We start from the raw sequence: 101861 nt of genomic DNA, 5'->3' as shown, positions 1-101861 counted from the left end.
AAATTGACTGCTAATTTTAATTACTTTCATTTAACCCGAAATTGTAACCATAGTAGTATAGTAACAGTGTATTTTGTCATATTCAGCCAAAGCAGAAGGTGAAGTGATAAATAGGAAGCTGGTTTGTTTGATCAATGGCTGTATTTATTACATACAGCAGGAGCCCATGATCTTGTTAAGCCTGGGGGCATTTTTGGAACTTTGAGAAGAGGAAGAGAGTGCGGTCACAAAATGGCTAGCAAAGGGTACTGAGGCCAAGCACAAAATGTTGGGAAGTTGCAAACCAAGTATCATCCTGTGATGGAGTCAGCTGCTTTTGGATGGCTGTTCCCTGCAGCCACAAAGGTGATAACTCCGGTGTTTTTCTGAAATACCTCCTGCTACATTAAGGCACAAGAAAGCCAGCACTGGCTATTTGCTTTGGGCAGACTGGCACTAGGAAGCCCATGACTGAGTGTGACACTGAGGATTGCTGAAATACAGTTCATCAAGTACTTCCAGGTACATATAGGGACAAACCATAAATAATTAAATTAATTCCACCAAGAGCTGTACAAAAGAAATGGTGTGCAGCCTGATCTTTAACATAGCTTAATCTGAAGTAACCCCTACTTTATTCAGTGGGATTTACTTGGGAGTAATTATTTCAGTCACAGAAGCATTTACATGCATTTCCTTATATAATGGCAGCACACAACACCCATCTATCAGTGCACTGTCTGGGAGAAGAAAGCAGCTGCTGTGCATGCATGTAGAGTTGCCAACAGGCCTGGAGAAAAATGTTCTGCCTCTTTAATACAGGCTTAATGTGTGGAAATGGGTAGATGAAGCTTTGGCATGGAGATCAATAACATCACCTGGTGAATATGCTTCTGTTAAAAGGACAGGGCTTTTTGCCCCAGGTAGTCAGCATCCCTAGGCCACATACACATTGGGGTGCTGGAGTAGTCCACAGAAACTACTCAATCTTTATGTAAGTTAAAACTTTTTTACAGATGATATGGGCAATGAGAAGATTGTCTCATTTAACACCATTAGCATAATAGAGCCTGTGATAGCTGTAAAACCATATTTCAGCCAGAACTTTAACGCGTAATAAATATGTTAGCAGCAAAGAAAGAGGGATGAAGTTTTTCTAATGACAGAATATTATCATTTGAATGCTGGAGAAACACAATATTCCCATAACACAAGTGCTCTTGGGGAAAGTCGGCATCCCATAGAACAACTGATTTATAGCACAATGAAATACGTGACTGAAAGGAACCTAACACTACAGTCTGTACTAACAAAATGCTACCAACAGCCTTATAAACATGGCTTTAAATCATTTGCTGTGGACACAGACATTTCAATAAATATTTGAACAGCCAGCAATCTGTAGTTCCGCAGAAAAACATTATGCTTTGAGTGGCTCAAACCCTGTGAAAATTCATGCCATAGAAAACAATACACATGCATAATGTGTGGAAATGGGCTGCTGAAGCTTTTCATGACATTCAGCAAATGAAATTCCATTAAGCCTCTATTAATGGGGCAGGTCACTTTCTTCTGGTAGCAATCCTAAATGCACCTAAATCTCACCTTTTTGTAGGGCAGTACGGGAATCTGTTTATTAACAAGTTGCTAGGAGAGAACAAGACAACTAAAAGGCAAACGGGACATATCTATGCCAGGCTCCCCCAATGTGGTGCTTGTGGGCACCATGGCGCCCACCAAGTGTTTTTAAAAAGTGTGTTTTGCCAAAAGGCTTCTTGTTGACTATTAGAGATTTGATTGGCTGTGCAGATTTTTTTTTAATTTGCTTTGGCAGCAGCTGCCACCACAGCACAAGGATCTACACACTGTTACTGAACTTAAGCTGTGGCAATCATTTTGTGGCTGGTTCTGCCTCCTGTGGCATCCATTTTGTGGCTGTGCCCACCATGCCATGTCAGAATGCCAAATGTGCTCGCAGGCTTGAAAAGCTTGGGGACCCCTGATCTATGCTGTGCATTTTTATCTTAGCCTTTCTCTAAGGAGTTCAGGGTGGTGTACATGGTTCTTCATTTTACCCTCTCAACAACGTAGTTTAGTAGGTCAGGCTGAGAGCAACCCAGCTAGTTTCATGGCACAGAGAAGATGTAAACCTGGGTTTTCCAGACAGTAGTCTGGAAGCCAATAGACAACATTGTCTGTCATGAATGGTAGAAGTACACTGTATCTAGGTAGAAGCTAGTAAAGGAGGAAGACCCAACAAGAGATGGATTGACTCTGTAAAGGGAGCCACAGCCCTCAATTTGCAAGATCTGAGCAAGGCTGTTTAGGACACTTTGGAGGACATTGATTCATAGGGTCGCCATGAGTCAGAAGCGACTTGACGGCACTACACACACACACACACACACACACACACAAGCTTTGTAACAGCTTAATGAAGTAATACTTGAACAGTACTTAGCATTTTTCTTTTTTATTCTTGTGGAGATATAAAAAGGCCTAGTGAATTCAGTGCAGGTGTATAGTCTACTCACTTGGGGGTAAATCCCATTTAACTGAGTTAAAGTTCTGGGGAAACATGTAAATGGCAGCTGTAGCTGCAAATGCACTGGCTGGGGTAAGGGTGAGAACTTGAAGGACTACCCCCTTCCCCATGAACCCACCCATCCACGCCAGTCATCCCTGGAGGCTCTGCTTCAAGTGCTCCCACCATCTAGGGCTAGACAGGTAGCAACCTGAGGAAGGGCCTTCTCGGTTGCTGCACCAAAAAAATTAGAATTCCCTCTGCCTGGAAGTTTGTCAGCTCCCTGTACTTGTCTTCCATCAACATGTGAAGCCTTTTTAATTTTGTTTGGCATACTTTCATTAACTCTTATTAGTCCTCCCTTGTTTTGTTTTAATACAGCATGTATTTGTATTTTAAATGCTTTTTAGTGTTTGAAACAGTTGCTGCTTTGGGGACCCTGAATTGGGTAGAAAGGTGGGACGGAAATGTTTCCCAAGAAATAAAATACACCGGGATTTACAGAAGTCCCTTACAGAATTCAGTGGAAGGTCCTCAGAAATGCACACGCACAAAAAGAGCGCTGCAAATCTGAACGAGTTTAGCAGGAGTCGGAAGCCATTGGGCAGCCTGCCTAAGTTTAGGCGAGAAACTCCGTCCCCTTCTGGGGGTGGGGGGGTGGGACAGTACGGTGGGTCTTGGCTGTCCTGTCCTCAGTCTCTCTCTCTCAATACCCATGCAGGACTGTGCTGCAGGCTGTCACTTTCCCTTGCCACCTTGTGGCAAAAAGAGGCTGATTTCCCGTCCGTTTCTTTCCCTGTCCTCCTGCCTTCGCTTTGCGGTGCCTAGTTATATAGAAGATGACAGAGGAGCAGGTTAGGTAAGGCAACCGTTTCAGCCGGCTCCTGCTATGCTTTCAATGGGGTTAGAGGCCCCTTAGCTCTGACTGTAGTCATCCGGGTGTCTGGATTTAAAACAAAAACGCAAGGGTTAAGTAATAGATCAGGGGTTCTCAACAAGGGGGGAATCTCCCCCCCCGGGTTCCGGCGGAGGGGGCGGGATTTGGACCACTATTCAGCAAAGCGCGCCGTCCTGTAGATTATGTGCAATCTGTAAAAGTGTCGCTTTTTTTTTTATTTTTTAGTTAGATTATTTTGGGAAGGGGGGAATTATATTCCGAATCATGGTGAAAGGGGGGAACGGAGCACAAAAGGTTGAGAGCCACTGTAATAGATGGATATTTAATAGTAGAAAAGGGCAAGAGCCCAGGAGCACCTTAAAGACTAACAAAATGAGCCTTTTTTTTTTTTGTTAGTCCTGAAGGTGCTCCTGGACCCTTGCCCTTTTTCTACTTCTGCAGACAGACTAACACGGCGACCCACTGTGAATTATCGAGATGGATATTGAAAACGCCGACGGGCCGAGCGTCAAGGAACTGTTAACTGAAGAGGGCCGCCCGATCTATCGGGGAGTCAAAGGATATATTTAATAGGCTTGTTCTCGCGTGACAGTACCCGGTATCGCCACCCCATGTGCTCCTATAAAAACAACCAGGACGTGTAACAGTGGAAGGTCTACCTTTCCGGTGGGGTGGGGGAAGCACGACTACCAGCACCGGCAGTACCCAAAGAGTTCCGAAAGGGGGCGGGAGAGAGTCTGCGCAGGAGGCGCTCGCGCTGCGAAGGAGCGTCCGCGTGCCGCTTGTGCTGGCGGGCCTGCTTGTGGGGACTGGGGTTTTTTAAGCAGTGGAGGGAGTGGCCCTAGGGAAAGCCCAAGTTTTGTTTTAGGATTGGGAGGGGTTGTGACGGAGCCGCCCAGCTATCAAAGCTGGGGAGTAAGAGAAGAACGTAGGGAAGGTAAAGAAATGTGTCCTCCTGCCCGTGGCTAGGGTTGTTGTTGCATTTTTTGGGGTGGTGGGGTGGGGGTGTTGTGGCATTGAATCGTTCAAACGTGTAACGGCCTTCATCCGTTTGAATTTCGCAGACGAGTTGTCTCTCCCCCCCCCTCCCCCAAATTGTATTTGTTGCGCTTTGCAAATTTGAGAGATTTTCTGCGGCCCGGGATTTTGCTAGTATACGGCCTAGGCGTTTGAGTTGGGTGGAACTTTTCCGTTGTTCAAAGTATTTCAGATATATATATAACATTTTTATTGTTTTTTTATATTACAGTAGTTTCTACCATTCATGAAGATAATTATATGATATAAACAATATTTCTCTATTCTATATAACTAATTAATTCATATATCTACGTTGACTTCTCTCTCCGCCTCTGTCTTTTTGAAAACTTTATTAACACCTTTGCATTTAATTTCTAATTCAGTACAATACTTCATATATAAATTGGATTACAATTCATAAAATCTAAATCATTAATCTTAATAATATTTCTACCTTAATCAAATGAATTGGAACAAAACATAACCTTCAATACTTCCCAATTTAAATTCATTTTGACAATATATTGTCCATGCCTTCCATTCTCCCATTCTCCCACAAATTCTGTATTCTCCTTTTTATTTACTAATGCCTTAAGTTTAGCCATTTCTGCTAGTTCCAACATTTTATTTATCCAATCCCTTTTATCTGGTATCTCTGAAAGTTTCCATTTTGCTGCATAAACCAATCTTGCAGCTGTATCAAAAAATATCTTGTGATTTAATATTATTTCCGGTATAATATTTAATAACATCATCTCCGGCGTTTTAGGGATATTCTGTTGCATAATCAGTCTCAATTCATTGTAGATCATGTCCCAAAAATTCTTGGCTTTTTCACAAAGCCACCATATATGATGAAAGGATCCAACTTCTTGACATTTCCAACAGTTTGGTGACGTTGTATTCATTTTGGCTAAAAGTATTTCAGATCTCAGCGGTCTTATGTTTTACAGGAAAGGGCTCAGGCCCGACTTGTAAAGGCTTATCTAATGAACATTTTAGTTGAGGTAAGGTTTGGGCCTGGCTGCTCAAGCTCATGGCTACCGCACTCCATTTACTCTGAAAACTGGGGTTGTCTTAACATACTTTTTCTTACAGCAGTTCATGAGCACTTTCTACTGCCCCAGCCTACCTCACAAGGTGCCTGTTGGGGGTGGGGGGAGAGGAAAGGAAGGCGACTGTAAACCTCTTTGAGACTTCTTACAGGGAGAGAATCACGGGAGATAAAAGCCAACTCTTCTTCTATAGCCCCTTTCCCTGTTTCCTTCTCTCCTTTCCACCCACCAGTCAACCTACCATTTATCTGCTCCCATCTTCAGCTATATTTATTATTTAATTTACTTCTTTTGTACCCCACCTTCCTCCACAATGATGATCCACAGCAGTTTATGTAATTGTCCTCCATTTTATCCTCACAACAACCCTGTTCAGGTAGGTTAGGCTGCTTGCGTGTGTGTGAATGGCCCAAGATCACCCAGAGAGCTTCCAGGTCAGAATGTGAATTCAAACCTGTGTTTCCCAGATGCTGGCCTGAAACTTTAACCACGACACTACACTGGCTTTTGTGGGGTTGCTGCTGGTGATCAGTAAGAAGTGGCCAAGCCAGGGTGAGTCATGCAGGTCATATGGTATCAAGTTGCCCAGTGATTGCTGCTGGCCCTGGCCTTCCTAGTTTCTTTAAATGAAACAAAGTTCTCTGGGCCAGATGAACTGCATCCAAGCGTACTCAAAGAACTTGCAGATGTAATTTCTGAGCCTCTGTCCATTATTTTTGGAAAGTCTTGGAGAACAGGTGAGGTGCCAGAAGATTGCAGGTGGGCAAATGTTGTCCCCATCTTCAAGAAGGGGAAAAAGGAGGATCTGGGTAACTACTGACCCATCAGAAGGTCGGACCAGGAACAACGGGTTGAAATTAAATCAAAAGAGTTTCCATCTAGACATTAGGAAGAATTTTCTAACAGTTAGAGCCGTTCCTCAGTGGAACAGGCTTCCTTGGGAGGTGGTAAGCTCTCCTTCCCTGGAGGTTTTTAAGAAGAGGTTAGATGTCAGCGATGCTGATTCTATAACCTTAAGCAGATGATGAGAGGGAACGCATCTTGGTCATCTTCTGGGCATGTAGTGGGGGTCAGTGGGGGTGTGGGGGTGTGGTAGTTGTACATTTCCTGCATTGTGCAGGGGGTTGGACTAGATAACCCAAATTAAAGCTGATATTTTTTAATCTTATCACTACTCTAAATTTCAACACCTTTATTGGCATATATAAAACAGTTCTGATAAAATTGCCAGACAGTGGGTCACAGTGTCTGGGGTATCTGCGTAGTTGTCGCATCACATCGCCAGTTAAAACAATTTGAAAGACATACTGGTTTCTGGGATCCATTCGGTGCGGCATTCTAAACAAAGCCACAAGGAATCTAGCTACTGACCAAGTTACATGGGAATTACAGTCATTTAATAGGTAGCGTACAAGCCCCACGTCCATTCGAGCTCGGCTGTCTTTTAGTAGTGGTTCTATATATTTTTCTCTTGCCGAGGTGTGTCGTTCACAGTGCAGGAGGATGTGAGCTACTGATTCTGGTTGTTTTGGGGAGCAGGAACAGTGTCTCTTCTCATAAAGGGTATTTGTGTATCTACCGTGCGTTACTGCTGATGGTAGGAGATTTAAGCGCGCCAGCATAAACTGGCGTCTATGCATCGGTGAGTGAGGAAAAGTAATTTGGCAGTCTGCTTCTGGGAGAATCCCAAAGTGCAGTGGTGAGCATGTTCTTTGAGCCATGTACTGTATCATCTGTCCCTCGATATCTAGAATTCTTTGTTCAAGCGTTCTATAGGCCTGCTGCTCGTTTAGGGAGAGAAGGGACTCAAAAGGTACTCCGATGGCTTTAATTTTGGTTATTATCACTACTCTGTGCGGACACTCAACTTTAATATGACTGTATCATGCTAAAGTTTTATTATTGTCAACAAAAGGCAATTGTTTTGAAGGGTAATTATAATATTTTCCCTTGACCTACTCGAGAGAGAAGTTTTAACCTGAAGAATATTATGTCTTTCGTATTTAGTCTGAGTGGCTCACTGATTTTTCTGACTGAGTGGTTTCCATGTTTCAGACTCTTGTCAACATGGAGGAGGATTCACTATATGATAAAGGTATACATATGTAGATTATATTCATTTTTTTCTGAATTCTGAAAGCACGCTTTGACTTGAATTCATTTCCTCCACAGTTGAAAATGTAATTGGCTGCCATGTGGAAGATGCAGTAACATTTTGGGCACAGGTAAATCCAGGCCTGTGGGATGCAGGAGAGAGACTTGATGGGGGTGGGGGGTGGATTCAAGGCCATTCTTGCCAAACAGAATGACTGTACTGACCATCATAGGGTTCTTAATTATTAGATTTGGGGAAAGCAACCCTTAATCCAGTGTTTTACATTACATTTACATTAAATTTACAGAGCTTGTTTTTAGCAGTATTGTTCTTCAAGTAATAAATGTAGCTGCCTTTCATGTGAGAGAGCTGACTTTGTTTCAATTTATGCTATTTAGAACATTAATAGACATCGTGACATCTTGGGGACTAGCTGTGCTCTAGCTGAAATTTGTCCTCAAGCCTGCTCAGTTTTTGGTAATCCTGATCTTGGCAAGGTAGGTTGTACATATGTTTTCTTTATTTACCTAAAAATTAAAAAAAAATCTGTAGCTACTTTTTGAAACTGCATCCCTAACAGAGCAATCCTGAAAGGGGAGGCCGAAAGGGGTTTGGAGCTGGCGTGCCCCCTGCACCAGTGTTAGTGCCACTTGCAGCAGCTAACTTGACACTAAAGGCAGTGCAGGGCCACTCATGCCAGTGATGGGTAGCCACATGGCAGTGCCACACATGGGTGCCTGTACAGCTGCCATGGCAGCATTTCCTCGGTGCAAAGGCTTGTGCCAGCACCCAAGGGAATGTTCCCAGGGGTGGGGATGACTTTAGTCAGCTCCCTTTCACCCTGGGAATGCTCCCTTTTGCCAGCATGAACTTGCACCTGCAAAAAGGGAGGCATAGCCCCATGAAACTGAATGGAGCAGTTTCATGGGGCTTCTTGAAAATTACATTTTTGGCTTTGCGCCAAGGCAGCAAGCCACTTAGGAATGCCTCTACTACCCCCCCCCTTTGTAGGATTGTTCTGTAAGCAGATTGAGGCCTTTTCTGCATGCTTGAGTGAATTCCTAATTTTCTTGGAAGTCTATCCACAAGCATTGGAATCAGTTTGGGCAGGTTTCTTCCACCCTTCTGCCCCCTTGTACATTGTTACTGTTGTGGAGTCAGTTTATTTTATGTTGGGTACCCAAAAGGTAGGGTGAAATAAAATTCAATTAAACAGTGAAGTATCTTTATTACAAAGTGATATTGCATATATTAAAACAAGTCTATTTTGGTTGATAGTAATATGCACAAGAAATATTGAAACTGCATCCCTTGGAATAGGCTCTTCATTTCAAAAGTTGGGTCAGTAGAGGTTGGTGGCTGCTGCTCAAGACACACCAGCCCTGTAGATCCTATTTGTCTTGTCTGAGATTAAAAATGAAAAAATGGTGATCAGTTTTATAATTTAATAAATAAATATTAACCCATGTCAGTTGTTGAATTATTCCCTTGGTAAACTCTTGGCATTCTTAGAAAATGCATTTTTAGACTTAAGTGGTAGAAATAATTCTCTTGGCTGTGATTAGTCTTTGTAACAAAGCAGTAATAATTCTTTTGGAACACAGCCAAATCTACCTTTGGTCCATGTATAAAATGCACTCTCAATGTATGTAAGAAATATTCTCATGAGCTATGTGTGTGTTAAGTGCTGTCAAGTCACTTCGATTCATGACAACCTTGTGAATTAATGTCCTCAAAAATGTCTATCTTTGACAGCCTTGCTCAGATCTTGCAGATCTCATGAGGTAGTACTACACTATATAGTTTAGTACAGTTAGGCCTGTTAACTGCTTTTAGAAGCCGTCTTTGCTTTTCCCTAAGAAATCCGATTTAACTAAACAACATGCCCCTGAATTATTAAACTAGAAACTTGGGGGCAAAATGACTTGTGATAGACGGTTATGAATTCTGTTTTCTATTATGTGCAGTTACACTTTATTTTTTTTTTTGAACTGCAGGTTTATGGTGGGTGCTTTTCTGAAGATAAATGCTGGTATAGATGTAAAGTGCTATGTGTTATCAATGACGAAAAGGTAAGGAAGACTAGCCAACTTTATTTTTTAATGTTGTTGTTGAGTATGATATGGGCTCATAAGTAGAATACAATACTACTGAAATGATGCAGGTCTTTTAAATTCAAACCTTAAATAATGTCATTCACACTGATAGTTTGATTTTTGTCTTGCATTTTTCAGTACTGAATGATTAAAACTAACTTTGATTTCAAAAAATAGTTTGCAGACTGCTAAAATGAAAGCGTAATATGAGGGTTTTTTCCTTTCACTTTTTTAATGGGCTGATTTGGGTGGAGTTTCTTCCGGTTTAATAGGCAGTTTGCTTGGAGATCTGTAGCATCTTTGGTTTTGATGGCCCCAGAATCAGATTCAATTATCCATTTAAAGCAAGGGTCCCCAGTCCTTCTGAGTCTGCAGGCACCTTTGGGATTCTGGCACAATGTGGTGTTGTGTTATGTTGGCAGCTGTTGCCAAAGCAACATTTTTAAAAATCTGACCAGGCAATCAAATCTCCAGTGACCTATCAGAACCCTTGTTGAGAGAAAGCCCCACCTGGCAAGTCCACTTCCTAAAAACACTTGGCGGGCACTAGGAAAGGTGTCGGTAGGCGCCATGGTGCCCACGGCACCACATTGAGGACCCCTGATTATAGATTATTAGAGCCAGCGTGGTGTAGTGGTTAAGAGCGGTGGTTAGGAGTGGTGGACTCCAGTCTGGAGAATCGCGTTTGATTCCCCACTCCTCCACATGAGCAGCAGACTCTAAACTGGTGAACCGGATTTGTTTCCCCACTCCTACACACGAAGCCAGCTGGGTTACCTTGGGCTAGTCACACTCAGCTCCACCTACCTCCCAGGGTGTCTGTTGTGGGGTGGGGAAGGGAAGGTAATTGTAAGATGGTTTGATCCTTCCTTAAGTGGTAGAGAAAGCTGGCATATAAAAACCAACTCTTCTTCTATATATTGTTGATTATAACTTCAACATGTAACAAGCTTTTCTTTTAATTGCTACAGTGTCAGGTATTATATATTGATTATGGGAACTCCGAGACTCTTAACCGGTCAGAAATAGTTGAAATACCTGTGGACTTGCAGTTTCCTAGTGTGGCAAAAAAATATAGACTCTGGGGATTACAGATTTCAGTTAATCAAGAGTTGAATCAGTTTGACCAGGTGAGCTAATCTTTTGTTTTCCATGTGCATATAAACTATTCAGTGGTCAAGCCTCTTTTGAAACCAGGAAACAAAAGAGCAAATTAATTCCTTTTGTTTTATAGTAGTTAAAGATTTCACTTAGTGGCATTTTAGTGTCCTTTTAGCAGAGTGATAAACTGACATTTATTTTCATCCTACATTTTAGAGGTTATTGTTCCCTTTTTATTTTGAAGATGTGTAGTTCTATGGAGAGTTTGTGTTTCCAACAAGGGTGATGAATCAATGCAGATGAAATGCACAAAACCCACACAGAGATCCAAGATGTGCTCTTTACCAAAATTCTTTTAAACAACTTCATGTAATTGCATATTTTGCTTTTTGTGTAGCTGGTTGTTGCTTCTGTTAACAGCATATTAGGAACAATGGCCAAACTAGATGTGATGGTGCAGAGGCCCAGTTCTGGTCTGGACCATTGCGGGGGTCAGAAAAACAGCTCAGGAGGGAGGGAGGAGCTCATCCGCAGTGGTCCTGGCCCATGGCACTGTGGAAAGGAGTTTTTCAGTGGGAACTCATTGCTTTAAACTGGCAGCACAAACCAGGGCAGTCTCAGGGACCCTGACATGTCTAGTTTGGCCTGAAGTCCTGCAAATTGATGGAAGGCCCAGTTCTGACCATTGGAAGTCTCTCTCAGCCTCTGCTCTGGCTTCGGAGACTTTGGGCATTCCCCTTGAAACTTCTCAGAAGCTGAAGTTTGGCCTGACAGAGGGATAGAGAAATTTTATATTTATATATCATGATTGCAAACATGCTGTGTGAGAGTACTCTCAGCTATGTGGCAAAGATTTCCATTGTGAACTATTCTGTAACATTTTAAAAACTTGTTTTGCAGGGGAAGAAGTTCCTGAATAGCTTGATTTTTGAAAAAGAAGTGAAAATAAGATGCAAAGGCACATGTCATGATGGTACCGTTCTTGCAGTGGCAGAATGCGGTGTACTGAATATTGGGGAAGTAATGGTTAAAAAAGGATTTGCTGAAAGATCCAAGTGTCCCATAAGCAGTAATAACGGTGATACCAAAGCAGATTCCTTTAAATCCCAGTCGAGGAATGCAAAAACAGCAACTTCAGTGTGGTCAAACAGAGCTAACCTTCCAGCAAATAATAAAGGGGGCTTTGGGAATAATATGCCTCTGAACAGTTGGAATGAGAATAATACTGCAAATCATGTGCCGTTTATCAAGTAAGCTATGCTGAGAAACGGAAAATATTTCCAGACCATATTATGTAATTAATTTTATGTTGAACCTGGTGAGGAAGAGTGTCCTTTGTATATCCAGAGGGACTTGACTAATAATGTCCTAGGGCACACCCCTTGAAAACTGGTTCAGGAGCAAAGCTTTGGTGTTCCTTGGCTCAGAGAAAGTCATGTTGTTGAGTCCTTTCCAAGTGTTGTTAACTTTCCAACATGAGCAACTATAGTTAACAGTAAGTGCAACTTCCTTTTTGGGCTTAGTCTGCCTCTTGATGATGGTTCTCTCATCAAGTATAGAGCTAATGAATGGTGTGTGTAGTGCCCCACAGATTTATGCTCCCTTCAGTTGTTTATACCACCAAGGACAGTTGGAGTTCAATTTTACCCCCCCCCCCCAGCCATAGGCTGAAGGGAAGCAAGTGGCAAAACATTTCATTCTCTGTAGCCTTAGTCCCAACCAGCTGAATGAAGGCTTATACTTGTATCTTAAAGGTGGATGAAGTTAAACTAGAGATGCCAGGCCACAGCCTGACCCCCCTGGGAACTTTGGGGGCCAAACAAGGGGTAGGCCTGATGCTGGACCTTTTCACCCAGACAAGGTGTTGATGCATCTACCAGCGTTCTGGAAACTCTATGGTATTGCAATAGAATTTCCAGTTCGTCTGGAGGTGGCATTGATGCATTGCGTGACACCATTTCTGAACCTTCCCCCCCCCCCACTATTTTTCTTACTGGCCCAAATGCAAGGTCAGGTGGGAGGGCTTGACCGCTGGGAGATCACCTACCTGGACAAATGGCATGCCTGGGTTGTAAATAGGCATTGGCGGAACTGTGTCAAAGCTTCTCCTGAACTCCTGCTTCAGGTGGTAGATAAGAGGAAGGTGCCTGAATGCTTTCTCACAAAAAACCTCCATTAATGTAGAATAATAGCGTGGGGCTGTGTTGAGCTGAACTGAAATTCCGTCTCTGACATGCTGGTTTTCTATGGAAGGGTGAGTTGGGGGAAGAGGGATTATTCAGAATTTCAGCCCCCACCTTTAGCCTAAAGTAATACAAAGCAATAAAAGTTGTGTCACTTGATTCTAGTGAAGCCACAGAGGGGTTATGGCTCAGTGGTAGAGTGTCTGTTTTGCATGCAGGAAGTCTCAGGTTCAATCCTCAGTTAAAGGGATCAGGTAGTAGGTGGTGTGAAAGACCTCGGACTGGCAAAAGCTGTCCAGGTCTCAACTGTTCTGACCTTGACAGTCAAATGGTCTGACTCAATATAAAGCATCTTCATGTATGTATGTGTGTGTATGTAAAGTGCCATCAAGTTGCAGCCAACCTATGGTGACTCCTTATCGGGTTTTCGAGGCAGGAGACTATCAGGTTGTTTTGCCAGTGCCTTCCTCTGCATAGCAGCTCTGGTATTCCTTGGACGTCTCCTATCTAACCACTGGCCAGGGCTGACCCTGCTTAGCTTCCGAGATCTGACAAGATCAGGCTATACCATACCACCTTCCCTCCCATCTTCATGTATAGACTAGCCTTTATTCTGCCTCCATGAATAAACATCTTCAGTTAAATTCCAGGTAGTACGGAAAGATGGTTTGCCAGAGGCCTTGGACGGGCAATAATAATAAAGCATGCTTCTGAAATCTGAGGATGAAATTTGTCTCTGTTTTTCAACAGGGAGAAAATGATGGCTTGTGACCTGAGCAGGGCATCAAACATTAGCCTGGCAAAAATCAAACAGGAGCAAAAAATTATAGAGGAGAACATAAAGCTGAAAGAGGAAAACGTGGCTTTCAAGGAAGAGAATCAGAATCTTCTCCATCTGTATGAAGAACTTAAATCAAACGTTGAAAAGCTTAACTGTGAACTGGAGGTATGGTGGAAAGAAGGATTCTGAATCTTGTGCCTCTGCTGCCTTTTAAGCAAGAATGATCAAACTGGTTTCTCTTGCTTCTATTGTAATGATTAGACTTTTGCTGAAGGCTTTTTCTTTGCTTAGTGAAATACGTAGTTCTTTGATAAATAGTCTAAATGTCACTTCTACCGTGATTATCCTTGTTGTCCACCAAGCCGTTGAGAAGAGAGTTCAGAGCTGGTCCAACCAAATAGGCAGCACTGCATCATGTGGCAAAAGTACAGGGTCTGCAAGCTAGATTAGGCAAGCATAATCTCCGTTCTAGACCTTTGGAGACAGAGTGATTGAACTTATAGTTGTACAATTAAATGAGTTTTGTTACTGAATAAAAATAAATATTTTCAAGCAATATCATACATGAATTGTACAAGAGCTGACTAAGAGCTGGGGAGGGGCGGTGGCTCAGGGGTAGAACATCTGCTTGGCATGCAGAAGGTTCCAGCTTCAATCCCCGGCATTTCCAGTTAAAGGGACTAGGCAAGTAGGTGATGTGAAAGACCCCTGCCTGAGACCCTGGAGAGCTGCTGCTGGTCTGAGTAGATAATACTGACTTTGATGGACCAAGGGTCTGATTCAGTATAAGGCAGCTTCATGTGTTCAAGACATAGTTACTAGTCTTGAAGGTGTTTGTATGTGAATACTCTGAAGTTGATTTTTAGTTTTGCCTTTTCATACAATAGATAGCTTAAATTATTTGCTATAATGCTTTCATTTTTATCAATGCAGGCAAAGGAGAAAGCTCATACGGAGACGCTTGAATATTTAGAGAACACTCTGTCTACATATGTTGGAACGACTATGAGAAATTTGGCTGTGAAGTTTGAGAAGCTCAAAGACGTTAGGTACAGTCTATATTGGGGTCTCCAACCTTTTTGAGCCTGAGGGCACATTTGGAATTTTGAGGCAGGGTGGTAAGTACCACTACAAAATGGCTGCCAGAAGAGGTGGAGACAAGCAAACATAAACAAGAGGAAGCATACAGATACACAAAAAGCCCAAGGTGTGATAACATGCACACAGAAGATGATGGCCGGTGGGGGAAGGGTGTTAGGGGAGGGACTGTGGGTCAGTGGTAGAGCATCTGCTTGATATGCAGAAGGTAGAAGAAAAAGGAGGGGAATGAAACCCAACCTAGAAAACAGAAGCTGGGTACCACGTTAAAATAGCACAATGGCATTTCCTGAGATTGATATCTCTAACCACATGTCAGACGCGTTTCCGCCTATTTGGCCTTCATCACTGGTCAATTGAAACTCATGTAAAACCTGCACACATTTACAGAAATATATACATAATCAAATAATTTATTATTATTATTATTATTCCCAACCTTGGCATGCAGAAGGTCCCAGGTTCAGTCCCCGGCATCTCCAGTTAAAGGGACTAGGCAAGTAGATGATGTGAAAGACCTCTGCCTGAGACCCTGGAGAGCCACTGCCTGTCTGAGTAGACAATACTGACTTTGATGGACCAAGGGTCTGATTCAGTATAAGGCAGTGTCATGTGTTACCCTAAGTAGGCACTCTCCATTTTAGTTGGGGGAATTAGCTGGGGAGACAGAGAGAGAGGTTAACAGAGAGAGAGTATAATTGGAATCAATAACCTATGTATACCAGGATAATCCCTGGTGAAAACTCTTAAATGAGCAGGCAGTTGAACAATTAATTGAGTTTTATTACTGAATAAATATATTTTCAAGAAATAGACATACACACACAAATTGTGCAAGAGCTGACTAAGACAAAACGGGTGGAAGTTGGATAGGATTTAGGGATGGGCGATAGTTACTAGTCTTGAAGGGATGTCTAGGGAAAACAGCACTGAAGAGGAAAATGACCAGTGTTTCCAAGAAGAGCCCACACGCAAGTGGGGGGCGTGCATGCACAGATCCAAGACACACACTATGAATGGCCAAAGGACCAATATTTATACCCCAAAATAGGTCCTGAGGCAGTATGAGGTAAGCTGGCAGGAAAGCCAGAGACAAAGAATTTATTGCTTTTCTGGGGTCCAAATAAAAAGATGAGTTGTCAGGACCCAAGAGAATGCCTGGGCTATTCTCTTGAATACTAATTGATTGCTGGGATGGGTGCAGATAGGGTAAGTAATAGTCTGCTTGGAACGCTGATTAAATAACTTTAGGGTGATACAATGGAGATTAGCTAGCTCCATTGTCCAGCCAGGCACACCTTAGGGCCGTGGGAAAGGTACAGCTGCCAACTGCCTTCCCACCCAAGTTAGACACACAAGATGGATCCCTAAACTCTCTGAGAGGCATCCATTTTGTGAGTAGCAGTGTCTTGCTCTTATGCCAGTCTGACCCCCATGCCTTTGTGGCACCCCTTAGCAGTAGGAGGGGTCCGACTGCTTACAAAAACAACCACAGAGAAGATGAGTAAGGAGGGAAAGGGGTGGTCTGCGGTTGAAAGGTAACCTAGTGTAATCTCAGTATTACCAGGGACTGTCTGGAAGAGAGTGGCATGTTTTGAGGCAGATACGAGATTTGAATTGGAGATACTGATGGATCACAGCTCATTCTCTCACTATACCATCTACAAAAGGGAAGAGTGTTGAGTCTTGGTTCATTAGTTGTGTTATTATTCAACTTCCCACTGAAAAATGTTGTGAAGTCCTTATTGAACTGGATGAAGTGAATCTCAGTTCTGTAAATTTGGCGCAGGAGCAGTGCCTGGAAAAATGGTCAGTTGCCCTGATAGCCATGGCTGTGGTGTAGTCATCTGATTAGACAATAAGTTGTATTTAGTTCATGGTAGCAATGCCTCCTCATTTTCATGGACTAGTACCAGCTTTCTTAGACCAAAACCAGCTTAAACCAGGAAGCTGGAAGACTAGTGATTTTTGTCATAGTACAGGTTCAGTACTTCCTCTTTAGGATTCAGTCCACCTTTTTATGCCGCATTCTTGGTGTCCCCAATTGCGTAGGGTATGCAGCTCTGTGCCTTGAGACGGGACAGGGTTTTTTGGAGACCAGAGCTTGGATCCAGACCATTAAGTTCTGGTTACGTCTGCGCTTTCTAACTGAATATCCTGGCTATATTCCTGCATTGCTGGGAAATTCTTACATAAGCCAGTGGTCGAAATTAATTACCAGGAAAATCAAGTCTGTTGTACTGCCAGCTTTACATGAAGCCGAGGAATACTTATATTAAAACCCCTACTGCCTAGTGAACAGTCCTTCAGATCAGCAGTCGATGATGTACCTTTTATCTGATAGAAACCCTACCGATACCAAACAAGTACCTGGTTTTCTCCTGTCTGCACAAAGGATTCGCGAGCAGTTTATACGTACTTCTAAGTAATGTCCTTTTAATGTAATTTGTTTTAACCAATTTTGTAATTCTGTTTATGGTATATGGTTTATGATGTAAATGCCTAATAAAGGTAATGATGATGATGATACTTCCTCTTTAAGGAAGCTGATTATACTGTTACATATGCATTTGTCATTTTATTTGCACAAAGAATTATGCATGTCTTCAGCCAGATAGTAGATTTAAAATAAACCTGGTGATGCTGCTCTATAATGGGCTGCAGCATATATAATATGGAAACTGTGTGTTTCTGTTGGAATCAGCTGCTACCATTAATCAGAGGTTATGGATCGTGTGGTTATGGCTAGTGAGAGTCAGAGTTAAGCATTCTCACACACAAAAGACAGAGTCATTTGTCTTAGTAAAAATATCAAACTTTACTTTCTAAATCAGGGAAAAGGTTCATGGGAGATTAAAACAATAAATTCCTCTCTACATTGCTAAGTTTCCTAAACTTGCCAGAATAGTCCTGGCAGGTTCTAAGCTTACAAACGTGGTATTTCTAAAGAACAGAAATACCCCATCTTCACTAGATGAGATCCAAATTGTAACTGACTACTGCCTTCACTACAACACAAAGGAAATAGCAAAAGCAGTAAAATGTAGATTAGTTGTATATGTGACAACAAGCATGTCTACAATGAAGTTCCCACTGACCAATGGCTAATTGACACATTTGAGATTACATCACCTTTTACAACTGGTCAGCATCCTATACAATCAATATTAACCCTTGTCTGTCTGACATGCAATGAAGCTCGCTACCTAATTCTCAACAAGCCCCATTTCAAGCTTTTGTTGCATTCAGGCATACAAACATAATGCATCACGTAAATATTCAAATTGTTTATGCAGTGGCTTTGTCAAAATGTCAGCCACCATCTCTTTGCTCTCGCAGTACTTCACATTTACAAGTTCCCTTTGTTGCTTGTCCTTCACCGCGTCGACTTTGACTCGAAGAAGTTTCTTTCCTTTCTTGGCGTTCTCGCTGTTCAGTATCACTATGCATGCTTGATTGCCCTTAAACATTGTAACAGGTGTCAGTCCATCTATTCCAAAGTCGCGTAGTAGTACAAGTATTTCCTCTAGTTCCACACACGCGCTGCTGGCAGCTGTGCATTCAGCATCCGTTGAAGAAGTTTCAACAATTTGCTGTTTTTGACTAGTCCAGGCGATGAGGTTGTCTTCAAAGAAGAATAGATATCCACTTGTGGATTTGCTGTCTGTTTTGTCTCCTGCAAAAACAGCGTCCATGTAGCCTATCAGTCTCGGCTCATCACTTGGAGTTACTTCCAGTTTCAAGTCGATGGTTTTCTTTGTGCTTTATTGCGTTCCAATCATAGTCTCTAGGTGCACTGGTCCTTCTACTCAGGAATCCAACTGCTGCACTTATGTCTGGTCTACTAACATTGCTTAAGTATAGTAGTTTCCCAATAGCTTCTCTATACTTGTGGTTGTTGCTCAATAATTCACCTCCTTCCAGATTCATATATGAAGGGTCAAGCGGAGTGTTTTTGGTTTTGCAGTCCTGCATATTCATAAATTGTAGAAATTCCAGTATTTTGTTCCTTTGACTGATTGAAAATCCATTGTCTTGGAATGGAAATAGAAAGAAACCAAGATAGTTTTTCACTTCACCAAGTAGTTTCACTTCTACTGATTGGTTCAGCTTGTCTGCAATTTGCTTTGCGGCTGTTTCAGTGTCACAACAAATTAGACAGTCGTCCACAAGGGTTAAAACGTATTCCCATTGTCCATTCACCTTTCTGCTGAATAAATTTTTTTCTATCTTTCCTTGTTTGAAGCCTTGAGCTTCTAGTAGTGAGGTAAGTTTTTGATTCCATGCTCTAGCAGATTGTTTAAGACCATATAAAGTCTTTTCAAGTTTACAAACTTGATTTTTAGTATCACAGTCCTTTAATCCAGGTGGAATTTCCATGTATATTTCCTCTGTTAAATCGCCGTTTAGGAAGGCAGTCTTGACATCCAGTTGCAGTATCACTTTATTCCTTGATGCGGCTATATTTAACAAAGTCCTTATTGCTGTGTGCCCAATCACAAGAGCATATGTTTCAGTATAATCAGTTCCATATTTCTGGGTAAATCCCTTTGCAACTAGTCTTGCCTTGTATTTGTCCACAGTTCCATCAGCATTTTGCTTTATCTTGAAGATCCACTTGCATCCCACTGCCTTTTTTTCAGGTGGGAGCTTGGTCAGTTTCCAAGTTTTATTTTTCTGCAATGACTCTAATTCATCTTGAATTGCGTTTAGCCATCTCATCCGCTCACCATTGGGCAACTTTTCCAGTTCGTCCCAACTTGAGGGCTCCAGTTGGCTGTCCACTCCATCAAAAAGATTGAGTTTTTCTGCTGGTTTGCCTTTTGTAGTCCTTGCAGATCTCCTTAAGGTTGGAGTATGTTGAGCTGATCCTTCAGCACCGGGCTTATCCCCTTTTGTCTCTGTAGTCTCTTGACTTTCCACAGAAACAGGTGGTATGAATTCCCATGCTGTAAATGGAATCTCTCTGGCTTCCTCCTCACAAACCTCAGGGTTATTGCAGTTATTAACATGCTTTTCATTTATGACATCTCTCTCATCAATGTACACTGCATTCAATGCTTGCACCTTAAAGTTCTTTGGATCCATTATACGATACCCTTTTGAATGGGGATGGTATCCAACTAAAATTCCAAGCTCAGTAGTAGGACTCAACTTCCCCCTTTTCTCTCTCGGGATGTATGCAAATACATGAGATCCAAATGCCTTTAAATATTTCAGGTTAGGCTTTCTGCCATTCCACTTCTCATATGGTGTCATGTTAATGGCAGTAGAAATTGATCTGTTGTATAGGTAGGCTGCTGTATTTACACATTCTCCCCAGCAGGGATAAGGCAAGCCTGCCTGTAGCAATAGGCATTTTGCGCTTTGCATTAAAGTTCTGTTGAACCTTTCTGACAACCCATTGTGCTTTGGTGAATATGGTACAGAAGTGGCATGCTCTATTCCTTCAGATTCAAGAATTTCCTTCATTTGATTATTAATGTATTCACTTCCATCATCTGTAAATAGTACCTGTATTCCTCTGCCATGTTTATTTTTCACTAAGGCAACATAAGCTTTGAATTTCTCTGCAACTTCAGCCTTAGAATGCAATAGGTAAACATGAGCGTATCGAGAAGCACTGTTTATGAAATGCAAAATATATTTCGCTTTTCCTGCTGAGTCCATGAGTGGTCCTATTAAATCAGAATGCACCTCCTCTAGGTTTTCTGTCTTAACATTGCTGGCCCGCTGTACATGCCTTGGAGCATTACCTTTGCCCTTAACACATGTTTCACAATGTTCCTTATTCTTAGTGCATTCTTTCAGAGGTATATCACAGTCATTCAAAAGCTGTTTAACAGAATTAAAATTTCTGTGCCCGAGTTTTACATGCCAAGAGAAAATGCAATCTCTGTACACAGTCCACAACTTTCTGCACTTCCAATCCTTCATTAAAAGCAGCTACATGATCTGTTTCTCCATCAATTCCATCCTGTGCCTCACAAGCATTCTCATCATCACAGTCATCATCATCAGAGTCCATTATCTGATCTGCAATATTTTCCAAGTAGAAATGTCCCTCACACAGAACCTGATATTCTCTCCCTTTGGGGTCAAACACTCTACAATCCTTCTTTGCCATTAGCACCTGAAAGTTAGCATGTGCTATCTTCTTCACAGAAATGATGCTTTCTTTTGCAGTTGGCACATAATAAACATCTTGCAGATTTAATTCCATAACAGTCCCACATAAACTCTGAATAAAAACAGTTACAGATCCTTTCTGTTTACACATAAATCTTTCTCCACTTGCTGTAATCAAAGCGTCTGTACATTCTTCCAAGAAATTAAAAGATTCTCTTGAATTTACTAGATGACAATTTGATCCACTATCCAAAACAAGCCGCTTCACATATTGTACAGTCTCTTCAATTGATAAAACATCATAGGAATCTCTCATAAGCATTAGGGTTGTGAGATCCGTGGGCTTTTTTCCTTTGTAATGGCTCCCTCTTGTGGCTGGTTGGCGCTATTGCCGGTCAGGCCTTTGTGTGGTTTTCGCGGGCTTTGACAGAGTGGGGGAGGAGTCTCGTCCCCTCATGGTCTTTTGTCTACACTGAAAAGACTTGTGCCCATTTTTCCCACATGTAAAACGTTTTATTCCCTTTCTTTCATGAACATGCAATACAGACATTCCATTAGACATTCATCTGCTCTAGTCTCGTCAGCTTCAAATTGTTTCAAGACGCTTGTAACCTCAGTAAGGGTTAAATTCGGTCTGCCCATTAAGTTGCGCTTTTCTGCCTTAAACTTGGGGTGCAGACTTCCAAGAAATATGGTAAGGCAATCTTCATCCGAGATCTGTTCGCCTGTCGATCGGATATCGGCCGCCAAACCTTGCATAAGTTTCAAATGTTGCAATAAAGTAACATTCCCAGGCATTCTTTTTGAAAATAGATTAGATTTCAAAGCCATTATTTGATTGTCAGAAAGAGCCGCGTGTTTCTCAGTGAGCTCGTTCATCAACTGTTTGGTTGTATTACTACTCAATATAATGCTGGTTTCTGTTGAGGCTATGACATTAATAATCATGCACATTGCTTGGGCATCAGCTTTCACAAAGTTTTTATATTCCTCACTGTCTGCATTTGCTGGCCAATTTTCAGTGAGTACGTGACTGATCCCCTGTGCGGTAAATGCCAGTTCAACAGTCTTTTTCCATACGGGAAATGGGGTCTGGCCAAGGCACGGAAGAACTACCGTCTGGGGGCCCTTTGCATTAGACTTCATGCTTCCTGGATTTGTGCTCGATGCGGCTCCGGAGGTTGAGCCTTCCCCGTTCTCTCCGTCATTCGCCATCCTTGCAGCTCAACCCTCCTTCCTCTCAGGTTACAAGCGCTGGGATAATTTCTTTTGCCGTCCCTCACAGACAAGCTGCCGGCTCCAACACAGAAGAGATTTCTCGTGGCGCAAGTAATCGGTTTGGAAAAAAATCCCTTTAAAAATCCCGCTTCAAAATGTGTGTGTCATAACTTCACTTGTATTAGCCAGTAAAACCACGAACCGTCTGAATCTACCATTTGTTGGAATCAGCTGCTACCATTAATCAGAGGTTATGGATCATGTGGTTATGGCTAGTGAGAGTCCGAGTTAAGCATTCTCACACACAAAAGACAGAGTCGTTTGTCTTAGTAAAAATATCAAACTTTACTTTCTAAATCAGGGAAAAGGTTCACGGGAGATTAAAACAATAAATTCCTCTCTACATTGCTAAGTTTCCTAAACTTGCCAGAATAGTCCTGGCAGGTTCTAAGCTTACAAACGTGGTATTTCTAAAGAACAGAATGCCCCATCTTCACTAGATGAGATCCAAATTGTAACTGGCTACTGCCTTCACTACAACACAAAGGAAATAGCAAAAGCAGTAAAATGTAGATTAGTTGTATACGTGACAACAAGCATGTCTACAATGAAGTTCCCACTGACCAATGGCTAATTGACACATTTGAGATTACATCACCTTTTACAACTGGTCAGCATCCTATACAATCAATATTAACCCTTGTCTGTCTGACATGCAATGAATCTCGCTACCTAATTCTCAACAGTTTCTTCTAGACCTGGATGCACAAATGTAAATTTGGATTGTCAAGAATAATTACTGGATCATCATTACCGTTTTTATTTGGTAGTTTCCCATGCTTATTACAAACATTTTTTTTGGTGTTCTCATTTTGTTCGGTATCCTGTAGAATATAATGTATTACATCGTATGAAACGTAGAGCTATTTATATGGCAGTTTTAAGCCTTGAACAATCTTACATGTTAAACATATATTTTTCCCTAATTATTTCCATTCTCTTTTTCACCCAGGCATGCCAGTATGAGTGATCGCTTTGGAGAAAACCTTTCAGAAGCTGTAAAAGCAGTAACAGAAGGATGGCTCGCTGCTCCTCCCTCTTTAGAAAAGTTGGAGAAGATTTGGGTAGAATATAACACTGCTCAAGAGGAAATACGCTCATGCAAGTATATGGTGTGTGGAGTTTTGCATTTTTTTCATGCTAATCATATCTTAGGATGGTCTGGTTTTTGCTTATGGTTGAAAAAACGATCTTGAATTTTTATTTCAAATGTTGTATGTTCAATAATGTGTGGATCTGTAACAATGTGAGGTGTACTATATTTGCAAAGGGGCAAAGAGTCCATTATTGTGAGAAGTTATTACATCTCCCCCTCAGCCTAAATGGAGTGCCCAAAAAGGGTCCTGATTGTGGAACTGGGGAGAGATCTGCTTCTTGAAGACAGGTTGAGGCTAGGGGTATGGATTGCTCCCTTCTTGGAGTGCATGCATGCTCTTTTTCTGTGAGATCCCAAACTGAGGATCTGGATAAGGAGGTTGCAGAGATTTGTGTTTGTAGAAGTTTGGAAAGCAAGGGGAACTGGGCTATTTTTTTTTTAATGCTTGAAATAAACCACACGTTTTGTAAAAAAATCAAAATTGAATGTTACAAAGCTGAAGGAACAAGCGCAAGTTTTACTTGCAGCCTTTAAGAACTTGAAATAATGCAATAAGATTAAAAAAGGATGCCTTAACTTGAGGGTTCCCAGACTTTTGGAATCCATGGGCACTGTACAAAGTCTGCCGCAGGAGGCCTAGCCAGCCACGGAATGTTAGGTCATGCTTAACTCTGATAATAACTCTTCAACATTTCCGGCAGAAGCTCTGTTTAGCACAGTGGTTTTCAACCTTTTTTGCTCCATTCCCCCCTTTCACCGTTCAGAATATAATTGCTGTTTTTTCCAAAAGCCTTCTGGGGGCATGGGAGGGTAAATTGGTGGGTCAAGACAAATGGCACTGATGTGGGTGGGACCTGCTGTTTCTTAGCAACACTTTGGTGCTATTTACACAACCCAAATAATACACTTTCAATCCAATTTCAGTGCAGTTCGAAGGTGGATTTTACTGTGTGAACTGGCAAAATCCACTTGCAAATGATTGTTAAGGTGCAGTGAAAGTGGATTGAAAGTGCATTATTTGGGCTGTGTAAATAGCACCTTTGACTCTACACTTTCAAGATCATACCAAACCAGGTTTGGGGAAGATTGCAGCAAAGCAGCAGAAAACTCAAAGTGACCAATTAGTGGATGATGTCATGTAGATGCTCTCTCTCTCTCCCCACCCCCCTGGCGCTCTTGTTTCGATAAGAAACTGGAATGAAGCCTGTGTGCAGTAGCAGCCCTGATCTGGACAGAAAGCGCAGGCCATGGTCTGTCTTTTTAATGTTGCAGGGTTGTTGGGGTTTTTTTTGCTAATAAGTAACCAGTGGTCTGTAGATAAATATTTTGGAGAGTTGGAAGTGTCATATGTAAACATCCTGTGTGGGAGAGAAAATTTCAAACAAACCTTCCCAAACATGCTTTTCTTTCTGCACAGGATGAAGTACAAAACTTGATTCCTCAAAGAAATGAAATGCAGCAGAAGTTATACTGTGCCATAAAAGAATTCATTGTGGAAGTGGATGAGTTGCCCATTTCTGAGCGTCTCGAAACTTTACAGGTTGGGAACAGAAACGCACACACCTGTTACTAAGTACATCATTTTGGTTGTATAAGTCGCTCATAGGTTTAAACACATAATCTCAAAGGACATGTGCTGATCTGTCACTGCTTGCAGGCAGTGTTGATGTCTCATTCCGCCATATTTGATGGGTGCATCTGGTGGTTCTCTGGAAAGTGGCAGGAGAATGTGGTGCATTCTGGTGCCCCTCCTTTTCCTTTCAAGAAGGTTATATAAATGCACAGGATAACATTTCTTGTACATGAAAATGTTATACTGTGTTACGATCCTCATAATCACTGTGAGCCCTTGGCAGGGACAGGACATTTAAATAAATATTTATGATGTATGTAGACAATTCCACAGTGGGTGTCTATAGTATTAGAGAAATATGATGGTATTTATTATTGAAAAACCTCTGGGCTGCCGTAAAACTGCAGCAATTTGAACTGTCCAGAAGCTGTTAATCTGGCATAGGTATTCAAAACAATACTAGATGTCATAATCAATATGTCTAATTCTCAATATGGCCAAATCTGGGGATATTTAAATCCAGAGACTGGAGCCATGAGCAGACAAGACAGATCGTTCTACAAACCTGAAAAAGCCCTAGATTGACAGAAAAATCTGAAATCGAAATATTTATTGGAGGATTACCCCCTCTCCCAAATAATAGAAGCAGCATCTGTAGCTTTAAGAAATGAGTATCCACAATGGCCATTGCTAGGCAAACAACAGTATTGCCGGGCTTCAAGCCTTACTGACAGAAACTAAAAACTCGGGGAGGGGGCAGGACCCTTTCCAAGCCTGTTCTGGCCATTGAGGGAGGATTCATCAGGGCCAGGTCTTGCAGCAATCCCTGGGCTGCTTGCTGCTGTTCAACAGCAGCCACCCACAAAAGCCAGCGTGGTGTAGTGTGTAGAATTTCAGACTAGGATTGGAGAGACCCAGTTTCGAATTACCACTCAGCTGTGGAAGCTCCCTGGGTGACCTTGGGCCACTTATACATTCCCAACCTAATCTACAGCACAGTGTTGTTGTGAGGACGAAATGGAAGAGGAGAATAATAACAGCTGCTTTGGGTCCCCATTGCAGAGAAAGATGGGTTATAAATGAAGTAACATATCTGACTTTGGGGGCTAGATAAAAGGTAAGTTGGTGGGTGGGAAGAGAAGAAGGAAGCAGGGAAGGAAAGGTGAAGATGGGGGGTTGCCAGGAGGAGAGAAACAGGAATTAGTGTGAGGAATTGGATATGGGGGATGGGGGAGAAGTGCTCAGCAAATCTTTGTGGGTTCCCCAATATGCAACTGGGCCCAGCCAGTAGCTGGCACTTCACAACTAGGCCATAATTTACCCAGGTAGAGGGTTCCAGAGGGAAAGAAGGCAGGAAAGGTGAAGATGAGGCAGATAAAGGTAGGTTGGCTGGTGGGTGGGAAGGAGAAAAGCAGGAAAAGGGAAGAGGCTGTGGGGGCTTTCAGGAAAGGGATGAAATTGTGTGTGGGGGTTAAAAGCCCCATGCAAGTCCCTGCAGATCCCCCGCTTGTCTTTCCTAATGCCGTATAATTCAAGTGGGATAGCTGCATTAGTCTATTGTGGCAAAACAAACGTCCAGTGGCACCTTAAAGATTATTGTATCTGAAGAAGTGAGTTCTGTCTCAAGAAATCTCATACTGGAATAAATGCTGTTAGTCTTTAAGGTGCCGATATATATTTTTTCTAATGCCATATAGATGGTGTTGTGTTGGTTGGTGCCCACAAGGTGGCAGCCTTGAAGCAGTTTGACTTACATTTTGCTGTATCTTTCATACAGTATGAGAAGGTCATTTACTTGCCCCATATGAAACAGAGCAATGTTTATTTTCAGTTCCTCATGTTTTTTGGGTTACCTGTAAGCTTCCCACATTTTTTTTGGGGGGGGGGAAGCTGATGCCCATCATTACCTTTTGTCTGAAGGTTTTTAACCCAGCAACCGCTTCCTTGAGGTACCTTTGTGTATTTTGTCTCCTATAGGCATGAGCTGGATTTCCCTCTGTCTTCGCTTTAGCCCTCTTCAGATGTGTATCTGATGTCTTCTGGGACATGTGAATATAACATGTGCTGGAACCGTGCATAGATCCTCTTGATAAGCATGGTCACCATGCTTTCTGAACAGGAGCAACACATGTATTTTGAATGGGTTTGGTTCATGTTAACTGACAGCTGTAATTTGAAGGGTTCTGTTTTGTGCACACTGAAGCTGTATGTGGATGCAAAATATGCATGTTGCACCTGTTCAGATGACATGCTGAGCGTGCGTTTTGGCAGCATCATGGTTAGCATGTGCTCCCTATACTTTATATCTGATGAGCTCCTGGTACAAGCAGTCATAACTTTTGGAAAGGGCTTTTGTAACAGACAAGCAACACTGATGTAGTTGTTAATGGTGGGCTGCTCCAAGTGGTCTGTTAGTTCTGGTTTTTTTTTTAAAAGCACATTTAAAGTGTTAATTTTCTACCTTATTTATCTTAAGCACAATTGATTTATAAAGGTTTTAAACAGTCATGGGAATGGGTGGCTAGGGTCAGTCTCCTGCTAGTCAGTGCTGCAAACATCCAGTTTCATTTGCAGATCAGAAAAGGTGGTGGTTTTTCCTCCGAGCTTGACTGTGCAGAGGAAGAGCTATGTCTTGACCAGACATCTCCTTGCTGGTCAGTTTCTGGGGACCTGTGTAACACAGCTAAAGTAAAAATGGGAATGGCTCTACTGTTTTCCAAGAGCAGATGGAATGATAAAGCTGTTACAACTAAGTGTGCATCGGCAAACATACAAAGCTGTTATATACTGAGCGGAACCATTGGTCTGTCAAGCTCACTACATGTGGATTGGTAATGGTTCTTCATGGTCTTGGGAAGAGTTCTTTCCCAGCCCTGTTACCTGGAATCTGGCCTGAAGTGCGGACCGGCGACAGGCAGCCCTTGCGTGCTGCCGTTATCCTTGACTCATAGACCATGCAGCTAGGGGAATAGGAAGTGGCACACCTCCCTCAAGCGTTACAAGAGGGGGTTTGATTCTTTTGCGTCCCACTAGTCGCCCACACTGCGAATAAGTTCGGAACGGGCTTGGCCTGCGTTTGTCACAGATTCCCTTTGCTCAGTGTAAATAAATAATTAAATAAACGTGGCCTATTTTATTTCCCAAGTGAGGTGTCAGCTTTCCTTATTCTACATCTGTGGGCAATGCTGCGGGGTCACCGTAAGACAGCTGTGGCTTGACGGCACATTCCACCGACGGCACTTTCCACCACCACCAAAGTTGCAACTGTCTCTTCATAGTTGGGGGCTACCTTGAACTAGGGCTTCCTGGGGGATTTGTTTTTTTGCAAGCGCTCTTGTTTTGACTTTGAGGGAAAGAAAAGCTGCAGCTGTGACACATGTACCCTTGTCGTCTTGAGTTGGGAAAGTTAATATTTTTATCCTGCTCTTCCTCCAAGGAACTCAAGGTGGTGACCATAGTTTCCCCCTTCTCCATTTGATCCTTGCAGCAACCCTGTGAGGTAGATTGGGCTGAGAGGAAGTGATTGTAGTAAGTTCACTCAGTGAGTGCCATGGTTGGAATGGAATTTGATCTTCAGTCTTCTGTCCTTGCCCAACATGCTAACATTTATGCCACAGTGGTTCAATATGAATTAGTATCGGATAGAAGCAAGCATCAGTCTCAAGAGGAAGAAAACAGTGTTTATTTGTACCCAGAGTTTGCCTTAACACATTTATCAGAACTTGTTTTTAACTCAGACTATAGATGACAGGTTCAAGGAGACCCTGGATATAACTGAAGCCACTGCTGCATTGTGTAACTTGCTACTTGATCCTCAAAAGGAATTGGGGGTTCAGCTAAGAAAGTGCTTCCCTGAGCAGAGGCTTTTTGGTTCACGTAATCATGACCTTTCTTGGTTCCACCACATTTTCCTCTGGTGATATTTTCTTGTTCTCCAGAAATTGCAGGGGTATTTGGAGGCTTCATATGGTAAAGCTCATGATGCAGAGAGTTCTGAGAGATTGTTTGAGGAGTTCTTTGAATGGAAGTGCGTTAAGATGGAGGAATTAAACCGTGTCAGAAGTGCCACAGATGCTTCTCTGCAAGATTTTGTAACTTGCTTCAACAGGATAATTAAGGTAAGGGAAATTTGAAGTTGCCTAAATGCATACTAAGGTGAGTGTTCAAACTGTTGATTGGGAATAGGTTTTCTGGTCTGAATAAAGAATTGTTGGACAAGGATTATATTTTTAAATAGTGATACATGTGGAAACACTAAGTTTTCATCATGGTGAACCAGGACACTGTTCTGTCGGAAGGGTGGCTTAATAATTTTCTTGGTTTTGACTCTAATTACTAACAGAATTTTATTTTAAATATGTAGACGAGCCATCCTCATCCTTGGACTAAACTCTGGTTAACAATATGAGTGTGCAGTCTTATTTATATCTCTGAAAATCTGAGCACAATTCACCTTTGTCCCATTAGTTTGCAGGGCAAGTTGCTTAGATGTTGGGTACCCAAGGTTGGGTGGAAAAGATAAAATAATAATAGTGAAATATATTTTAAGTCGCTATATAAGGATTTAAAAACATTAAAAATGATAAAACATGGCACAATGGCATCTTATAAGGTTGATAGACCTATACCACACGCCAGACACTTTTCGGCCAGCAGGCCTTCATCAGTGGTCAAATTAAACCCATATAGTGCATACACAAGTATTTACAAATATCTCAACATATGCAGACAACCCATATACCAGCCCAGTGCTTTTCCAGGTTGATACTTCCATACAGATTCTGTATGGGAGACCAATACAGCCCAGTATAAGAACAACTTGCAAGCTTTACAATTTGAAATTTATTTAACACCCTACACGCAAGCCTGGGCTGGTATATGGGTTGTCTGAATATATTGAGATATTTGTAAATACTTGTGTATGCATTATATGGGTTTAATTTGACCACTGATGGAGGCCTGCTGGCCGAAACGCGTCTGGCATGTGGTATAGGTCTATCAACCTTATAAGATGACATTGTGCCATGTTTTATCATTTTTAATGTTTTAATTCTTATACAGTGCCTTCAAATTAAAGACATTTCTCTGTTGTTTATCTTTTCCACCCAACCTTGGGTACCCAGCTTTTGGTTTTTTAAGATTGGGTTCTTCTCCCTTTTTTTCCTGTTTCAGGATAATTAGATTCAAGATGTCTCCCCGCCTCCATAAAAAACACTACTGAAGCAATTACTCCAGTACTTAACACACCATCCAGTTTCCAGAGCAGAGCTTGCACAGAGCAGAACGCTTTGCTACTGCTGTTCCCTCCCAGGTCCAGTTGCATAGCAAACAAAATATACTTCCTGGGCATCTTAGATTCTTGTAACTATTATGATTGGATTGTGGCTGAACACAGTTGCAGCCTGTTGCTTTGTGGTCCCCTGAGGAGGAACTTAATCACCTTGCTGATTGGTGACCAAGGATAGGGCCTAAGCTCTTGACCACTTACGGGAGATCTTGGGATGATGGTAAGAGGTGGGTGGGAGGCATTGCACAGGGCTGGCTATGGGGAAGCCTGCTATCCATCACTGGTGCTTCAGAAGCTCTGGTAATTTCTGGGGTCTCTTGGCCTCGATTGGCCATGAAAGCCGCTTTGTGATCTGTGTTCAGGCACACCTGTTGGTTCTGTGCATGCACAGAGTATCCTTTGAAACCTTCAGAGCTTAAAAGGGACCTTATTGGCACTGTCTCTGCCCACCTTGAGGCAAGGAGTGCCCCAGTGCATGCCTAGTTGTCAGTTTGGCGTATTTCCACTTGGTTCTTTTTTCAGTTGCCGCAGCAGCATGTTTATGAATGGCTGTACACGTGCTTTGCGTTTTGCCTGCAAAATACAAATGGTACTTGTGTCAAAAGATTTGTCTCAAGCAGCTTGGATTGTGCTTTTCAGGCTGCCTGCCCGGCCTTCTAAATGTGGATCATTGTTGGGAAGCTATTTGGGAAGCTTTCTAGGAACTGACAAGATGTGAGAACATACTATTCTTGTGATGTAGCTAATACATGGGGACAGCTGATCAGAACACTCTTTCATCACCCTGAACTAAATGTTGTCAAGGGAAGTTCACATTACAGTATTTGCTCTGTAGGTTATGACTGGCAGAATATCTCAGATGTCCATGTGCTTTCTCTTGTACTTGAGAGCCAAGTAATCATTAAGTATGTATTCCTGTGCAGTCGGAACATGCCTTATATTTGAAATAAGAGGCAAATAAAAGTGTCATCCATTAGGGTCTAAAGTCACTGTTATTTTTGAGGGAGTTTTCATAGAATAACTTGGGACACTGAGCACTGTGACTGTACACAATCAAAAATATTAGATAAAGTCTACTTCAACATAGATTTGGTAAGGGTTGCTCGGCAATGCCTGGCAACAGGCGGAAGGGTTGTGGGAAGGGGGCTCAGCATCATAGGATAAATTTTTGTGTACTTACCAGAGGTTTTTACAGTGATAAAGGGTAGCTTTAGGAATCACCAGAAACTGTATGGTAAACCATAGCTTCCAGTCATTCCTAGAGCTACTCTTTGTCCCTTCCAGTAAGTACACAAGGCTGTATTTTTTTACTTTTCTCCCACTGCCACTAAGAGCAACAGTGGGCAATGGCACCTGGGGCTAAAGATCCCCTTCCCCCACTGGGGGCTTAGGAACCCTGTTTACACTGCATATATACACTTGGTTAAAATGCCTCCCCCCCCCACGCCCCAAAGCCCCAATGCGGGATGAGAATTGGATTGTTCTGGATTTGCCCAGACAGTCGTAGTTTTTTCACAGAGCTGCATCTGGAATCTGTGACAAGTCTTGAAAGGAGTTTTTAAAATGATACTGCTCTGTAGACATACTTCGGTGGTGGCTATCCATGTCATAGCAATCCTACGCGAGTATAGGTTAATACAGATTGTAGGAAGAGATATGAGGATTATTGCAAGAAATTACTGACTTGTAAAGCAGCCACGATCTTCCATGGAAAGTAATTCATTGTTAACATTGTTAAGAGAACTGCTTTAGAATGAAGGCTACATGAGGCTTGTTGCTTCAAGGAAAGTGTATTGTTTATTATTAAAGACATCCATATTGTGATAGGAAAGGCAAGATATGTTAAATAGCTGTCTACAGATGGAGCTACACTGTCTTTTTATACTTGTTTTAATTTTTTTAACCAAATTATTTTTATATTATTGTAACCCACTTTGGGTCCTGAAGAGAGTTTCACAGAGCACATGTTGCCCTCTTGAAGGTTAGAGAGAGAGCAGAAAAAAGAGAAAGGCCAGAATGAAGGAAGTACCTAAGAATAACAGTGTAGGTAACAAAGAGATAGCTGCTGAACAGACAGGGAAATGCAGATTTGACCTGAACACTTTGACCAGTTAAGCAGGGCTGTTTTCCTCACGGTGACCCTGCCAACTGCTTTGGGGCTTCCTTTTGATTATGCATGCCTTTCCCGACCATCAAAGGTAGCCTCGCTGTTTCTGCGCAATTTGCCCATGTCTTCCAGATGTTGTTTTAGCCAGAATCCGGAAAACGCACAGAAATGCACAGGGAGAGCGAGCCAACCTCTGACGGTTGGGAAAGGCATCCATAATCAAAAGGAAGCCCCAAAGCAGTCGGCGGGAGTGACTGTGGGGAAGCAGCCCTGCATAAATGGCCTTTGCTCACTCTACTGCCCCTTTTCAGTACTGATATCAGGTGCAATGCAATGCTGCACTGTTTTTCACTTCCAACACATGTATTTATAGCATCAAGCAATAATTGTATTTATATAGGAATGCTATGGATTTCACCACAGAAGTTCATCTCTACAACCCTGTAATGTAAAAAAATCTATTTCATGTCTTTAATTCTGACGGATATTTATATGACGGGAAATAGGGATTTTGTGTGTGGAGGGGTTTATAGAGAAATTTGAGCATGTGCTGCACTTCATTGCTTTAAGCATGCTTTTCCCAGTCCAGCTCACTTCTGATATTGGAGCTAGGCTGGGAGGAAAGTGCTTCAAATGATGGACACACTGTGAGGCTAAAGTGAATAAGGGGCAGGGTTTATCGGACTTATTGAGCATGTCCTCTGTTTTTAATTTAACACATAATGATAATCCCCCCCCATTTTAAGTATGAAAGGCTGGATGCATGAATGAAAACGTGGCTTTCCATCACCCCACAAAGCCACAGCCTTCAATTTGCAGGATCTGAGCAAGGCTGTCAAAGATAGGACATTTTGGAGGACTTTCATTCATAGGGTCGCCATGAGTCGGAAGCGACTTGACGGCACTTAACACCCCCCCCCCCGTTACATCTACTTTGACCCTGAGAATACCTGCAGGGTATTTGTTTCGTTTAGCTCTTCATGTTCTTGTAACAAGAGAGCCCCTTGCATAGATTACAAATATTATGTTGGAGACTGTCAGTGCTTGGAAGCTGTTGAACACACAAAAGATCTGCATTGGTTGAAGCAGGTTAGAGGCATGGAGCTTTAAAAAACATTCAAGCAGTATGATTCATTCCCCATCTGGATGTTACTCTGAATGTCCTTAATAATATTTTAATGTGTGATGGTTTTCTGCTTCCTGTGTGTCTTATGGAGATGTACAAGTCTTCAGTTATCACTAAGCACTTAAAGGGAGCCATGCTGCTTTGTGTGTTGTGATAGAAAAGCAAGGTATACATTTTCTAAAATGGAAAGAAAAGCAAACTATACACTTTCTAAAATGGAAAGAAATTAATCTTTAATTCAGGATGTAAAGTTTTTTTCTCATAAGCAGAGCTTTCTGTATTAAACATATGTACATCCAACCCCCAAATCAGACCTTCCATTATTTTAAAGCTGGAAGATTACAGATCCCTTTGTAATGCTTTGACCACTCAGTCATGTTAATAGGGAACAGTAGCCCTCTTAACAGGGATCTTCTAGTTTACTAATGCTGTGTAGGTAACTGTTCTTTTTTTTTCTCTTTGCCTTTAAAGTTCTTTGACATAACATCAGAAACATTATTGAAATCTAAAGATGTGGTTGTCAACATTGATGATGTTCTCAAGAACGTTGAGCTGGGTATTTCCCAAGAACTGGATGTTTCCTTGGTTGTAAGTGTTTTTTGTTTTGTTTTTTAGGTGTGGGAAGTGGTGGCAGTATCTTCAGAATCTATTTTCAAAAGTTTCACATTTTTTGCAGTAGAAAAAAATGGACGCTGAAAGTTGCATTGAAGTACAAGGAGACGTAGATTCCATGATTTACTGCAACACATATCCCTGCTGCCAGTCTTGTAGATCGTGACCCAAGGTTGTGGTTTACACTAGTCTCAGAAATACAAGGCTTCCTTTTAAGTCTGTGCAGTCTTAGACCCTCCTCAGAACCTGGATTCAGCCCTCTAGCTGCTAACCTCTACAAGTGTAGGAGAAGGCAGCATGTGGCTCAATATTATAAAAAACTAAAGTAAGCCCAAATGGGGTAATATATGAAAACTTCAAAATAAGTAATTATAAACCTAAGCAATATTAATATTACACCAACAGGAATGAATCAAACAATGCGCAGGAGCTTGAATGAAAGGTACTGTTAAATCATATAAGCTGTGTTAAGGCACACAGAAACTACAAGCTACAACAGGCAAACAAGGATACTAAGATACAAGGTTAACTGTGTTGAAATGCACACAGAAACTTCAAGCTGTGAACAGGCAAACAAGGATACAAGATAAACAATGAAAACAAGGTTACAAAGTATAAGCCTCAAATGATAATGAGAAATGAATACAGTAATAAAAACTTAGAAACAAGCCTCACTGGGCTGTTAAAGTTGTACAAGGCCTCACAGGGCTGTTGTTGCAAATAAATAGATGCGATAGTTCAAAAATATGTATAGTCCATAATTCAACACTAAACGACCTAAGCCGGTGGGTGATAAGGTGGGTGCAAGGCAAGGACGCGTTTCGAAAATCTTCTTCAGCTTGCCGACCACGTAATGAATTAGAGGAACCACCATTCATTCATTGAAGTTGCAATGATTATCCACTGCTTTGTAAATTATTTATCTCTTCCAAGAGGGAGACTCATATTGAGAACGTTCCCTATGAGAGAAGAATATGTCTGTGAAATGATCAGTTGTTGCCAAAAGGCAGTGGATAATCATTGCAACTTCAATGAATGAATTATTGTATTACTGTATTCATTTCTCATTATCATTTGAGGCTTATACTTTGTAACCTTGTTTTCATTGTTTATATTGTATCCTAGTATCCTTGTTTGCCTGTTCACAGCTTGAAGTTTCTGTGTGCATTTCAACACAGTTAACCTTGTGTCTTAGTATCCTTGTTTGCCTGTTGTAGCTTGTAGTTTCTGTGTGCCTTAACACAGCTTATATGATTTAACAGTACCTTTCATTCAAGCTCCTGCGCATTGTTTGATTCATTTCCTGTTGGTGTAATATTAATATTGCTTAGGTTTATAATTACTTATTTTGAAGTTTTCATATATTACCCCATTTGGGCTTACTTTAGTTTTTTATAAAGAGCCACGTGCTGCCTTCTCCTACAGTTTCAACTATTTCCAGCATAGGTTTCCCTTTAACCTCTGCAAGTGGGCTGAATCCAGGTTCTGAGGAGGGTCTCAGATTGCGCAGACTTAAATAGAAGATCCTGTTGGCTTTTGTGTGGTCCAGAGAACTCGTATTGGTATGGTGCATATGTGCCTTGTATTCTGTTTCATTTCTGAGATTTTATTCCATGGTTGTTACTGTTCCGTATTTCTTTGATAATTGCTTTTAGTAGCCTGATGTCCTTAAGAATTGGTTACTGTTGCTGTATATTTTATTGAAGCTTTTCCTGTGTGTGTATCTTTTCTCCTTTGCAGTATTTAGTATCACTCTGCTGTTTAGTAAACTTTATATGTCAAGGATGCACTGAGTTCCAAAATGGGTGCAGGGACAGGTTTGGATTTGATTCCTACATAAAGGGGGAGGGAAAGAGTCTCGTTCAAAACTATGCTGGAATTTTTTTTAAGACTCCTAGTTCCCCCACAGTGGGAGGGGTAAGAGCTGCACATGTGTGCTAGTCTCATGCTCCTTCCAGATGCTGGCAGGAAAAAGTGGCAAGCAGAAGTCAGCTGGGGCTGGCAGTTAACTGAAGGGAATTAAGTAGCTTCCTTTCCACCTGGGACTTGAAGCCCTGGGAGCAGAGATTGCTTTCATTAACAACATGTACCCCCCAAACCCAATTTATCTCTCAAAAGTGTTTTTAAAAGTGTGAGGGAGATCGTCCCTTTGTAATACAAAAGTTTGTTGCGTGAGCATGGGGAGCTAACATCTGAGAGAGCAGCCCCTCTGGGCAGGTGTTCTTTGGCCTAATTTATCACATGACCTTGGCCTAATTTATAACAAAACCTAATTTCTCGCAAGTCCACAATGGCTTTAGACTTGAGGGATGAACACATCTTGCTGAAACTTCTTATCTACGAGTTAACAAGAATCACCTGAATGCAGCTGTAGATGTATTATCTGTCTCTCTCTGTGAAATTCCATTTAGGAGCTAGATGAAGCAGATAAGAAAATAATCTTGGCTGTGTACAATAAGGTAATGCAGAAGATCCACCAAGAGCAACATCTCCTGACTTCTGTGTATCACAAATATCTGGATAGTGTTGAGGTCAGTTTGTTATATGCTCAGCATTAAAGCAATCTATTTTCCCCACAGTAAGTTTCAACCATTTAAATACTTGCATTTAATTCCTGTTGTCTGTTGAAGGCTTTTGAACAGCACGCATGTGGGGGAAAACCCTGGGTTCTAGTAATTAGTAATACAGTTTGCAAACAGAACCCTATAAGCTTGATGTTGTGTTAGGGCATTGTGAAAACTCTTCTTTTTGGAAGATTTTAATGCAGTTTGTCTCCCTTTATATGACTAATAATTGGTCTCCAAATAAAGGCTCAGTTAGACACTGGGAGAGCTATGAATGGATCTTTCCATTGTATGCTAAAGGTAAATTTTGGCAGGGGGCTTAATTTGAATTGGGGCCATGGTAGAAAACGGGTGGCCTGGTTGGTTTTCTTTCTCCTTCTCAGGACTCATATCTGAAGGCCCTGGGCAGTTGCAACTTACCTTTTTTAATTTGACCCTTTAAAAGATCACTTTGCATACAATATGCAGATGGCATACTATCTCACACTTTCAGCAGATCCCATGGAGGTTGTGGAAACTGAACAGGTGCCTGGAGGCAGTTTTGGGATGGATGACAGCTAATAAACTGATAATTAATCCTGACAAAATGGAGATGCTACTGGTGGGGGGTGATCCAGGAAATGTGATATCACCTGTTCTGGATGGGGTTACATCCCCCCTCAAGGAGCAGGTTCATAGTTTGAGTATGCTGCTGGACCTGGGCGTCCTGTTGGATAAACAGTTGGCAGCTGTGGCCAGGAGTGCCTTTTGCTAGCTTTGGCTGGTGAGCCAGCTGCAGCCCTTTCTGGACTGGAAAGATCTTGCCACTGTGGTGAATGCCCTGGTAACAACTATATTAGGTTACTGTAATGAGCTGTATGTGGGACTGCCCTTGAAGACTGTTCAGAAGCTGCAGTTGGTACAGAATGTTGCAGCCAGAGTGTTGACTGGAGTGGGTTGTAGGGGCCATATTACTCCAGTCTTGTTCCATTTACACTGACTTCTGATTTGCTTCTGGGCTTAGGTCAACGTATGGTATTGATCTTTATAGCTCTATATGGCTTGGGGCCTGCATACCTTAAGGACCACCTTCTCTCATATGAACATACCCATCAGCTCCTGTCATCATTGGGCCACCGCTTCAGGTGCCTGCACCATCAGAGACTAGACAGGTGGCAACCTGAGAAAGGGCGTTCTTGGTTGTGGTGCCAAAACTTTGTAACTCCCTCCCCAGGGAGATTTGTCTGTCTCCCGCTATCATTGTCTTCCGCCAGCACGTGAAGACTTTCTTGTTTCATTTGGCATACCCCCAATAACTCTTGTTGATCCTCCTTCCTGGTTTTGGTGGTGTGCTTTTACATTTATTTTTATTGAAATATTTTATATATTATTTTAAATGCTGTTACAATGTTCAAATGTTTTAATGTTTGCCAATTTGGGAACCCTAAAAACATTTTCAGCTCAATTTGTTCTGGAGTATATGTGCAAATCTATATTTTTTAGTAATTTCTATTACTTCAGTTCAAAAAGGAGATTGTGGCGTGGCTGGATAAAAGTCCCAACATTGATGATTTGCTACTGGTTAAGAAGAGACTGAAAAACCTAAAGGCCAAGCTAAGGTGGAAGCTGGTTGAAAAGAGCAACTTGGAAGAAGTATGGAAATTGTCTCTTTTTGCGTGTTAAGACTTTGCTCCCTGTAAGCTACTTCTCTCTTAGCCCCGCATGGCTGTTTCTCTCCCTATATAACCCCCCGGAGAGCCTTATGATCGGCTAATAACAACCTGTTGCAGATCCTGGCCCTAAGAATATCTGGCTGTCCTCGGCCAGGGCCTTTCCAGCCTGGTGGAACTCTCTGTCCAATGAAACCCGTGCCCTGCAGAGTTCCACAGAGCCTGCAAGACGGAGATGTTCCGCCAGGCTTATGGTTGAGAGCAGTGATGGTACCATCTAGAATCTAGCCTCCCCTCCCCCTCCTTTCCCCACTTTTCCTTTCAAATCCTTTTTTTCCTGTATTGATGTCCCCTAATTCCCTTCCTTTTCCCTTATGTATGTTCCTGCTTTGGTATTCGGTCCATTTTCTCCCCCCTCCTTTGAGGCTGGGCAATCAGCTAAATAGAGGTTGCCGTAATACCAGCTCTCCCTGTGGGGGATTTAGATTGATGCCATTGGTGGAAAATGAAATGTAAGTTAGTGTGTTAAAATGTTTTAATTGTGTACAATTGGATGAATTTTAATGTATATGAAATGTGTATTGGCATGATGCTGCCTGGTGCTGCCGGGGAGGGTAGGCTATAAATTGGGTGGGGAACCTTTTTTCCGCCAGGGGCCATTTGGATATTTATAACATCATTCGCGGGCCATACAAAATTATCAGCTTAAAAATTAGCCGACCAAGCCCCAAGCAGGCAGCTGCCCCAGATGACCCCCCCCCCCCGGCACGGCAGGTAGGCAGGCATCCAACCAGTGGTGCACTTGCCCACCTGGTGGTACAGGATGGTCTGTTGCACCAGCTGGGCGTAGCTGTCCAGCCGCACGCCGGAGTTGCTCCTGCTCCGCACGGTCAGGGCTGGATTCTACAGCCGGCTCCTGCTACCTCCGTCTGCAGGAAATGAAGACACACTGGCTAAGAACGTCGTCATCGTCCCCCCGCACATTCGGCCATGCCCCCTTTAACCCCTCCATTGTCACCACTTCCACCCCCAGCCCTCTTGTAGTACAGAGGGCATACGTTTCTCCATGGCCTGGGTGGGAAAGTGTTAACACAGTTTCTTGGGCGGTCCTAGCAACTCCATAGCTAATGACTCTTTTGCAAGGGGGGAAAAGGCTCCTTTTCTCGGCAAAAAATCTGCCTTGAATAGAGGCTATTCCTGACCTTGGGAGGGGGGGGATCGCCAGCCTTAGATCCTTCTGACCTAGACATCTGCCAGGACCCACAAAAGGCCAGACCAAATGATTTCGCGGGCCTTAAACGGCCCCTGGGCCTGACGTTCCCCACCCCTGCTATAAATAAAAGATGATGATTGTACACTTGAAAAGGTGTTGAGGGACAGAGTTTAATTACAGAGTTTATTTTAGAAGCTTTTAAAAAGTGTTTCTGTTTTATGGACACGTTTTATGCTGTTTATGTCCAATGGGTGGTTGTTGGCTTATTTTTATATTGTTGCATTGTTTTAATCATAAGCCGCCTCGAGCAGGACTCTAAAGAGGCAGCACAGAAATATTTTAAATAAAAAGGTGGCATTTTCAGTTTATAGCAGGGCTATGTTGCTGCCTTTTACAGTGCAATAATGTACTCTGCTAAAGTGGTAATTTTATATTTTGCTTTCAGTCTGATGATTTCAGTGAGTCTGAAATGGCAAAAATAAAAGAAGAAATTGCTGGGCTACGTAGTAGTGTCTTTCAGGATATATACCAAGAACAAGAGGAATATGTAAGTATTCAGTTATGTGAACACCTTTTTAATTGACGCTATTTTGCTGATTGAATTTTTACATAGTGTAATGTGCTGCATGCATAATTCTGAGTAAACTCCAAAGAGTGTAAATATATAAAGAGTTAGTCTTCTCAGGGAAATTTATAATTTGCAGAACTATCCTGAGTACAGAGAAATAGTTATAAATTCTATCCGGTATTGAGTTTTTTGGAGAATGAACTGGGTATATCTAAAACCAAAGGAAAAAAAATTATCACATGTAATCTCTTGAATGCATTGGCTTAAAAGAAACTCAGTTTTTCATGGAACATCTGAGTTAGGATAAAACAACATTTTTAACTTAGTATTTCTAACTTAGTATTTCTAACTTGGTGCTAGTATAAGAACAAGGACGCAAATGAAACCTCCTTGTAGGTAAGTGGAGAAGGCGTGGCTTCCTTATTTAGAAGGGTATTTTGTGGTGTTGAATGGGATAAGTCCACTTTTACAGTGTGATGGAGAGACTAAACTTTCACTGATCAATCCTATGTCCCTTTGCCATATGTGATCATAAAATTCTCACCATGCGATTATAAAGAACAAATGTTGCTTAACACTGTTTTCAGCATATTGCTCTTTCTGTTCATCTGGGGCAGATACTGTAGAATTTGTCTCTAATTTAGGAGAAGCTTAATCACCTGGTGCACAGGTGTTTCCCTGAGCTGCCGCTCCTTCATCCAGAAGCAGGAATTCTAAAGTATATGGTAAGTTGCTTTGGTTCCCAGGGAGAAAGAATCAAGGCAGCTTGTGGCTGTTTCAGGTCATTTTGTGAGTATAAAGTAACATCTTCATATTGTAAACCTCCCCTGCCCAGTGTTGGGGGCAGGAGGGGAGGGGCTGAAGTTGCCTTTGCTCTGCTGCTCCATCCTGGCCAGATTGCCAGGTGGCAGACTTGCTTGCTGTTGCATCAGATATGTGCTCTTGTGTCATAAACCTCTGTTAAAAGCTAGCGTGGTGTAGTGGTGAAGAGCAGTGGACTCCAATCTGGAGAACTGGGTTTGATTCCCCACTCCTAACTGGATTTGTTACCCCACTCCTACACATGAAGCTAGCTGGGTGACCTTGGGCTAGGCACACTCTCTTAGAGCTCTCTCAGCCTCACCTACCTCACAGGGTGTCTGTTGTGGGGAGGGGAAGCCGGTTTGATTCTTCCTTACCGTAAGTGGTAGAGAAAGTCGGCATATAAAAACCAACTCTTCTTCTTTTCCCAAGATGTATTATGTAATAACTTTTGTAATTCCTAAAACGTGAACAGTAGTTCTGTTGCTGATCATCTGTTTCACTCTTGGTTTTGCTGTAAAAGAAGAGCATCAGGAAACAAAAATGGATGCAGTAGATAACAATTTTGCAATGAACTGGCAAGTTGTTGTTTAGCCAGTAAAAAGCTTTTAGGGTTGACTAGGGCTGGGATGCAGCATTTTCTGGAAGAAGGGTGCCAGTATGGATAGTGGAAGTCCATATCATACTGAGAGCTTTATGTTTTGGTGATTCTTTGGCTTGCTGTCCTTTTAGCTAACAAAATATAGGTAAAATCAGCAAGCTTTAAAGTTAAATGACAGATTGACAAAGGAGAAATATTTTGCCTTAAAACAGGCATTGCTCTTTTTGGCATAAAAGGTCAATAATTAAGGATGACGTGATTTAATTCTGCGGTGTAATATTTACTTATGTGCAGTGTCAACATTTATGTAATACAACTGTGTATAATCTATTTTGTGTTCTCTAGAACTCAGGAGGCCTTCTCACAGTCAATTTGGAGCGTGATCTTTTGGATGCTGAACCAATGAAGGAACTAAGCACAAAACACCCTTTAGTTTGCTCAGAGTTTCAAGGGCAGAAAGTCCTCCTAAAGGTATAATTCCTAATTTTTTGAAATAGTTGTTAAAAGGCAAGCCACTCTCTGAATTCATTCATTTATTTAAAATATTTCCTTTCCACCTTTTGTCAGGCTTGCTCGTTGCTGAGACGGCCTAACTATGCGTGTTTTGGTTTCGCCAGGTGCAGCCCAAGGTCGAGTCTGTGAACTGTCGAATTCCTCTCGCTAACTCTGTGGGAACTGCTCTCGTGGGGGGGGGGGCGTTGCCATGGCTGCCACCACTATCTGATATGACCAATGCTCTTCCATATAGGCCTTAGGCCGTGCCTTTAGTTCTCATTTGTGCCAACTTACTTTTCTGCTGCTTTAAACCTGTAGACTTTTCCTAACAAATCAACTCTATTTTGGACTCCTTGTCTGTGGATGTTGTTTCAAGGATTGTCACGGGACAAGTGCTTACAGCTTTCCACAGTGCCCAAGGTGGCTTACAAAATATAAACATACACAAATATAAACATTATAATATTATTATTATACGTGAGTCGGTGCTCCCTTTGCCAGCTCTGACTCTTGAAAGCATATACCCCCAAAATCTTGTTGGTCTCTAAGGTGCTACTAGATTTGAATCTAGCTGTTCTTCTGCAGGCCAACGCAGAAAACCTCGGAAGTAAATCTGTCAATGTTAGCTTCTCCCTTCTTAGGGATACTAAACATTTTAATAGTGACGATAGGTCACAATAAATCCAAGAAGGTTATTGTAACACACTCACCTCCAAACTGCTACGTGAACAGCAGGGCAACTGGGCCATGAATATGGATGCAAGTTACCATGCAAGAACATGGTAACAGGTTATTCGGCACAATGTTCCTAAGACATCTGTTTTTAATCTTTGTGGAGGTGGGGGAGGGGGTGTAATTAAGCATTCTAATTCATATCCAAATTATCTCTTTTCTCAGGGTTATGTTATGGATATGAATACAGAAACAGGAGTGATAAAAAGAGCAGCGGAGTATCACAAAGCCTGGAGAGAATTAAAGGAGGAATCTGGTTTAATGCAGCTAATGTTCCTGTTTTTATGCAAGGCAAGTTATGAACTTGTTGCACATACATTTATTATGTTACAATATATTAATGTTTATATATGTATTACATCAATTATAGGCACTGTTAAAGGCTAATAGATGTATCGTGGCATGAACTTTCATGGTCGGGGCACCCTCTGATGACATAGGTTCCGGTCTGTGAAAATTTGTACCATGACAAAGTTGCTAGTGTTTAAGGTACCACAAGATGCCTGTGTTTGCTGCAGCCAACTACTGTGGCTAGCTCTCTAAGTTGATTGTAGAAACTCTGCAGTATTTTAACCTCTGATCAACTTTCTCTCTTTCCCCTCCTTCCATTTTTTTAATGTGAAGTGTGATCCATTGGCATATATGATGATCCCGTATTATGCTGGAGCAAATCTGGGCGCATTGCAGGCTAGCATTCCTTTAACTCCTGGTGTAAGTATTAGTCCTGAGTTGCAAAAGCCCTTGGTTAATGTGATGTTGGTAAATGCAAATAGTAAGGAGGTTTCATAAATGGATTAATCTCTTAATTTATAATCCACTGTTTAAAGACTTCCTATGGACATGTTTGTGAATGTTGCCAAAAGGATTAGAGTAATATTCTGGATTCTCTAGATCATGTTAACCCATCTGCTTTTTTTTGGTTAATCATTGTAATTAGGAGATTTTGAAAGTAATGAAAGGAGTAGCCAGAGGTCTGCATACATTACATACAGCAAACGTGGTGCATGGCTCGCTGCATGAAAGCAACGTATTTGCTGTAAACCGGGAGCAAGGAATTGTTGGAGACTTCGACTTCACCAAATCAGTGGTAAAGAAACCAAGTGTAGAGTGTAAATAAGCAGACTATTACTTCCATTTTGAGGAAGAAGCCATGGGTCAGTGGTAGAGCACCTGCTCTCCAAGTCACAAATCCAGTCCCTGGTGCCTCGTGTTAAGAGATATCAGGTAGTAGGCGCTGGAAAAGAATTTTTCTCTGTGTGAGACCTTTGAAATGCGCTGTAAGATATAATCTAAAATACTGAGCTAGGTGGCCCAGTGGTCTGACTGTATAAAGCAGCTCCATATGCTCATGGTCCAGTTTTTCTTGAATTGTTTTATTCATTTATCTACAAAATCTGTATCCCACCAGGGCCAACAAGGCAGCTAACAATTTAGTACATAACAAAATACATTAAAAACATTAATAATGGGAAAAAAAACCAAACACACACCATTAAAACAGTTAAAATACATACAAAACATAAAAACAGTAATTAACATGTTGGTTAGGAAGGAGGGATCATTCAGGGAATGCCAAACGAAACCAAAAAGTTCATCCGCTGGAAGAAGACGGCAACAGAAGGAGACAGACGAGTCTCCCTGGAGAGGGATTGCCAGAGCTTTGGTGCCATGACTGAGAAGGCCTTCTCCCAGGTTGCCACAGACCTGATCTCAGATGTTGAGAGCACCTGAATCAGGGCCTCTGAAGATGACCTTAGTGGTTGGATAGGTTCATGAGGGATTAGCCAGTCTTTCAGGCATTTTGGTCCCAAAGCATATAGGGATTTGATGGTCAAGAGCAGCACCTTGAACTGTGCCCAGAAATAAGTTGGGAGCCAGTGTAGATGGTCACTTTGACCCACTCCAGTCAATGTCCTTGCTTCAGCATTCTGTACCAATTAAAGTTTCCAAATACTTTTTAAGGGCAGCTCTACATAGAGCACATTGCAGTATTCTAACCTAAATATAACCAAGGCATGCACCACAGCGGCCAAATCTTTTCTGTCTAGGGAACATCGCAGCTGGTTAACCAGTCCATGCTGGTAAAAGACACTCTTGGCCACAGCTGCCACCTGCTTATCCAGCAGTAGGACTGGGTCCAAGAGCCACCCCCAAGCTACAGACCTGTTCCTTCAAGGGGAGTGCAGCCCCATCCAGAACATACTGGTGGTAGGCCAGCATGGTGTAGTGGTTAAGAGTGGTGGTTTGGAGCAGTGGAGTCTAATCTGGAGAGCCGGGTTTGATTCCCCGCTTCTCCACATGAGCGGCAGAGGTTAATCTGGTGATGAACTGGATTTGTTTCCCCATTCCTGCACACGAAGCCAGCTGGGTGACCTTGGGCTAGTCACGCTTTCTCAGCCTCACCTACCTCATAGGGTGTCTGTTGGGAGGGGAAGGTGATTTGATTCTTCCTTAAGTGGTAAAGAAAGTTGGCATATAAAACCCAACTCTTCTTCTTCAGTGGTGCTTCCGTCTTGTCAGGATTAAGCTTCAGTTTAGTAGTCCGCATTCACTCCAAAAATACCTCCTGGCACAAGCTCAGGGTTTCTGCAGGGATTCTTTTTTTTTTTTTTTTAACTATTGATGGTACAGCAGGGAAAATGGCAGCTGCAAGGGGCTGATGTAAGGAAAGTGGCACTGATCTGGGTGGAACCTTCGGAAATATGCACCTTTCCTACCAGACAGCATGCTATTGCACTTGGACTGTGTTCTTTCAGAAAAGCTTGTAATAAACCGAGTTTGAGAGGGAGTGCACAGAGGACAAAGAAAACCTGGAAATGTGGATGATTAGAGGTCACTGGTTTGAAACCAAAGGAAGTAGGCGGGAGGTAGTTGCGAATTTCCTGCATTGTGCAGGGGGTTGTTGCTTTCACACATACTGAATAGTGCACTTTCAATCCACTTTTAACGATCATTTGCAAGTGGATTTTGCCGTTTCACACAGTAAAATCCAGCTTCAAAGTGCATTGAAAGTGCATTATTCAGCATGTGTGAAAATGCCCTAAGTTTCCTATGTGTGCACGTTCCTTTTCTGGGATTAAAGTGTTACTGGCCTGTTAATGGTCAGAGAGAGTGAGTTAGTGAAAGATGTGTGTTCAGCCCCCATAATACCACCATGCATTAAACACCGGCTGCATCTGTGCCTTGATGAGGTAGCTTGACTTTCTGGTGTCCAGTCTGGGCTAGTAGAAGTCACCGTGATTAGGAGAGGTTCCAGAACACTCAAATTGCTGTATTCTGAGTTGTGGCTTTTATTTTAGGAGCAGCGTGCCTCAGAGAATCATGTGCTAGCAAATGGTTTGAGCTTAACTTCTCCTGAAATAAAAAATGGGCAGCCACCATCTCCAGCTTTAGATATGTATGCTTACGGCTGCTTACTTTACTGGGTATGTAATTTTCCTTTATTATAAATGTATTTCCGTTACCTACAAATTACTTTTGTAACTTGATTTGTGCATTAAGATAAAAATAAGTATTCAACGTTGCCGGAACTTCTCTCTTGTTGCCTTATTACATATTATTCAGATTGCCAGCCTGAAATCTGTTCAGGCGTCAAGAGAGTAAACTTGACCTATAATTATTGTGTGTGGATTTAATGCAAGTACAATATTTAGTTGGCTGTTATTACATCAAAGGGTTTGGTGTGAAAACCAAACTTTTAACTAGAAATGTCCGCCAGACATTTGCCTGGTGCCTACCTTGCTGGTCTTCTTATCAAAATTGAACTGTTCCATCTTCTTTAGTTGTTTTCATGGTCTGCTTCTAGCCTCATGACTGTTATATGAGTATCATTTTATGCTAGTATAAGTTGCTTTTATGTGGTCCCTGCTCCAATCAGATGAAATGCCACTGACTTTCTGAGTGTGGTTCTCCAACTAGTTCCCTATGCACCTAACTAACCTAGAGACTAGTCTGCAGTGCTCCAGCTTACCTATCAGAATAGTTGCATGAGGCCCTTGTTAGGATTGGGGCCGTGAGGGGAGGGCTTTATTGTCCCCTACTCAGTTTTTTTCTATCCCAGAGCCAAATGGTTGGCCCATTGGGGGAGACTTACAGGTTGCCTGGTTGTTCCCTCCAATGAGGCACGTACCAGCTCTGGAGGTGTGTTTGGAAAAAACAGCATTGGGTTGATCCGAATCAGGGCCTCCCATGGCTGCTGTTTACATCAAAGCCCAAGAACATGCTAGAGATCTGATTGCAGATCTTCCTTCATGTCTGGCTTGGCCCTCAGTCGCAACTGTGAGTACACGCACAGCAACAGTAAATGGGGAAAGGTGGCAAGCGCTTGGTTGTGATGATTTGGAAGTGCTGGAGAGATCCAGAGGGAGGTGTTTGAGTCCTGTTTGCAAGATGAGTGATTGAAAAATAAAGTTTCTATACCAGCCAGGTATGCCTCTGGGCATTTCCCCTTCCCCTGCCAGCACTTCCCAGGGGGGATGTGCTGGCACGCAATGTCACTTCCAGTGAAAAAAAATGGAAGTGGCAACATGACATTTGGGATGACACTATGGGATTTGCCAAAACTCTGTAGTTCAGCCATAGAGTTTCTAGTGAATCTAAGAGCATCGCCCCAACATTATGACACCACTTCCAGTTTACTGTCAGAAGTTACGTCGCGTGCCAGTGTGACACCAGCATGCTCGCCCTGACCTTCAAAATCCTCGGGTAGTAGCAGCACATAGTTTATGGTGCTTAAAATAGTTGGGTTTGTGGTTTCCTAAGAAAAGCATTTCATAGCGTATTTGGCGGCTCAAGCCCTGAGGAGTCGCGAGAAGGTGGTTAGTAAAAAATTGCTACTTACAAAGGAGTAAACAGATTAACTGTCTTCTGGCTATCTAAGACATGGTTGCAGATCTTCAGATAGTCAAGAGAAAGCGTGCTTTGCTTTGTGAAATGCCACAGAAATGTTAAGGGGGCACAGATGCACTCGACTGCCTTTTGAAGTAGAAAATGTTATTCGCATAAATGGGAATGTCTGAGTGAACAAACATCTAACAACTCTTATATAAATTGTGCCTCACAAACATATATGGATTTATTCATATAGAACTGAGGTTACTAATTTGGTATGATAACAACGATCACAAAGCAACATAGAATAATTACATTTAACTAATTTTTAGCTTTATTTAAATTGAGCACGTAGGCTAGACTTGCAACTGCAGCAAAGTTCAGCTTCTGATGTGAATGTTGTGTGAGCTAACTCTTAGCGGTTTTTTTTAACAATCGCAGTTGTTTGTTGGAAACCTGGAGTTAAAAAGAAACCTTGATGGAACTCCCCAGATTGATGGGATTGAACTGGTAAGTGAATTCTATTAGCTAAATGAAGTTTTTTTCGGATATTTGTACAGAAATTGGCTCATGGTTTTGTTTAATGTGTCTTGATGTTTAAACCTGTGTGGGTGGAAGAAGGCAGGTGCAACTACTGTGTTTCAGTGTATTTGGAGTTGTAAGTAATCTTCAGGTTGTGAAATGGTAGCTTAGGAAAGAATGACATACGTTTTCCTGCATTGTGCAGGGGGTTGGACTAGACGACCCTGGTGGTCCCTTCCAACTCTATGATTCTATGTTGCAGATGGTTATGTGACTGTTCAAAGGCATGGCTTTTATTTTTACATAATGCAGTCACTGAGGATGCAGTTTGAGGAGCCCCCCCCCCCCATTGGGCCAAACTAGATGAGACTGTGTCCTTGTGGATGCCATGAGGACGCCGCAGCCATTCTGAACTAATTTCAAAATGCCACAAGGTCCCGATCCTGAGTGGGCCCACAGCATGGTACTCTTGTTCCCCCATGGACCTTTTACTGCTGAAGCAGCGGGGGGGGGGGGGATCTGGCCATTTTAGCGCTTGATAAGGTGGGGGAGATGAGTGCATCTTGGCCTCTCTGCATGTCACAGAACTTGAGGAAGGGTTATGTATTAAAAAGCCAAGCCAAACTTGTTGAATATCAATGCTTTATCAGTAATATGTATTAGAGTAACTTTAGGATCCACGTGGTTAAATGCAGTAGGTAGACTGGGGATTATTTCTTCCTTGATTGCATGATGTAGTATGTTACATCTAGGTGTTCCTCTCTCTCTCTCTCTCTCTCTCTCTCTTTTTTTAAGGATGATAAAGTTAGAGCTCTGCTTCTGAATCTCCTTTGCTGTGACATTCGAATGACCTCTGAGCAGGTGCTGAATGATGACTGTTTCCTACTGCCTGACCTAAATCCAGTTCCACCAGAAGATGAACCAGCTGAATATGGAAATGGAGGAGAGAGAACAAAAAGTGAAATAGGATCTGATGACTTGCAGGGTAGTGAGTCAGAATCTTCTTCAGAGACTACAATACCAGATATTGACTAGTGTTAGAATGCCAAGTCAAATAAGGCTAGCCTAATTTCAAGTTTTAGAAGAGAAATTTGAAACAAGACGCAGCACAACCACTCCTGGTTTAGTTACAGAATGTACTTGAATTGCAATTATCTTAAGAGTTGCATACGTACATTGACACTGGTATTTTAAAACAGATTTAGAAATGCATTTGTTTTAGGTGGTATCCAGGCTTGAGTTACGGTTCCAATTCTGTTCTTTCTGCTGCCAACTATTCCTTTCACTTGTTTCCCAGATTACATTCTTGCTTCAGAGCAAGCAGTTTCTCAGAAAGTATTGGAGGGACTGTTTGAGTCTCTTAGCAGAAAGTGCCATTAGATTTAGTTTGCTCAGGAAGAAGATACAGCTCAGATTATGCCCATCTGGTTAGAAGGATTTATCAACCAGATTGGAATAATCTGAGCTGTATCTTCTTCCTGAGCAAACTAAATCTAATGGCTCTTTCGCCTAAGAGACTCAAACAGTCCCTCCAAAACTTACATTGTATATTGGCAGGATTGCCAGTGTGTTATCTGGTTAGCCAAAACTAAAATATGGTTCTGAAACATAAATACTGAAAATACTGGCAAAAGAAAACATCAAAACCCAGAAAAGTGCTCTGTGGCATATTATATAATAGTTGGGCTTACATTTTCACCTAATTGTGACTGAAATGCTTCTGAATAGAGCACTTTTTGGTTTAAATCCTGAAAACCATAGGCAAATTTTTCAGTCTTTTATCAGCCTGAGGGATGTTCACGCTAATTAGAGAGTGGTTTGAATAAAACCTTGAAGTAAGTCTGTGTGGTTTACACCGCCTAGCCAGCAGGTGGTGCTCTTGGTTTAATACTTTTGAGCAGAATAACTGCCAGCATCAAAGTTATGGTAGGGATTGTGTGGTGTGGCACGTGACACTGATTCAAGTAGGTCATTGCCATGTAAAGAATGTATGATGTGCGACTTTTATATTGGGAAGGGACTGTTGCTAAGTTGATAAAACAAATTCTGTTGTTCTGGTTGCAGACTGTAGAACTCTTATCTGCCATACTTCATGGATGAATGTTTACTTTTCTTTAAATGTTCTTGGTTGTCTGTTCACCTTCTTTTCCTGTAAGAGGACTGCAAAATTTAATTTTAGATTTTTATATGTCTAATAAATAATGGCAATGCAAAACATGCTCAGAGTGTTTTATAATTGTTTCGATCAGTGAGTCAATTAGCAATCAGGTTATTAAAATACAAATCACGTAGCAGTTCTAAAACGTATTTTCTCACTAAACTGCTACTAATCTGTTTGCAAACATCGTGGAATATAATTTTATATTTATAGTTTAGGAAAATCTCTTACAAACTGATACACGAAGAAAGCTAGGATGATACTTAGCTATTCTGGATGCTCCTAGGCATTAGCTGTTAGCCTGCAAAGAGGGTATCACCTTGCTTTGCTTAACAAAGGCAGAATTCTCATTTCCTGCTTGTACCAGCAAAGGACTACCATTATCTTCGTATGAATCTATTTTATTTTGTCTTGTCTCCGCATCCTTCCTCTGCCCTTGTGAGGTGGCAAATTTGTTAAAATATCCCCATCCATAAAGAAAACTGAAGGAGTGAAATGCACATACCATCAGTAATGCTGTCTCTTTCTGTTGGCACAATGTGAGATCATGTGGTGGTGGGAAACTTGAGAGATGAGCCCAGCATCCTTCGCTTCAAAATCTGCAGGGCTATGGTCAAAGAAGATGCAAGAGGAGGGATTCATACCACATATGCCTTTTCCTGCTACTGTAGAACACTGTTGGGAAAATTGTACCTTGCAAAGTTGTACCTCCTTAAATATACAACCCCAGGAACCCTCATAGAGCTTGGTCTAACAATAAGTATTCTGTTTGCAGTTAGGGGATATATATTCAAGAACACAGCATGTGAACAGCAAACCTATCTTTTAGGCTCATTGCTGTGCATTTGGCACCTTCTGTGCTTCTAGCACTTGCTCAAGAGAGGATGCCATTTGTCATCATGGAACATCTTTTGCATTCCATATCTGTGCTTGAACATGGGATGTATGGGTACTAACGGACTGACTCTGGACTTCTGCTTTACAAAGCTACTGTGAGTTTTCCTACCTTAGAGCTAATTCAGTTTTGTGGGCCTGAGGTCATACCTTTATGTCCAAGCGCAAGCCCCAAGCCAGTATGGAAACACTTTGTTGTCAAAGGCTTTGGGTGGAGGAGGCATGGGAAAAGCAGAATTCACAGCTTGTTTAAGGGAATGCAGGTGAATATAACTTGGTGGTTGACCAGTGCAGTCCTAATCAGAGTTACGTACTTCTGTATCCATTGAAGTCAGTAGGTTTACAAGGGTGTATCTCTGCTTAGGATGCTGCTGTACATCAGTGTCCCTATTAAACCCATGCACCATTCAAAACACACCCAAAACGTTTAATCTGTGATAGGATGGGTGATAGCCACATTTCTTAAGCAGTAGACCCACCTTGACAATTTTGCTCTTGCCATCAGTTGTTTCTGGCTTGATGGCACACAGTTATTATTTAAAAATCTGGCTATAAGTGAATCCTATTTTGTTGCAACTAGTGAAGCTGAACTAGTAAACAGGTGACGGGAAATAAACACATGGTTTACCTATGAGCTTTGCTGCTGGTACGGGTGTGTTTTAATACCTTGGTGTTTTTGGAATTAGAGCTGTGGCTGGGATGGTTTGTATGCATCTTTATATGTTACAGATTTTCTTCCTTGCAAGTTCTGTTTTGTGATGGTGAAGCCACCAATAGCAAATGCCAATTATAATCACAGTGGTAGAATGCATAGAAAATCTAAACAGTATCATTTAGATAGAGCAGAAATCTTAGTTGACTGAGTCACTAGTTACATCACTCTCTGCAGAATGCTTTCTTATGATTCATACGTTTGTCCCTACTATTTTTGCATGTCAGTAGATGGGGGAGAAAGAATATATGGAATCTGGTTTGTAGGGAGCACCCTCTTCTGCCTTAAATGACTAGTCAGTTCATGGGCACATCCCAAACTTCCAACATAACAAGTTGCGTGCCATTTCCAAAATCCTTCTATTTTTTTAGAGTTAAGAATCCTAACTTTAATTTATAAGCTGTCCTTAATTGCAGTGAATGGCTTAGTAATAACAAAAAGTCAAAGCATCCACATCAGGGCTGTCTGATATGACTTGCAAGGCACATGATTCAAAAGAAAAGGAATTCATGCACAGGTGGCAAACTGCCCTTAAGCTCTGCTGTTTCTACAAGAATGCCTGTCTCTGGGCTTGAGACCAATAAGGTAGTTGCCTCAGCTTCAGTCCTGCCTACAGATGAGGGAATACCACTTTCCAGACACCTGGCCATTATCTGAAAGGAACTCCTGACATCAACAATCCACTGCTTCCCAGTGTGCTACAAGCTTTGACACAGTCTCCATTTGAACCTAAGTGTCCCTCAGGTTCTTTTCTTGGTGGCAGCAAAAACAGGTGAGTATTGGAATTAGACATCCTACTTACAGCCAAAGCCTTAGTATGTTTCCCCCAAAATAAGGTTGTATTACAACCCAAACTTACCTTAATGTCCAAGGTCAGATCAATGTTTCTCAGACCTCAGGAGACTTGCCTACCTTACTTTTGTCCCCAGCCAGACCATCTGAGAGAGCAAGATTGGCATAATGTAGGGCCTCTACTTTAGAATAAACCAAAGTCAGAAGAGAAATTGTTGGGGAAACATCTAGCCTGCTGCACATCATCTCAGCTATGTTTTGTCTCTTTCCTGTTGTGGGTATCTGTAAGCTTGAACATGGCTGGAGAGCTGACCTTTGCCCGGTAGTCATAGGCTTTGGGAGAGCTAGCTATAGAATCCCAAACCAGCCCAAGACATAGTTTGTTGTTTTGGGGGTTTTTTTTGTTGGTTTATTTATACTATATTCCTTGTTGTTAGTGATTTTGGCCCTCTCCAAGTGAAAAGAGGGAAACAAATATGTAAATAAATTTGTGGCATGCCATATAGTATTTAAAGGGGAAAAGGTAACCAAGTCTATGCTCTGCAGATGGCTGCCAGAAAATATATCTGCAGCATAGTCTTCCCCAGATAAGAGTGCCAGATGGAATGACAGCACACTGCATCAGAACACCAACATTTCACTCTTGGATATGTACCAAGCAGCTACTTGAGTTTTGGTGTCCATATTTGTTCAACACTATGCAATCAATTCCATGGCCCTGGCTGACACGGCATTCAGGAGGAGGGTTCTTCAGCAAGCGGTCTGTTCTGAACACTCTGTAATTGGTGAATGACTACCTCTCCCAGGGTGAATCAGCCCAAGTTAGCAGGATGTCCTCCAATGAAAACGGAACTCTGGACTTATAGTGAAAGGTTGCTGTTGGGGTTTTTTTTCCACTCAAGAAAGAGGATGACATCTTGGACCCACTCAACAATTTGGTTGAGGGGGTCATTCTCTTCCTGTCGAAATTCATGGGAGGGAAGCTGCCCACTCAAGCATTCCTCTGTATGTATCTAAATGGGGATCTGTGCTTATTGTAATTCATTTGTGCCCACAACTTTGTGTTGCGTTGTGAATGTTAATGTTACCATTCAAGTCCTTCTACAGTACTTCAACAGTTCATTAGGCTACAGCTCTACACAGTTCTTGGAATAGTGGGATGTCATCATTTAGCCCTTGGCAAGGCAGACACCACAGGGTCCGTGAAAAGCTGAAATTCCCTGAACTAAGGCAGTGAGTACTTCCTTCCATCAGAGACTGAAAGAGCAGTTTAACATCCTGTGTTCTGGAGCTCATGGGAAAGAGAGTACCCTTTCCTCAAGAAAAACTTTATACTAAGTCCCATGTTCAGCCCTCCTCCAAAAAGCAGCACTAGCAGTTGTATTCGAAAAAGACAACTTTTAAAATGAACATGGGAGAAATTGTAATGTATATCTCGTATTAGCCAAAATGCCCGGTTACGAATTATTATATGGGGTAATTAGCATTCAATAACCCGCACTGGACATAACTTAAGCAGGATGCAACCTTTATATACCAGAGTCCATACCATGACCCTCAAAATAAGGCAGAGGCAGTGGATTTAGCTAAAAGGTGTTTACTTGATTATATGTTCACACACAAACAAAACATTCTTACAAAACTCACACAGAGCCTAGAGAATAAAAGGTGGTAGAGTAGAGACGTTCACCAATGTGGTCGGTTTCCCTTTGAAGAGGGGAAATACTGCACCTGATCCTGTAGAGGGGTGGGACGTCCGAGGTTCCATGCGGCTAAAGGAGGGGGAAAGGGTAGTGATTCCCGTGGCTTAACCAGCGAGGCTGGAGAGCGGTGTGGTCTGACATTGCTACCTAGACCGACAGAGTGACAGCAAGTATGGGAGGGGAAAAGGGAAGGTAAATTATGACAGAGCGACCCAAGTTATACTCTTTTTGGGGTGGGGGATAATGGGATTATCCCCTCCTGGTTCCCATGGTAAACAAAAGGTGAATGAAACCTTAATGGTCGGCTGCTAAGGTGTGTCGGGGGCAATTGAGACAGGTAAGCTAAAACCTATGGCTTGCGCAATTCTGGGAGGGTCAGGAGACGATCATTAATGGGATTATCTGGCTGGATACAAAGACACGAACAGCTGCGTCTGGGCAAGTCACTTTCATAATGCCGGAGAAACGATCTTCTGGAGCTGATATCTCGGAGGCTTCCGATGGGCCATTAATCATGCATATGGGGGGGGGGGAGGACTGCGTGCGTGCCTGGTCATCTCTTTCCAAATGACAGCTTGCCAGAGACTGGGTCAGAGAAAATGGATTCCCTCCGGTTTTCCCTGAGAGGCTTCTCTGCCCGTGGTCCCTCATCAGTTTCACTGGATGGTGCGGGAGCCTTCCCCATTGCGTTTGGGGATTGGCACACATCTGGAATGGTGGCAGCACGTGTCTCTTGGGGCTGCCATGTAACTAGTCCGGGAGACGGCACCCGCTGGCTTATACTCGGTCCAGTGCCCCTTAGTTCTCCATAATTCTAAGCTTATATTGCATTGTATCCCAAAAGTTAACTCCTGTTTATCACACCTTGGTATATACTGTGTATCATTAGGAGAAGTTGTCTGGGGATTTTTAGTGATGTGTCACCTAGATCTAGTTCTTAATAGGTGCGTCGGTGTTGCCGATGGACTTTCTGGGCCGATGGGCGAGCTGGAACTCGTAGGCGTTCATGAAGATCGACCAACGGAGCATCCGGGGCGACAGGATCTGCGGCGTCTGGCGATCTGGAATGAACAACCCCAGGAGCGGTTTGTGGTCTGTCACAATTGTGAACTGGCGGCCGTATACAAAATCGTGGAACTTCTTGGCGCTGGCTACGACGGCGAGTGCCTCCCGGTCGATCTGCGCGTAGTTGCGCTCTGCCGGCATGAGTGTCCTGGAGTAAAAGGCGATCGGGGCTTCCCGACGGTCAGGCAAACGATGCTGCCGGACCGCGTCGACACTGTACGGGGAGGCGTCGCAGGTCAACACCACCGGCAACTTCTCGTTGAAGTGGCTCAGCAATCAGGATGTCATCGAAGTACGGACGATGCCAGGCAGGCCCTTCAGGAGGTCTTCCATGATGTTTTGGAAGATACCCAGGGCCGTGCTGACCCCAGACTGCAGGTGGGTCACCCTGAACGTGCCCTTGCGCCTCTGCCGACTCCGCGTCCACTGGCAGCTGTTGATACGCCTGGGCCAGATCCAGTTTGGTAAAGACCCGGCCCCCGGCGAGGGAGGCCAGAAGGTGGCTGACGACCGGCACAGGGTATGCGTGACTCTGAAGGGCCTGGTTCAGAGTGCACTTGTTTGCCGGAGTCGCCGTCGCTGGCGTGTCCAAAATGGACGGGGGCAGTCTCTCTCGGACCCCTGGCATAGGAAACGGCGGCGCGGTCCCAAATACACTCATCCCGGTCCTCAGACTCGGCTGCGGTCGCCTCCTCGACGGCCATCGCCAGCGTTGCCTCCTTTTTTCCCTTCATGCAGCGGCGCACCTTTGCGTCCCGGAGGCCAAACATGAACCGGTCCCAGAGCATCTCGTCGAGGGCTGAGAATGCGCAGGACCTCGCGATCAGGCGGAGAACGGCGAGGTACTCGGCAGTGGTCTCCCCAGGCTGCTGATCCCGGAGGTGGAAATCGTGGCGGTGGGCCAACACCGTGGGCTGCGGGGTGAAATGGCCGCCCAGCACCGTCATGATGGTGTCGAAGCCGGTCTCCTCGAGCTTTGCGGGGGCCACAAGGGTCTGGGCCAACTGGAACGTCCGGGGCCTGCAGATACTGGGGAAAACTGCCTGCTTCTGCACGGCGTCCGTGAACTTGTTCGCTACCATGAAGAATGAGATGCGGGAAGCGTAGCTCTCCCAGTCACCGGGGATGGAGATGTCGAATGCTTCCAATGACCCGGTGGTGGCCATAAGTGCGGTGTGTTTGTCTCTCCTGAGAATCCAAGTGAATCAGCAATAGGGCCAGGCTGCCTACCGGACACAGCGAGGTCGTGGAGCGAGGCGGTAGCTGTGGGGCAGCCGGCGTGTGATTCAGCAATGTGGACCGGGCTGCCTACCGGTCACTGTGAAACGGCAAAGCGGGAGTGATTCAGCAGGTCAGCCAGTCGCTCTCCAGTCTTCATTGCCACTGTTATGTCCGTGTGGGAAGGATTCACGAGGTCGGAGACGGAATTCAACAACAACCGCTTTATTGTATCTCAGCACAGAACTAGTTAACACAACGAGCAAACCTTGTTTATATGCCCCCCTGGCTGCCCGCGGCCACTTCCCCCTTTATCCGTGATAGGGGGAACATAACCTCCTGGTGACCAATGGTACATGTTGGCTTAGAGCCAATGGGGTCCGTTTGCTTAACCAATAGGACGAGCAGGGGTTAGGATCCTTCGTGCAGAACTCAAGCTCGTAAGTTTCCCCTTGCTTACTGCCCAACTATATACATACACAACAGTTCTCATTCTTTGGTTCTTGTAGGTTATCCGGGCTGTGTAACCGTGGTCTTGGAATTTTCTTTCCTGACGTTTCGCCAGCAACTGTGGCAGGCATCTTCAGAGTAGTAACACTGAAGGACAGTGTCTCTCAGTGTCAAGGGTGTAGAAAGAGTAATATATAGTCAGAAAGGGGTTGGGTTTGAGCTGAGTATTGTCCTGCAAAAGTATTGTCCTGTAAGTATCAAGATAATGTGCTAATGAGGGTATGGTATGTTAATATGGAACCATTGTATCCTGAAGTGATCTGTTAATGTGTGTAATCCAAAACTAATCTGTATGGCTATTGTTGAATGTTGTCTTTGTCTGGAGGTGTTTCAGGGCAGGAAGCCAAGCCTTATTCATTCTTAAACTCTCCTCTTTTCTGTTAAAGTTGTGCTGATGTTTGTGAATTTCAATGGCTTCTCTGTGCATTCTGACAAAATAGTTGGTAGAATTGTCCAGTCTTTCAGTGTCTTGGAATAAGACCCTGTGTCCTGTTTGTGTCAGTCCATGTTCAGCCACTGCTGATTTCTCAGGTTGGCCAAGTCTGCAGTATCTTTCATGTTCTTTTATCCTTGTTTGTATGCTGCGTTTTGTGGTCCCGATGTAAACTTCTCCACAGCTGCAAGGTATACGATATACTCCTGCAGAGGTGAGGGGGTCTCTTTTGTCTTTTGCTGATCGTAGCATTTGTTGTATTTTCTTGGTGGGTTTAAACACTGTTTGTAGGTTATGTTTTTTCAAAAGTTTCTCCATCCTATCAGTGACTCCTTTAATAAATGGCAAGAATACCTTTCCTATGGGAGACTGTTTTTCTTGAGTTTTCTGATTTTTGTTTGGTTCAATGGCCCTTCTGATTTCATTCTTGGAGTAGCCGTTTGCTAGCAGTGCGTGATTTAGATGGTTAATTTCTTCCTTGAGAAACTGTGGTTCACAGATCCGTCTTGCACGGTCCATTAATGTTTTGATTATTCCTCTTTTCTGTCGGGGGTGGTGGTTGGAGTTTTTGTGTAAGTAGCGATCTGTGTGAGTTGGTTTCCGGTAGACCTTGTGACCTAACTGAAGGTTTGATTTACGGATGACAAGGGTATCAAGAAATGGGAGTTTACCCTCAATTTCCTTTTCCATGGTAAACTGAATGTTTGGATGGATATTATTAAGATGGTTTAGAAAGTCCATTAATTTTTCTTCACCATGGCTCCAAATGGTAAATGTATCATCTACGAACCTGAACCAGACTGTAGGTTTGTAAGGTGCTGATTCTAATGCTGTCTTTTCAAAATATTCCATGTAAAAGTTTGCTATTACTGGACTGAGTGGACTTCCCATAGCTACTCCATCAATCTGTTCATAAAATTCTTGATCCCATAGGAAATATGGTGGGAGGGGTAACAGCCACAGAAGAGCAAGCAAAGGAAGGTGTTCAGTGACAATGTCACAGGCAGGTTAGAACATGCAAGGAAGGGTCCTAGACCCAACTGGCTTTGCCTCTCGGCAAGGCAGGTCAACTTCTCCCTTTAACTGGAGATGCCGGGGATTGAACTGGGACCTTCTGCATGTCAAGCAGATGCTCTACCACTGAGCCACAGCCCCGGTCTTCTCGCTCCCACATCCAAGAAGGTACTTGCCAGGGTTGGAAGGGGATATTTGTTGTCTTTTGCTGGGGGTGGGGGGGCACCATGTAATTAATACCAAGACTTGTACTTGTGCTTTGTCTTCATGTTCCCTTGTTTCCATGCAGCATGAGTGGTTTGCCTATTCTCAGTCATCTAATTTTTTTTTAAAAAACGTTCCCTTTCCGGGGTGGGGGGCAGCAGTATATTTCCGCACAACTGGGGTTTGTCTCAGGTATGCATCCATCTCCCCTCTTACTTGAGTTTGGACACATTTTTGGTACCTTCAGTGGCTGGCATGGGAGCAGCTGCTTTACAGTAGGAGGGAATGATGTTCCCAGTAGTTGTGATTCAGCTGCCTGCTCCTATGCTTAGTGGCTGTCAAGCAGGTTTATGGCCAAAGTGCTTGCTGTGGGAAGTATTCCTTGAAGGCAGAATGTATGAAAGCTACTGCTTCAAGTATATATAAAGAAGCTCTGTTTTAAAGGGTACTTGCAAGACTTTCACAAATCTTTAGCTTGTTTTAAAACTCTGAAAACAGATGGATGGAGTATTTTAATAGCAGCATATAGCCATACACTTACTGCAACATACTACACGTTTGTAGAATTGATTAACTTTCAGTATGACATGTAGATGGGTCAGTAATATTCAGCACTGAATAAAATTATCTTGACTAGCTTTCATTTGAAATGCTTTGTGGTGGGGGAGGGAGGGCTTTTTGAAAAACAAAATAAACCAGATTCTTAGTGACCCCCTATGTATTTGTCATGAGAATCCAGTTTTTACATGGAATTGGGATCCAGTTTCTACATGGGAATCTGTGAAGGAACCAAGTTAGTTGGGTATAAGATCTACATATGGAATGTCTCCAGAGCATGTATTTTGATGTATGAGGTTGGTATATTTCCTTCTCAGTTAATCTTCTAAACATATGCTAATATAAATCTGTTACATAAACTTAATTCCCCGAAGGATTAGCAGTAGACACAGGCAAAAATACCTTGATAACCGTAGCAAGGATTCAAAGAATGCCAGGAGAAATATAGTGTTTTTTCCATCACCAGGACTTTCCACTGTGTACTTGGCAGCTTGTTACTTCCACTTGAATTATGCAGCATATGACATGTAGATAGTCCCCACAAATTCCAGCATGTGCTAAATTCATCCAGCAAACTGTAAACCTAATTGGTTCTTGTGGGTTATCCGGGCTGTGTAACCGTGGTCTTGGTATTTTTTTCTTTACGGTTACACAGCCCGGTTAACCCACAAGAACCAATGAACTCTGACCGTGAAAGCCTTCGACAATATTTTGTAAATCTAATGTTATAAAATTGCTGTGCCATTGGAGTAATTACCAGGGCTGGATAAATATTGGGAAATTGGAGACACTAACATTTTAAGGGGCCTGTATGTTGAGTCCCAAGTGCTACAAGCAACAGGTTAGATCCTGTGCATCTGTTTTACTAATGGAGGCACTTTCCTGTAGCGGAAGGACCATTTCTCTGACACAAGAACAGGGGAAGGCTCTTTCCACTGGTGGAAAACACCTCCACTAAAGGAACTGATCAACAGGCTCCAACTCAACACCTCCCATTGGGGAGCGGCTGTGGCTCAATGGTAGCGCATCTGCTTGGCATGCTGAAGGTCCCAGGCTCAATTCCCGGCATCTCCAGTTAAAGGGACTAGGCAAGTAGGTGATGTGAAAGACCTCTACCTAAGACCCTGGAGAGCCACTGCCAGTCTGAGTAGACAATACTGACTTTGATGGACCAAGGCAGTATAAGGCAGCTTCATGTGTTCAATTTCATGTATATTTGAATGCTTTCTGTGTTATCTCACTAATGCCCCTTAAAAATCTTTTGTACATCATGCTCGTCACACCAGATTTGATCAAGGGATACCCATTTTTATAAGTAAGTGGGGAAAGTGGAGCTGTCTAATATCCTCCCACCTCCCTGTAAGCTTTCCCAGTGAAAAGCTGAGCCGAGGAATGGAGAACTGAGCTTCTCTGAGTCATGATCATAGCCATAATTATTGGAAGGCAAACAAGAACTTTAAAGACAGGTGTGGAATCCTGTCTCAAAACTTTCTGTTTAGCATTTGAAAAATGCTTTAAATTCCTAGGATTTATTACCTCCCTCAAGAAATCCAGACAGCTGTCTCTTAGGACTATTCCCCCCCACCACAAAACCTGTACTGACAGGCCTGGATCTTTATTCGCACTGTTTCCATTGGTTTTCTCACTCAGTATAAAATGTACATTTGCTAGGACAGTAATGTGATAGTACCTTTTGCTACTGTTGGCCTTGGACCTACACAAACCCAGAGGAACAGAGTTTCTGGAGGGATCACCTGGCAATGAAGCCAAGCAGAAGACATAAGCAAACCTGCTGGATCAGTCCAGCGGTCCCTCTAGTCCAGAATACTGCTTCACCGAGAGGGTAACAAAAAGGCCTAGAGGCCAAGGCCCTCCCCTACTTCTTCCTCCCATCATTGGTATTCAGAGATTTAAAGACTGAATGTGGAGGTTTCCCCTACTCTTAGGGTTGCCAACTGCCAGGTAGTAGCAGGAGCTCTCCTGCTAATTCAACTGATCTCCAGCCGATAAAGATCAGATCACCTGGAGAAAAATGGCCACTTTGGCAATTGATCTCTATGGCATTGAAGTCCCTCCCCTCCCCAAACCCTGCCCTCTTCAGGCTCTGCCCCCAAAATCTCCCGCCGGTTGAGCAGAGGGACCTGGCAACCCTACCTACTCTTTATGGCTAGTAGCCATTGATGGACCTCTCATCCAGGAATCTGTCTAATCCACTTTTAAAGCTATCTATGCTTGTGGCCATCACTACCTCCACTGGCAGTGAATTCCACAAGCTAATAATTTTTGAGTAAAGAAGCATTTCCTTTTGTCTGTCCTGGACCTACTTTTCCAACAATTTCATTGGGTGCCTGGAGTTCTGCTATTATTATGGGATAGGGAGAAAAAATCCCTCTATCCACTTTCTTCTCCCCACCCCCCATGCATAATTTTATAAACCTCTATCATGTCTCCCCTTAAATTGTCTTTTCTACACTGAAAAGTCCCAGGCTGACCAGATTTAACCCCCTAAATATTTTTGGTTGCTCCCCTCCCAGGAATCTGGGCAGTGCTTCAGGCAATAATCTAAAGAGAAAAGCATGTGAAGGAAACCTGAATATGATGATCAAGTCAGGTCCATAGTCAAAATACAAGCTAAACAAGAGTTGGAATGATAATAGTGGCTCTTGGTTATATAGTGACTCGCAAAAGACTGTACATACGAGAATAGAGTATGAGTAAAGCTACCCAGTTTGGCCTCATTTGACCGTATTTCATGCAGCACCTCAAATTTTTCTCTGGAGTTAATACAATGACTACCAAGTGAATTCTATGTACAGGACTTAACATCATGCCTGAGGTATTCTCCTTACCCTCCCTTCCTTTTTGTTTGGAACATACAGCCTGAGGGGAAATGGTGGATGTTATGTATGCATGTCTGTATGTGTAATTGAATCAAGGGAAACAAGTTCCTTGCAATTGCATCAGGGGAAAACAAGCACCCTGTGGAGCTTGGAGTTCCCCAGGGCTCCTGAACTGTATGCTCCCTTGACTACTGGGGTCCCCCCCCCCCATCATGGACTTGGGGGGGAGAGTGGCCGCAGGCGGCCAAGCGGGCATATTAGCAGGGGTCCGGTCACTGTAGTTCAGTTCAGTTCTTGTTCTCACAATAAGCGGTTGCTGTTGGAACTCTATCTCCGATCTCGTGTGTTCCCCCACGCGGACTGAACAGTGGCGACGAAGGCTGGGAGGCAGTCCAGCTGATCCTACTGAAATCACTTGTGGCCGGTAGGCAGTCTGGCTTGCCTTGCTGAATCACTGCGACGCACAAGGGAGACGCAACACGCCGCACAATGGCCACCAAGGGCTCAGTGGAGGCGTTCGATCTGGCTCACCCCGGCGACTGAGAGAGCTACACCGCCTGCCTCGACTTCTTCTTGGACGCGAACGACATTACCAATGCCAGCAAGAAACGCTCGCTAGTCTTCAGTGTTTGTGGACCACGGACCTTCTTAACAGTGGAGAAATTGAAAGCTTGCATATTATTATGCGTCATTGTTTGATCCTAATAAAAATATATGGATTGTGTTCTTGATTATCGGAGGCACAAAATAAAAGAAACAAAGGTTTGGTTTTCCTGGTCGTCTAGAGAGGCCGGGAAAGATCAGGTGAAATTAGAAGCAAGCGTTTGATTGGTACAAAGGGAGGAGCCACAGCATGAGGAGGAGGTAAGACCAGAAGGGGCTTTGATGGCAAGAAGGAAGTAAGCTAGAAACAGGAGTAGTGTCGGATTCAGGAGTAAAATTCATTAAGATACAGGCTAAGATCACCAGAAATTTGTAGGAAAGACAACAGCATTGTGCTTGTATGGACCATGATCAGATCTAAACATATAGAATAGTTGCAGAGCAGGCCATGCCTGATGGGGCCATTTTCTTTGAGTTTTTCCATTCATCTCTGTTTCACTCACCTACACTTGGGTAGTAGTAGTAGGAGAAGAAGGAGGAGAAGGAGGAGGAGGAGGAGGGCTTTATATGCCGACTTTCTCTACCACTTAAGGGAGACTCAAACTGGCTTACAATCACCTTCCCCTCCCCTCCCCACAACAGACAACCTTGTGAGGTAGGTGGGACTGAGACAGCTCTAACAGAGCTGTAACTTGTCCAAGGTCACCCAGCTGGCTTCGTGTGTAGGAGTGGGGAAACAAATCCAGTTCACCAGATTAGCCTCCACTGCTCATGTGGAGGAGTGGGGAATCAAATCTGGCTCTCCAGATCAGAATCCACCGCTCCAAATCACCACTCTTAACCACTACACCACGCTGACGCCTTCATAGCTAAAAACCATTCATGCATTTTTTTTCTGTCTTTTTACCTGTTTTGTTCTGCAAGTACTCTCCAGACCAACTCCCAGTCTAAGGCTGCTCAGAACGTTCTGAGCTTGACGGACCAGGCGGGCTAGTAACAGGCCAAGTGATAAGAGACTAATGCCAACAAAATGGAGGCTGAAGGGTCATGGCCACATCAAGTATTACTCCACTGTATTTGCATTTTACCTGTAGACCAATGTGTCTTCCTACTATTTTTATCATGTTTAGTACATTAACTGCTTTTGAATGGAGATTGGTTAATGTAGTCATAGTTGCCTTCAGGTAGAGAATAGACAGCAGGAACTTGACTTCAGGTAAAGCATAAGCAGTGGGGGAGGGATTGAATTTCTGAGAAATATACCTTGTCTCTCTTTGGGAGTTTGATGAAAACAAAAATTGAAAGATGAAGACTCTGCTGTCAAGGAAAAGCAGAACTGCTTCCAAGTGGATTCCCTAAAAATGGGTCATGTCATGTGCATGCGCCTAAGGTATGGATTGGTAAAGCTGCTGACACATCTAACCTTGCTAGCATTTCCCACTTCTGTTAAGGGTTTTGACTTTAGTTTCCTTTGGGGGAGAGGAAATTTGCATTTCACCAATACATATTCACAGGATATTCTTTAGTCAAGTATCAGACTTTATGGTAATCCACAAGACTTCACATTAACACAGGCTTATTTATAGGGATGTTATAAGAATGCAACATGACACCAACACTCTCTTCAATTGTTACAATTTTGACATTCAAAATAAGATAAGATCACTCTACCCACTCAGGATCCACCCCATAGGCACGGCTGCCATTTTGTGTAAATAAGGCAACATGCATATTTTTCCTGCTTTGGTATGTTAAAACTCATACCCTCAAAATCTGGGTATCCAATCACTTATACTGGGAAATAAGCATGTTGCCCTATTCACACAAAATAGGAAGTAGCTCAGTCTTCTTTAATGCACAGTTGGAGTGCTAAAACTGTAATGGCTAAAATTATGTATTTATTTAGAATATTTATATGCCATTTTTCTCCTGGAACAAAGAATTCAATGTGGCTTAAAAATTTAAAGTCATAATTTTAAAACTATAATGATTCAAAGTCCAAATACATCATGCCACTATCATTACAAAACTCCAACTGATATGCAGTCACAGCTCAAATACATCCATCACAGCTCAAAAGCTTGTTTCATCCATTACAAAATAATGTGCAGGGTAGCAATTGATCTCGTGGGCAAAATACTGTACCACCTAAGTATACCGAATGAGAAGAATGAGAAAAGGTAGCAATCTGCTGGCCAAGGTGGTGACAATGTCTTCTTTCCCAGTCCCAAGTAGCAGGTCTTTATAGCATCCTTAGGCATGGAACAGAGCTCTGCAGGGAGAGTTAAAAAAGGTAAAGGTCCCCTGTGCAAGCACTGGGTCATTCCTGACCTATGGGGTGACATCACATCCCGATGTTTACTAGGCAGACTATGTTTACAGGGTGGTTTGCCAGTGCTTTCCCCAGTCATCTTCTCTTTACCCCCAGCAAGCTAGGTACTTATTTTACCAACCTCGGAAGAATGGAACGCTGAGTCAACCTTGAGCTGGCTACCTGAAACTGACTTCCATCGGGATCGAACTCAGGTTGTGAGCAGAGCTTGGACTGCAGTACTGCAGCTCACCACTCTGCACCACGGGGCTCCTACACAGGGAGAGTTAGATGCTGGCCATTTGTGGGACAAGGTGTTAAGAACTTTAGTTGGCAATTCAAACATTACTATTTGTCTGAGTTGATCCGGTGTATATGCCACCCATTGCACTCTGCTGCACTGGATTTTTGTCGAGTTTGGTCTGTGAAGGGTCATAGTTATCATCTTATTCCCACATTAGATGTTTCTCTTTGACCTTTGGTACTTTGTGCACCTTTATATGTTTGGTCCTTCCCAATACCCCTCTGAGTTCTGAATCAGCTTGTCAACTGCCATTGAGAGCTATATTTGGAAGAAAGACCTCAAGCACCACCCTACATATGGAGTTTCTCCTTGGCCCAAGCCAGCACCTTATCACAAACCGTAAAGGCTAGCTGGAACAGGTGCTATTGATTTGATTTTTAGTAAACCAGTGTGTAGGCTTGGTCTTTAGTCAGGCACTGGTTCTGTGAGTGTACTCATGTAAAGATGAGCATAAAAATACTCTACCATACACTGAGGTTTCTGGATAACATAGCTACAATTAAATATTAAGCTACAAATAAATACTAGCATATAAAATATCAGCATGGCAAATAGTGGTCTGGATTGTCTGGCAACAGGATCCATCGTGGACATGAAGGTGCAACTCATGTCATACGCACTGGCTGCTGCATCAGCCCAGTAAGGACACGCCAAAACAGGCAGGATGGGAGCCAGTTACATCATCAAACCTCACCCAGGGGAGGGAGCAACCTAGGAGGTAGGGTGGCCAGCTCTGGGTTGGGAAATACCTGGAGATTTTGGGGGTGGATCCTGAGGAGGGCAGGGTATGGAGAGAGGAGGGACTGAAATGCCATAGAGTCCAATTCCCAAAGTGGCCATTTTCTCCAGGGGAACTGATTTCTATCGCCTGGAGATCAATTGTAATAGCGGGAGATCTCCAGCCACCACCTGGAGGTTGGCAACCCTACCAGGAGGCAACTGCAGCTGAGAGAGCTTCTTGTTTGGGTGGAGGGGAGGAGAGAGGTCTGGGAGGGGATTGGAAAGGTGCCTATTTAGGGAGGATCTGTATTAGGCTATGGAGGATGGCTTATTTCTATTTGGGCAGTGTGTAAGAGACAACCCCCCCTTCCCTCTCCAACCTGTGGCTTTGCAGGTCCTCCATTGCAGGAAAGTTCATAGTGGAACAAGGGCAGTGTGGTCTTGAGAAGGAAGAGCATTACATGATTAACGTTGCTTCTGCCTCACTCATGATCTCAAAACCTGGAACTCTGTGCTAAAAAGGTTCCTGTCGATTTGGTTTTCCTTGCTGCTTGATGTAACAGTGTTCATCCTGGCAGTGTTCATAGGGGCATGATTCAGTTTCTCCTTCAGATTGCGCAGCGTCTCACTTTGCTTCTCCTTTGGGGTCATGCCATTAGCTTGGTACAGCACTTTCCCATCAAGACTGGGCCACATTCAAAGAACACAGGTTCATGCTTTCCTGGCACTCACCAAGGCTGTGCATGGGTTCCCTCTGCCAGGTTTCAAGCACTTAGATAATTCCAGATTTTGAAGCCTGTCTTAAAGTTGTTCCTGGACTTGTTTAGTCAGCCCCTGGGTTGCTCTGACTCATACTCCGCAGCCCCTTTCTATGCATACAGATGAGCACTTTTGTTTCCTTTATCATACTAATTCTACGTCAGGGTATGCTCTCTGAGGGCATTTTTTCTCATCTGGCTGAAGCGCATTGCATTTTTTCTCCTCTGGCTGAAGCAGCATTTCCCTATAGCGAACAACATGGCCACTGTTCCTTATTGTGTTATGAATCACTATGTTGTGAGCTATGACGAACGTTTTAAATTGCTCAGGAAGGAAGAAGGCAACATTTCAGTTTGTTCAGAAGCACCATTAAAAAGATATGTATATTACAACAAAGGCCCAGCTTGAGTATAGCCCTGCTGTGTGGAGAGTTTAGGGACTTGGAATGCAGGACAATGAAACAGAAGTAAGACAACAAAGAGTAGGAATGCGATCTAGGCCATAAGTCGATCTCTCCTTAAAAAAGAACCCCATCTATGCTGTGTTAATTGCTCTGACCACAAGAGGTCAAGTGGGAGATGTCTTGTTACTCCTTTCCCCAAAGCTCTCCCTGGCTCTCTCCCAGCTGATTTAATGGTGTTCAGCTGTGTTCCTTCTGTCTTGGCCACCCGTCCGGCCTTGGCTGTCCTCCTCCCTCCTATCCCTCAGTCCTAGGGTTGCTAGGTCCCTCTTCATCACCAGCAGGAGGTTTTGTGGGGCAGAGCCCATGGAGGGTGGGGTTTGGGGAGGGACTGCAATGCCATAGAGTCCAATTGCCAAAGCGGCCATTTTCTCCAGGTGAACTGATCTCTATCAGTTGGAGATCTCCAGCTAGTATCTGGAGGTTGGCAATCCTACTCTGTCCAGTCTTTGTGTTTCTTCAATCTCCAGCTATGCCTCTCCCAGCATCCTAAATGTCAGTCTTTCCTTGCTTTGGATATACTCACTGTCCCATAGTTCCCGTACTGGATCTGGGGTGGTGGGAAAGTCATTCCCCCTACAGAGAATAGACATGTGGAGCTAGATGAAGGGGCAAACAGCCCGCCCCCAAGGCCATTTCTGCTGGCAAAAATGGCGTGGGAGGGAAGCATGAAGTCCTTTCCTCTCACAGCATTTGGAACCAAGTGTGGCAATGAAGACATGTTTAAGGGTTAGTCCCTACACTAACATTTGACTACAAGTTGGGTCAGACACCCATTTCTCAATAGGCGTCCAACATAATATGTATTTTGGGCCTTTGAGATGCTCTACAGAAAGGAAAATGACACAGGTAAACAGACTTCATGCATGCCACTTCCTAATAAGATCAGCAGTCAGCATTTAGGCTGTGGAAGCTTTATGGATTATTAATCAACACATCAAGTATCAGTAATGTTAAGTTTCAGTTGTGCAAATTATATTCCTTATAATGGCTCTTTGTTGGTCTCTTGCTCTGACACAGTTTCGCTCATTAATTTTAAAAGGGTGTCCTAGATGGACTCTGGGTCCGATGCAGGCAGAGTTCTGCTTGTATTCAGTGGTGAAACAGGAGAAACTGTGCTTACGCTCTCACTACTATCATGGCACTAGCCTTTTTCAAAGCATAGTTTCACAAAAGTACATATCAGTGGAAGAGGGGAGAGCTTTTCTCTCTCTGTGTGTGGGGGAAATACGGTACTTGCGCTACTGACGTTTTAATGGGCTGCGCTTGCACTGAAGACCATATATAGGTTGATGGCAGCCTAGCTATAGCTAGTATGCTTGAAGATTTAAGCACATTTTGCTAGTTGTCATAAAAGGCATGAGTTTCAATGACTGGTTGTAAAAAAAAAGTGGGCAATGTTTGTCTTCTCAGTTCAGCTTGATGGCCAAATGAGTTCTGGATTCTGAATAGTGGTCATTGTGTCACCTGTTCCTCATCCTATATTAACCTTATTTTATCTTTTGCTTTGAATGTGTATAATCTTTCTCATGTTCCTACAGCTTTTTGATGTCCTTGGTAATAAAATTGCAATTCTAAAATAAAATCCACTTTGTGTGCTCTTCAGTCATTTGGGCACCACATATTATGCACCTACACATTACATTCTTTTATGTTGCTTAGCCGATGAAGCAAATGAGACAGGCCGAATCCAGATTAAAACTCTTTGAATGTTCACCTCATATTTTGTGCCGCTAGTTTTATCTGCAGTCAAACGATCAACCCCCCCGGCCCCTGGGAATGTGTCTCATTTGACTTCCCACAGAAATTTAAGAGTATTTTCTTGACGCAGTGACTGTGTGCTAGGGGATAGTTTTTAGCCAGCAGGTTTGCATTAATACACCCCTGTTACTCCACACTTGCAACTGTAAGGGATTATATTGCTCAGAAGGGGAAGCCATTACCTCTTCTGTTGAAGCTTTCATTTGCAAAATCCAGTTGGAGTTACATATACATCTTTGGTGTCCAGAGGCTATACTTTTGAACACTTCTAAAACAATCAAAGACCTAGTACTCTATCATGTCAACTATTTCAGTAACATTTCCAGCATACTACTTACATGGTTATTCCCCCCACCCCAGATTCCTAGTAGTTGCATGTGAGAGAGCATGAAGTGAATGTATATTTGTTTTTTAATGGTTTGCCTTTTGAAAAGGAAAAGCTTATTTTCTCCACATGGAGGAATTTACAGGATTCTTTAGGGTGTGATTCCTGACCTGCTCCCTGGAGTAATGGAGCAGGGAGATATTCAGGATGCCTGGACAGGGGCAGAGGGCATGTGAAAACAAGGGTGTGGTTAAGAAGGTGAGAGAGAAGCTCTGATTGCTGGAATTTCCTGCAGTACCACAAAACGATGAAAAAAATGGGTGCTTTCAGACCCTGGGTATTTGAGCTTCTAGCAGTTTTGCCAGTGATATTAGACATCTGGAGCACTCCGGAATGACAAGATGATATAATAACAGAAAACAGGTGGTTTTCTGTTGAGGTACTTGCAACCCATTGCTGCTTGGTGTTCAGCTTCATCTTGCCTGCTCTTTCACCGCTAGGACTTCCCTTATTTTTAATCCCTCACCTCTCCCATCTTGTCCATCTGTTGTCAATTTTGAATCCATACTATTGGGGTCTGGGGGTTTCTGTACAGTACTTAGCACCAATTTAGTGCTAAATTAAATGTGGTGCAGTATGTACAGACTTTCTGTATCGGCTGTTCTGATGGGCAGTGGATCTTCATGACCTTGGGCAGAGACTATGCATCTAAAGTATGTACTCTCCTGGTTGAAACTCAGCCTATTTCTGGGGCTTGAGAGACCTATTACATACTTATACAGGGTGTTATGTATGTATATAGTTAGGCAATATGCAGGGGGAACTTAGGAACTTGAGTCCTGAACGAAGGATCCTAAGTCCTGCATGGGCCATTGGCCAAACTGGCACGCGCCATTGGCCCTAAGCCGGCACGCGCCATTGGTGACCTGGGGTTGTTTCCCCCTCTATCACAGATCGAGGGGGAGTGGCCGTGGGCGGCCAGGGGGGCATATAAGCAGGGCCCAGCGGCTCTCCAGGGTCTCAGGCAGAGGTCTTTCACATCACCTACTTGCCTAGTCCCTTTAACTGGAGATGCTGGGGATTGAACCTGGGACCTTCTGCATGCCAAGCAGATGCTCTACCACTGAGCCACAGCTCCTCCCCATCAAACATGGGGGGGAACGCCCCATTGAAAACAGCGATGCTGTGCCAAGAAAAACCTGGCCCAGCAACGCTGTTGTTGGAGGGGGCGTTCCCGGGATGGAGGGGCTTAGGAAGCTAACTACAGTCAGCTCCACCTTGGGAACCCCCCCCCCCCCATGCTGGCACTGCATTTCTCTTCTGGGATTTAGGTCCCGGAGAGGCTGCGGCATCGGAGGAGCACCATGCAGCTCTGCGGCACCCAGGCACCGACGGAATTGCCCCTGCCATCAGTGTAAGTGCCTCTTATTCCGTGATAAGAGGCCACTTACGCTGGCAGTGGGGTCACACAGCCTCCACTACACTTTCAGCCCCCAACCTCAGGAATGGGCTGTTAGAGTACTCATTTTCACGTTGTTCATGATGTCACCCTTTTGTTTCAAACATGTCTTGCTTTTGTAGTAGGCTTTGCTATGCTATCTGAGAGGGAGAAAAGTGGAAACTAATTTGTAGAATTATAGTAACAGCTAACCTCTTACAATCGAGCCAAGCTCTGTATCTAGTAACAGGCCAGTGCAATGTATAACTTGTCTTCTGGTACGGTTTTTGACAGCGCCCTACAATTGCAGGTAATGGATTTATTTTCTCTCTGCTAGTTGCAGGATTCAGATCCAGCCTACAGTGCCTCTGATGTGTTGTTGCTTTGGCTCAGCCCCTTTTCATACACAGTTTGTTGTTGGAGACTATTTTAGTTGCTGTTTCCCTGAAAATGCATAGATGTGTCACAGGCCAACACTCACATCCATATCTGCAGGCGAACAACTTGCAGTCTGATTCAAGCTCATTAATTGCCCTTAGCTACGACAACATCAGGCTTCCAGAGCTAATCTGTGCAGAAAGGCACCAGCACCGCTGACACCTGGAATGACTTGCTTTGTCAGTATACTGCTACTGAGGCCATGGATGTAAATGCCTGGTAGTTGTTGACTCCAGATGCTGCCAGTTATTGGGTTTGAAATATCCTGAGCAAGCGACTGCTTTTGCCAACCAAATGCATTTAAAGCAGCCTCAGAATTAAGGCTGATTTTTCACACACAGCCAAAGGACGCGCACATTCCTTCAGAATAAATCAGTGCACTTATGTGATGGAATTAGGACCTGTCTCCTTAAAAGAAGGGGTATCTTTTCAAATTGCTTTTCATGCCGCTGCACTCATAGAAATGTTTTGAAAGCACTTTCAGTACACATTTAAGGGGATGTTTTTAGCCATTACAATTGCATATGTGGGTGTCATTGACAGATGTGTGCCTTGGCTGGGGAGGGCAGGTTAGAAATTTGAAAAAATAAATAGAGTAAGATGGAGGAGTTGAAGGTTAAAGTTAGGTTGTAATCTAACTTTGGCAAAGTGAGCAAGAAAAATAAAGGCATCTGCTTATAAAACCCTCTGTATAAATCCCAGAGTATAAATTAAATATCTTTATATCTGTTATTAGGAAACCTACACCTCAATGCATACATATTATTGGGAGTCCTGGTCATTTTGCCTGTCACCACTTGTCTCTATTCAGAAGGGGAAAACTTTTCATAGCTTATGTGAGCTGCGTGGATTTTGTGGTCACAAGAATCTTGGTCAAGTGTGGTAGGAAGAGCTCACCCACTTTAGAATTTAGGCCAGATTATATGGCCAAGTTAAACAGTAAAGTAATTATAAGAGAGACACTGAGAGCCAGTGTGGCATTGTAGTTAGAGCATTGGCCTAGAAATTTGGCCTCTCTCCACCTGACCTAATTTATAGAATTGTTGTGAGGCTAAAATGGAGGAGGGAGAATGATGTATCTCCTGTCCAGAATGCTGGGAGATACAAAGGCCAGGTGAACACAACGTGGTTGCAAACAGGTTGCTTCCACAACAGTCAAGCCTAACTGATGGCTTAACTAGGGCCTTATCTCTGCTGCTGTAGCAGATCCAGCTGCTGCCAAAGAGACTGCTCTGACATTCTCAGCCAAGTGGCTTGCCTCAGGTTTGCTTCAGTACTGCTCTGGCTTATTGCTGTCAGGAAGGGCTCTATGCTGGGCTTCAAACCTTGCACTATTGCATCATTGTTGCATTTCCAGTTGAACCTGCTTCTTCTGCTGCTCCAGGGGCTTTGGCAAGCCCTCTGAGGGCCCTGCTTGTTGCAAGGTGTCTGGTCCAGCTGGAGTGCTTGGGTTGGAAGGTTGCAGACTTGATGAGCCATCTTCTGGCTGTGGCCATTCCTCTGTTCTGATTTCTGCCTGTTCCTCTCCTTCTTCTATTTCCTCTTTGTCTGAGGAGGCCTCAGGCTGACTCAGTAGGCTGACTCCTGACATCCCCTCTGAGTTGTTCAGAGAAAGGGTGGGATAGAACTGTACTACATGAACCAGGTGCAAAGTCTTGTTTTCCTGTTTACCCTGTGTTAACACTTTTGTTTCCTAAAAGCAACTCCCTGTTGTTTTTGTACTTAGTTACTCTTTTGTGTACAACACTTTGAACACATAGCCAGCGAAAGGGTAATTATAGCTGTAAAGCTGATCTCTTAAGAGAATGGATTGAATGCATTCACACATTGCTTATTTGCAACTCCCCCCCCCCCCGAGTTGCCCAACCCTGACCTGGATTGCCCAGGCTAGCCTGATCTCATCAGATCTCAGATGCTGAGCAGGGTCAGCCCTGGTTAGTACTTGGATAGGAAACCACCAAGGAATACCAGGGTCAGTATGCAGAAGAAGGCAATGGCAAACCACCTCTGTTAGTCTCTTGCCGGGGTCTCTGTAAGTTGGCTATGACTTGACAGCACTTCCCACTGCCAGAGTTGCCCAAAATAGCTTAAGAAGCTCAGTCATATAGCAGGGGTAGGAACTGCTCAGTATGTCTGCCAAACAGCAGCTTGGCAGACCATTTTGTTCAGTGCACAGAACCAGTTCTCTACGCAATACCCAAGGTGAGCTTGGGGTGCTGGCAACACCTGTTGATACCAGTGACATGGGAGAAGGAGACAGGCTTGGCTTATGGCCACCGTCACCTGTCAGACCACCATCTGGACCCAAAGCCCACTCTTGAGGTGCCCAGTAGCACCACTGGAGCTCAGATTGCTCCCAGTGTCTGGCAAATGTAATCCCCATCCTTCCATTCCCTTTCAGCTAGCGCAGCAACATCTTCATGGAAACATGTTGTGTTCCCCCCCCCAGCACTTAGTCCAAAAAGGTTGTCTCCTTCCGAATGATCATGAAGTGTGAGTTCACGGTGTGAGTTTAGTATTTGCCTTATTCTCTCTGTATGTGCCCAGTTTACATACTTGGTATACCCAATTTGGCTATATTAATTGGCTCTTGTTTGGTATTGATGAATGAATGCTGTGCTCTGTTTTCCTTGTTTTGTGCCAAAGAGATTGTCTGAATGTACCATTTGTACCAAAGATGCAACTGACACTGCTGCAGCAGGTTTCAAACTTTGGAATAATTTCCTTGTTTTTAATGGACTGTAAGCTCTAGTCCAGGTGCTTTGTTGTCTGCCCTGCTTCTCCCTCCCCCTTTTCCTTATAGGGGAAAAATACTTTAGAATCTTAATACATTGTAGACCAAAAATTAGAACTAACATGGCTCTAGAGATGTCACTGAGGCTCAGAGACGGCTGCGACACATGTTCTTGTTCTTACTAGTTTGATGCTTGGGAACATCAAAGTAGCTGTTACCAAAGTGTAAGTTCCCCAAAGAAATTACAGAAAGCACCGTGCGCACGTCACTACGAGTGACAGAAACTGATCAAGACGTGGCTGGGGAGAGAGACGTTGACTGGTCTGTTACCAAAAAGCACAACATCTAAAGGGCCTGGCATTATCTATGTCACTCACAGAAAGTCAGTTCTGCCCAGGGCTGGTGGCAGCTGCTGGGGCCCAAGACTTCTGGAAAGGCCCCCAAGCCACAGACCCAAGGCCACATTCATCCCTGGACATCCACCCATGTGCTCTTTGCCCCTCCATTCACGAGCACCATTTCAGTGCCATCTATGCTCCCAGATGAATATGCTGCTCAGCACCACTAGGGAAGGGCTTGCAGGTGGTACACAGTGGTGGCAGTGCTTCTGGAGTAGGGTTGCCAACCTCCAGGTAGTAGCTGGAGATCTCCTGCTATTACAACTGATCTCCAGCCAATAGAGATCGGTTCACCTGGAGAAAATGGCCACTTTGGCAATTGTACGCTATGGCATTTAAGTCCTTCTCCTCCCCCAACCCCACCTTCCTCAAGCTCCGCCCCAAAAACCTCCCGCCGGTTGCAAAGAGGGACCTGGCAACCGTATTCTGGAGGCCACGGATGGGGCACATCCAGCTGCATGTACTGCCCCTCAGGGAAAGGGCTGTGAGCAGTGCAGGTGGCTGTGAGCATGGGCGGTGGGAGGGTTTTCAAGCAGGCAGGGGGCACAGACTGGGGGGGCATGCAGGTGAGTGGGCAGAAAGAGAAAAGCAAGCAGTAGGCCTGGTGGTGGGCAAAGGAGGGGAAGATGGTTAATCTCCCAAAACATGGACCCAGCCCTGGTTCTACCCATCAAAGTTACCTAACAAGCATTAGGAAAATGATGAGACAACCATCCACAAGAAAAATGTTTCTACTATGTAACAGTGACAGAACAATTGTTGTGCTCCAGTAAGTGAAACAGGTAAACAGAAAAACATCCGGGGGCGGTGGTGGCTTGTTTCCTTTGCACCAAAAAAGATCTGTCAGTGAAAGATTTCCTTCTATGTACCTCTCCCCCAGCCGGAATAGAATTCATGTTTTTGCTCCCACAAAGAAATGGCATAATTAAGTTTGAAAATGCAAATGACATTGAAGGGAATGAAGAAGGCTTTTGCAGTCCTTTCTGAATTTAAGTAGCCCTAATCCACCTGCAGCTGTTCACTAACCATTGCAGATGTGGTGACAAGCTGTAAATATCAGCACCTGCATGCTTCTGTATCCAACATGACTCATTGAGGCAATGTTGAGGGAAGCAAGTTAAGGGTGGATGTTAGCAGCTACTTGGGATTGTGAAGTTCACTGAGCTTTTCCTTTATGTGCCCTTTGCCAGTCCAACAGAATGATCTTTTCTTCACAAGCTTTATGGTACCCTGTTGTGCCACTGAAAAACACATCAAATAGCCTTGGCTCAATTGTAGTCTGCCTCATGACCTCATACAGGTGGAAACTGCAGCAGCTTCCCTGTGTCCAAAACATGACAGCTTTTCAGAATCTATACACCCTCAATATGCTATGAAAGTATGAAGCCAAGAAATTATTTATTTACCTTTACATCCAGGTGGTCAAGGCCAGATCCCTCAATCTGTATGTGGCACGGCCCCTGTATGTTACAGCAAAAGGTAAGCCACCTGTTTTTTGGCTCCAGCTTGCTTCCCCCCCCATTCCAAAAAGGCTTTTACAGTGCCATCCTAAACAGAATTACAGTCATCTGAGGACATTGGCTTCAATGGATGTAGAAGGGTAAATTGTTCTTAGGATTGCACTGTTAAAATGTAGTGTTAGGTGCCCTCTGTCGCAAACTGAAGAACACTTTGCAGGGGCTAATAAAATGGGATTTACTTCTGAGTAGATCTACTTAGGGTTGTTTCTCTTGTGTCTTTTATCTGATTGCTGGCTCCGGCAATTTAAAGCATATGAACATAAAAGAAGCCATGCTGGATCAGACCAAGGCCCATCAAGTCCAGCAGTCTGTTCACACAGTAGCCAACCAGGTCTCTAGGAAGCCCATAAACAAGACATCAGCAGCAGCATTATCCTACCTGTGTTCCACAGCACCTAATATAATAAGCATGCTCCTCTGATACTGGAGAGAATAGGTATGCATCATGACCATCGACCTAATAAGTACAGTACCAGACCATCTATCTAGTAAGTATAGTACCTTTCTTCTTGTTACGTGTAACTTCTTTCATTTGAAGTATAGCAACTGTGCACTGTAGCATTTCATTCAGATATGACATGGCCACTGTCTTGCTCTTGTTATTAGATCTAAAAATCTGATATCCAGGATGTACCTGGGAAAAGTGTATTGTTAGCTAGGCACTCAGACAGAAGGGAATGAATCTGATAGCTCAAGAGGGAGACAGGCAGAGAATAGTTACCTGCTGCCACTCCTAAGATCCAGCCCAGAATTCAGCTCTGGTCATGGATAGCCAGGGTCTGTGCATCTACAGGTGGAATGGAGAGCAGGGTTGCTTACGGTAAACTGTACAACAGCTTCAGCAGTCCTCAAGGAAGAGGGTTATTCAAGAGGGCAGCAGCGCACATGGGAAAGAATTATTCCCTCAGCTAAAGAGCAGGCAGGAGGGACATAAAGATTCTTTTTTCCCCTGTGCTTGGAAGCATGGAGGAAAGAAGCTAGGGACAGATACAAGTTCCAGCTGTTCAGGAGGGAAAATTTATTAAATAAGTCAAAAGCATGTATAAAAGTGACAAAAGCTGAGGCTCTGAAGCAAATCCAAATGGCATAAAATTTATTTGGCTGGCCAAAATGTATACGTCTATTTTCTCTGTGAAAAGACAGGGTGCCATGATGTTAAAAGAATAATTAGTAGCAATATTTATTTTTTAAAAACTTTTTTTGTGCTGCCTTTCCACCTGATCAGGGTCCACAAGGCAGCAAGCACAAAAAATTAAAACATTCGAGCAGTTAAAAATACAGCTAAAACTAAAAAATCAATTAAAACACATAAACAACACTAGAAGGAGGGCCAGTATCTGTTATTGGGGTATGTCAAAAGTCTTCATGTGAAAGACTCTGATAATGGGAGACAGACCTGGGGAGGGAGCTCCAAAGTTTTGGTGCCATGACTGAGAAGGCCCTTTCTCGGGTTGCCACCCATTTAATTTCAGATGGTGGTGGCAACCAAAGCAGGCCCTCCAAAGATGACCAGAGTGTATGGGTAGGATCATGTCGTTTATATGGGAGGCAGTGGTCCTTAAGGTGTGTTGGTAGGGTTGCCAGACCTCTGCTGGTGATGGGGGATCTCCTGCTTTGAGCTGGCTGGTGGTGGGACTTACCAGCAGCAAACTATGGCCATGGTCTCTGTTGCTGGTGACGCATTGACATCACTTCTGGCACTCACTGGAAGTGGCATCTTCACATCATAGGGTTGCTAGGTCCCTCCGCCACCGGTGGGAGATTTTTCGGGCAAAGCCTGATGAGGGTGGGGTTTAGGGAGGGGAGGGACTTGAATGCCATAGAGTCCAATTGCCAAATTGGCCATTTTTCTCCAGATGAACTGATCTCTGTTGTTTGGAGATCAGTTGTAATAGTGGGAGATCTCAAGCTACTACCTGGCGGTTGGTAACCCTATCACAACACTGGCAAAATGGGGACACACTGGTATTTGGGCAAAACCTGTATGGTTAAAAATGGCTTCTACCATAGAATGTTTGCCCAAATACCAGCATGTCCCTATGTCGCCAGCCATGTGATGACGTCACTTCCAGTGCGCGTCAGAAGTGACGTCAACACGTTGCCAGGGACAGAGGCCTAGACCTCAGTTTGCTGCCAGTAAATTCTCTCCCCCCACCCGGTCTCCTGCTGGTTGCCAGGGGTTATCTGGCAAGCCTATGTGTTGGTCCCAGGCACACTCATGAATACATTGAGGATCCTTGCTTATGCTTCAATTTTCCCTGGCTGTGACATTATCTTGTGCTTTTCCTGGAGTCTGCCTTTCCTGTCTGCAGTGTCTGCCTTTCTCTGATGCAGGGCAGGCATTTCTTGTACCACCTTGACACAGGTTTAATACATAACAAGAGATAGGGGGTCATAGCATCAGATTAGGGGAAGGAGCAACAGTGGATGAGCTTGGAACTCATCAACCCCACCTGTTACTGTCATCCTATTTAAGCCATTTAATAGACTCCAGTGGCTTTCTAATGAATCTTAAAATAGGGCAAGAGTCGCACACTGTTCCTCCTTTCCCAAATTATGCTCTTGTCCATCAACACTTCTAATTAGGAAATACCTGTTTGTCAAACCCTCTAGCAGAGAATGTAGACATACCTGTGTCAATCAAGCCCACTGTCAAACCAGTCCACTCATGACATTAATTGTTGCTGTTCCATGAGGCAAATATAGAATTCCAGGCAATTCCCTTTTTTTTGTAAGCAAGCAGGTATACACGTAATTATAGCATGCTTTTGTTGCAAGAAAAACTTTAAATGAAATGACTAATCTTTTCAGACTCTGGAAATGACAGCTGAAATAAACCTGATGACCTCATCTGCCATAATCTTTTGTCTTGCCTTGTACCCCTGAATAAATCATTTTATTGTATAAAATTAGCCACATCAGTCTGTTTTTTAATTTAGATTTTAGCTCCTGTGAATCTTAGGCTTCTTTTTTTGGCTCTTCTCCTATTTTTTAGTTACACGTGCAGGAAGGTTGCGGGGGGAGAAGAGAGTGAGTAGAAAGATTAGTATGTTCTTCTTCTTTTTTTACAGAAGAATGTGGGGAGTGGGATTTTCATCAAAGGAAATAAGCAGATCTTTTAGCCAGGCAGGTTTAGATATTTCTTAAATATAAATGGTCAAAGTACTCCTGGCTCTATGACAATCTTGAATTATGTAGCATCGTATCCTATAGGACCTCTGAATCATATTTATTGCTGAAGGTAGATAAGCATCAGACAAACTTGCCAAATAGCAGAGGTGCTGTAAAAGTGACATTCAGGAATTCCAATATGCTTCCTGTTCTTTTTTAAAAAATTGGTCATAGTTAAAATAAATGTGATTCTGGAGGGTCATGATTAGAACTCCAGATACATAGTTTGGCTCTCTAAAAGGAGCATGGGGGTATGGATTGTGGTGCAAGGGACATTAGTTCATCCCTCCATATTCTTTCGTGGATTGAAAATGAGCCTCCAGCTGTTTTAAGCCCTAGTGGGGGAAAAAACAGATATACATACTGGGTCTTAAAGCAGCTTGAAGGAAGGGGTGGCAGTTTTGAATGGGAAAATAACACAGAAGGGAAAGGGTTAAATTCCCTTCCCTGGAAACGGGCCCTGATCCACATTAGCAGACCTGCAGCTGCTTTGTAGAGTTCCATCAGGAATTCCATGTACTCTAAATGCTGATGTAGAAAATGTGGAAAATGTTCTGGAAAATGGTGATAATATAAAATTGTTCATGTGCTGCGAAAAGGAGTTAATGTTATTCTTTCTTTGAAAATGGATATGCCATTTCCAAAAATAAGTAGGTGAGTGCTGGTGACATCTCTGAGAAGTCAGACGTACAATTCTCTCAGGCTTGTGCCAGTCCGAGATAGAGAGAGGGGAAAAAACTACATGACAGAACAATTTCCTGTGGTGAAAGAGCTGCAGATCCTGAGTGCTGGATTTATGTATAAGCTAAACAAGCTTTGTTTAGGGCCCCACTCTCTTGGGCCCCCCAAAAAAATTTAAAGGAAAAAAACCCTGTATATTTCCAAAATATAAGATAAAAAACAAAATAAAACCTACATACAGCAACAGTGTTTTGTGTTGTGTACGCTCCTATGATGTAAGTAATGGGCCCCGCCTGCTAGCCTGCTCCCTAAAATATAACTGGTTTGCTCATTTCTATATATAGGGGGCCTACATTCTGCATGGACTGGTTGCATGGCAACATGTAGCATGCAGCTGCAGACTGCAGTGCAGCACCGTTGAATGTAGGTCAAGCTGTTGTACCTGTTATCTAATATTAAAGAGTGCTTGTAGACTGATGATCAGGTAGCATAGACTAAGGGTATGAGTCTTATGCCTACTGATTGATTTCATGTAATACATTATTTATTTATTTTGATCACATTATAAAATTACTTTAGAAAAATATTCATCTTTATTATTATGTAGTAGGCCTATATTATTATTTACTAGTACAGTTCCCTATTACCCCCACTTGCTACTTAATTGTATTTCAGTTCAACAATTACTTTGATAAAATACATATTTTGTTATGTGCAAATGGCTTTAGATACCTATTCGGTCCATAAATTACTATATAGCATATATTCAACACAAAAAACAGCGACAATTTGTTGTTGACAAAGGACAGTTGGACATATAAAGGGCCCAATTACCTTCAATAGCTTAGGGCCTCATTAAACCTAAATCCGGCCCTGCGAGGAAGCATGGAACATTTCATCGGTCACAGCCATAAACTGTGATGTACAGGAATGATGGGACAAGAATTCACACTTAAAGACAGCCAATAAGGAATGGTTTTTTAAAAGACCATTCATTTTGTATATATAATCATAGTGGTTCTGTTTATATAATCATATATAAGACAAAGCGGTCTCACACATAAGGCAAACCATATCATGGGCCTCTGGTGGACTGAAAGGCAGGATGTAAATGTAACTAAAAATAGGTTAGATCGGTGGCAAAATACAAGGCTTATTTTAAATCAGGAAAAACAGTCTAAAAGCCTGACCCACAGGATGCTTTCTTGTTTAAATGACTAACAGTGGAGGCCTATAGTAGTTCTTAGAGCTGAAAGTGTTCTGGGAGAGTTTGATTACCGATAGGGTTGTGTGTGACTCACACTTACCTTTTGTTGCACTATTGCCACAGGTTAGCGTTGCCAGCCTCCAGGTGGTGGCTGGAGATCTATTACAACTGATCGCCAACCAATAGAGATCAGTTCCCCTGGAGAAAATGGCCACTTCGCCAATTGGATTCTCGCACTGAAGTCCCTCTACTCTCCAAACCGTGCCCTTTTCAGGCTCCGCCCCCAAATCTCCAGGTATTTCCCAACCTGGAGCTGGCAACCGTACCACAGGTCCAGTAGAAAAAAGCAAGAGTCCAGTAGCACCTTAAAGACTAACAAAATTGCTGGCAGGGTATGAGCTTTTGTGAGTCAAAGCTCACTTCTGGTCCAATAGGTTTTACTACAAAACCCTGCAAAGCTATAAAAAAATTAATAAAAACAAACAAACAAACAAAAATCCTGCAAAGCTGTTTTACCAAGGGTGAAAATGAGTGTATGCACTACAAGCAATGATCGCTTGGTGACACTCCCTTCAAAAATGTGGGGAACAGGCAATCTAGTGCTAGCAGCCCAAACAGCTAAGTGCTCAGGAGCATAGTCAAAGAAGTCAGTGGACAAATTAGTATATTAATGCTGTCCTCAGACAAGCAACATACACATATTTGGAAGCAATTTTAATGGGCTGTTTCTTTACTTGCCCCGCTCTTAATTTTGTAGTAGTCTCTATCAATTGATCTCTGTATGTGGTAGATGGAAGCTGCAGGATTCTGTGTTGTTGTTTTTTAAACGGGAGTCTTGGAAGCTGTCTCTGTGCCTCCAGCTCCTGGGGATAATAGGTGACTCAACAGGAAACAGCAGGTGAGAGTGCAAAGAAAGCCCATTTGATGTGGAATGAAGAACCCAGCTCCACTCACCCCCATCCCATTTGCAGACTTCACTGATGCAGTCACCTTACTAGTCGTATGCTTTCTGGTTACAGTTCTCTGTTAGAAGTGATTAGACCTTGGGGATAGGGTTGACAGGTCCCTCTTGGCAACCAGTGGGAGGTTTTTGGGGCGGAGCCTGAGGGCGGGGTTTGGAGGGGAGGGACTTCAATGCCATAGAGTCCAATTGCCAAAGCGGCCATTTTCTCCAGGTGAACTGATTTCTATTGGCTGGAGATCAGTTGTGATAGCAGGAGATCTCCAGCTACTACCTGGAGGTTGGCAACCCTACTTCGGGAAGATGTGACATATAATTATCTGTGGGAAATTACTGGGTTCTGATGTGCCTGTAGTCACCAAAAAACCAACGGCAATCAAGTGAATACCAGAAAGAGTCTGGTGGAACCTTAATTATGGCATAAGCTTCCCTGAGGCCATCCTGCTGGGTTTTTAAAGTGGAAAAAAATCAGTTGACTACTACCACGCCTACAATACATTGATAGGACAATCTTTTTAAAGGTTTTTTTTTTGAAAGGGCACCAAAACAGTCCTCTACAAGGAGTCTTCCTCTTTTTGTTGTTGTTGAAGATGTATACAATATGTGGAATGTCCAAATGTGCATTTCTAACATTTTACAATTAAAACTAGTACCAAGTCGCGGCATAAAGGGGAAAAATTATTGAAAAATATTAAGTACAGTGATCCATAGTGCTTTTCTGCTCATGAAATCACACTTTCTGAATAATGCAGAGGTTACGACTGAAGGCAAAAGCTGTAGGCCACGGGATTATTTCAGCTCGCCAAGTTCACCATTTTAATAATCAAGTTGTACTGAGAGGATGAAAAGCTTTGATTTGGGGCATGGAAATGGGCAGCAAAATGTAGGGTTTACTAGTAATAGGAAATGAAGCAGCTTAAGGCAGAAAACGGAGGACGTTGATTCATAGGGTCTCGAGTTGGTAGCGACTTGACAGCACTTAACACACAAGGCAGAAAAAGAAATACTATAATAAAATGCTTATTTAAAACCAGATCCACTGTTTTCTGGGTGGCAGTAGTTGCTTTGTATGCTACAGGGTCATGAGACATGTGAAGGCAGCCAATCAAAGCAACTCTTCATTGCGATGCAGGAGAAAAGTTGTGATGCAATTACCTTCAGAATGGTAGGTCTTCCTTTTCAACAACTACAGCTACCGTGAGGCAGTGCGAGAGTGTGCATGCATGAAATATTCCCAAACCAGTTTCTGTCTTTCCTATTAATAAATACTGGTTCGTGTGGGCATGATGGGTAGGGGTGATGTGAGCTAAAATGTAATCCAGCCCCCACATCCGTGGGTTTGCTGTAAGGTTTGACTGCTATTGTGTTCTTCTGGGTCCTAAAGACCGTTATATCTAGGAAAGAAATTTCCTTTGAATCATGTTTTCCTGTAAATGTTAAATGTTAAATGATCATCTAGATTATTAATCCAGGTCAAGAATTCCTGGAAAATAGAAACTGAGTCTATTAGAAGAAAACAACCACCTACACATTTTTTGCTTAATTTAGTGGACATTCTATTTGAAAATAATTTTTTTAGGTATCGTGATGATTTTTTTATTCAGGTACAAGGGGTTGCCTTGGGTGCAGCTTGCGCCCCTTCCGTGGCAAACTTATATATGATTTATTTTGAAGAGCAGTTCTTGTTCCAGAATTCTTTTTTTCAATCTCATGTTTTAAAATATTACAGGTTCTTGGATGATCTTTTTCTTCTAATAGACTCAGTTTCATTTTAGCTCACATCATCCATTGCACCTAAAACTTAACTTTCCGTTTAGTCAATTTCTTAGAATTAAGAGGAACTCATCATTTGAAACTGACTACCTTTCTACCATCCATAGGATTACTCTCTAGAAGTTTTACTAGGGCTACCCTTGAAAAAGCTAAACAACGGGCAGCTGGGAGAGAGAGGAATGATCTCCTTAAGGGAAGTGCACATCGCATAGACCACTCAAGGATTTTCTCCTCATTGCAGTATAATCATCTGACTGAAGATATTAAAAAGATCATTAAACGACACTGGCACATTCTACAAGATGTGCCAGGATGCCAACAGTTGCCACTTTTTGGTCTAAGAAGGACCACCTCTTTGGGTAATGATTTAATTAAAACAGATTTTTCTTCTAAAAAACTTAGCAGCAAACCTCGGGGACATTATAAATGTGGAACATGTTCGGTCTGCGCCTTAAGTCTTCCAGTTAAGGAAATTAGCTCTACATCTTTTAATTTTAAATATCAGCTGGATTTTTTTAGTAACTGCTCATCTGATAATATTGTGTACGGAATTACCTGCCCGTGTTCTCTAATTTACATAGGCTCAACAACGAGACAATTAAAATTAAGAATTGGGGAACACAGGGCATGCGTTCGCGCGAAGGTCCTGGATGCTCCCCTCACTGGACATTTTCTCGAAAAGGGACACTCAGCCGATGACATAAGATTTTTTGCTCTATGGAAGTTCAAACCACAACCTCATAAAATTCAGGACATCACAAAAATACTTCATAGACAAGAAATGAAACTGATCTTTTTATTCAAAACTCTGGCACCATCAGGATTAAACAATGAGTTTGATCTAGCATGCTTTCTGTAACTTTAAGAAAATGGACAACTCAATACACCTGGTATCTGCTCATGCTGGTAATAAATTAGGAACCCTTCTGACTATCAATTAACCTCACAGAGGCATAGAGAACCCATAGGGGTCATGTTCTTCTCTATTGTGGTAAGTTTATAATTATCCTTGGCATGACGTTAATATTGCATTGTAATTGTTGAATACAGTAATCTTACTATGTATATATATTTTTATAGAGGCATGTTTGCCCACTTATAATTTCAGAAAATTAACTGAAGAAGCTACATTCTGCGAAACGGCCACAGATCTAGAGGGGTTGTCTTGTTTGTTCCATTCGCCATTTTGTTTCTCCTGAATTGGACGGCGGCAGCCTAACCTTTGAAGAACAAGGAACTTATTATTTGGATTACTTACCACTTTCCTTTGGATTACAATTGGACCTGCCTGAAGGGTGAAGTAACCCATTTTACAGGACCTGAAGGGTGATATAACCCGCTTCACAGGACGTATTATATCCGGACTTGGGTGATGTTTTAACCCTTTGGGGCACTTTAATTTGATTCTTTAATAATATGTATATAGTCTACTCATAGTTTTCCATATTGTGTAATGTGAATTAGTTAAGTAAATCTGATTACTTTATGAGCCTCGTGCTGTTGTCTATATAGTTACAACCTCCAGGTACTAGCTGGAGTTCTCCTGCTATTACAACTGATCTCCAGCCGATAGAGATCAGTTCCCCTGGAGAAAATGGCCCTAAGTCAGAACCAGATTCAGGATGCAATTCTCAGTGCATTTACCTGGGAGTAAAGCTCACTGAACTCAGTAGAAATAGTCTTGAGACATGGAAAAATAAATATTTTTTCCTCAAACACAGCTATAAAAAAACTAGAATCTCCTAAAGCAGAAGGAAGCTCTCTGTCCTCTTACTGCGGTTTCTCTCTCTCTCTCTCTCTCTCTCTCTCTCTCTCTCTCACACACACACACACACACACACACTTTCCTTGTGCTGATGGGTGTGTGTTACCTTCTCAACGTTTAATAGGCACATCCTTCAAAACATCCAAGGGAGTTCTCCAGCTACTGGGAGACCAGTTGTCATTGCTATTAAACAACCATTTTGTGCTTATTACCCTAGGAAAGGAACAATCTGGCAGCCCCAAGAATACTGTTTCACCAATTGGTGATGAGTTCCCTAGTATTAAGAATATCATTATGACCCAACAAAGTTTCACATTAAACCTGATGTGTGTGTATTCCCTGGTGTGGCACTTGGCCTGTGTTTCAGGAAAAGTGATCAATGCAGCAGAGTGAATACCACTGATGTAAATCTAAATGCATTGAATTTGTTCTTATGTTCTATTATTGGAGCTATTCAAATGAGCAAGGCTCTTGGCAACCAGAAATATTTGATCACTCACTGTTTCTGTTCACAGCCTGTTTGCAAGTGGTGACCACCGCAGTGGAATGTCAGACAAACTGTTCACCTGTGTTTGAACAGGGCCATGTCCGCACTTACCATTTGCGGTGCCGGCTTCCGTGGGCTTTCCTTGCATGTTCCCACTGCAACTCACCCGAAGGATTTTGAGGACGTCTCCAGAGCACAATTTCGCCGCATTAAGCGCATCCGTTTATACGGCGAATTAAAAAAATTAAACGTCCTCTACACCCGGTGCCTTACAGTGGGAACAGGCAAACTGTGTTCGATCCATTTCCTGCTGCCACCCCACTTCCTGCTGCCAGCCAACCCCTGCACCCCCCCGCCTCCCTTACGCTGGAACAATCGCCGTCCCTCCTTGGAGAAGCCGACTGGGCATGCGTGGGAGCATGCCGGTCTGGGCTTATCAAAAGCAGCGGACAAAGGCGGCGATGTGGGAACAGAAATTTAAACTCGCCTTGGATTCTTTCGTACTGGACGCGTGTAAATAGCGAGGTAAGTTGCTGGTGCGTTCACGGGCCAGGTCACATGTGTTCTGTCATGCAAAATAGAAGATTGATTGTGCATACAACTGCTGCCACCCCTGAAACTGTAAGCAGTGCATCCTGAGGACCCACAGGTGGTCCTGAACTAGCAAACGCAGGCCGGTGGGGGGTTCAGCTGGACTAAGAATTACTCATGCATTTTTTAAAAATGTCACAAGCTTTTCTGTTTGTGTCCCCTCACGTCAATACCTTTTGTTTGTAACGTTTTAAGACAAAAGAAGAAAATCCTGCTGGTTACTATGCTCTTCACACTTGGAGGTGTTGGCCAGAGGCCAGGACATCACTCTTAATTTGCCGCTTTACAACAAAAGCTATGATCCTTCATGAAGCAGTTCTGGTACTTCAACCCCATGTCATCCCCCCGCCCACAACAAAGGAATTTTGAGTTTTGTTTCTCCCATCCTGTGTGGAGTCTGTTCCTGCTTTGAAGATTGTGTCACGCTTTTAAAAAACCTACTCATATGTCAACATATCATCCAAGAGAACATTCTCCCACTGTTCCCGGATGGAAGCCGGGTAATTAAATCCAAAGACCCCATGTTTAAGAGGAACCTTTGCCTTCTGGGAAACAGTTAGAGTGCTTCAATTAGAATGAAAAGCTACATATGGGTCCTTCCAGAGCAACGACAACAAAGGTTGCCCTCCCTACGTTTGCTGACAGGCCAGCATATCGTAAGCTGAATGAGTCATTTATTTCCAGATAATGGAGTGCTTAAAGTGCATATGTATGGGCCCAACTCTCTAAATATCTCCGGGAATATTACTGCGGCATCGACCCACTGGTGTAGCAGAGGTTATGCATAATTGACTAATTTATGGTTAATGCGTTCTAGCTTGGAAGTTGCTATTTTGTCTAATGATAATTACCCATTTCTTCCTCTTTTAACCATTCTTGCTTAATAAAACAAAACAAGATGTACATTTGGTGCCTGACAACTCATTGAAATGGAACAGAAATCTGGCCGGACGTGTGTGATCACAGAGCCCACCGCACAAAGGTTTTTGCACCCTTTTAGCTTTAGCAACTCAGAAGCCCTTATCATCACTAACATCCACAGCCACTTAGTGGGGCTCAGTAATATCAGTATCAAGTTTTAACATCAAATCTTTAACTTTGGTAAACAGCACGACAAGTGCGCTATTCAGTTCTGTGTCAGGCACCTGGTTGGCCACTGTGTGAACAGACTACTGGACTTGATGGGCCTTGGTCTGATCCAGCAGGGCTTTTCTTATGTTCTTATGAATGCAGAGCTGGGGAACTAGTCTCAGTTTTTACCAATTCCTAGGGCTGCAGCGAGTCCAGGGTTTGATCACATTCTTTCCCCACCTAGAGCCCAGCCGGTACTTCAACAGGCACACTGAGCTGTTGTGTTATTTGGGCCTCTCCCATGATTTCAGTTCAAGGGAGCTGCTCAATTCGTGCACCCCTTTGCAGATAAGGAAGATTGGCCTGCACAATTGTGACAGAGGGTTTCAAGTTCCACCCTCCAGGAGCCTCAGCAGACAATTACTTTCAAATAGTGGGCTAGAATGTTAAAAGGGAAAAAAGTAAGAAAGCAGGAGCCCGTAACTGCTGACCGACTAACAGAGTTGAGGGTTGTTGGATTTTGGTGGGAGAAGGATTAGAAGGTCTGCTGATGAGGCAGGGAGTCCACTGGGGATTTCAAGTATTTGGAAAATAGGTAGGGTTTGGGTGTTGTTCCTGTCAAAAACAGTTTAAAAGGGGAGAAGCACCTTGAAACAGCTGCCACCAAAGGGATTGGAGGAGGAGTAAACTATGAGCCCTTTCACTAACTCCAGTATTGGGGAGAGAGAATCCTACCTGCAGAGGTACTCTGGTAATGTAAAAAGGTTATAATTAAGATTATATGTTTAATATTAATAGGTAGGGTTGCCAACCTCCAGGTACTAGCTAGAGACCTCCTGCTATTCCTCTAGTCGATCTCTAGTGACATCTAGTCGATCGAGATCAGTTTGCCTGGAGAAAATGGCAACTTTAGCAATTGGACTCTATGACATTGAAGTCCCTCCCCTCCCTAAACCCCGCCCTCCTCAGGCTCTGCCCCAAAAACCTCCTGCCAGTTGCGAAGAGGGACCTGGCAACCCTATTAACCCTATTAATAGGTATGTCTTCTATTATTGCATGTGTGTTTTGGTGGGGCGGCACACAGGCCAGACAGTAGTCATGAGGCTCTTTTGGTTGATAGTAATTACAAATGTGGTTGTTCATATTTTATAATTTTTAAGAATAAGCCTACAACTGTAATCTTGATTACTACCACTATTTATACAGTTGAAATTACTTGTTTGAATAGTACCTGGAGGTTGGCAACCCTATTTACAGGGTGGTTTGCCATTGCCTTCTCCAGTCATCTACACTTTACCTCCAGCAAGCTGGATACTCATTTTACCAACCTCGGAAGGATGGAAGGTGGAGTCAACCTTGAGCCGGCTACCTGAAACTGACTTCCGTCAGGAACAGTAGCTTAAGAGACTAAATATCAAAGTCTGTTTTCATGTATGGTTAGTATTAGGATTGTCACTGAATTCTATTGAACCTACAATGGACAGAAGAGCTGGAGTTTCACCTCATGGATTTTGAAGTGGGATTCTTGCTAGAATTACCAGAATACTAATGGATCATGGGAGGCCAAACCAGATCCTCATGGTTAGGCTGTTTATGACTGGCATGGCTTGGATTGTGACATCATTGGCATATGCCCTTTCTGAATGCCTGTTCACTGAGTATCACCACCATCATTCTGAATAACTCTATAGTCATGCTAGGAGCGTCAATAGACATTGATTACGAACATGGTGGATCATTCCTTTAAAGCTCTCCTTTACATTGTTTTTTTTTTTTTAATAAATATTTTTATTGGTTTCTGTCTCCAGAAGGAATATTTACTCAACTGTTGGAAACATCTTGATCCAAGGGACAAGATTACAATATGGGCTGAATGTTTGAAAGTCTGTTTTCTTACTAGAAGTCTAAGTTCTCATTCTTTTGGTTTGATGCAGTATTTCCATTAATGAGGCCTAAAGAAAAAGACTGCTCTGTCACTCATAAACAATTAGTGTTGTTGTTTTTCTAAATCCACCAGACATCTTTCCACATTTGTATGGCAATATCTTATCCTACTTATGCTGTAAAATAACTACCCTGGCCAACTCTTGCTGAGTTCCACTGCCCAGCCGTTTGCTCCAGTGTAAAAGCTTGTTTATTCAACTAATCATATATCTGACTTTTATACCCACATGAGTCATACTTGTTTCTAACAGTACTACGTTAATTGCGTTAATTTGAACTTTTACTCTGAAAACTGCTTGTAGATTGGCCTCAGGCTTTGGCTGAAAGGTTTTCAGATGGTTGAAGATGATATAAAATGTTGTTCTAGAGAAACAAATTAATTTAATTTTACCATATGAAACCTGGAAGGGTTTCCTCATTAGAACTTGTTTATCAACTCCCCCCTACTCCCACTGTAATTTAAAGCAATCAGTCATGGGGAACACAAAATATATCACTCAACATGATTAGTGCAATATACATCAATTCAGAGCTTAACAAAATAGAAGTAAATATAGGAAATATAGGAAACACAGTAGCAAAGGGATACTGGAATCATATTCCAATATAGAACAAGTGTATTTATAGTGTTTCCAGGAAAGGGAATTCTAATTAGCCATTTGCTATTGTGACACCCAGGCAAGAGGGACCCAGCCAGGGTGTTGGCTGCAAGGTTGATTGATGGCCAGACAGGGCCACAGGGATGGTGACCACAGGGGTTCAGGGACTTTGGGCAGGAGCCAACCGGTGGGCTCTGTATGGTCCAATGTGCCCACAGTAGGGTGAGGCTGGATCTTGGCACTGGAAGCCATGGCCAGAGAGGGTGTGCCATTAAGCATGCATGGGCCCAAGTGGGCTGGAAGAAGACCAGGAACAAGGTCCTGGGGGAGGGGTCTGTTATTCTGCAGAGCTTTAGAAGATGGCTGGTGGAGGAAGAAGGTTTGCGTGGGAGGTTCCCCTCCTGCGTGACAGCTACTCCTTAGCAAATCCAAAGCAAAGACTTAAGAATGTATACATTTATCTCCAACATGCAGTTCTAATGGACAGAAATAATAGTTTCTGGTAGAGTATTGTATATCCAGTCAGAGAAGATGCTAGGGAAGAACTCACATGGATTGGCATTATTACTCCAGTTTTTACCTGGGTTTTGGAACAGGAATTGCGTAGGTTGCTTTGGCAGAGGATCTATGCTTTTAGAGAGACTTATACTTGGAGTGTTGTTTCTTTTTCCTTCTCATCATCTTGCTACACCTCCAACCTTTCTGGAGTTAGGGGGACGGCTTTATAGTAGGGCTGTTGATTCGGTTCGGCCTGAACTGAAAATCAGCCGAATTTCCCCTGATTCGGTGGTTTTTAGTTCGGGAGGAACCGAACTCAAAACTGGCGGGCAACCGGGGGGGCCGAATTCAGCGAGTTCGGGAGTTCGCGAATAAATTTGGCAAATTCGGGGCCGTCAGTAAGCAGCATAACCGTCAGTAAGCAGCATTCTCCTCCCCCGGCCAATCGGTGGCCAAGCTGGGTCTTCTTCTGGCCAATCAGTCAGGATTGAGAACTGGAGGAATCAGCTGATGTGCGGCCCGGCCAGGGAGAGAGAGCGAGAGAGCGAAATCCTCGTGTGTGTGTGGGGGTGCTTGTGCACATTTGCTCCTTTTTGTGGCTGCAGGGGATGTATTTTTTTGGGGTACAGACACAAAACTTTCAGTGGAGCTTCAGATGAAGCTTCTTAAGATACCCCCCAAGTTTTGTAAACATTGGGTCAGGGGGTCCCCCCTTTTTCTTTCCTTGGCTGCAGGGGGCGTATTTTTTTGGGTACAGACACAAAACTTTCAGTGGAGCTTCAGATGAAGCTTCTTAAGCTTCTTAAGATACCCCCCAAGTTTTGTAAACATTGGGTCAGGGGGTCTCGAGATATGGGCTCTCCCCCTTTTCCCTCCCCCCTTTTCCCATTTATGTGGCTGCTGGGGGTGCTTTTTTGGGGATATAGCCCCCAAACTTTTAGCATAGCTTCAGACAATTATTCTTAAGATACTACCCAAGTTTTGTAAAGATGGGTTCACTGGGGGCAGAAATATCGCCTCCCCCCCTTTTCTCTTTCCGTGGCTGCAGGGGGCACATTTTTGGGGGTGCAGATCCCAAACTTTGAGCAGAGTTTCAGACCAGTGTTCTTAAGAGACCATCCTGTGTGCATCTTCTCCAGAGCAAAACGTCCCGTGCCTAATTGGAATCATCTTGGATGTCCTCCCCTCCTGATGAAACAGAAGACAGCCACAGTAAGACCCCTTTGGGGGCTTTAATCTATAATTTTTCTCCTGTGTATGTGTGTGTGTGTGGGGGAAAGCAGAGTCTCTCTGTGTGTGGGGAGGGAGCAGTTTCTGTGGGTGGGGGGGAAGCCAAAGGGGGCTTTCGTCGGTTCTGCCTGGGGTGTGTGTTCCCCCTCGAGTCTCTCGCTCCCTGGTTTGAGGGGGGAGGTTTCAGTTGTGTGTCTTCTGGTTTTCCCTGTTGCAAAGGTGTTGTTTTACAAGGTTGTGTTGCTTTGCAAACTGTTGTCGGGGCTGGGAGCTTTGTGCATGGGTGGCAAGCTCTGCTGAGAGATGCACATTAAGGTTGGGGGGGACCCCTTTCAGGGCCCTTATCTCAGCCCCCCCTGACCCAATCTTTACAAAACTTGGGGAGTCTTTCAATAAACGTCCTTTGAAGCTCTGCTGAAAGTTTGGGACCTCTAAGCCCAAAAATGCCCCCCCCAGAGCCGCGGAAAGGTGCCATTGTGTTTTTAATGGCTTTATTCGGCCGAATTTTTTTCCGAACTTTGAATTCCCGCCGAATTGAACGGATCCGAAGTGGGGGAGTTCGGACTTCGGCATATCCCGAATCTAAACGGGCTGAATTCGGCCGAATCCGAACTATACCGAATTTTTTTTAATTCAACAGCCCTACTTTATAGTGTCTCCTGTCTTTTTTTAGGGGGGGGGTAGGTTTCAGAAAGTACTGTGTGCTTGTTATTCCCTTCCGTGGAAGTTGTCTGACAGATTTTCTCTGGGTTCAGTTTTTAAAAACACTGGGTGAGGCTATCCAGAATTATGGAGTAACAGAGTAGTTACAGTGTCAGACTAGATTCAGGAATACTTGGGTTCAAATCCTTACTTGCCCATACATTTCATTTGGTGACCCCTGGGGAATCATAGGCAGAAGAGGAAGAAGAAATTATTTCTTCCAGTTCCACCCACCCCACTTCTCCTGTGCTACCATTCTGTTATTGCTGCTGTTTTAAAACAACCAAAATAATATACAACATATTTTGTAAAATGTTTTAATATTCCTGTGTGTATATCATTTTGCAAATGAAAGCCAAATGTAGGAGTGTGTTTCATGAAGAAATTAACAATGAAATATTTGAAAATATAGCAGTAGAAATAGTAGCTTATCTAGAAGGTAAGGAAATGGTTTTCTTTTATCCTGATGTTAATTCAGAGGAGCAGGGGAAAGTACACATGGTTGACATGTGCTGGAGAACCACAGCTGGCCACAGTTCTGTGGCATATGCATGCTGTATGCGTAATGTATCATTTTTTCACGGCAAATACGAGGACCCATACAATAGAAACACCTGCCTTCTAAACTGTGAATCATTTCTAAGTGCCTAATTAAAGATGTATCATGATTAGTCTGGACTAATGACTCCCTTTCTAAACCAATGTCTTTTTCCTATCAATGATCAGTTCATTTTACTTCCCAATTTAAAAAACAACAACATGCGATCTGATTATTTTGCAAATACACCTTTATGCTTTCTTTTGAGAGGTTGAGCTTGTCATTTTTGGAAAGGCACTTGTCTTCATTCATAGTTAGCCTTTTTATTTGAAAAGGTTTTGAATATGAATTGTACAACTTGTATTACTTTCTGAAGTCATAAGTTTTTTTAATGGTGTTACCCAAGATTATGGGGATTACCACACCCATAATACTAAACGTTTTCCATATCCTTTCTAAACATTTCATTCCCTCCCTTTCTCACCTTATTTTGCCCGTTTAAGGGCAAGACTGTTTTGGGATAGTCTAATTGCCGTTTTATCCTAAAACAGTTTTACAAGCTTTCTCCATTGTGAATCACGTTTGGTTCCCTCCTTTGTGGTTTTTAGAAAGACTTCTTATATATTTATTTCTCAAGGATTTTTTTTAAGCTTAAGCCTGTTTTGATTTAACTTGAACCTTTTTTTAAAGCACTGCTATGTCCCCAACTTTTAAGCTGTTCTTTTTTATCTTCTTCTATGTAGTATCAGTTTGTATCCAGCTGCACAATTTGCACAGGTTTTTCCTGCCTTCCCTTTTCCCCAGCCATCCCTTTTTTTTTTTGAAATTTTTTTATTGGTTTTTATAATATAAATTTTCCATATTAACAAACAACAATATACGTAGTATTTAAAAACTAAATCATAGGTAATGTTGTTATAATTGTTTAAGTGCTAAATAAAAATAAAAAATAAAGGAAAATTTATTGACTTCCCCATCACCTCCGTCCGCCTCTTAATAAAGTATTCTATCCCATCGTGATATGATCTGATCTTAATTATTCTTATATCACAATTAGGTTTCAATCACATTATACTATCAATATAATTGATTACGTTTCTTTATGTTAACAATGTCATCTAGATCAGATTAAAAGGTATTCTTCCATTTTCCCCAGTCCTAGTTCATATTCACAATATTTCATCCACGCCTCCCATTCCCCCATAAATTGAACATTGTCTTTTTGATTTAAAATAGCTGTAAGTTTTGCCATTTCCACCAGTTCAAACATTTTCATAGTCCAGTCTTTTTTCCCAGGAGTGTCTGCCCCTTTCCATTTTGCTGCATAAAGCAGTCTTGCAGCTGTAGTCACGTAAATCAAAAAAGTCCTGTGTTTTAACAAATCATCAGGTATCATACTTAATAGCATCATTTCTGGTGTTTTGGGTATGTTTTTTTGTACTATTAGTCTTAATTCGTTATAAATCATATCCCAAAAATCCTTAGCTTTGTCACAAGTCCACCACATATGATAAAAAGAACCAACTTCTTTATTACATTTCCAACATTTAGGGGATGTCACTTTGTAGATCTTTGCAATCTTCTTAGGCGTTAAATGCCATCTATACATCATTTTATAGGTATTTTCTCGAATTGACTGCGCATTTATTCCTTTCAGGTCTTTCGCCCATAGTCTTTCCCATTTGTTTAGGGCAATATCATGTCCCACAGTTTGAGCCCAATTAATCATTGTTGGTTTGATTATTTCCTGCTCACAATAAATTGTTAAAAGAAGATTATACATTTTAGAAATCAGATGAGTATTATTATCTAATAGCATCCTGTGAAAAGATGATTTTTCTTTAGAGAATCCATTCTTCATATCTTGTGTAAATACTGATTTAATTTGATGATATTGAAGCCATTGTAAATCGTCTTTAAGTAACTGAAAGTCTTTTAGTGAGCTTTTCTTTCCTTCCCAGTTAATTAACTCTTGGAAGGTGATAAATTTGTCCAATTTAAGTGGGCGTAATGTCAACATTTCTTGAGGTGATATCCACATCGGTGTTACTGGTTCAAGAATATGTTTATATCTCATCCATATATGAAATAAGGAGGACCTGATTATATGGTTACGAAATGATGTTTGTATCTTAATTTTACCATACCATAAATAGCCATGCCATCCACTTATATTGTTAAAACCTTCAAGATCTAACAAACGCGAATTGGATAAGTTCATCCAGTCCTTTAGCTATACTAAAGCGGCCGCTTCAGCGTAAAGTTGAAAGTTAGGTAGTGCTAAACCTCCTCTAACTTTAGAGTCCACCAGATGTTTATAAGCAATCCTCGGTTTTTTCCCTTGCCAGATGAAATTTAATACGTCTTTCCTCCAGGTATCAAAGTATTTAACATGTGATATTATAGGCAAATTTTGGAATAAGAAAAGCATCCTTGGTAAAATGTTCATTTGGATTGTTGATATACGTCCCAAAAGTGACAGTTTTTTATTTGACCAAATGATCATATCAGTTTTTATTTTGTCCCATAGTTTAAGATAGTTATTGGTTATCAAGTCTTTATTCTTTGCAGAGATCCAGATTCCCAAATATTTGATCTTATTATCCTTCTCCCAACCTGTGTATGATATAAATTCCTGTTGTTCTGTTTCTGATAAATTCTTAAATATTGTCTTTGTTTTTTCTTGGTTAACTTTAAATCCCGATACATTTCCAAAATCGTCCAAAGTTTCCAACAGTATCTTCATTGATTGTGTTGGATTCTCCAAGATTAACAGAAGATCATCCGCGAATGCTCTCAATTTGAATTCATGTTTTTAAATTTTTAATCCGCGAATGTCCTCCATACTCCTTAGCTTACAACATAGTGATTCCAACACCAACAAAAATAATAATGGAGACAGAGGACATCCTTGTCTGGTTCCTTTCTTGATTGCGCAGTTGTCGGACATCGATTCATTCACCAGAATTTTTGCCTGTTGGGATGTATATATGGCCGATATACCTCTCAAGAAACGGTCTCCAAAATTTAATTTTTCCAATATCTTTTTCATAAAGTCCCATGAGACCATATCAAAGGCTTTCTCTGCATCCAAAAATACAAAGGCCGTCGTTTGTTGAATATTCTGGTCATAATATTCCAATGAATCTAATAAAACTCTTATATTATCTTTAATTTGCCTTCCTGGAACAAAACCTGCTTGGTCTTCATGTATAAGGTCCTTAATAAAATGCTTTATCCTATTCGATAAGACCGAAGCATAAATCTTATAATCCACATTTAACAGCGAGATAGGTCTATAATTTGAAGTTTTTTCTGGATCTCTTCCTTCCTTAGGTATCAACGATATAAATGCATGTGACCAAGTCTCTGGGGATGCTCCCTTATCCAAAATTGTATTACAAAGTAATACAAAAAAGTTCACTAAATTGTCACTAAATGTTTTATAAAATAGTGCAGTAATTCCATCTGGTCCTGGTGTCTTGTCCGTTTTTTGTTTCATTATTGCTTCTTGTATTTCATCCTTTGTAATTGGTGCATCTATCCATTCTTGTTGGGGCTTTGAAAGGACATTCATCTGTATTGAATTTAAAAACTTGTCTATTTTCTTTTTTGAGATATTTTCTTTCTGATATAACTTAGTATAGAGTGAAACAAATTCTTTTTGTATATCCGTAGTTGTATAAACTGGTCCTTTAGCGGATTGAATTTTTGTTATAATCTTCTTTTGAAATGAGTCTTTCAGTTGGGTCACCAAAAATTTTCCAGGTTTATTAGCATGTTCAAAGTATTTTTGTTTAGAGGATTTTAAATTTTTGTTCATTTCCTTCATTATTATCAAATTTAGTTGGTGTTTAGATACAGAAATCTTCATTTGTATGTCATTTTTCTCTTCTTCATGTAAGGCCATAACCAGTTTTTGCTCCAAATTTTGTAGTATATTATTGGTAAATTGTAGTTGAGTTTTCTTCCAGGCCATGTGTTTCTGTATCATAAATCCTCTTAGAACAGCTTTAAATGCATCCCAAACTGTATTCAGCGAAGTTTCCCCATTAAGGTTAATTTCAAAGAAATCTTTAATTAAGTCCTGTAGTTCTTTTTGAATCTTGTTATCCTTTAAAAGTTTATCATTTAGTCGCCATCTAAATGCTTGTTTATTGTTCCATTCAAATGTAACTGGATTATGATCAGAAAAAGTTCTTGGTACAATTTGGATTTTACATAGTTGCGTGAAAATAGATTTACTAGCCCATATCATATCTATTCTGGAGTGTGATTCGTGTCTCGCTGAATAAAAAGTATATTCTTTAGCCGTTGTATTCATTGTTCTCCAGATGTCTTGTATTTCCAATTCTGAAGCCATGGTGAAGAAAGTTTTAGGTAAACATCCTTCGTTTTCGTCTTTTGCTTTTGATTTTTTATCCAAAATTGGGAGAGTAACACCATTGAAATCGCCCATCAAAAGAATCTGATCCTTTGCATACTGAGAAATCAGTTCATGTAGTTGTCCATAAAATTTAGCTTTTCCTTCGTTAGGTGCATATATTCCTACTACAATCGTCTTTTGCCCCAATATTTTGGTCTTGATAATTACAATTCTACCTTCATTGTCTTTGTACAGTAGTTCAGGACTAAGGCTAGAATGAGCATATATCACAACTCCCTTTGCTTTTGTTTTAGCCGATGCAACAAATGCTTGTCCAAGCATTTGCCTATCCAGGTATTTTTTGTGTTTTGTTGCTATATGAGTCTCTTGCAGACAAATTAGGGAGTATTTGTATTTCTGTAGATATTTAAAAATTCTAGCCCGTTTGGTTTTTTCATTCAAACCATTCACATTCCAAGAAATTACTTTTGCCATGATGTAGTAATTATTGAAGCAAAATATTCAGTCTATAACACAGTGCCTCCTTCTGCTCCCTGTGGTTCTTCTTCTTCTTCTTCTTCCTCTTCCTTTTGTTCCAGGGTTAGTCCTTTAAGCTCTGTCTTGTATTTCCTCAGAAATTTTCCCACATCCGATGGAGATAAGATTGTCATTTTCATTTCTTTGTAGGTGAAAGCCAAGCCTTGTGGCATAATCCAACGATATTTGATACCATTAGCTTTCAAAACAGACACAAATTCTTTGTAATTATTCCTCTGTGAGAGTAAATGTCTTGGTATGTCCTTTAATAATATTAGAGGAATATCTCCTGCTGAAACCGGACTGTCATAGTGGATCTTCATGATCCTGTCCTTGATCCTAGTGTCATAAAAAACAATCATGAGATCTCTTGGTTTAGATCTTTTCATTCTAGCAGGTAATGGTATTCTGTAAACTCTGTTGATGGCTTGGTTCAATTCTTGTTCTTCTATTTGAAATAAATAAGCCAGATTTGGGACTACAGTTTCTTTGTTGTCTCCCATCATATCTGGAAAATTGCGCAGACGAAGGTTGGTTTCTCTAACTCTCATCTCCATCATTGCTATCTGATCTTTAACAGCTGTCTGATTAGTTTGTATTGTTTCAATCTGCTTCTCTTGGCTTGCTAATTTTTTCTTTGTATCCTTGTGTTCTTCCATCACTTTCTTAACTGATGAATCCATTGCTTGCATGTCCGTCTTCATAGTATTCATTTGGGTCTTTACAACTTTAAGGTCTTCTGTAACCACATCTAGCTTTTGGTTAATAGCTTGAGAAGCTTGGCCAAGATTTGTCATCATAGCAGTCAGCTGTGTCATTTGTGTAGACATCTGTTCAAACTGTTTAGTTGTTGCCTCTGTTTGCTTGGCTAACATGTCTTGCAATTTCTTTTCCATGGTTAAGGTTTGTGTCACTTCTTTCAGTTTTGTATAGGCAGGGCTATGTAATGAGCCAGAACAGGGTCGAGATGCAAACATTTACATTGAATTAAGGCTGGTAAAATACATGTCCTCAATCAGGACCCTCTGATTAGTTGTTGATTGAAACATTTTCTATGATCAGCTTAATAATTTTTTCGCTTTAAAAAGACCCCTATTTCACTTTAAAACAGCTTTTTAACGTTTTGAAATACCAGCGAGTTTTGCCGGCCGCTCTAGGTCGGGTCAATCAGGAAGTATTCCGGAAGTTGATATCACCGTGGACCTTCTACCGCCTCTTCTCGATGGTTGTTCCCTTCAGGAACTATTTCTATGTTACTCGAGTGCGACGTGTATCCGGTCCTACGAGTTGCTTCCTGTTGTTGTAAGCCAGATGATAGAGAGGGTGATATAGAGGGTCTTCCGGATTAAGGAGTTCCTTGCTGCAAACGTGGCTGGAGGACCCCTTTTTTTCCCTTCTTCCACCGGAAGAAAGAAGTTCACCCTCCCCTTCCCTCAAAGGTACTTCTCATTGGTGGAAATTTTAGTCCATCTTATAGGCGTCTTTCTAGCTCTTTGTTTTAGTTTAAGCTGATCAACTTGATAAGGCTCCTGCCTCTAATCCTGATGGATTTTATAGGTCAAACTTATCCAGTTCGATTAAGGGAGGGACAAGGATGCTGGGAATGTCTTCATCTACCCCCCAGTTATTCAGTAACATCAGTAAAAGACGAAGGGTTCTTGCGTACTCACTTGAGCGTCTAGAGGTGAGGTTCTTATCTTAAAGTAGTCCTTATGGTGGTTATAAGGTGGTGGAGGGTAGAGTCTTATGCCGAAGTTGCGTTTTGGCGATTTCTTCCCTAGGTGCCCTCGCAGGACCGGCGTCCAAAACTCCGAGGGACTTAAAGAAGCCCCCTCAGAGTATTTGGGAGGTCAAACTGCTTTTGCGGGCTGCAGGGAGTTCCTGCTATCCGACCCACTTGCAAGGATCGGGTTGGGATGCATATAGCATCCCAGAATTAACGCAAACTTGGATTTCTCCCAGGACAGCCTTGGGAAACGTGGCACTCACCCCAGCGGCACCACCGGAAGTCCCCCCCAGCCATCCCTTTTGACCTCTGACAGATGATCCCTTGAGTCACAGGACCCTTATGGTCAAAAAGTCACCAGGTTGGGGTCTGCGGTGAGGAATGGGAAATCAAGTGAAAACGCTACCTTGTTCCTCTTCTGCTTGTGGTAGGATTACTAGTAGGGATGTACACCTCCCCCCCCCCCGGTATTTTTTGGGTTCGGGTTTAATAAACCAAGACATTTTCAAAAAATCTAAAAAGCCAAATGTAACAAATTTGGCTTTTTGAAAAAAACCAAATTTTTTCAGGTTTATTAAACCCAACCCCCCAAAAATACGCAGTGCAGAGCTGATCTGGGCTCCATGGAAGCAAGCATTCAGTTCTGTGCTGCCTGCCCCCTCCAAAGTCCATGTGGACTTCAGAGGCAGCAGGGGGCGACGAGGATTCAGCCAGCAGGTAAGTAAGGGGGGGAGGGAGGCTGGGTGGGGGAAAAATGGCAGCGGGGCCAAAGCAGCCCCGAATAATGCTGAAAAAAATCAGCATTATTTGAGATCCACTTTTTCCCTTTAATTGCCGGCATTTTTTTACCAGTAAAAAATGTTAGCTGAATGCACACCCCTAGTTGCTAGCTCAACATTGGCAACCTGTAGGAGCTTTTGGGGGACAGGAGTCATCGTCGCATAATGTTGTGACCTCACTTCTGCCTCGTACCTGGAAGTGACATCATGATAACTGTTGACGATTCTTTTCTTCTGTATATGACTGGCTATGTGCCATATTAATAAATGACTGACACTCTAGGAATTCGCTCAGCTATATCAATCAGTGTTTCTTTCTACCCCCACCTCTTGCTCCCACTGGAACAAAGAGCAATGGTGGGGTCTGGAGCCCGAGGATGGATGAAAAGGAAGAAGAAATGATTTCTCCCAGTTCCTCTTTTTCACTGCTGCCTTTCCCATGTAGCTTTTTGCCCGCATGGGTCCTGTGACTCCAGACACTACCCTTCAAGAAGTCAAAAGGATGTGGAAGAAATTCTAGGGGAAGAAGAATGTAGGGAAAAACAGAATCCACCAGTGTCTTCTACCGGCAGTTGGTTGAATACAACCCATTAAATGTATGTTTTTAGAATGTTGTGAACTGGTTGGGGGGCATGCCATACCAAAAGGCAGCATCTAATGTTTTAGTTAATAATGCATTTTGAAACAAATGCATCTTTTATTTTCTTATAATATTGATTGTACCCCACTTTGACTAAACCTACTCATTCTTCCAAACCCAACATGATTGATTGCTACATAGATATATGGGATACACCATGTCTACTCTTGAGGGCCAGAAACAGCATCATTTTATTAACTACAAAATACATTAATGAGCTATAATATAAAATGTTTCCTTCCTCCACTAACAGTGTCTGGTTGGCTTTTATAATGCCTTCAACTTCCACATCCCTTTTGTGATTATATATACATGTAACATGTGAATACCTTTTGTAGTCATGGAGTGACAAAGGGTGATACATTGGTAATACTTAGATTAGTATCTATTCAAAACCTATCTATTAACTTGAATAGGTGCATTCATTCAATTCCTGAACTAAGATTTGTCACTTTAATACCTTAACAAACTTTAATACCTTAGCAAAGCACTGATTTTTTTGAATAATAATTATCTTTTCCTTCAAAATTGAATTCTCACTGGGTAGAGGAAGAAAACTCTTTTATACGCATTTATAAATAAGAAAGATTGCCTTGGTGGAAAACTACCTTCCAATTTTATGAAACATTGAACTCTCAATAACATGAAACAATTGCAGTCTAATGATATGTATATTATACCCCCCTGTATTCAGTAGTATTTGCAAGAAG

At 42.6% G+C, this 101861-nt stretch overlaps 1 protein-coding gene across 1 annotated transcript; it reads left to right on the top strand.

Moving 5' to 3' along the window:
• The first annotated feature begins 7542 nt into the window (after positions 1-7542).
• Positions 7543-49048, top strand: STK31 (serine/threonine kinase 31). The gene is made up of 23 exons (XM_056857079.1): positions 7543-7571; positions 7649-7701; positions 7970-8068; positions 9569-9643; positions 10639-10797; positions 11669-12018; positions 13702-13897; positions 14666-14781; positions 23190-23349; positions 24751-24873; positions 28845-29024; positions 33898-34014; positions 36450-36569; positions 38103-38234; positions 39910-40011; positions 40677-40757; positions 41780-41905; positions 42827-42952; positions 43286-43372; positions 43599-43748; positions 45961-46086; positions 47933-48001; positions 48809-49048. Exons 1-23 carry the CDS (start codon positions 7544-7546, stop codon positions 49046-49048), a joined length of 3015 nt encoding a protein of 1004 aa, XP_056713057.1. The 5' UTR covers position 7543.
• The last annotated feature ends 52813 nt before the right edge of the window (positions 49049-101861 follow it).

The sequence above is a fragment of the Euleptes europaea genome, chromosome 11, assembly GCF_029931775.1.
Source record: "Euleptes europaea isolate rEulEur1 chromosome 11, rEulEur1.hap1, whole genome shotgun sequence".
NCBI lineage: Eukaryota > Metazoa > Chordata > Lepidosauria > Squamata > Sphaerodactylidae > Euleptes > Euleptes europaea.
The sequence above is the reverse complement of the archived record's forward strand: the minus strand, read 5'-3'. Positions and strand labels throughout refer to the sequence as shown.

Bases quoted from the DNA above. Each gene is read 5' to 3' on its own strand.
- STK31 (XM_056857079.1), top strand. From the start codon at position 7,544: ATGGAGGAGGATTCACTATATGATAAAG. The intron at 13,898-14,665 runs GTATGGTGGAAA...TTATCAATGCAG, and splicing joins AGCTTAACTGTGAACTGGAG to GCAAAGGAGAAAGCTCATAC. The intron at 29,025-33,897 runs GTAAGGGAAATT...TTGCCTTTAAAG, and splicing joins GCTTCAACAGGATAATTAAG to TTCTTTGACATAACATCAGA.